The sequence below is a fragment of the Sturnus vulgaris genome, chromosome 2 (genome assembly GCF_052056855.1).
Source record: "Sturnus vulgaris isolate bStuVul1 chromosome 2, bStuVul1.hap1, whole genome shotgun sequence".
Taxonomy (NCBI): Eukaryota; Metazoa; Chordata; class Aves; order Passeriformes; family Sturnidae; genus Sturnus; species Sturnus vulgaris.
In genome coordinates, this window is record NC_142244.1 from 57,881,987 (window position 1) to 58,026,165 (window position 144,179).

Consider the following 144,179-nt stretch of genomic DNA (forward strand, 5'->3'; position numbering starts at 1 on the left):
CATGAAAGATGCTGTTAGTATATATATTCAGAATGTCTGAATGTGAAATGGCTGCTGTTGCAATTAAAAAGGCTAAGGAAGCCTATGGAAAATTGATAGGGAAACCTCTGTGCAACATTTTAGTTAATATAGCATGTAATTTATTAAAACAACAAAACATAGTGAACTAATTCAAGACCATCTGTCCTAGATAATCCTAAGTATATAGTCATAGTTTTGCATCATTTGAGTAATAATCATAGTTGAGCAAACATTTTGAAAGAAAGATAAACCCATTAAGCATAAGTTCTATGTGTGAGCCCAATGAGGACCCTAGTCCTCAGTCAGGACTGACAATATAACAAAAGCAATAAGGAGAGGGAGTGAAAAATAAATGAGGATCAAACAGCAGGTTTTAACATGTTTAAAACTGTTGATTAATACATCCTTGACTAATAAAAAGCATATTTTGACTTCTTAATTACTCAGGCTTTCCCCCATTTAAATAGTATTTTATTTGGAGTCTTTCTCCACAGATTTTTATCAGCATCAGAATGAACAGCAATCAAAATATGCACTAGAATATTTTCCTTTCAGAAAAAAAAATAAAGAAGAAAAGCATATTCCTCCTATGACAGTGTTTGAATTTTAATGCAAAATGCATTCTGAGATAATCCTCACTTACAGAGGCTTGTTCTTGCACTGAAGGATGACAGGCTTTTAAATCTGCCAAAGATGAGTTCAGAACTTTCTTTCTGGCTCTGCATTGCTTCTGCAGTACTTGCTGACACCACTGCTGCTTAGGCGAGCATAAGGAGTCTACCTTAATTTACGGGTGAGCTGTGGAAATGGGAAATGCTGACAGCTGGGTCTCAAAGGTGAAGAAGGAACTGACGTTAAAATCATCTTTCAAAGAACAAAATGGATAAGCAAGGGTAGCAAATAGCCAGACTTTAAAAGAGATTTTTTTTCTGTACTCACTAATTACATTAGCTGTATCCATTTTATCAATTGAAGGATGTTAAGGCTATGCCTATGCTAGCAAATTAAATATGCTTATGATCCCACTGAGGGCCACTGTGATACCCATTTTGTTAAACTCTCTTATCTCCCCAAACAGGGTGGCTGCATCCAGACTGCACAGTGCAAATGGTCTGTGACTGATTGCCACACAGCATCCAGGGGCTCTCTGGGGAAGGGCTGCACACCCTAGCACAAGTGTCAGGAGAGCCTTCTCACAGGAGCCCTTGCTGGGATCCTTCTTCCAGTCTCATAGTCTGGATGCTCAAATTCTAGTTCCAAGGGACATTTACTATATTCGTCACCAGTACAGGGAGAGCAGTGCATTTGGCTACTAACATGAATAAATGTGCTGAAGTCATCAGAATAACTCATACTGATGATACAACAAATCTAGTATGTTGTACCATTGATGTAAAACTACAATATGATTAGGAATTATTACAACAGCAGTCTCTGCCAAGTCATATGCATTTATTCTGTGAAGCCACAGACCTCTGAAGATCTAGTGGCTATTTAAATTCCCAGAGTTACTTGCATATTTCAGGGTTTGACACACTGTGGTCGAGACAGAGACAGACAGTAAAACCCACTGGGAATGCACTTTACAACTTTCAGTTTATTTCTTTTGGCAACTGAAATCTATATTATACTTCTGTTAGTTCTTCACTGTGTCCTGATTCAGAAAATTGGTATTATAAATGATTTGATTTGGGGAAGGTAAGGCCCTCACCACAAGACAGGAGATGTATGAATACTTGAAAGTAGGTAGAATCCTACCAGAATTGCAAAGATAGCAGAGTTTTATTGTGTTTTTCTCCAAGAGAGCCTTTGGATTAATCTATAGGAAATAATATTTTCTATAGAATAATATATTTCCTAAATATAGGATATATTTCCTAAAAGGATAATATATTTCATAGTTTCAGCAAAGGAGATACCAAACATGAAGTGACTTGCTCAGACATAACCAATGTAGGAAAAAAAATGAGATGTACAAGACCATGGGAAGTAAAATACTCCTTGTTCAAATTTATAAGCTTCATGAACACTCTCTTAAAATTAAACCTATGCTGTATGCATAGTTATCAACCCCCACTTCCTGGTCACACAGGATCTGGTTCTAGATTACAGGCCTGCAGCAAAAGAAGCAAAGCAACAGAGCAGGAAAGAGTGGAAGACAAAATTAGTATTTATTTTTTACTCACCTAAGTAATCAAGTATTTCCATATGCCACACAGCAATTGAAACTTGGTTTCCAACTCATTTTCATCTATGGGGGATCTTCCACCATCTGATAATGGTGTGACCTCTGAGTAAAACTCTTTATGTGGTTGGGATATATAATATTACTCTCCTGTGTAGATTCCTTTTGCCTAAGATGGTGATGGTTTACTTTTCTTCCATTTAAGACAGTAGGCTTTCCTTCTACTATCTTCAACTGTTTTCCGGATATATGTATGGACCCAGTATGTTTGAAACTGCTGTCTCTGAATAAAGCTGGGCTCAGAGTGGCCAGAAATTGTTTGCAGAGGGAGGACAGGCAGACACAAAAGAGCACACATACGCTCAGAGCAAGACTGCATCATCATAATTTCCATAGAAGCTAAAAAGAAATAAACACAGAAGGCTGATTTTGTTGCACAATGTCTTTCTTAATTGTCAAAGTTCAGCTGGGCTAGAAACTGAGTTAACCACGTTTTAATGCTAAGCATATCTGAAGACTCATGCTGCAACCCTAAGGCAAGTGTGTTCTCAGAAAATAGGCTCCACACCAGGCATTGGATGCAGCCACAACAAATCATCTTCCTTTGCACATCTAGATCCTGAAACAGGGTATAAAAGACCATGCACAATGCGGCATAAATGTGAGAAGAAGAAAATAAAACCACCCTCACAAATGAAAATATGGAAGCTCTGCTGCACCACCAGTGACTCAGGCCTGCTTCTTTCACCCCTGCCAAGAAATTCAGGACACGTCCTCTTCAGAAATTCCTGGCCATGTTACTGAAATACCTGCACTTTCCAAATTCTGTCAGAAAGTGCACACATCCTCTTTCAAGATCTTGGCAGCATAAATCGAGTGATTCTGTGAGGAATAATCGGAGGTCTCAGGTTCCTATGGCTCCATTACGTACTCCACAACAGCTCAGCAACAGATGCTGTTGGTAGGAACTTGGTGTATGTACTGAACAGAGGAATTTTCACCGAAGCAAATCGACTTCACTGGGAAGGATGTTGGAAAGCTCATGTGTGGGAGGAGAGGAAGGGTTCATATGTCTCCTCCACAGCTTCCACAAAATCCCAGTGGGTCTCAGCTGCTCTGAGTGGATACTATTAACTGGCTATCTGGGGTTCAGGGACAGTTAGTTGCTTTTCTTTCAAAAGAAGGTGTATGACTTTATAGATTATAATTACTCAAACTGTATCCTGCAGCTCCTCAGGGGCGAAAGAGCTCTCCCCTCTGCTTGACTATCGGCCAGCTGAAATCACTTTGGTTTGGGGAACAGGAAAATACCGGAGCTGTGACCTACGAAACAGACCTGAGAATCTCTGCTGGCTTATAAATCCCAGAGAGAGGCTGGCCCCCTTATGACAGCTGCCTGTAAAACCTGTGACCTGACAGCGAACAAAATGTCAAGTCCTCTTAACAAAGGAATCACTAGACTGCTGCTCAAAGAGAGGAAGTTCTCAAGTAGGTATTTTGTCATTTAAGTGACACTCTTACCTACTGAATGCAGGCTTCATCGCAGAATTTCCTACTATTGTTGCCTAGCATCTGGATTCCTGCTGCTCCCCTCCAGGGGCTGGTGATACTTCTCCAGAAGTTTCAAGCACATAATTAGATTGCTCCCTTAGTAAGCAGAATTTCCTGGAGGGGAAGCACATTGCAGCATTGTTCCACAAGCTACCAGAAAGAGCCAAGGAGAAGGCTGGTTCTTGAATCCATAAGGATCTGCAAACTCAGCTGGCCCAGAGTGCATAGCAGTAAAAGTTTGGCAGGGCTCTGACATAGGAGTTGCATGTATTTAATAATATGTTTTGGGTAGCACAGCCCAAGAAGAGCTGGGCTGCAATTTGGCAGGAAACTGGACCAACCTAACAGCTTGGTGTTGCCAGCAGGCTCTGATGCTATTCCCATCTTCCCCCTCACCCTTCTGCTCCCATCACAGCCTCCCTCTCCTTCCATGGAATTGCTTGGCGTGGAACTCAGCTGAACATGCCAGGTGAATGCCAAGAAAGCTCCTAAGCTCGGGAGACCACTCACTTTTTTTTGCTGGCTTTGTTTTCTGATGTGAATAGTGAGATAAACTGACCCACTCTTCAAACTAAGTGCAAGACAAATGCTGGCATTGGTGCAAGGCAAGCATTAATGGCATGTGCCTGTGTGGGAGGAAATGCAGGACAAAAAAGATGAGCAGCCCCCTTCCATCAGCAGCAAACAGTTAAACTGCATTCAGCAACACATGACCCCCCATCTTTGAGCCTTACTCATTGCCAAATACTTTTATTTATTTATTTTTTTTAATTCCAAAATCCTACAGTGGGTGATAGATATCTAATTTATTTTGGGACTCAGTGTGCATTTCAAACAGATTTATTTTACAGGAGGTATGGATGATGGCAACCCACTGGGCAGATAACAGGCCAAACTGTACTTTGGAATATGATTCCAGCACAGCAGAAGCTGCTCTAAATTTGGGCTACTGCTGCCTGATTCCCCTCCCTCCTTACTCACACATTTTTCTTTTCCTGCATGTTTTGGTCTTATGTTTTCCATAGCACTGATGCCAGTGGAACTAGAAGATGAACTATGTTCAGGGAGCTGACCTAACTAAAATCAAACCTGTCCTGAGAGTTTTTCCCTTGGGAATCTGTTTTCTAACTCAGACCACTGCACAAATCTATCTCATTAAAGGGATGAGGTACAAATATTTAGCTGATGGTGTAAACAAAGGAAGAAAACTGCTTTGCATTTTTAACAGCCTGTTAGTTTTTTAACATGTGTGCTAGCTGAGTTTTCAAACTTAGGCACTAAGAACAAAAGGGGAAGATTAACAAGGGATTAAAAATGAAGTATTTCGTCTCTAGGCAGGTACTCAAAGACTTTTGTTCATGAGATTGATTTAGGCATCTCTCTACCCCTTTCAGAAACTGAGGAAATTAGGTAGTGGTGCATCTTTTATCTACCAACAAAACCTCTGAATGTGGGAGAACAGCATCTTTTGAAACTAGCCAGAGGGAAAGACAAGGCAGAGAAGAGCTAAGATTCCTCTTCTCGTATGTAGACTTCTCTGTGTATAAGACTGGAACATTTTTTCGTGTTTCCTTCCTTTCATTTGTTTCTAGTTTTAGGTAACTAGTTCTGCCCTGGGAAATAAATGTGTCCTGCTGAAAAGTGGCCTCCAAGGAAAAATAGGCAATGGTTTAAATATCCAGTTTTTGGGTTGACACTGGCTGGATGATGCTCACTTACTGCCCTCTGCAGCTGGCTAGAGGGGAGAAAATTTAACCAAGGTTTCATGAGTTGAGATAACGACTGGGAGAGGTCACTCATCAAACACCATCAAGGGCAAAACAGGCTTGACTTAGAGATATATGGTGAATTTGTTACTAATAGAATCAGAGCAGGATAATGAGAGGTAAAATAAGCTCTTGAAAAAGCACCTTAGCTGCTCCAATGCCTCCCTCTTTCCCACCAACTGAGCAGGGAGATAGGGAATGGGGGTTTGGTCAGTGCCTCACCTGTGGTTTTTCTCTCGATGCTCAGGGAGGGGAGTTGTTCCCTTGCTGCATCATGAGGTCACTCCAGCAGGAGACAGTTCTCCATGAACTTCTCTGACGCAACTCCATCTCACGAGCAGAAGCTCCCTGAGACCGGCTGCAATGTGAGCCCTTCCCACAAGCAACAGTCCCCCTCAAACTGCTGTGGCACGGCCCACTCCTCCAGGGGCTGCAGTCCTCCAAGGACAGGCTGCTGCACGACTGGAGCTGGGCATCTCTCTCCATGAGTCTCCCACTGGACCACAGCCTCCTCCCAGGCATGCACCCACTCCAGCATAGGCTCCTCTGTGGGCTGCAGGTAGATCTCTGCTCCTCCATGGGCTGCAGGGGCACAGCTGCCTCGCCATGGGCTGCACCAGGGGCTGCACGGGAATCCCAGCTCTGGCACCTGGAGCACCTCCTGCCCCTCCTTCACTGATGTTGGTGTCTGCAGAATTGTCCTCTCACATGTTCTCACTCTGCTCCTCTCTAGTCAGAACTGAAACTGTGCAACCACCTTTGTATAGATTTCTTCTTAAATATGTTATTGCAGAGGTGTTGCTGCTATTTCTAATTGGCCCAGATTTGAACACCAGCACATCCATTTTTGGAGCCAGCAGGGACTGGCTCTGCAGAACATGGTCAGCAGCTTCTCACAAAAGCCATCTATGTGGCCTCTCAATACCAAAAACCATGCCATGCCAACCAAACACAAATGACACTAAATGAAATGTCAAACATGGAAAATTCTGGAGTAAAGTGAAAACAACAAAATGGAATTGAAGAGAAAGGAAGACAATTGAATTGAGCTGAAACTTCAAGAAATGATTGTCAAAGAAACCTTGAGATTTCATTTCCATTCAGAATTTTCATGTTTTCCAATTTCATGTTGTAATATTACCTTTCCTGTTTTTTCATTTCCATTTATTCCTTGATTTCTCATTTGCTTTCATGAAATGACATCTCGAGGTTTCATTGAAAACCATGCCATGAAGTTTTCGTTCATTTTGATGCACTTCCTGTCTTTCCATTGCTTTTCATTGGTTTCAATTCATTTCAGGATTTTCTGTTTTCCCAATTTCATTTCGTGTCATTTTATTTCCTTCCCTGTATTTCCATTTCACTTCATTTTTTGATTTAAAAATTTCATTTCCCTTCATGAAATCCTCACTGAAATTGCAAGATTTTATTTCCCTTCATGGAATGAAATGAAATAAAATCTTGCGATTTCAGTGAGGATCAATTCAGCAAGTTTGGGGCCATTTCATCATAGTTAATGTCATCTCCTTTCCTTTAAAAGTTTCCACTTTCATTAAGAATTTGGTTTTTTTAGCATTTCATTTCATCAATTTCTTCTCCTGTCTCTTCATTTTAATTTGTTCTCTGATTTCAAGAGTTCAATGTGCATAATTTTGGCAAGGTTCTGTCCTTTTCACTGCCCCTCATTTCATCAGTTTCCAAATTTTCTTATTTTTTTATTTGCTTTTGATTTCATCATATACCCTTTTCAGTTTGTTTCATTTTCTTTTCTGATTTCAAGATTTTATTTCCTTGCATGAAATGAAATTCTTCATTTCATGAAATGAAATGAGCAATCAAGGAAGGAAGTATAATGACAAGAAATGAAATTGGAAAAAAAAAAACTTCTGAAATTTAATGAAACTAATGAAAAGGAATGGAAAAATTGAAGCAGAACTAATGAAAAGGAATTGAGTGCATAGAAATGAGTGGAAACTTCATGATATAACTTTCACTGAAACCTCAAGATTTCATTTCCTTTAATGAAAAAAATTGTGAAAGGAAATCAAATGAGATATCAAGAAATGAAGGTAAAGGAATAGATACTAAAGGAAATATAATGATGTAGTGTTTAGATTTTGGCTGAGTGGCAGGTGTCCACTAAACTGCTCTATCACTCTCCTTCCTAGTGAGACAGGTAAGAGAAAAGGATGGGTTGAGATAAGGCAATTTACTAAAGCAAAGGAAAATCAAACAGGTGAAAGCTTTTGCCTCAGCACACATAGTAGTTTCTCCAGAAGGCAAACATTCTGGAATAACAAATGGACCCGTGTCTTCCTCTCTCCCTTAGCTCTTTTATCTGAGTTGATGCCATATGGTGTGAACTATCCCTTTGGTTAATCAGGGTCATCTGGCCTGGTTGTGGCCCCTCCCAGGATCTTTCCCACTCCCAGACCCTTGATGGGGGAAGGAATGTGAGAGGGAGAGCACAGCTCAGCCAAAACACTGGTGTGGTATCAACATCCTTCCAGCTACCAATGCACAGCACAGCACCGTGAGGGCTGCTAAGGAAAAGAAAGGATCTCTATCTCAGTCAGACCCAATAGCCCAGTCAAAGGAAAAAGAGGGTTTTCCTCAGAAAACCTGCAGTTTCCTGTTAAAAACTGCAGTTCCCTTCCCAGAAGGAGACCTTAAGCCAGAGCCAGGAGGCTAAGGTGCGTGACCATCCCCACCTACAGCAGAATCTTCTGTACAAAAAAAAACCCAATGAAGAATCGCGAAGCCAAGAAAAGCACAGGCAATAATAGGAAGCCCAACCCTGTACCTTAATTACAGAGGTTCTCCTCTGAGAAATGGAGGTCTTGGATACTAGTCCTTGCTTTCAGCATAGATTACAGTTTTTTAATCCAGTGACTCCTTAAAGCAAACTACATAATTCCTGGGGCAAGGCTATAGGCAAGGTATTAATTCTCTTACTTACTAAATTCTTTGATTTTTTGAAGCACAAGACATTTGTACTGTTGCTAATAATATGCTGCCAATGGCCAACAGCTCCAAGCAGGAGAGAGAATGAATGCTTTGTTATTCTAGGAAAATAGATGTGTATTTTTACCGTAGTCATAACAAAAGAAGCTTCAAGCATTTCTCTACATGCCGGTTGGGTTGTTTTTCTCATAACAAATATTCATCTGTCTGCAGACTGTAATGTCTTTCTATGTTCATATGTGATGCATTCTGACAGCTTTTCTACAGTTAGAATTTTATATTTCAAGAAATCCATTCACAGTCTGGCTTTGAATGTAGCACGTGCAGTTACTTCAGCTTCCGCATCACTTTCCATTTTATTTTCAGGAAACTTTGGTTAGCATATTCTTCTACACGTGTGAAATTTCAAATTGGAAAGGACTTGTTTCAATTCTGTGTCTCTTAAAGGAAGCCTATAATTTCTCCAAAAAATAGAGGAAATGGAGTATTACTGAGAGTTAGATTCCCTTCCTATATACTGTTACTTCTGGGAAATTAGCATCCATCAGGTGTTTGGAAGTGAATATATGATGTTGATCCAGCAGGAGGTAGGATTGCCAGCGGTCAGTCTGAAACTAGGGACATTGCATGGCTTCTCCAGCTAACCTACTGCTGGTGTTCAGCAGCAACAAACAGAAACAGACCACAGCATTTTGTTTTCACAGAAACAAACCTTGAGGTAATCGGGCACATGAGATTAACAGCAAACACTCGTAATAAGGACTACAGCAAAGAGACACTAAAATCAGAGTTTTAAAAGGGCAAAACTACAGTCTCTGCAAGAAATTTAGCGCTTAAGATTTTAAAGTTTTAATGGCAGAATTAATCAAACTCTGAAACCTTTTCTAAGTTCTTGTGTCTGAACAGAATTTCAATATAACTTCCTTGCATCAACAATCTTAAAAAATCTGTGTTGAGTCCTCCTCTTGTTCACAAAGTTCTGTAGCATTAGGCTACTATTTAATTAGTAATTTCTTTTATTTTTTTCTCAGCACCTATGTTCCGGCCAGGAAGAGGAGCTTGGCGAGAAGGGAAGATTATGGATTTAGAATTTTATCTCTGCAGAGTCTGGCATGGTTTTTTGTTTTGAGAATGTACCTAAGTACCTGGATTATCTGTTTTGGTGAGAGAGGCAACTGTTTGTCTAGAAAAATGACAGAACCAATGGCACATTTGAATTCACAAGTCGGGAGCTTTGCGTGGGTCTCTTATAAGCAAGGGACAATTTTGCAGGCATCTGACAGCCTGAGAGAAGCAGAAATCCCATAGAGATAGGATAGCCTTTTCACAGAGACAAAAGCAAGCTTGTTTATGAAATATGTTTACTGAAAAATAAATTTTAAAACTTGTATTATATATATTCGTATAATATATAAAACAGGTACTGTGAGTTAACAGAGAAAGAAAGCCTAAGGTCCCTAAACCAACACAAGGCATGTGACTACATGCAGAATGCATGTCTGGAATACTAACATTGTGTTCTTTGCTTGGGGGTCTGGAGGAATGTGTCATAGTTGTCTTTTGGCCTGAGTGTATTTTCCATGAATCAAAGGTGTAAAGAGGTGGGTGAGTCAAAAGGATAGACTGGTGCACACCCAAGGCTCACCCTGACATACCAGATCTATGTTCGGGCTTGGGACTACTGCAGAGGCACTCCTGCGTTCTGTGTTTACCCCAGGAGATTGTTTGATTTTGCTGGCACGTAGCAGAAAGGTACAGCTGGTGCTCTGGGGAGAGGCACAGCCCAGTGCCATCTCCAGCACTAACTTGTCACCCACACTGGCCAGGCACGGAGTTGGAGCTGTTGCGTTATTGCAGGAGGATACTCTACAGCACCGCTCGTATCAGAAGCAACCCAAAAACTTCATACAACTGCCTACAATTCTATAAACATCCTGCCTGCATCAATGCTGAATGCACTTCCATTCTCTCACAGAACAGTAGAACTACACTGTGTTTTAAAGGACAAAATGTCACAGCTTGAAAGACAGAAGCACCTGGCAGAGTTATTGGCATCTAGAATAAATGTACTTGAGCAGTCCTAGCACTAATATGTTCTCGAGTACTCTGTCCTGCAAGACAGAGGAATCTGCCAGGTGCTGTATACACAGGTCATAATCCACCTAACATCTTAAATACATTCTTAATTGCAAGCAATGAGCCCAGAGCCCAACGTTAAACACAGGGAAAGCCATGTTATTGAACTGAGGGAAAAAACCTTAGGCACTTCACAGGGTTGACTCTTAGCAAAATTGGACCTTAATTTCTTGAAGTACCATAATTGTTCATGTGTCTTTGAGCCTTGAATTTGGAAATGAGGGTGACTGTTATTTCAAGGTGTATGACTCAGGCCCTGAGTAACCAGAACAAAATCAGAGACAAGTGAGAATTAGAAGTGCAAGGGATACTGTGGGGGAAGAAGTGAGTGACTGAGTAAGAGGGTTCTCTGAGGTGAACTCCTTGCCACACTATCTGCAAATGCTTATAACTCACTCCTATGGCATGTTTTTCATTGCCAGCTTTATTACCAGATAACCTAAGCGTCATTTATGAAGCACCTGGGGACAAGAAATACGTGTGATCCCAGCCTGGCTACATTCCCTCCCTACGGTAGTGACTACGCAGCTCTTATTGGGATGGGGGCAGGGCAAGGCAGGCATTATGAAACTAATTCGGTGAGGTTAAGAGAAATGAAAACATGTAAATTATTCTCCTGTCATGACACTTTTCGAGGTCTGTAAAGATGTGACAGATTGTACTGGTTGGTTTTCATATTCTGTATTCCAATGTGCATTTAGCATATATGCCTTATGTGCTCAAGTTCATGCCTATAAAGCAGCTTTTAACGAAGCATTTTCCAATGCTGGCACTGTCATTTGCATAACATATGAAATTTTGACAGGCAGCGTGGAGCTGAGCAAGGTTCTGTGCCTTTACATGGCACAAGAAACAAGTCCTAGCACAAGAAGTTTATATTAAACAGGTAAGAAACCCAGAATAATTTCAAAATACCCTGGATATAAGGGGTACATTTATCTGAATCACGTATGAACTCTTATCAGATTACTTTCATTGACTACCACCTATCTATCACAAGGTGGCAAGGTAAGACTGCATGGCTGTTAAAGATCTTATGTCAGTACTATGTTGCAGTTTGAGCTAAAAAGATGTGATATAAGTAAACATGAGCTGTAGTCAGGATTTTTCCACTGGAGGGGAGTTTGGGGTGAATTTAACATATAAATCATCTTAGAAATCAGAGTAGTTTGGGTTGGTAAGGACCTTAAAGACCATCCAGTTCCAGCCGCAGGGACACCTTCAGTTGGATTAGGTGGCTCAAGGCCCCACCCAATCTGGCCTTTGAGACATGGTCTCTGATTCTTCAATGACAATGCTGTTGAGTGGCTTCATCCTCTTTGGAAGCAGATAAGGCGACTCTCTAAAGGGCTCTGTTGGCTACCTGAAAGCATCCAAATGAGTCACGACTGAAGAATGTCTTCAACGGGCTTTCAGCACCCATGCTTGTGGATGATCAAAACTACAGAGACAACTCTTCACTTGGCCTATTACTAACCCTTGAACAACTCATCTACAGACATAATAACTCTGCCAGCACTTAAATGACAGCACAGTTTCTTTCTGCATTATATGTTAATATCCAACTAAATGGCAGAGCCCTGAAGTAGAGATCCACACAGGGCCTGTTTCACAAAGGACAGACCACTACTGATTGTGTTCTTTCCCAGGCTTAATAGCTATGAACTCTCCCCTCAATTCACATGAGACCAGCACTGTTAGTAGTTCGTTAGATTTCAGAATGTCCCGTGGGATCCTATTTGGCTGCTGAGTATAAGTAATTCTGTAATTGCTTTTGGAATAGTGTATCATACTGTTTTCTTAACTGCCAGTAAAAACTTTCCTCAGTTCTCCCAAGACTTTTCTTTCATAAGGAGTTTTACCTCTGCCCATCTCCAACTGCTAGGAGAGAAACGACTTTTTTCATTTTTGCTCATGTAGGTTTCTAAATAAATCTTCCATTTTATCTTTACCCTAGAACTTAGTCCTCACAACTAATTTAAGCCAGGTACCTCTATTTCTGGTGGGTGTTCTGCTCTTTCTGAATCTCAGGACAGAAGCTGATGCTGATGTCAGCTGCAAGTATTTGAAAACCTGTCTGAAAGTTGCATTAAGCAGGTGAAAATCTGAGTAGCATCTTGGAGATTAGAAGATGAACTCACCCAGTTAAAATACAGGTGACCTAGTCTAAATGGGAAGAGATGACAGCTTTATCTTTAGCAGGCAATGGGGCACAATAAAAGGATGAGGGAGATGTGGGAAGAGATTCATTCTAAGTAAATTACAACTCCTATCAGCCTAGCTGGAATTCAGTATGTGGGAGAGCGGGGACTGCAGCTGTCATCACTGCCCTTGGATTTTTTGTGAGGGGAAGTAAACAACTCTAAATTTCAGCCTGGCGTCTACAGAAGCTTGTGTGGGTGTCCCAGTAGTTTTTGGTAAACTGTTTACAGCAGGAACCATCAGGAAAATGAGATCTTTTTTCCCCCCAAATAAACAAGTTTAACTTAATGAAGTCTCAAAATTACTATGTGTTGGGGGATTACCCCAGGAGTCTCATTATCACTAATTGGATGTTTTATTTCATGAAGTAGTCAGCACTAACTTTTAGCTTGGTGAGGAAAAAATCTCATATTTAATTGCCTCCAAATTTTCCCTTATTCCTGGGAAGACTTGGCAGGATTGTGAATATCTCTAGTGGCCAAGCTTTCCTTTTCAAAGGACATTCTTCTTTCTTTCTTTCTTTCTTTCTTTCTTTCTTTCTTTCTTTCTTTCTTTCTTTCTTTCTTTCTTTCTTTCTTTCTTTCTTTCTTTCTTTCTTTCTTTCTTTCTTTCTTTCTTTCTTTCTCTTTCTTTCTTTCTTTCTTTCTTTCTTTCTTTCTTTCTTTCTTTCTTTCTTTCTTTCTTTCTTTCTTTCTTTCTTTCTTTCTTTCTTTCTTTCTTTCTTTCTTTCTTTCTTTCTTTCTTTCTTTCTTTCTTTCTTTCTTTCTTTCTTTCTTTCTTTCTTTCTTTCTTTCTTTCTTTCTTTCTTTCTTTCTTTCTTTCTTTCTTTCTTTCTTTCTTTCTTTCTTTCTTTCTTTCTTTCTTTCTTTCTTTCTTTCTTTCTTTCTTTCTTTCTTTCTTTCTTTCTTTCTTTCTTTCTTTCTTTCTTTCTTTCTTTCTTTCTTTCTTTCTTTCTTTCTTTCTTTTCCCTCCCCTCACTATCCAGGGCCAATTTTGGTTCTCTTTCCCACTCAACACCTCCTACTTCATAGGCAGCACTGGTCCCCACAAGCCCTTCAGCAGATTGAAAGCAAGGACTGCTTTCTGCCTGGGTGACTTCCTGTCTTGAGGGCTCTGTGCCCAAATTTACACCAAAAGAAATCAGTGTAACTCAAGTTTAATATAGCTCAAAGCAGAGCTAATTCTGTGCTGAAACAGTCTGGAATGGCATACCAAACTCTGGTTATGGCCATATGTACTAGTGTTTCACACTCCTTCCCCCCAAAAAATAACTTTTGGCTCGTAGTATTATCTATTTTTATCTCATCTATAACCTATTCTAAAATTACCCCAGTTAAGCAAAGGCACCTTTTTCATTTCCTTTCTTATTTCATTGGTCTAAAGTTGCTATCCAACGTAAGTGAGCAGGGAAACAGATTTCTTTTTAAATAGCAATAAGAAATGGATGATTTATCAGACACATTTCAAAATATTAATGGTGTAAAGACATCTTGATAAATGAGGGACGATTATTCTCATCTTCACAGACCAAAGTACAGCTGTGAAATCCTTCCAAATAGTGCTCAAGATGTTTAATTTCTATTTTAGTTTATATTTGTCAGAAAGAATTTTATTTTTACATTATCTAGGGGAAGTGGAAATGAGTATTTGTTCTGTCCTTTTTACTTCTTGCTCTCCTTGCTTATCCTTCTGCCTTTTTATTTATAGTGATTGCAATGCTTTATTACACATGTTCATGAGAGCCTTCAGGAGTTATTTATTTTCTGTAGTCAGTATTTTTCCTTATTATTTTAAGGTGTGGTAAACCCAGCTGTTGCCAACTGAACACTTGATGTCTAGTGTCTGGAATGCCTAAATTAGAAGACAACTGAAAAGCACTGTAGCCCAGACAAAACACAGATTTTTAACTGAAGCACAGGTCTGGTTTGGACTTCTTGGTGAGATTCTCTACAACTCAGCTTCCACGTCCTAAAGTGAGCCTCTAGTTCATGAAAAGAAAGGTAGGAATACCTGAAGTTAAGGAATCACAATATTATGCTAGAAGAAAAGGTTTGCACTAGAGAAATTCTAGGTCTGAATTGCATTGAATTATGAATAAGAGAAGGGGAAGACTTCACTTTTCAGCATTAGCCCACAGTTCCATGAAATTAGTTATAACTAAAGCCACACTCTGAAGGCATGGTTCCATATGATGAGGTTAGAGTCCACTCTCTAACACAGAAGGAAATGAACACCCTCTCCCAAATGAACTATCCTTCAGTCTGGTTATTGAGTTGAAGTGGCTCATGGACCATATGGCAAACACCAAGGAGGAGCTAAGGGCGGGTGAAAATCTGCAGTTGCGACGTGAGAAATTAGCAACATCTCAGCTTCTTGGCCTTGGTGAACTATTAGATCAGATCAGCTGCTCCTAGAACTGTTTAGAGGAATCAGTTTGCTCGGCAGATCATCACTTCAAGGCCCATTCTGGAAGGGATGATAAAATAAGATATTTTTACTTGTGCTAGCAGGTTCTTAACAATACGTTTAGTATGCCATTGAATAGACAATCTGAAATGAAAGAGCTCTGAAATGTCTAATGAACTTACTGTGCAAAGATCCATGTATGGCCACACAAACCAAAATGTTCTCAGACTACTGGAAAAAATTGGGAACAACGCTTAGTTATTCAGGAGGGGCATGATCTTTAAAGAAGCAGGTCTGGCTCAAAACCAACACAACTATGAAAAAAGTTTACCCAGGGGAAAGAAGGCAAAAAGCACTGAAGAACTGAGGTAACAGAGGAACCGACACTGGGGGAACAGAGGCTCTGCTGTTTTAATAGGCAAATGCTTCAGAAGTCTATTCAGCAAATTATTCACTCAGTCTTAAAGTAACCAGCCCATGGGGCAAATCTGGGGCATGAGCCCATTTCACCCAGCCTTTCCCTTTGTCCTGAAGGAGATGACCCCTGGACCCCAAGGAGATGGTCTGAATGACTTTCTGTGTCTTGGCACAGGCAGGCAGGCATTCTCTGATACCTCTGGTCTCACCCTGTCCTCCCACACAGATGCACGAGCACAATTAAGTCTCTGCCTATTCCACTGCACTCCCTAGCCGTGGCTGCATTGCCAGGGCAAGGAGAAGGAAAGGACTAGGCAGTAGAAAGCAGACAGCTGTCCATGTTGCCTTGGAGAGGGACAGAAGTTTGAGAAGTAGGGAGAGAAGGGTGGCTGCTCCAGTGAAAGATGGGTGGTATTGGCCTGGTTGGGTGGGAGTAGTACTGCTGTCAAGAGGAAGGGAGGTAACAGGCTCCTGGGCACAAGGAGAATGAAAGATCAGGCTACAGAAATCTCCTATAACTGATAGGCACACCTGTCAACTTTGGGTGTCCTATTGATGCTGCAGGCTTTTAGCTCAAGTGAAACCAGCATTATTGCCCTGAAATATAGCAGAAGTACTTCAAGTCTAAATAATTCAGATGTCAAAACGAGTATGAGAAAGAAAATAATTTAGCAAAAGGACTGCTTTGTTTTCGAGGCTGCTATTTCTTTCTATTTATGCACCCATACAGACACTAACAAATCAGTGAACTGGATGCACAACGAGACACCATCACTGATTACATCTTTCCCTGAACAAAAGCAAGGAAATAGAGGAGGGAAAAAAGGCAAGCAAAAGTTATTCAAAAGGCAGAACTATTTGATGAGATTTTATCTGCTATGCAGTTCAAACAGAATTCCCAAACTATTTACAATCAGAATGTTGAGGGTTGTTGGGCATTGCAAAGGAATTTTAAATAACTCCTGTTGGCAAAGCTTTTTTCTCAGAGTTGCCAAATCTCATTGCTTTATCACAAATCTCATTATGTTGAATTGCTTATTTAAATCACAATTCAAAGAATTACTGACTAATGAGTTTCTTGTCCTTTTTCTCTTCTTTAAATAAATGTAAATTTCTCAGGAACATACTTATTGCAGAAGGTAACAGATAATCAGAGTAAATACCAGAGCAGTCAGGGATGTTATTGTTCATGTAGGCCTTTCTCTAATCAGGGAAAAGGAAAATTGCTGCTTACTGGCAGCTGCCTGCTGACAGCAGGAAGAGGTCTGGGGTTCCCTGTTGTTCTGTGGCAGTGCTTGCCCTGGTTAATAAACCCTGGCCCCAGATTAGCTCTCACTCTGCACTTCCTCCCTGGCCTCTCAGGGTTTTTCCTTCATTACCGAAACTTTCATGAATATAAAAAAATTCCACTGGCTTCACTGTGACTCCACCCAGAGGCAGAGGCCCACTTCACCCGCCCATACAGAGCAGCATTAAAAAACCCCACAATACAGCCATACTTTTTAATTATAACTCAACTGCTGGCAGGGCTGGGGACAGGATTTGTGCCTATAACCTTCCCCAGCCACTGTGTGTAGAGATCCATGATGGACACCAAGCTGCCTTCAGCCTTCTTGGACACACAGGTCTGCATGGGCAGTGTCAGGAGGTCAGTGATGCCTCCGGTCATGTATGGGAGAGTCAGCCCAGGTAAAACCCTGGTCTTGGTCTGATTTAAAGCCCAGGTTTTTGTTATGCTTTCAGTATCAGACACTTAACCTCTGGCTGTCAATAAAATGCCATATATGAATGTCTAAAGGGAAGGTGTCAGAGGATGGAGCCTGGTGCTCCTCAGTGGTGTCAAGCAATAGGACAAGAGGCAGTGGGCAAAAACTGATGCACAGGAAGCTCCACCTGAAAGAGAGGAAGAACTTCTTTAATGTGTGGGTGACCATGAGCTAGAACAGATTGCCCAGAGAGGTTGTGGAGTCTCTCTCCGTGGAGATATCAAGAACCCTCTGGATCCTGTGCAGTGTGCTCTAGGACAACCCTGCTTGAGCAGGGAGGTTGGACCAGATGGACCCTTTGTGGTCCCAACCCGACCCTTTCTGTGATTCTGTGATTTCATCCATCTCATCTAGGGCAGCTGAAGGATTTTTGGGTACCAAGACTCTCAAAGAATGAGTTAAACCCCCGACGATGTAATTCAGTTGCACACACTTCACCTGCATCCTATTTTGTGTGTCTTTAGCATCCATCAGTGTTATCTGGAGGCTCTCTGTGGAGACCTGGGGACTCCACAAATGCATTCCAGTTGGAATGGTAGTAGCCAGGTGGGGCAACGTTTAAGTTGCACATCAGGAAGATTTTCTTCACAGAAAGAGTGGTTAAACATTAGAATGGTCTGCCCAGGGAAGTGGTGGAGTCACCATCCCTGGAGGTGCTTAAGGAAAGCCTGGACGTGGCCCTTAGCGCCGTGGTCTAGTTCACACGGTGCTGTTCAGACTCCATGATCTCAGAGGTCTTTTCCAACCTGAATGACCCTGTGATGAAACGAGCACAGATCCTGGCGCAGCGGCCAGGCCTCAAAACAGAGCGCAGCCAGACGCGCCTGTGGCCCCGCCGAGGCAGAAGCGACCTCCCCTGCCCTCCTTTCCCCAGCTCGCGGGGACGAGCCCCGCCAGGCCCCGCCAGGCCCCGGGAGCCGGCGGCGAGGGATCCGCCCCCCCCCGCCCCGCGCATGCGCGCTCCGCCGCCGCCTGCCGTCCGTCCCTCGGCCGCCGGGGGCGCTGCCGCGCGCCTGCCGCGCCTCCCGGGGGGCGGTTCCCGCTCGGGTCCGCGCCCGGATCGCGATGGCGGCGGCGGCGGCGGGAGCCGGGGCCGGGGCAACGGCGGGCGGCGGAGGCGGGGAGCGGAGCAGCACCCGCGACCGGCTCCTGGCGGCGCTGGAGGATCTCGAGCTCTTGGCCAGGTACGGCGCTCGGCTCCCCGTCGGCCCCGGGTGGCGGCGGGGCACCGGGGGCGGGGTGAGGGCTCCCGGCGCGGTGCGTGCGCGGAGCCTCCGGCGGGGGCGGCGGGCGGAGCGGGAGCCCCTGAGGTTGGGGTGGGAGGGGCCCGGCCCGACCCGACGGGACCGTTGGCCCGAGCCGGCTCGGGTGCGCGTTTTCCTGCTCTCCCGCCGTCCTCGGGCCGGCTCTGCGGGAGAGCGGCTGGTGCTGCCCCGGGTTCGGCCCGGCCCTGCGCAGTGCTCCCCGGGGCTCATCCCACTGGAAAAGCATCGGTCGTGCCTCGCCTCCCATTTGCAGAGAGAAGGAGCGCTTCGTTTTTTCTCCCACTTGCCTTTCTCACTTGGTTCACACCTGTGTTTCCTGTGAAGTGCACATTCACACGCCGATTTTAGGCATTTTATTAGTCACTGAAAATTATGCATAAGTAAGAAATAGGTAGATGGTGTCGCATGACATAAGCTGTTCTGGCCATTGCCTGTATTAGTGCTACATTCACCCCAAGCAGGCTGCAGAGCTCGTCTTCAGAGTGATAGACATGCTCAGGTACTTAGTCCATGGTCGGTCTTGAGACCAGGCTGGTAATCCCCATCCAAGTTGTCAACCGTGTCGTGGAGGCACAGCTGGCAGTGAAGTTTAGATAGTTCCTAATTATTTTCCACACCTTAGGGAGAGCAGGAGCTTAGGAAAGCATTTTCAGAGGGAATAATCTGTGTTATTCATGTGGCTCACTCGCTCAATGATTACCAAGAGTAGGATAAGCTATTGGTGAGTTGCTCTTCTTGTGCCTGGTTAAGTTTTATCCTCAGTCACAGATTTTACAGTGACATAAGGGTTGCTGGAGAACATCTGTTTATGGAAAAATGAAAACAAACTTGTTTTTTATCTAAATTACTATTTTTTTTTTTAATGCTGGAACTAGCGTTCTACCACAGTGAACCCAGAGCCACGCTCAGAACATTTAGTGAATCTTCCTGTTGATCAGCAAAGTGTTGCAGCACCCTGGGGCTAGGCCTTTCTCAGTCACTATACTGGTTTGGTGGTAGGGGCAAAAATTAAGCCACATGAGTAATCTGTAGCCTTTCCATTAGCTTTGAATCGACATCTGTGCATTATCTGGCTTACACAGGGTAGAATTATACCACTTAATGACATTGCCCTTGATGGTGGTAGCTGACCTACTTAAAATGGATTTTATTTGGTGCTGCTCAGTGTTGGTCAGGTAGAATAAAGTTTTTGTGAGTGACAAGTTTCTTTATTCTCTAATTGTTTAAAATGATAGTAGTGTTCAGGAGTGACCAAGAAACATATACCAAGATTAGAGCTTTACTGGGATGTTTCTTTAGATATTTCTGGCTCCACTGCTGTATTACTCACACACCCCACTGAGCTCTTACACTGGACCAAGTAAAGAATCAGTACTTCTCTAAGGACACTGTCTCCAGATAGACAGTTACTCCTGCATGGGGTTGAAGTGCCATTCATAGCCTTAGAAGCCAAATAACTTTGCTGAATTTGCAGAAAATTTGCATTGTGGTACCCAGAGGTTCTTGCTGGCTTTTCAGAACAGTGGCAGAGTATCTGGATATCAGGAAGAGTGATCAAGAGGTCTGTTTGAGAGGCACTTCTAGCCTAGCACCAGAATATTACCATGTTTTTTTTATATTTTTTTGTGTGCTTGATGCACAGCTAATTGTGGAAATAGTTGTTGAAAAAGTAGTTCCATAACAGACTCTGTTGGTATTTGAAAGTGTAGACTTAATTGCTCTAAACTGTAAGTGTATCAGGGAAAAAATGGAGAAAAGTAAAACAGTGAAGATCCTCTTGTGACAAACAAAGGTAGTAGACGAAGGGTATGAGTGCACTTCGTTATCCTGTTTCTTCTCTCAGCTTCTGCTTATGTCTTTTATGGTTTAACAGCAACTTAGCACCTTCCTTGAGTTCAAATACATGAGGGCTTCATGAGCTGAAATAACAAAGAAAAAATGTGCTTTCTCGATTGAAAAATCCCTACCCACACTGTACTATAAAAAGTAAAATACTCAGGTCCATAGATACCTTCATAATGATACCAGTACTCTGGTAATTTTGGGATGACTTGATGTGGCAATGCCTTAGAAAATTGTGCAAACTGAGTTCTCCTTTCAGGGAACTAATTGAAATTTTGGCAATTTCAAGAAACCAAAAGCTTCCACAACCAGGAGAGGAGAGCCAGGTAAGCTGACTTTCTGAATTGTATTTCTTTGTGTAAGCATAATGCTTTACTTCTAATTTTTTTCCATTCTTTTGTTTGTTCTTACTTTCTGCCTTTGTCTTTGCCTATATTCAAGCTAATGGTCGTCATGGGGCTTTGGCCCTGCTACGAAGGCATTATTGGTTCTCCTGTTGCTTATTCATTTTTTATGTGCCTCATAGGTTGTTTCTGCAAACAGAAAGAAATTTTATTTAATTTTTCATTCAAACAAAAATACTCTTATGGAATGCCGTTTTCTCTGCTTTGTACCATGACTGAGGGTGTGTTGTTATTCTAGCCAAATTAAAAGTTCTACAAAACTGTTGTTCAATAGATCCTGGAACTGCTGATTCAGAGGGATGGAGAGTTTCAAGAGCTAATGAAGTTGGCAGTTGATCAGGGGAAAATCCATCATGAAATGCAGCTTTTAGAAAAGGTAGTAGAAAAGCGGGATAATGATATTCAGCAGCTGCAGAAACAGCTAAAAGAAGCAGAGCACATACTGGTAAGTTCATAATGATGTGTTTGCTTTTAAGCATCTTCTGGTAGAATAGGTAGTTCTGGGCAAAGTGGTGTTGTTAGTTTGAGAAGATTTAAATATTTAAAACTTCATAAGAGCTTAGTGGTTTGGGTTTTTTCTCAGTAGTCAAACACTGTTTAGTTATCATGGTATTAAGTTTTTTTTTAAATGCTAATTTTCTTCTAAACCTACTTAATTTCTGTGTATTTTGAAAATGTTCATGAAAGTTTCTCTTTTAAAGTGCAGTTAAAGGATTTATTCAGAGAGCTGACTTTATGTAGACATTTATAAATTGAAGATGCATTGAAGATTTTGTTTACTTTGTGGGTTTTTATTTTTTACAACTAGGCAACAGCTGTTTATCAAGCAAAGGAAAAACTGAAATCAATTGAAAAAGCACGAAAAGGTGAGTATCCATGATTGTACATACTACGTAAATGCAATTCTAAAGAAAATTGTTAGTGAGCTCAAATTGGGCCTTTTTAATTTTTTTAATTCTGCTGTCACAGATTTCAGAAGCTTTGTGTCTAAACAAATTTCCATTTCATTATGAAGCTCTAACAATTTCCTCAGAATAAAAGCAGGATTTAATTTTTTTTTGTGGCAAACATATTTTAATATGAAAGTGTCTCAGTAATCTTCTTGGACTGATAATAGTATATCTGATTACCTAAGTACCTTACCAAATTGCCTCAGGAGGTTTGCTAAGAAAAGGAAGAGAATGTTTGTGTGTATATGCTCTGTATTTGAAAGACTGACTAGCTAGTGATACTAGATTGTAATGGTAGCAATTCCTGCCGTTCTGTGGCACTTACCAAGCTAAACAAACTTTTTTTTTGAGGGGGGATGCATCTTCTTCAGTTTTTTTTTTCCAGTTTCTTTTATCATTTTGTTATGCCTCTTTAACCTAGAAAATCAAGGAATTTACTAAAGTTTCTGTTAATCTAGTACAGGCGCATATTTGGATGGACTCCTCTGGGTAAAGTCTATAATTATTAAATGAACAAAAAAACCTTCTTTGCTACAGAAAATTCTATAGTAAAGCAGGAGCTGAAGTTTTAGCAGGGTTTTTTTTGTGCTTGTCAAGTACACTTGTTTAAGAGATTGTGTTTTTCAGGAGGTTGGAGAACCATTGATATTGCATTTGCACTTGTGTGTGTAAAATCAGTTTACTGCAAAGTTCATCTTTGCATAGTCAGAGAATCTTATAAACAGTCATTGCATTTGAATCAGGCTCTTCATGTTTGGCAAAATCACATTCCCAGTCTTTTAGATATTGGTGACCAATATTCTGAAATTATCAAATGATGCAATCTCTTGAGAATGCAGCAACATTTTTTTTCCATTCTTCCAGGTGCCATTTCCTCTGAAGAAATAATTAAATATGCCCATAGGATCAGTGCTAGCAATGCTGTTTGTGCCCCTCTGACTTGGGTACCAGGTAACTATTGTGTTTATGCAGTAGATTTTTTTTTTTATAACAAGTCATGGTTAATATCTGGTCTTACAATATTTTTATACAGCGATAATCTCCGGGGTTTATTGGAATAACATTGTTTTTGGCTATCTAATATTTCAACAAAAATGGATATCTGAAGTCCTGTGGACTTCACATACTTCACATACGTCTCCAAAAGGTTATGAAACTGTCTGCTTTCATTAACAGACTGGTCTTCATTAACAGACTGGCCTCCTCTATTCTTCTTTGTTTGCCTTTTTCCCCTGAACATTTACCCTGATTATAAGTCAAAGCCAAGTATGCTAAAGGCTTTTCTATGTGATTGGTTATGTTTCCTCTTGCCCCTTACAATATTCTTTCAGAGAATGTTAGTAAACAGTGGAGTCAGAAGCAGAACTTTTACTATGACATGCTTCAGTTTTGGGTAATACCCTCTTTGTCCAAAATGCAAATGTGTTTGATCCGATTCCTGTCCTTGCTGTTTAGCTGAGGAGAGCAAAGATATCTTTTAAACATTATGGGTTTTTTTTTTGTTTTAGTTGCTTTGGGTTATCTGGAGGTTTTTAAATATGCTTTTCCTGCCAAGTCTGAATGAACAAAGAAAGTCTAAGTGAAAGACAGACTTGGATTTTAATAAAACAGGTGTGATGCTTGTTGCTCACCCAAGCAACCAGAATATGAGGTTTTTTGGTCATTAGACTCTGAAGCTAAAACTAATGCCTAAAAGACTATTGTTAAATATTTCAAAGCATTCTTTATCTTTTTTTTTTTTCTTAAAGGGGACCCACGTAGGCCATATCCTACAGATCTGGAAATGAGAAGTGGTCTCTTGGGTCAGATGAACAACCCATCTACCAATGGAGTCAATGGACACTTACCAGGGGACGCACTTGCAGCAGGCAGACTTCCAGGTAAGTGAAACTCAGTTTTGTTTTGTTTTTCTTTATTGCTTATAGATTCACAGCACTTATTCATCTCCCTTAGCAAGGCCAAATCAGAGGTAAAGCAATGAAAATTGTGGTTAATGTTCTTCCCTAGCAGTGAAAACTTAGTAAAGAAAGGTAATTAGAAATTGCATAATTTTTTAAAATTTCATGCCAGACTGCACACACTACAGCTAAGTCAATATAAACAAAACTCAATTACCTTCATATGTTTTAAATAAATAATTAAGTGATTTTCAGACATTTTAGAAAGAAGCACTTTCAGAGTAGCTTTTGCTTAGTGGTGATGCAATAAGGAATTGTGAAAGCTGCATTTGGAAGAAAGGTGGTTTATTGTCATTCCCTACCTTTCTTTGAGTCTATGCTTAGAAGTTCTGGATTTAAAAGACATGGCAGGGGACAACTGCAGAGATAGTACATTGACTGTGAGAATCAAGGTTTAATCCCTTAATTGCTTTGTGAAATGAGCACTTCCATTGACTTCAGTGGGATTCATTCCTTCATGTAAAAATTGACTTTAGCAGTAAATTACAGTAATTGAATCAAGAGTTCAGTTGCTTTGTACCTGTGCAGTATTGGTCTACCGTGGTTAAACTAAATGGTGGAAAAAGTCTTAGTTTGGCTTCATATGAGATCTGTAACAGTTCTTACATATCTCTTAAGCCACTAACAGGCATTATAGAAAGCTTTTTTCAAAAATCGTGCTGATTTGTTAAAAAACCCCTCTTGCGACTCCATTGGAGAAATAGTAAATTTGGATTTTCTGTTTCTGATCATCTGTCTAACTCTGTTGTCACGTCTTAGGAAGTGACTTGAAATTCTGTATCATCTCACTTTGTAAATCTCTGGCCTCAGATAGAATGGGTTAGTGAACTGAATGGGAGTAGAGCCCTGACATCTGTCCATAGCAACCCACTAGAGAAATGCTGAGGATTGGCCCACATATCTTTGCTGTTCTTTTGAAATATGGTCAGAGGAAATGTTAAGGTTGTGTCTTCCTGTTAGAGTTTGAGCATGTTTTTGTGTGTGCTTTGGTAGAGCCCATTCTGGCTGGCTCCTTTGCCTTAGAGGATGCAGACTTGATCCATTTACTTTTGGGTGCTGTCTCTAAGAACTGAAAGAAATTTTCAGGAATTTTCGGAATTTTCCTTGAGAAGCTGGAAAATGTGAGATTTAAACTCCTCCAGTAGAGTTGTTAATTGAGTTTTGGGCTCCTCTGTCAAGTTAAACTCTCACATAACTAGACTGTCAAGGTAAGAGGGAAACATTGATTTACAAGAAAGCTGAAGCTGCATTTTAAGTAGGGATGCTGAATCTGTTGGTGCGTGGAGGCATGTCCTGAGAATGGTTATTATGGGACCTAGTCCTTTTGGAGACTCCTGCAGAGATGTCCAGTTACTGAGTCCTTAGTGAATGTGTAGGTTTTCTGGACTGCTTGGTAGCCTCCAAACTTTGAGGCTGCTTAGCACACACATTCAGCCTGATTTAATAACAGACTGGTTCTAGCATTGAAGCTGTGTAAACAATGTAAAACACTGGCTTCCATTCTGAGCTTGTTCAGATAAAGGCTCTGAACTTTTATGGTCTGCCTGAATATTTTTCTTAATCTAATATTTTAATCTAATTTTGCATACTGACAGACCGTGCTAATTTTCCTTACTCCCAGTAGTTGTGAATGCTAAGTCAGTTCAAACAGTGCTTTGAAGGTGAAAAGCTCTGTATTGACTATGTGAGTTATCAAGAGCCACCTGCATAAATGGGCCTCTCTGGCAGAGCAGACGTTTACACTTAGAGAATTGCTCCATCATGAGATGTTTTTCAGCTGTTACTGGAGGGATTAATATGTCCAAAATTCAAAAAGGATTTCAAGATTTGATTTTAAATTGAAGTTCTGGTTGAGCTGTCTTGTTGAATTTGTCAATATACAAAACTGAAAGTTTTCTTGATTGTGCCTCTTTTTTTTTTTTTTCAGATGTGCTTGCTCCTCAGTATCCTTGGCAGTCAAGTGATATGTCAATGAACATGCTACCTCCTAATCATAGTAATGACTTCATGCTGGAGCCTCCAGGACACAATAAAGAGAATGAAGATGATGTAGAAGTTATGTCAACAGACTCCTCAAGCAGCAGCAGTGACTCAGACTAGGTATGAGGGGGACAGTTTCCCTAGTAGACCTTTCCTGTGGAGAAGGTAGGTTAGATGCTGTTTGTCACAAACTGCAATATCCTTTTGTTACACCAGCAGCCCTGTGTAGGGAGAAGAAAACAGCTGGCTCAGAAATAGGGTGACTAATTTGGACTATCGACTTGTTTTTTCCTATTAGATGTTCTGGGAGCCGGGAGAAATATCTGGGAGCTGTCTGCTGGGAGAAAGATGTCAGATTTTCAGTGATTGTGTAAATGTATGTTTGCAAGAGATGTGTAAATATATATTTATATATATGTATTTACTATATGTTAGATAACATAAGTTCTTGGGAAAAAAGGTGTAAGGGGAATCCCCTTCTATGTTTATTAGTAAGATTACTCTTTTGATGATAGCCTTTTCTATGCCACAAGAATGAAACATGAAGTTTGTAATTTTAGTATCTTTTTTGTTACTGCCTAAATCCATGTTCTTGATCATCTGTGTATCAAGAACAAAAATACGGCAATAAGGTGTAATAAAAGAGTTTGTAATTACTGTAATATATAATGAATGATTTGTCATAAATAAACTCAGCTTTGATCTAACTTCAATTTTCCAAACTTGAATCTTAGATGAGTTGCCATGTAACTTCAATACTCAGCATATTTTATCCCAATATGTGGTTGAATTCTGATTGAGTTTCAGAAGTTTGTACTCCATTTTCCCTGTGCAAAATGCCCACTCAGCATTAGAAGCAGCTGAAGAGGAATCAGAAGTGGAAAACCTGTCCTTCCTTTTCAGGTGAGCCCTTCCAGGTACATACAAAGCTGGGCAGACCCTGAGGCAGCGAGTGCCCAGCCACAAAGCTGCCTCAAGTACTTGGTTAAGTGTCCTGAGACCTGGAGGTGACACACTTCGGGATATGCTGCAGATCTAGCTCCTTTCAGATGAAAGAAAGTGCTCAAGGATTTTTTTTGTTCTTGTCACCTCTATTTTTTTCACTTCTTTGAATCTGCTAATTTGTTTACTTTGGCAGTTGCATTTCCTGCATCAACTGCAATGTTATTTTGTCTTTTCAAAAGCCCTTCCCTTGGCTTTCCTTTCCTTGTTCTGTTTTGCTTAAGGAGTTTGCTTTTCTCTTAGGTAACTCTGATAAAATTTCAAAAGTCATGTGAACTGTTGCTCCTGACAGTTACAGGTTTCTGTCCTGCAGCATGGCTTCCTGCAGCACAGATCACAGTTCTCTTCCCTTTTCCATTTTGTAGATTCCTCACAGGAAGTATCTGATGAATCAGGTAATTCCTCCTTTGCTCAAGTAATCTTTCAAACATTGCTGTCAGTAATGTTGCCACCTGTGACCAACATGTACAAATTCCGTAAGGATGTAGAAAGGAGAAGGACTTCAGTCACATTCAGTTATGTAATATGGGGCAGTGGATTTTGTTTGCAGAGACATGGGGAATTTGGTTTTATCTCAGCTGTTCCTTATAGAAGTATTTTCAGAGTTATTAAACTGTCACCTCTTTCACAGTCTAAAGTTATTCATATACATACATATTGTAACCTTTATTCAGTATCATGTTTTCCTCTTGTGTGCTTATCTCCAATGTCTTCCTTCTTTAATTCACATTAATCCCAGTAGATGTGTCCTGTCTCAGTCATCCTAGTTAACCTTGCCTACCCCTTTTCTAGCTCACATTAGGTTTTGTCTTAAAACATGTGTGATCAGAATCATACACAGTATTGCAAGGTGGAGTTTCTTAATGCTTTGTACAATGGAATTGTTATTTTCTTTCTAAATGCCTCTCTCTTAACACATCACACAGACACAGTTCACCAGTCTCTTTTATCTTCTAACTTACAAGGACATTCTTAAAACAAAATACAGAAATATCTAATTAATACTCATGGGAAGTGTAGTGTTAACAGTCTACCCAAAACTCTTCTATGTATCATGTAATTCACCAGCTGAAACACTGTGGAGATGGGTGATTTGTTTTCCAACATTAGAGGGAACTGAAGCAATGACCACTTCTTTTTCTGGGTTGTTAGTTACTCTATTAAAGAATTAAATGGGACCAATATATTACATTTAAGAAAGAGGTAAAGCAACAACTCTGCCCACAGTTCACTTAGCATAAAATCAAACTCTGGGAATTAGATGCATCCTAATCAGTTTCCTTGCATAGGTGCTCCAAGCTATGTACAGTTCATGATGATGTTTCTCAATGCTGGGTAATTAATGCCATTTTAGGTGGATTCTGTCAGTTACAAACAGTTTAGTGAACCATGATATGGTAACTGACTGTTCTGTTATTCAGTGGCTTCGATATGTACATAATAGATTTAGCAAAAGTACCAAAAATCAAAATAAAGACTTAGTTGAAAGGACTGAATCCTAGCAGCTGAAGTCAACTGAGAACCACATTTTCTGGAGGAGTGGGAAATATAAATGTGTGATACATACAAACAAAATTATTTAAGTTGGGGATTGCTGACAGCTGGTTGCAGTAGTGCACTGTAGTCTTTTAATCGGTCAATTTAGAAAGGATACAGAAATGCTGACATATGGAGATACTGTTTGTGTCCTCATTTCAGTGTCTGCTTGTGTACAAGAGACAGAATGAATATAAACATGAACAAAATATGCCAAGAAAGTATTTATTGCATGACAGAGCATTTTACAGCGGTCCCTTTTCTCTCATCAGGACCTAGATGTTGTTTAAAGTTTAAAATTGTACTAAATAATTTTTTTCTTCATTATTCTTTGTGACAGATGGGTAGGACATCTGTCAACTCTTCCTACAGCTTCTTTGTTGACAGCTGAACGGAATAATTTTCAGTGTACATAAGGTTGCTTTCAGGAACCAAATTTCCACTTTTGAATAGAAAAATAAGCTTTTTACAAAGGTACAATAGCAAAGGACTTTTTGGTGATATTTCCTGTTTCAAGACTGCTAGGTAATGTTGCTTCTTTCTTCACTTCAGAGAATGGGTGTCTGTCCTATGGGAAGTTGCACATAATTAATACTTCAAACTCTAAGCAGGAGGATTGCCAGGGGCAGTAGCATCCTTATGCCTCATCACTCTGTCTATTTCTCAGCAAGAAGGGCCATCTCCATTTAAAAAAATGTATGTTCAAAGTAAGGAAGAGCTTTAAACCCCTCAAGCTGATTTTTTTTAAAAACTGAGAATTCAATTCAGGCGATTTAAGTCTCTCAGTATTGTGCCTGTGTTTTATTCAAAAGAAATTAAAGATATCTTACATTTTTGTACAATGCGTATATCTAAAGGAACCAGACAAGAGATGTGTTATAAAAGAACCCTGAGAAGAAAAAAATGAGCCAATTAGTGATTTCTTTAAAAGTTGTATCCTAAAATTAATTGCTGATACCTTAGTGACTACAGCTGGAAAAGAATCAAAATTGGTTTTTTGCAGATTCTAGAAAAATTAAAATATGAACTCCCTGTTTTTGTATGTACTGTTGGGTACTGTGAATTTCATTCACTAACAACTCTGTCATTTAATCAGTCAAACTGAAAATTCACAATTTTAACAAATCTCAGTAGCCAGCCATACAGAATTACACCCATCTCTGCTGTTTAATACTGACAACTCTTATTAGCCACAAAGTATGATTTTTGCCATGGAGCTACACATATAAATGAGATTTGTGTCAGCCTAGTAGGGTAGGTACCTCTCCATTCCAAGAGTTCAGTAACAAATTGAGATCAATTGCAGAGATCTGAGACATTCCTGCAGATAAATTCAGTGTAACTGAGGCTCTAAACAGAACTTTGTTATGTAAGCAACTGGCAAGAAGGGTCAGGGAATTTTCATTCCCTGCAATGAATCATGACAATCTTTTCACATTTATAATACTCTTTTGATTTTCGAGTGTATACTGCTGTCTGCAGGAAAAAAAGGCACTCTCTATTAAATGTAACTTTTGTTCATGACAGTAGTTTCATAACTGAAGCTAAAATAAAAGGCTAAATTTTAAAATTAGTCTAGTAATTACAGGAAAGCAGGTTTAAATGTTTTGTTGCAACTGCTTTTAAGTAAGTAAGTTTCCCTGGTTAGTGCCGACTTCCAAATGGCTGTTCATCAATATAAAGATTAACTAGATACAACACTGAGTTTTCTGTAAAAGCAAACATTAATTGTTAACTACTAAACCAAGAAATGGGTCTGGAACGAGACACAACTGTTGCGAGAAATATGGGAAGAGCACTGAAACAGTTGGCATGTTCTTCTTTGGGAAAGATAGTATTTTCACATGGGCAGGGTGAGCACTTTCTATCTTTGTTTCTTCTATGCCAAAAAAGTAAGTCTGCCCTTTAGATTTATATCCTTTATGTTTACATAACATACAGTTTGTTTTTACTCTAATTGGTGACTTCCTGTGTACCCCTTTAGATGATCCAGTTCTTCTGAAAAGGGATTGTAACCTTGCTCTCTTAGACAGCGTAAGGCCCAGAACAGTTGATCTGCTGGAGGAAATTCATCCCATTTGACCCATTCCCAGCCTGTAGGGGAAACAAAAAAAAAAAAGAAAAATAAGAAAATAATTAAAATCAGAGTATAGAGTTAAGACAGGTAAGACAGGACCCAAGGAAACAGCATGAAGCTGTGGCAGGGGAGGTTTAGGCTCGGTGTTAGGAAAAGGTGGTGGGGCACTGGAGTAGGCTCCGTAGTGCAGCCCGACAGAACTCAAGGAGTGTTTGGAGAACCTTCTCAGACACAATGTGGGATTGATGAGGTTTCCCCATGCAGGGCCAGGAATGGGATTTAATGATGCTTGGGGGTCCCTTCCAACTCAGGATATTCTTTGTTACGCAATTCTTCCTCTGCGAGTCTAGATGGATCATATAGAAACGACAAGTTCTCTGTTGCATACAGAGTCATACTGCCTGAGCAGCTTTTTTGTTTCCCAGAGAAGCTGTGGATGCCTCATAGCTGGGAGCGTTCAAGGCCAGGCTGGCTGGAGCTCGGAGCCAGCTGATCTAGTGGGAGCTGTCCCTGCCCGTGGCACGGGAACTGGATGGTCACTCACCCTCGTTCTTGTCGGGCTCCTGGTTGCGCGGCTCGGCGCCCGGCTCGGCCTCGCCCTTCATGAGCACAGTGACATAGTGGTAGCGCTGGGACGCGCACACCGCGTTCACGGCCGACGCGAACCGCACGTGGCGCAGCCGCAGCGCCGCCTCCTCCAGCGTCTCCCGCGCCGCGCACTCCGCCAGGCTCTCCCTGCGGGCGGGCAAGGCAAGGCAGGGGAGGGGAGGGGAAGGCACGGCCGCCTCAGGCAGGGCACGGTGGGCAAGGCAAGGGCAGGGCGGGGAGGGAGGGCGCGGGGCTCCTACCCGAACTCCAGGTGGCCTCCGGGGAGCTGGTAGGTGCCGGCGCCCAGAGAGCCTTTCCGCTTGCCCAGCAGGACGCAGTTGGGGTGCGCGGCGCTGGTGACCACCACCCCCACGCCGACCCCGGGCCGCCGCGGCTGAGCCGCCTGCTCGCCCATGGCAGCCCCGGGCGCTCGGCGAGGCTCCGTCCCGCCAATCAGGGTTTGGGATCCCGGGTTTTGGGAGGTCCTTGGCCGGGGCGGTGTGCGGAGCGCGCAGGATGCGCGTGGTGCTGACGTCGGTGGCGAGGTTCCAAGGCAGGCTGCAGGGGGAGAGGTGCCCTGTCCTCCTGTTTGCCTGGCGTTCCTTGCCTCTGAATGCGCAGGGACTGGTGGGGTCACCGGAATACAAAAGGCATTTGTGCAAATGAGGGCAGCTGGAAAAAAGTAAGATACGACTCGGTTTTTGAAGGTCAGGGAGCCAGTCGGTCCTTGACTGAAGATTTGTTCAGAATTTACAAAGTGGGCCTTCTTTGGTTCAGACTTTTCTGGTCTGTGAAGAATCTGACGCTGAAGTGTCAAGTTGGAATTATTTAAAAAGGAAGCTACAAGCTTTAGCTGAGCAGAGCTCCCCAGGAGGAATAACAGCTCCTGACTGAAAGAGAATAAAAGTTTCTGCTGGCAAATCTTTACCTTCATTCTCACATTTTTATAAATTACAGAGATACGTAAAATACAAGATACAAGGTTTCATTTTCTTTATAAACAACTGTAAAGTTAGTCAGATTTTCCCCTTCTTTAGCCTATTGATCACAGTACAGAACGTTTTTTATTTGCAGACCTTTCAAATTGGTTTTGGGTTTTTGTTTGCTTTTGCTTGTTTTTGTTTGGTTTGGTTTTAGTTTTTTTTTTTTTTTTTGTAAAGTTTTAAAATACACATGTACAGATGTTTTTATTTACACATCAAGGTCAGAGGGCCAAACTGGCTGAAGCTTAATCACATTTTGTGGGATCAGTTTTCTGGGGTTTAACTGCCTGAAGTGGCTCAATACAGCATCAGATAGCATTGACATGAAGGGCATGTCTGGAGTGAATGGCTGGGTGTGCTAGAAGCAAGCTTGCCCTTTGACACTGTTTGGCCATGCTGCATAACTGTGATGTCAGCCTATATCCCAGTAGTAAGTAATAACAAAAATAAATCTTGGGCAAATGGCCAAGGTAACAAGATTTTTCATAAACCAAGCTCATTCATTTTTATCTGTCTCCCCAGTACAGCTGGAGTATCCCAATCTCCAGATGAAACACCGGACATATCAGTTATATCACTTCCGTATTTATATTTTATAAAGACAATGATATTACAAAAGCCATATCAAAGTTAGTATGCCAAGATTTTCCCTTCCTCTCTACCATCCTCTTGATCACAACAAAGATGTGAAGTATTACCCTTTTACAACACTTTAAAATGGCTAATTTTTTTAAAGGTTTTGAAATCTGGTTGTATACAGATGTTTAGATTTGTTTCAATTTTTTCACCTTACGTTTGTGATCATTAATATAAAGAATACTTTATGAAAAGAAAGATTTTGTTGTCTGAATCTGTTCTAATTGCTTTCATTCCAGGATTTATTTAGGACATGCCTATGCAGCCAGATTTTGAAGATCAGGAAATAAATATAGGCTGGTTTTCAGAGTTTGGTGATGAACAGACATCCACTGAAGAAAGATATGGGAATAAACCAAGAATGAGAAAGTAGCAAAATCCTCTGCCACAGTAGTATGTTGAAAAGCCTGTAAGATTATGATTTATTTATACTTATAAACTTGTTTATTAATATTTTATCTGAGAAAGTACTTCTGTGAGACATCTAAAACAGTGTATTTAAACCAGCATGTGTCCAGCAGCTACTGGAAAAGAGGCAGATATTTTTCAGGCCTAATCCCTCATTCCTTATGCTAAGGCTTTTATTGATTGAAGTGTTACTGAATGAACTGTATGTCTGAGCTGATCTGGATCAGAAAAACCCTGTTTTCTTTTTCATTAATCTCTTTTCTAGCATGCTGTGGGTGGCACAGGGAAGGGAGTGGACAGAGTTCGATCAGATTAAACACAGCACAAAGCCAAACCTGACTCAGCAAACTGGGACAGAGATTACGATTTTAGTAGGATGTGTTCCCTGATGCAGCTTCCAGCTCAGGTAAATAAATGAGGAAGGCAGTGAGTCAGAGCAGCTGGGAACAAGAATGGTGGGACTAACCATGTTAGAGACAGGCCAGATTTATGTCAGATTAAAATTACTATATGGCTGTTCCCTAAGAAGAGCACACATAAGGAAAACAGGTTAGAAAAGCATAACGCTGTACAACAGTTTATTGAAAAGCAGCTGCACAAGCAGAAAACATCCATCTTTCTGAGAATTTCATACACATGGTTCCCTGGCTGCGGAATTTACTATATACTCGCATTTGCTTAGCAGAAGGATGAACTGGAAGATGTAAGGATTATATTTAAATATTTTACATTGCAAAGCTGGCATTCAGAAGCTGGGTGGAATGGAATGTGACAGCAGTGCATGCCACCAAAGTCCTGCCAGCATCCTGACTGAAACTTGAACTTGAAAGATTTTTCTTCTCTTGCATTCAAACAGCTGGTTGTTATCCTGAACCCTGATACCGAAAATGTAACATTGTTAACTGTTTCCTCACTTTTATTTTAGCAAAATTATTTCCATGACACCACATGCTTTCATTAAATGGCTGTCTTTTATCATAAATAATTGCTTTCTGTAATATTATGGCTTCATAAGCATTATTAGTGGAAATTAGGCAAAGTGTGACACATAGGTTTTATGTTGAAATGTAAATCACCTCTGATCATGTTTGCATATGGAGAGAATAATAGTGTGTGCAAGAGCAGTAGGACAAATTAGAGCTGTACTATAGGTTTGCTGTCTTCATTGTTTGTTAATTATTTCTTTGCCATGTACAGACAGGACTGAGTCATTGGAATGAGTGAAGATGCTGAGACAATTGTGTTTTATTTGTAGCTTTGTCATTAACACTTTAAGTGACCTTGGGCAATTCATAAACGAGTGAAGCTGGATTGTGCTTCAGCTTCGATGAAACTTCTGGGTGTACTCAATCCCAGGGAGCCCTGAATCAGAAGAATATAAAAGTGTCTATTCCTTATCTATCTAGGATAGTACCTGGAGGTCCAGAATGGATGTCTGGAATACAGTAGGCAAGAAATCATGACAGGGTTTTTTGACTACAATTTTACAGCCCTCTGTGGCTCAGTGACTTCTCAAGGCAGAGGTGACTTCTGTGTATTTACTAACCCTCTTCTTGTTTCTCTTCTTTAACCTACCAAGAGTCCTCTTGAGCCCATGTAAATTTTCATCATTTGCAGCATCTGTGGCAAGTTGCTCCACAGTTTAGCGACATGAAAGATCATTTTTGCAATCCTTTTGCTTTCACTGAGCCTTTCACCTACGAGCCTTCCCTGTTTGGGAAGAGATGGTGCATTAGTGTTTTATGTTCATACTGTATTCTGCAGAAAACTGCACCTATCCGGACCTGAGAGTGCACACATTAAATGCCTGTTTGATAGCACAAATATCAGAATCCTTGCAGGAGATACACTGGACTACCTTCAGGGAAGGACCCTGGATTATATTTTCTGTATGATTGGGAGGAGAGATAGAATAATCTGTTCATATTGCAATGGGTGCAGTGAATAGTTTCATGTTGTTAGTTGTGCCTGAGGGTCCCCTTAGCAACCTACAGCTTGTCCAGAGACATCCATGATGGTACTCCTGCAGACAAACAATGCAGAGAGGATTCACCATCTGTGAGACATACAATGTCAGGCAATGTAGACACCACTGAAGGATTCTTCTCACTTTGCTTCAGTCAGTTTTTCTGCTCTGACCTTGGCTGATTCATCAGCTAAACCTGTTTACTCATCTACCATAACAAAAAAGTGGGCTCTTCCCTCCTGTCTTCAGCTAGAAGTGTTCTGGAAATCTCAAGGTGATTTTCTGCACAGGTACTGGGATGCTTTTTAAGGCCCTGATAACTCTCTTCCTGGAAATTTCCTGCCCTCTGAACTCATGGCCTTGGCAAAGGCTTTCACTTCCTCATTCTGATGTTCTTGGCAAGACCCTCTCTCCTGATGTTTTTCAACTATAACGTATCAACCAGTGTAGATTACAAGATCTGGGAAATAAATCAGATTGCACCATTGTCACTACGTGAATGTGATAAATTCATAATAAAGTAAATTAATGTCTATTCATAATGCCTGAGCCTTACAGGATGCTATATTTGGCCTCAAACAGGATACTTTATTGTGTGTCTGTTGTCTGTTAAAACTTCTTGGCTCCTTCTACCTCATTTGTAATGTACCTTTTATAGTTTTAAATACAGCTTTTCAGAGAGGGCCTCGATCCTGTGTTAAAAATCTTTTTCTGACTTTAGCAAGAAATATCACAATTTTAAACTTTGAATAGGATGGAATCTTTTTCTGGAGATTTAGCAAAACGTCTGGATATCTGCCGGAATCCTACAGTGCATTCCTCATGCAGTTTCTGCAGTTGCAGGTCAGATATTGGAAGAGGCTGAGCCTATACCAACCTGAGTGAGTATATACTGGACTCACTAGGAATTTGCCTGGTTGTAGCCAAGATTTTTTGTCTTTTCTTGTGTCTCTAACAAAGTAAAGAAAAGGTGAATGTGTCATTTCCAAGAACTGTTGTTTTTAAGGTTTTAAATTGGGCTTACAGCCACCTTGTGCTGACAGTCCAAGCCAGATGGTGGCACTGGTGATCAGACAGAAAACCAGGCGTTTTTACAGTCCAGTTAGACGAGTTTTCACAGCCAAGAAGGAAATCAGACAATACAGCATCCGGATAATTAAAATTCTCCATACAGCCATGTATCAGACTACAGTTAATAGCAGCAGCTGCCTCAGTATTTCTAGAAGTCCTTCGACATTGCCAACCATGTGACATTTCTTCTTTCGATGTATAAGGTAAAAAACCGTCTTCTTCCTGAAACTGGAAGGATAAGTCTGTCCTAGTGAGAAGAAGATACAGTAGTAGTTGTAATCTGAATGTCTTACAGCTTTTTGCTAAGCCAAGAATTAATTATAAGCCCAGAGAGAGTTGTCCAATTTCCCTGCAGCAAGCAACTGAGTCAGGATATAAGTCTGATTTCCTAACCTGCAGCCACTACTTATCTCTGAACAGTAGCTTTGAGCTTTTAAGCTTAAGGTTTAAAGTTTTGCCAAGATCCATTACATCCTCTAAACGTTGTTGCAAATCCTTTCTAGGGCAGAGGTCGTTTTGGGGAGTGTCCTGGAGTTAAGATTTCTTTGTATGTGGCAATGGCATCCCTGTACTGTCCTGTGATGGAACTGCAGCAGGTCTTGTGACTAGTGAAGAGCCACTGTATGTACAAAGGGCAGAAACAGCACAGAGTTCAAGTGCTATTTCTTCCCTTCCTCTTGGCAAGAAGAAATATTTTATCAGCTATGGTGGGAAATATTGATTGGTCTATCAAAATTTTGCAGCTGCTTACAGGTTCAGTGACACATACTCTTACCTTGTGTGTCTTCACACAGAGCTGCAGAGCTCAGCACTCTGCAGAGCTCACTGCAGTGCTAACAGGTGACAATAACACCAGCTCAGTGGAGGACCGGGAGCAAAATAACCAGTATGACTCCCTCTTTTGCAATATTCGCCCAAGGAGAAGTTATGATAATGCATTTTCAGTTTCAGAAGAAAAAGAGACAACTCATCCAGTTATTTATTGGATAATTCAAGTTACAATACTCAAGAAGAATCACTGCTCCGACATGGTTTTCCTTCACATCAAATCTTGCTTTGATGTTCATACTGTATGAAAGTAACTGCATTTTAACCTTATTATTGATGGAGGACATTCTTGTTCCGATTTCCCAGGCCAATGCTATTTTCCTAATTACCATTTTGTTTTAAAGGAAAAAGCTCTGCCTCCTTGTGAATCACAAGGTCTGGTCACTAGCTGCAGGGACACCTGTCCCCTAATTCAGTTCCGTAGTGCCCTGAGTCAAGGCCACTGCAGAAGTATAGACAATGAATTGCAGAGTGGGAGGTACAGCATGGAGCTGTGTGAGGTAGAAATGGGGGCTGTGGCATGGGGAAGAGGCTGCAAAATACCTAGAAATACTAGAGCTCAGTTCAGTCATAGAACCACTGAATGGTTTGAGTTAGAAAGGACCTTAAAGATTATCTAATTATCTAAATCCCCTGCCATGGGCAGTCTCACCTTCCACTAGACCAAGTTGCTCAGAGCCCCATCCAGCCTGGCCTTGAACACTCCCAGGGATGGGACACCCACAGCTTCTCTGAGAAACCCGTTCCACTTCCTCCCAACCTCACAACAGAGAATTTCTTCCTCATATCTATCTAAACATGCCCACTTTCACTTAAAAAAAATTCTCCCTTGTCTTATGGAAAAATGGATATGTTTGCGTTGCGCGGAAACACCCTGAGATACGAAACCAAAAACAGTAATCCTCAGAGTGAAAATACTAAAAGTTCTTCTATCCTGAGGCTGAACCGGGAGGGAGTGTGGGCGTGGCATAAGGGAGCTGTCCTCCTTTCCTCCCTTTACAGAGGTGGTGCCAACCGAGGCCGATGTGGTCGGAAGGTTGTGTGGATGGATTACAACTCATTTAGGATCCTGACGGGGCAAAGCTAATCTTTATAAAAACCAAAAAGGGTGGGAAGAACGCGAGGCCGCGCAGCGCCCCTCAGGGCCGCTCCTCTCCGCCGCCGGGCGGGCGTCACTGCGGGGGCGGGGCCGCGCGAGCGCTTCCTGCCCCCGCCCCGGCCCGGGAGCGGCGCGTGCGCGCTGCCAGGGGCACCCGAGGGCGAAGGGGCTCGGCCATGGCGGCCTCCATGATCTGCAGCCGGGTGGCGGCCGGGCTGAGGGGCAGCGGCCTCCGCGCCTCGCTGGGTTCCACCGCGGGGAAGGTAGCGGCCGCTCGGGAGCGGGGGTGGGCTGGGCCGGGGCTGAAGCGGGGCCGGGCCGGCTGGGCTCGTGGTCGAGGTCGCTCCCTGCGGAGCGCCGGCGAGAGGAGCGTCCGTCTCAGCCCGCTGCCGCCGCGTCCTGCCCTGCCCTGCCCTGCGGCGGGGCCGGCAGCCCTGCGCTCACCTTTGGTGTACGGCCCCCCGCAGCCGCTGTTGTTGCTTGTGGCAAGTCTTCCCTGCGTGGTTCCTTTTCCCTTCCTTTCCAGCGCCCCCGTCCCCAGCTTGCTTGGAAGTCCCCGTGTTTCCATCTCCGCCGTCACCTTGCTCCTAGAAGAGCTCGGGCTGTGCCAGCTAAGCTCTGCTTCCAGCTCGCACCTCGCCAGGCTCTGCTCTTGGTTCCCGTGGATGCCATTCGGGGGTGCGGGCTTGTTTTTGGCTGCGGCACCCCTGGGAAGCGGTGACACGAAGGAGCTGGGGAGGCTGCAGTGTGTGTGACACGGTGTGTGACGCCGCTGCCCCTTTCTCCTGCTGCCACGTACCGGGGAAGGTCGCCCTGAGTGCCCCTCTCCGGTTACACGCAGCCTCCCGGGGCCGCCGGGTCGCTCAGCGCCTCTCCCTTCCTTGCGGTCGTGCCAAGGAAAGGACGTCCTGCTTGGAGAAGGAATCCTTGGGAGGCTACCCAGGCCCTGTGTCGGTTCGCTAGCTTGCAATGCTGTACTAAAGCTCATGTGTCGTCTGCTTGTTTCCTTTATTTGAAGTGAAATGAAGCCTAAAAAAATCCAGCTTGTTAGAAATTCCCTAATACAGGCTGATTTTTGCAGTGCTTGTGCCAATGGTACATGCTAAAAAAATAAAAATAAATGCAAAAGTTTGTTTTGTATGTAAGTTTCTTTTGTAATCTTTTTACCGTGAGTCTTTTGGTGCTCATCTGTGTTCATGGATTAGCTGAATTCAGTAGGTTTCTTGCTCTATTTGTGTATAAAATTAAGATCTTATTTGCATATAGTGAAATGCAAAAAATGCAGCAAATGTTTTTTGCATTTGTTGTTGTTTTGTGTTACAGTCCTTGTCAGTGCTAGTAGTTTCACCAGCTCTTTCCCCCTGCCCAATAAAATCTCACAAAATCAAATGCAGACCTGATATGAATGACCAATGTGGAAGGGTAGGATTAAATGTTCACGTGTTTGCACTGGTACACTAAAGTATACCTGTTTAATATGTAGACTTTTGTTAACCTAAACAAAGAGACTAGTTTGTCACAACAGTCACATTCTTCTTTTTGTTTTCTTTTTTTTTTCTTTTTATTCTTTTCCTTCAGGTACTTGCTGGAAGTCCAGGAATACTCAATAATCATGGGTTTCAAGTGCAACAACAGCAACAGAGGAGGCTATCACTCCATGAATACCTGAGCATGGGACTGTTGAAGGAGGCTGGTATTTCTGTTCCACATGGAGTGGTTGCCAATACACCAGATGAAGCTTACAAAATAGCAAAAGAAATAGGTATAATATTAAAAAGAACATATACACATAGGCATGGGATTGATACAATGTGTACCTACTTTTTCTGTCTTTCTTGGATTTCTGAATATACCTTCTCTTTAAGAGAGCCTTCCCTGTGAAGCACTCTTCTCGTTAAGAAGGAGTAGGTCAGGTATAAATTCTGTTAGATTAGACTAATATAACTACTTAAACCTTTTTGTGATGAGTGCTAGACTGTGTACAAATCCTGGATTTCTTTCTGCTTTCAGCAATGTTAGAGGAAATCTTGTGTGAAGGGTTTCAGTGGTGGAGACAAGATCTCATATAGAACAGAAGATGCAAACCATACTTTACTTTAGGCTACAAAAAAAGAGTAAAATCCTATTCCTTTGTGAGTGTGCTTTTCTGGCAGAATGCAGCTACTTCATACAGGAGGGGAGGACTTTGATGGCTAAATTGATGCTAAATTCGTGGCTTGTTGATGAAAAAGTATCCAATCTCATTTGCTGAGCATTTAAGCACTTTAGAATTGGGCTTTAATTTTGGACTTTGCCTGTTAATTTGCCACTTCACCTACGATGTGTCCTAGTTAAATCTTGTTTAATTTGGATTTAATATGGAAATTAGCTTCTATTGTGCCAGGTATTAGAAGGTGGGGGTTTTTTGGTTGGTTAATTTTTTTTTGGGGGGGTTTTCTTAGTTTAAAGGCTGGTATTTTTTTTTTCCTCCCTGGAAAAATATATTAGGCTTGTCACAAAGTTTTAGTGAAGAATATTGGTTGTCATATTCCTTTCTCCTATGCAAATGCTCAAATCTCTATTCATCTCCAGATGGATACATTCATAGTGATTCCTGAAGTTATAGGTTTTGTTGGATTCATTTCAGTTTCCTATGTAGATTTAATGTGAGAAATGAGATCTGAAAAAATGGTATTTTTTCTCATAGAGCAAGTTATGCTGTTTTGTCAGATAGAAAAAAATTGAAAAGCTGCTTTTCCTTAAGATATGATGTCCCAGATATTGTCAGATACCTTCTTTATCTTGTTTCCTTTAGAGACTAAGTGATACAAAATTATAAAAATTTCATTAACATGAAAGGAAGTTTCTAAAATACTTCTGAGAATGGTATAAACTTCAGAACCTTACTTTCTGGTAAGGGTGAGTTTATAGCATGGTCAAAACTTCCCAAATCAGGCATACCCCTTTTCTCTACTTTAATATCTGCACAGATACTGCTGGAGGAAAATGAGAGAACTTTTGTCTATTCCTTTTTAATCAACAGCCCAGAAAGTAGTAGGTCAGGATTCCTTTGTTTTGTGCTTGCTCAGGGGGTGCTCCTACGGCAGTGTATGTCTGGCTGCTGGTTTATAGCTCTGTGTCATCCCTGTGACATCACAGGCATGTCTCTTATCTGGACTATGTGACTCTGGGCAATTTCTTGGGGATTAAAAGAATGAAGTTGTGAAGTGTGTGAGTTGGCATCCTTCGGTAAAGGAATTCAGGGCTTCTGGTTGTCAGCCAGATACTTATGCTGGAGTCGATGTGTAGTCGGTGCTGTGGCTTTCTTTGGTACTTGAGATGAGGAAGGGAAAACTTCCCGAAAGGAGAACGCACACTGAAGGAGATTGAGATTTTGAGGCATTACTCAAAACATGTCCAGAACTCATTCCGAATGATGGCATTATTCTTTGCTCCAGTGTTTTGAATTTCTTTGTTTTTGTAGGCATTTAGCTGCTAGCTTTCATTTAGTACTTAAAAAAAAAAATCAACAAAGCACAAACCAAACCAAACCAATCTCTGTCAGAATGAAAAAAAAAACTTTTCTTGGTCCACCTGCTCATTGTTTATTTTTGTTGTGTAGAAGTAGCCGCTAGTAGATATGAAATTATTTTCTGTTTCTTTTTATGTGCTAAACTGTTTTATTAAATGTTTGTCTGGACCATTACAAAAACAGTTGGTAACACTCTTTGCTCAGTTTCTCTAGTGTCGATCCACATGTTCCTGGTAAATTTACACAGAGCAGATTTCTGACTAAAGGTTGAGTTTGGTATTGGATTTCTTCCTTTTGCAAATACTTCCCTTAGAAATGGGTAAATTTTTATCCCAATGTATAGCGAATGCAAACTTCTTGTTAACAGAGATTATCATAGGTTAGCTGTGGCTGTAGGTACATCAGTGTTACATAAGCACCTCGCTTAAATTTTGAAAAAAATGAGCTGAGTAAGTTCTGTTCCAAAGTTTTGATAAGAGACTGCAGCATGACTTGATAGCCTTCAAGTTTATGGTTTACTCTTTGCCATGTGTGCATTCCAGCTAGCACTGTGACCAGTTCTGACTGAGAAGCTGATATGTGTGTGTTACCAAGAACATGGCTAATGAACCTAAAGACTGTTTGGTGAACAGATGCTTCATCAGTGTGATGGCAGATAGCTAAGCAGAACACACTATTTGAAATTAACATTGCTCTTTGTTAAGAGACACTTCCATAGGTGCAATGTATTGTTGTAACTCAAGTTTTGATGCTTCCTGATACCTTCCTTTGGTTACAGTTGAGTGGAAGGCAGTGACATATTCTGTGCTTGTCTGGGGTTTTTTTAATAGCATCTATTTCTATTCATAATGATTTGAGAAGTAAGACTTTTTAAGACATTAATATCTTGAAATCACTTTTGTGTGCTGGTGGTTTTGTTGGATTTTCAGGTAATGAATCCCACAGCTTTATGTGCATGACAGACTGTCAAATTTTAGTAAAATACAAAGCTGTATAAAATAAGAGGTGTTGAGAGAGTGAATGCAAAACATTTCACCTTTCTACATCAGAGTTCTTGAAAGGAGACTGAAAGCTCCTGGAATCGAGTCTGCTGCTGTTACTGTTGGAGTTTAATAGGTCCAGTGCTGCTCCATGTCCCTGTGGTTTATAAACAATGTTCTGTTTTGGTATGCTTTCTACAGAATGGCTCCAGTAATTGGTTTTGCTGTATTCCTGCTGACAGTTACATGATTAATAGATTTTTTTTTTTCAATGTTGTAAAAATTATTTAAGTACTTTTCAGTGTTATTTATTTTTTTGTCTATTGCTTAAACATACAACTTGTATCTGTTAAAAAAACTTTTTAAAAGTAACGTGTAAACCTGGGTAGATTTATGAATAGAATTTTGATCCCAGGCTTGATTTAAAGAAGCTTAGAAGCCAGAAATAAAGCTTAGTACAATGTGTGCAATTATTTTCTAGGAAAGTGCTGGCTTTTCCTTTATTAACTCTTCAAGAGACATATTGCAGGCACTGTGGCAAAAAGCTGGGATGGTTTTCTCCTTAATGGATGCCACACCCACCTTGGCTGTCTGATTTAAGTTTTTGGGGTTTTCTAGTCTAGGTCGTAGTGAAAACTCATGTCTGTCGTACTTTTATTTATAGTATTTTTTTGGTTGTTTTGCCATTATCAGTTTTTCTTGTTGGTAATTATCTGTCTGTTCCTGATGTCTTTTAGGTTGTCTGAAACTCCAATGTTTATTCAGTTGCTCTAGGACATAGATGATGATCTAAGGTGGCAAACTTAAGCAGAAATCCCCCAGGTGTTAAAAACGTCATGCAATTATGTTCCTACTTAACCTGGCCAAAATCTCTAGATAAACAGCAGTAGTAGTTTAGAAAACAAACATTTACTTACATTCTGGCAAAAATGTTATTTTTTCGGCATCTGAATCTCACATTTTGCTTCAGCCTTTGCTTTCTTCTGTAGCGTTTCACCCCTTTGAAGTTAAAATATCAGAACATATGGTCGATGATAATTCACTAATTAAAATAAACTTGTATAGCCAGCACATTCAAATTTTGACCTCTGTATTTTAATTGCTTGATTAAGCTGTTGCCAAAACCAAACCTGTCTTGTGAGCTGATGACGAACTTGATGTAGTTGATTAATGTCAGGAAGTATTTGTGTAGAAGATATTTTGTGATAGCAAAACATCTTGTTCAGTCTCCTGACTGGTACGGTCATTTCAGTGAAAATATGATGATTCCTGGCACGTAATTATTTCCTTTATTTATTAGTTATACTTTTGATTTCCATGCAATGCCTCTTCCAATGCTCAAAAGTTTGAAATGCTGAAAAAACGTTATTTTGAAGTTTAAATTCCCAATAGCTATACTTACTAATGCAATGCAGACATTGTACTTTGAAGAGATTGTCTGCTCTGTTGACAGAATTAGGGTCAGCATATTATTTATGTTAACACTCCTGTTATTAGTTACAAACCCATCTTTTCTCTTCCTAATGCCAGTAAATACATCTGTATTGTTTAAACTTAGTTTTTTTGTATCTGTGCAACAAGAAAACTGTGGTTTGTGTTATAAATGGAGGGTTACCTTTTCTGGTAGAAGAACTTTAAAAAACAGATGGAAGCACAACTTACAGGTCTGTCTCTCCCAGGATAAGTTTGCCGTTGAATGGTAGTTGAGAACTTGATCGACACTTGTGTACAAACCTGAGACTGCCCTTTACTGTTGTCCTGTCGGAAGAGATTAGGCTTGCATGGTTGTTCTGAAGGTGTCTGTAGTATGTGGAAAGCAGTATCTCTGATACAGATAGTATTGGGCAGAGAAGTGGTAATTAATGTGATTTGAAAAAAGTGAAAGTGGAAATTTGTAAAGCAGGACATTTTAATCAGGCCTGTCTGCTGTAATCATTGGACTTTTCACTTGCACAGGAAACTTCAGAGATACAGTGGAACAATGACCCTTCTTACCTCTTAATAAGCTTATTAAAAGATTGTATTTTACATGTGTGTCTTTCTGCTTGCCTGCATGCATTGATCTTTCTCCCAGTTTGAAAGCTTAAGTTATAGAATCAGAAATTATTCCTTCCAAAAAAGTAGCTAATACTACTGATAGAAGTGAAAATTATTTTGTTTGTTGACTGTGTAACTCTCTCACTGTCTAGTTAATAAATGATTGTTGAAGGTGAAACCTGTAGTATTAGTAAATGTATAGATTTTTGTTGTCCTGAACAGATTAATGCTAAGTCAGTGTTCTGATTTCAGACACCTGTTCTCATCGGTATCTACTCTTAATTTTTCTAAGCATTTCCTAGTTTTTTCAGGCTATTGTACTTACATGTGCTTTTAGGGCTGACTGCCATTAACATGGAAATGTGATGCTTACCAAATGCTTCTTCTGAGATTCGTGCGTTGACCTTTAGCTTGCTTGCCCACATGAGTTGTACTGGTGTTCTGGTGCCCTGTGTTAAGGCTTTACAATTTGTTACTCCTGCTGAAAGCTGAATTCCTGCACACTGAAGTTCCTGTGTGCATGTGCCTGTCGCATGGTGCACAAGTCTGCAGAAGCACTGTCTGTCTGCTGGATGAGCATTTGCCTCCAGGGAATCACTGTTCTGGTATGCTTCAAGGCATGATAACACAAGTGCTTCTCCTGGCACAAGAAATGAGGCTGGAGTGAAAAGCTGAGGGCTGGAGGCAGGATGGGACTTCTGTGGTGGTGTGTTTGCTGTGGCATAAACTGTGTGTGGGTATCTGCTCTAGGGCAGAAACTGCTATTTTTCTTTGAAACACAAGCCTAGCACTATTTCAAAGCCATGTAAGCAAAAAACAAGTACACAGCTGTTGATACTGAGTAGAAAATTGTGGTAGCTGCTCGTTTCCAAATTTTTTTCTTGGGTTACTGTGTATCAGCAGTTCTTTCTTGTGTCAGATTGTGTCACAGTGCTGCTGATGGAACGCTGCAGATGAGGTGTGTGACCAAACACTTTCTCTTGTTTTAGAGTCATTTTTAATAGGAGCTGTGGGAAAAGGTGTTTATTGAACAATGAACTTTCTGCATGATGGGTTATGGTTTTCTTGGGACTATCTTAAATTTGTTTCAGGTACATCTGTGCAGCTTAATTGCTTGTAAGCATAGCTGCTCAAATAAGCCTCCAACTTGTTTATGCAATCAAGCAGCTAGTTTGCAGTGCTAGAGGTAAACAATTTGCAGATCATTAGTAATCTGCTCATTTAATGACTCAATTGTTGCATAATGGTTAGTCCAATGATGTTACAGCCAAAACTGATTGTGAAAAATTAGAAGCTGTTTTTCTCACACTCTTGGATGTCTATATGATGACAAAGTATTATAATGCATAATTTTTTAAAGAAATATCATGCAGGATCAGGGAAGTGGTGCATTTAGCCCACTACTCTGCCTAAGAACAAAAGAACATACTATTTAGGGCAATTATTAGCCTGCCTATTTTCTGCAGTCCATTACTCCTCACTTCCCCTCAGCATTTGTATTTTTTGTCTTAATACTATCAGAGAGAATTCCTCTGCCCAGTATATGTTCCAGCTGAGGTCTTACCAGAGCTTCAGTTGGGATGTCATTCAAATGACAGTTCAGTTTCTGGTGTTTATTGCTAGGAGAAATAATTGCTACAGAGAAGGTGCCTGGGGGTGAACTTCATGGCTTTTCTGAAAACTTCTCTGTAGATGCAGCTTTTTATCTTCTGGACTTAGTGAAGGAAATGGAAAAAAAGCTTTGCACTTAAAGTAATTGCATAAAAGTTGTCTTGTGTGACTTACTGTAATTTTTCTTAGGCATTTCCATGGTTCTCTTTTAACATCCAAAGGAACAGCAAGTTCTTTTTTGGCTTGGAAGTATCAGAGTGGCTGATGGTGGAATGAGAGAAAATGGGATGTGCTGAACAAATGTCAGTGGGGCAGTTCTTAACATTTTGCAGTCTGGCTGCTGTCTGTACTCTGTATAAGTGAACTTGAATAATAACTCAGAACTTCAGCTTTTTTCTTTTGTTGCCTTAAATGACTTGATGATCTCTTTTTCTTTGTTTTTTTTTGTTTTTTTTTTTTCTTTCAATGACAATTCAGAATATCCCAGTTGATTTTTGTTATATTCTCACACTTTACTTTTTAAACTCAAATGCCCAGTTTTCCCTGACTAAAAGAATGTTTTGTAAAGGATTTTTAAACAGTTAAAGCCAGCTAAAGGGCTTACTTGCCTTCTGTGGGAAGAATAGTGAGTTTGTCTAGGCCTCTGACTTCTGCAAAGCACTCAAGCTTATGCATTAGTGCTCTGTTGGATGGAGGCCAGAGTGGACCTGGCAAGCTGACTTGGGTAAGTGCTATAGTTACATATCGTTGCTGGGAAGGTGATGGTTTACAGCTACAGGGTATTTGTAGGTGTTTGAGGAAAACCTTGCATATGGTGTGTCAGATATTCACTTTCATCTTGTTAATAATCTGTGAGGTGCTAACTATTTCTTAGCAGGTGTTTAATCATCGGTGACTCCAACATGTATTGAAGATGATCAGAACATCAGCATTTTCGGGTACTGACTCACCAAAGTTTGTTCACTGAACAGCCTAAAGCTGCAAATTGTGGATTATTTGAGATTTTTGGAACAATCTATGTGAATTACAATATAGGCTTCGATTCACACGTGTGTGTTTTGAATGGTGGGTGTGGAGAAGGGGGAATAAAATTAAAGCAGCCTTTGTTTTTCTACCTGAAGCAATTTGTTTTAGTAGTTAGATGACAAATTTTTGGGTTTTCTTTTGTTCTAGGTTCAAAGGATATTGTGGTAAAAGCACAGGTTTTAGCTGGTGGTAGAGGAAAAGGAACATTTGAAGGTGGCCTCAAAGGAGGAGTGAAAATAGTTTTTTCGTAAGTTCTTTCTAAATTATCCAATACAGTGGAAAAACATCAACATTTCACATTATGGATTGAACCTATTGCTTTCTTTAAAACCAGTGTTTTAATTATTAACCTTAAAATAACAAAAATTAGATAAGACTTTTTTAATGCTACTTCTGTTTTTATGGCAGTTTCTTTGTCACATTCTGAGCTTCTTTTATTCTAGTCCAGAAGAAGCAAAAGCTGTCTCCTCCCAAATGATTGGAAAGAAGTTGTTTACCAAGCAGACAGGAGAGAAGGGCAGGATATGCAATCAAGTATTTATCTGTGAGCGCAGATATCCCAGGAGAGAATACTATTTTGCCATAACAATGGAAAGGTCTTTTCAAGTGAGTAATATTAGAAATAGAAGTAAACTATTTAACTTGTTACAACTGATTTTTTTTTTAAATAAACAAAACTGTTTACTGTACTGTTCACTTGCTTTTGAAAATTAGAAGTATACAAGCTAAATTTTGTTTTCCAGTATATCTGACTATATAATTGACTTTGTTTTCAGATGTTGTAAAAATGTAATGCTACAATTTGAATTTACAGAATAATAAATGAGTATTGGTAGCCTCAACTGAAGTTCAGAGTCACATGGCCAAAGGGGAGATGGGTAGAATAAGGGGGTAATTTTCATTTTGGTTTTAATTTGCATTTGCCTACCAGATTATGCAATTTAGTTTAAAAATACAGCTATATATGTGCATGTACGCCCTATTTTTGAGTGTCAGAAACAGGATAAGTGACAGTGTTGTGGAAGAGCAAATGGTCCTGCATAAATCCAGCATCCTTTTTCTCCAATGTGTGAAGATTCCTAGAGGTGCACTGGTATGTCCCTTGATTTTGAGAGTGTTAGTAGCTTTCTTATACTGATGCTCTCCAGGAAATGGCTAAGAAGATTTGTGCCTAGAGGTCTGTCTTCAGAGCTTTCAGGAAAATGAAAGCCAGCCTTTTCTGCATGCATGGGCTGTATGTGTGAGTATGTAGTTTTTTAGGCTACAATTCAAATGTGGTTACTGAAACGTGTCAGTGTTTTCTGACAGGCAAGTGTTCTATTTGGAGCGTAGAAGATGAATTGCTAAGTAACTTTAATGAAGCCAGGATTTGGAGCAGATCTTGGAACTTTATTTGCTAAAGCTCAAAAACTGGATTTGGTCTGCTCAGATGCTTAAGAGTTTGCAGAGGCACTGGTTTTTGTAAGTAGGGGATATTTAAGTATGAATTAAATGATTTCCTGTGGAGGAATGAGAAGACTAGTCTTATTTGTATTTTTTTTTGGTAGCCATATTAGGAATTAAATATTTGTTCCTTTTTCTTCCTCCCTAGTGTTCTTTCTGTTAGGAAAGTATCAGTTGTGTTTAATTATGAGACTTGGGCACCTCTGTTGTGATGTGTGCTGGTATAGAGCAGGGAAGATTCAAAAGTTACCGTATGCACCACAAGGTGGCATTAAAATGCTGTAAATGAACAGATTTTAAACTCTTAAAATTGTGTAAGTAGTAAGCAATGATGCTTATGGAAATAAAATTTACTGTAACTGATTGAAGCAAATTAGATAAGGAAGGGAATCATGTTTTCATGACTTGTTCTTGCTCTTGTATAAAAGAAGTCTTATTAGCACACATTAATCATACTGTGTGGGTTGTTGCCTTTTGATGGCGATGTGCTTTGTTTTTACTGCTGACTTTATAAGTCATGTTTTTAGATGTGCTTGTAATTACTGTAACTTGTATAGGATGCTTAGGATGAGAAAATGCCTTTCAAAAGAAGGAAATGAAGGTTGAATGGCACAGTGTTTATTCCTGATGTTGTTGAAAACCTCTATCTTTAAGGAGAGGAAAAATGATTAAAAGTCAGCTGAAACTGGAACTTTATGACTTGGATAATTTTCACCAGTAGGGGTTTGTGTTTTAAGCAAAACTGTTCACTTTGGTCAGTTTTATGCAACGAAGAGTTATTTTATGATCAGTTTGTCGCTGACTGATAGTTCAAGATAAGAATATCCAAAAATGTTCATTGAGTTGAACCTTGCTATTAGATGCAGGTTAACTTGCTAGCTACATATTTCCATTTGGAAAGATGGTAGTGGGAGGGGAGTGGTGTGGTTATTAAGCATGTTCTCTGAACCACCATCACATTTTCTGTAATTAATTGTCAACAGTTATAAGGCTGTTTAATCTTCGAGTTTGGCTTATAGGAAATGCTGCCTTAGTACACCCAAGGTCATAATCCATGCATGGGTGGTGATAAGGGAAGGTTGGTTGAAGAGATCCAAGTATGTCTTTACTGTGAACTGGCAGAGAGATTTTTAGGTTCCATGGTAGTGAGTCCTTCATATGTTTGTTGAGATTTGCCTTTTTCAAAAATAAACTCAGCTGCAAATGCTGTCAGTTCTGGTTTCTTAACTTCTTTTTATTAATGAATAATTGAGTGCTGTTTTGTTTTGCTCTGACTTACTTTCAGTTCTGTAACTTTAGTTACTGAATGTTGTGGTCCTACTGAGCAGGTATGGTTTGCAGTAATTTATCAGTGAGTTCTGCAGTTCTCCAGTTGTCCTTGGAGTTGGAGCATGGCTGAATGAATGAATGAATGCCTGGCATTCGATCTGTGTTTGTGTAGGAGTGAGTGAAGAAGATGGAGGTGAGAAGGTAGTGACACTTTCTTTGGTGACACCTAAAAGATAAAATGTGTGTGATTATGAAGTTGAATCTTTCTATGAAAATGTAAAAATAGTATGTTGGTGTTAATCATTTGGCTGCTGCTTTATAGATGAAATTTTTCCTTGTTAAAAGAAAGTGGACCTGACATACACTTCACATTTGGAAAGTATTATTAAAAGTTTTATATGGAGGTATTGAGTAGATAGTAACACTCTCATCAGAGCATACAGGAAAAATGCCCAAATAAAAAATTTTTCAACAAAAAAGGTTTTATTGCTGTGAAATATCTTATGGAAAGAACTAAAGTGGTAAAAAAGTACTTATGCTTTTTTTTTTCCCTTTTTGTTCTAGGGTCCTGTGCTGATAGGCAGTTCTCAGGGTGGTGTTAATATTGAAGATGTTGCTGCAGAGAATCCTGAGGCGATAATTAAGGAGCCCATCGATATAGTAGAAGGCATAAAAAAGGAGCAAGCTGTTAGGGTAATTGTTAATGTGGGAAAGTACACTTCACTGAGGATGGGAGGGTTGCTTCTAATTTTTGTAAAGCGTGTGTGCATTCAATCTGCTGAGTTGTCTTAAAACCCTTGTTTGAAACAGATTTGAATTAGATATTTAAGTATTAACAGTGTAAATCCAACTGCATGGCAGTACTTTATCTAGTTTTTGTACAGCTGTGCAAAGGCATATACTGATAAATTTTTATTAGCTCTTTTTTAGGATAAATGCAGTATTCTGTATTGAAAACAATCTGTTCAAACCAAAGAGTGAGTTTGGTTTTTTTTCCCTAGTAGACAGGGCAGGTCTACAAATTCAAGTGACATGGAGGTAATAGCTAATGAAAATGAGTTAACAATAACCATTCTTTTACTTTCAGCTTGCCCAGAAAATGGGATTTCCTCCTAATCTGGTGGATGAAGCAGCTGAAAATATGATCAAATTATATAATCTCTTTCTGAAATATGATGCTACCATGATAGAAATAAATCCTATGGTGGAAGATGCATCAGGAGTTGGTAATGTTTCTTATTCCTACTCTTCATGTAACACCTTGACATTTTTGTAAATATTGGTTGCTTCTTACTGATGAAACTTCAGCTGTATGCATCAAGAGAAGTTAGCATTAACATGGTATGTTGAAAAACAAATTTAATAAAGCAGATAAATTTGAGAATCTAAATATAGTAGGAATCTGCTCTTAATTGCTAAGTTTGATCTTAAGTGTAAGTAACTTCCTTTTTTAATTTTTAAATTTTTTAATAAAGAGAACATCTTCCCAGGATGAAGCATTCCTGGAAATCATGTCTTTTCAAAATTCACAAATGGAAACTTGAGCCATTTCATGTATCCAGAATTGGTACTGTGATGATAACCAGAATAGAAGCAACCACGAGAAATCTCCTGCCTTTATGACTCAGGCATTTGAATAACTGATGGAGTGTGATATATTGAAAGACTGTAGGGGTTTAAGTAATATCTTGATGTTTGTCAGGTTTTTAGCAATCCAGTTGAAGAAGTTACTTAATGTTCAATCGCAACCAATTCCACTCTACAAAAAATAAGCCTGTAGAGAGTATTTGTACTTGAACTCAGATACAACTGTTTGAAATTTAAATATGAATGTATCTCTCTCATCAAAGTGTGTAATTACTGTTACTGGTGTGTTTTTGGTTTTTTTTTAATAATGCTTAAGTGGTCAGTATAGACCAGTCTTTCCCATGTGTTTCTCGTGCCTTGTTATTTTTATAGAATTTTCACTGAGGGATAGAAATGAAGTGATACATTTGTACAGACAGAAACTCAGTTCTGTAGCTTTTTTGCTTGCTAAATCTTAAGTAAAGTTACTTCTGTGTGCTTTTTCATAACGTTTTCTTCCAGCTCAGACGCTTCTTCACTGTGTTTCTGTGTGCTTACAGTCATGCACACATTACATATATTTATTCTGAAGGCAAAAACTAAGATAGATTAACAAAGCTCAAATCAGAGACCTTCTCTAAGGATTAATTTTATGCTAATTACTTATGGTGGTGCATTTTCCCCCTTCTTTTCCAGGCTGCAGTGTGATGTAAGAAAATTTGCCAAGATTTAACAAAGAGCTTGTAAGCTTTTTTGGGTTTAGAGTGTCTCAGGAAACAGTTATCTTCCCTTTTTGTGCATAACTGATTATATGGGGAAACTGGAAAGAATCTTGGATTTATTAGCAGTGGTACATGTGTCTTTTTAACAAAACTTTTTGTTTGGACTGCATGTCAAGTTTGACTTTACATACTTTGACACATTCATGTAGCAGTTGAGTTGTTATTCTGATATTAAATGATGGTTAGTAATGGTGGGTTTTTTCCCTTTCAGTGATGTGTATGGATGCAAAGATAAACTTTGACAGCAATTCAGCCTATCGTCAGAAGAAGATCTTTGATATGCAGGATTGGACACAGGAAGACCAAAGAGACAAGGATGCTGCAAAAGCAGATCTCAACTATATAGGGTTGGATGGAAACATAGGCTGCTTAGGTATGTACTATTTAATGAATTTTAAATAACCTAGTGGATGTATAAACTGAATTCCTAAATGTTATCTTTGTTCTCGTGTAGTCAATGGTGCTGGTTTAGCTATGGCCACAATGGATATTATTAAACTTCACGGCGGAACTCCAGCAAACTTCCTTGATGTTGGTGGTGGTGCTACAGCGCAGCAAGTGACAGAAGCCTTTAAGCTTATTACCTCTGATAAAAAGGTGAGGGAAGAGTTGGCATATCAAGGTGCTACACAGTGGTGAAACAGGCTATGATTTGGAAGACAATGCTTATTGCATGTTCTCCAGAAAACATGTTTTTATAAACACAGAATTAGAAAGAAAGAAGATGGAAATCTTAGCTTAATCGTGGTGCAGATGAAGGAGGCCTAATGATCTATTGAATTTTTTTTACCTTTTTAAGTGATAGAGTTTTTGGCTGTGTACTGAGTAGACAGTTTTGTGTCTTCTGGTTGAAATTACAGCTGTATTTCAATCTACCCAAAACCTTAGAGTCAGAAACTTCCACTGTCTGCCGTTTAAACAGAAAGCAATATTCAGTTGATTTTCCACTTTTTTTTCTTTTGGACCAGTTTTGCAGCTGGGTCTGTGTTTTGCATAGAGTTGTAGAGATGAATATTTGCTGTGCTGTGCACAAACAAGTTTCTAAGGTACTGATTCTATGTAATGTAAGTCCCGTTTATAAGGGACTTGGAAGGGATTTAATGTTTATCCTATTAAAAATTTATCAGAAGTGCTTGAATATTATTAAAATAATAAATTGGTTGAAACTAGAGGAAGGGCTTTTCCACAAAAATAATGTGAAGGCTTGATTGATGGTCTACATAGAGGTGCTTATCCTGGGGGAACTTGGTAGTTTGGGGCTTTTTAAAACTAAATAAAATAATTTGAGAAGGGGTAACTGTAAAAGATGGGAATGACTGGCGAGACCTGCTAATGATATGCTACTTTTGCACCACAATTTTGTGTACCACTTGATCATCTCTGGAAAGGGCCAGAAACAAATGGTGAGCTCTATAGGAGCTTAGTCTCTTTCTCAGTGGAAAGATTTATTATCAAATGCAGGGTCTGTAACATGCTCCGTGTGTTGCAGAATCATTTAATAATTTGGAAAAGACCTTCAAAATTGAGTCCAACCATAAGTCTAACACTGCTCCGTCCTGCACTAAACCATGTCTCTAAGCACCACATATACAAGTCTTAAATACCTTCAGGGTTGGCGACTGAGCCACTTCCTTGGCAGCCTGTGCCAATGATTAACAACCCTTTTGGGGAAGAAATCTTTGCCAATATCCAATCTAAAACTCCCCTGGTGCTTGGAGCCATTTCCTCTTATCTTACTGCTTGTTACTTGGGAGGAGCGAGAGCCCCACCTTGCTACATCCTTTCAGGCAGTAGAGAGCCTTTTCTCCAGGCTAAACACCCCCAGCTCCATCAGCCCATCCTCATAAGCCTTGTTCTTTCTTCACATTTTTTCAGCAAATTGAGGGAACAATGAGGGATACAGTCACAGCACCTGAATTACAGAGAGAAGAGAAGAAACAAGGCAGAATCTGAGAGTTGCTGATTTGGGGAAAGTTTTTGCAATGCAAATTCTCTGCTGATGTGTGGACAGATGGTGTCCAAACAGACTTCTTAAGACAACTTTTCCTTTCTGCTTTCTTTCAATTGCTCACTATTTTATAAAAAAAACCAAAACAAAACCAACCAAAAACTATAGCTGGGATTCCTGGTGCTGAAACTTACAGAGCAGTGCAGCCCACTGCTGTCACGGACTGCACTCAGGATTCAGTTCAGGGCTTGTTTGGAACAGCATTCTGAGGTGCCAGTCAAAGTTGCCCATTAGTAGCAGGAGCAAGAACAATGCCACACAGATGAGCTGGTTTACTTGAAAGATAATGGGAACCAAGTTACTGTTTATGAACTAGTTGCACAGGAATGTTTAGTCTTGTTGAGTTTGTTTTGTCATTTAAGGCTGTCTACCCATTTTGATTCCTGCTTTGTTTCATCTTTCACCTTCCTTTCTACCACTTGAGTTCCCTTAATTGCTGGCTTAATCCTCTTGTATAAAATGTATTTCAAATAACTTATCTCTTAACATGCTGGCTTTTAAGTAAACTATGTAAACAGGGTCTTGTGTATGAGTTTTAAAAATTTCCTTTTTTCAGTATGTGGAGTTACTGGGGGGGGGGTGCCTTTGCTGGAGTACTGTTAGCAATGGAAAGAGAAAGAGTTGACAAATACAGTTCCCTGAAGTAGCAGCTCTGCTGTATGTGACTCTACAGAACTGTGCTTTGGTTGATGGTGCTCTATAGAACAGAAATGTTCTGTCTTTTGCAGAGTCCCTTAATACAGTTAAAGAGCTTGAACTATCCTTAGACTGAAGGCTGTGTGTTGCTTTCATCTTATGTGTCTCTGGCCATTTTTAATGTGAATATTGTCATTGGTTCTGTAGGTACTGGCTATTCTGGTAAATATTTTTGGTGGCATTATGAGATGTGATGTTATAGCACAAGGCATTGTTACAGCAGTAAAGGATTTGGAGCTGAAAGTCCCTATTGTGGTACGGTTGCAAGGTGAGTGTGCTTCATATATATTTTAATATATTTCTCTCTAATTGACAGGTGTTATTGAGCTTATATACTGTGTAGCACGCAGCCTGTGAGTTGAAGTCAATGGGGAAATAAAGCAAATTTTGAATTTAGATGGTGAAGATAGGCAAGTTAATAAGAAGTGACTTTCTGCTTTTCAACTTCTAATGTTGTTTTCTAGATTTATTCACTAACTATTCGAAGAGGCTTCCTAGAAATATGAGACTAGTAGGTAGTAGCAGTAGTAATCTTCTGTTCAATAAAAGTGGCATTTTATCTGTTTCTTAAGGTACACGAGTTGATGATGCCAAAGCTTTGATAACAGCTAGTGGCCTCAAAATCCTTGCATGTGATGACTTGGATGAAGCTGCAAAAATGGTAAGATAGCTGGTTATGAATACTCTTTTCAGAACATAGCATCTATTGCGGAGTATTGAAAATTTAAAACTCAGTTCAATCAGCTACAGGTAGCTCAGGATAAATCCCAGTGCCGGTTGCTACAGTGCCTGAAGCAAATATTATGCAAGTTAGTAGGTGCATTATTTGTCAGGGGAGCAACGGTGCGGTCAGAAGCTATTAAACCCCACAAACCAAAACTGGATCAATGATCAGGTCAGCCACTCCCCTTGGTGGGGGAATGGCTAAGAGCTTAGCTTTATTAATTGGGAGAAAATACTTAAATTGAGGTGGCTGAAAAATGCTATGTAGCACTTCTTTTTATTTCAGCGTGCATGATTAAAACCATAGTTGATCATCATGTGGCCTCATAAGATAATTAGATGTTGAGATATACTGTTTTGTGTGTGTGTTGCTTTGCTTTGTTTGTGGAAAAGAAAGTTGTACTAGAAATGTACAGCAAAAAAATTAGAAGATACCTGGTGGATTTTGTGTCATGAGGAAACTTAGGAATTTTTCTTTTCCCAAAGAACCACTTAATCAGTTATGACATTTCATTCTAAGCAGGAAATAATTCAGAGAGATTTAGTCATTGTACAGGAGAAGATGAGGCTGCTTAAGGTATCAAAATAAGATCCAGAAATGCTTGCAACGAAAAATTAGAGAAGAAATGGCTTCTAGATATGTAGGATTTCTTGTGAGTGGCCACCTCAACACCTTGCAAAATAACACGGTGGCACATTATATTTAAAACTTAGCATTTTATGAAGATACTTTGTTTTAAATGAGAAACAGACTTTTTAAACTCTGTGAAATGTTTTCTAGAAGAGTTGTTTATCTTTCATTTAGAAATGTTTAAGAAGTACTGAGCTAAATAGTAATCCCACTCCTGACTCCCTCTAATATCTTACTGATGATTCCCTGATATTATTATTCGGTTTAAAAAGATTGATCCAGCTTAGTCAAGTTAGGATTGTTTTGAAATTAAGTTTTTATTTTCTGTTTTTCAGGTGGTGAAGCTGTCTGAAATAGTAAGCTTAGCAAAACAAGCTCATGTGGATGTTAAATTTCAGTTGCCAATTTGATCTGGGAAATGTCATGCCAGTGTCTAACACGTTCTCTGAAATACTGTGTTCTGTGGGAAATTTTTAATTTTTTTGTGTGGAGGTTTTGATTGACAGGCGCACAAACTGAAGCATCTGGTCTTTCATGTTAACATTCAGAATGGTCAGAATTCTTGTAAAAGTGTGTATTGCTGATATTTACTCTTTCTTAGTTGTTATTCTCAAGCCTCCAGCTTCTGCTGCAGAATGTCACTTGCAATATACTTCTGCGTTGTCCAAAGTAAAGCTTCTGAAAAAATAATTATTCGGAATAAATTTTGAAGTTACTTTACTTGTAAATTTGTATTAGCCTTGTTTAAAAGTAAATATGACTGGATTATCTAGTTGTCCATGTGGAAAAATATATTGAAACGGTATTTTATGTTGGAGACATTTGTACTTAGCAGTATAATGGACATGAGCAAACAAATCATTATTTATGAACAGATGCATTTGAACTTGATCAGAAATATTTTTAGAAGTCCTTCATTGAAGTGGCTGGTAACTCTTCTGGACAACGTGTTAAATCACTACAAAATATACTGTAGCACTTAGATTTTCACAATTTCTGGTCCTCATGAAAAAGCATTGTGTAGTTTTATATGCAAACAAGCATTTACCAAGCTTCAAGAAGACAGGATAAATAGAGAATTAAAATGTCTATTGTACATCGCTAATAAAATTGTACATTAATAAAATATCTCCCATAACTTTTACTGTCTTTATTTTATATGTTGCCATTTTGATAAATTGCATATAGTCAGGGATTAAGCCATAATTTCAGACAGCAAACTAAACCCTTTTTAGGAGTAAAGTTGTATTGTCATATGTTAATTTTTTTCCTCCCTGAAATGCACTGTGTGATTAAAACCATGTGAACTCTTGTTGAAAAGCTTGGACAGATATCATGTGTATAATATCTTGCTAAAATATAGCTCATCTCTGCATGAATAAATATGCAGGAAATTGTTACTTCTTGGGGAAATACTGCATCTACTAACAAAAAAAAATTAGTTTTCGTCACTTTAGTTGATTTTCACGTTACACTGAACTTGGAACTTGGATGACGATCCATTTACTGTTTAGTTTTCAAGTGAGCATTCATTTTTTGTTTGTATTTTCTAGCCTTTTTTGTTTGAAATGTTATTTTCTTGGCTAATGTTGTTTTATCTGGAAATAATGAAGCCACTTCTGTGGTGGAAATTCAGAATGGGAAATCATACAATTATGAACTAAGGACTAAAAAGGATTATATGAAATGTGGGAAAATCAATTGTGTGGTTATGAAGAAGTGGGGTATTAAATGAAAAAAAATTTATACTAGCATGGTATATTTCAGTAATCTTTTTGGCCGTAGTAAAGAAAATCAGCAGAAGTTAAACTCTCTCCAAATTTTGATTGGATTATTTTTGATCCTGGCTGTTCTCTCACAACTGGATACTGTGTGCTGTTGATCCAGTGTGTTAAATGGGGCTTGTGGATGTGCTTGGAATTGCTTTTATTCAGTAGCCTTGAACTGAATTGCAGAGATGACTAGTTTGAATACATCTGTTAAGCATTGAATAACTTAGAGAATATAATTAATTTTAGCGTGTGTGTTTGCTTATAGTTTTTTTTCAATTTACTTTGAAATCTTTGTGAATTGCTAATGTTAAATGGAAATTAGCTTTTCACACAAATCTGTAGTGGAATGGATGCAAAACTGGATCCTACTGTTGATGCAGAATTTGCTTATACCCTGTTTGAATTGTTAAATATAATTGTTAAATATAGTTGAGTAAGGCCAAGTCATGTCCAGTTTTGAGAGGAATGTAAAATAACTGATATTCTCAGCAATGTATTTACAAATAGCAGACTTGTCAAAGCAGTATTTTGCAATTTGGTATTTCTAAAGCCCATAGTATTCCTTTAACAATGAATGTGGAATAGTTGTGGAATATTTGTAGTCCAAATACTTCCTGTCTGGAAAAAATGGAATTCCCCTTTGGAACTGGTAGTAAGGGGCTGAAGATGGTATTACAGACAGGATGAGAGACATGGGAAATGTGTGACCAGTAGTAGGAAAGACTGTGACCAGGACAGCATATGTGGTGTGCATGGGTGTCAGGCACAGCCCTTTGCAATCATGGGTCTGGAAACATTCTTTTGTATTTCACATGGTGAATAAACAGTTAGGGCTTGACTGATTTGTGGTAAGTATCTTGAAACTAAGTAGGCATATGGAGGTTGCTTTAAGGTATAAGAGTGCTATGGGACCTTTTAATTATGTGTATGTTTTAAACGTTCTTCACTGTTTTGCCTAAATCAAAGCACGTTGCAACCCAGCAATGTTAGTTCATTTGGTGTGTAGTTGATAATATAAAGGCCCAAAGCTGATGGATCAGAATTTATTTAAAGCCTTATAGACAACCTCCTATCCGTACTGTGTTGCAATATTAATAATCAAAAAGTGTGTAGGAACAGAGACTTGCTAACATTAGTCTGTACAGCCAGAAGCAAAATTCCTAACAACATCATCAAAACATGAAAAATGTGTAAACAACTTCTTACAGATGACAGCTTCAGATGAGCAGGAATTTTAATGGCAGTAGTTTATATTAGATGATTTACTGTCTTTTGATGCAGTTGTTACCAGTGTAGATTTTTGTAACTGCTTTTGAAATATTATGAAAGCAAATGTTTTTTCGTAAGAGTAATGGAACCACTACCAGTCTTGAAATTCAGAAATTAGCTGGTCTAGTGTTCCACAGCAGCTCCAAGTGTTGGACTCGGGGCACTTTTTGGCCAGTGTGCTTGAAGTCAGCTCTGGTGAAACTTAAGGGTCAAACATACTACCTAAATATCAAGTATTAAGTTACTTCCTAAAATATTGAGTGTATTTTTAAATGTGTTTTCTACTCCACCAATTTTTATTTAATGTATTAATCCACTTTCTACTGTGATTCTTTGGTGAAAGAGTTGACCTTCATTGAAAAAAAGACAGTAGGATTTTAAGTAGTGGTAGTATAGATACTGTTGGGGGATGTAGTCAAATTTGGTTAAAACAATTCTTATGCTAGATTCCAATGTTGAACAGCTGGGAAGAAAAGTATAAAAAATGAAGCTCTGGAGAAGTTGGGAATAAAGCTGTGTTTCAAACTACTAATGGATCTAATGCATTTAATATGGGGTGAAAGCCTGTATATTAACACCTTGGAAAAAAACTCCCTGCAGCAAGGATGAAAACTGATTTCATGGAAGTGAAACTGCTCAACTTCAAGTAGCTATAGCTGGCTTCTTACCATGTGCAGATGAAAGAGTAGCCCTGGATTTAATGGAGGCTTAATTGCAAGCTAAGACTACACTATTGAAAAATAAATACTTAAATTCAAATGTGAAGCTCATACAAAGGAGAAAGTCAATGTAGCATGTGCGTGAAGCAGCAGCTCACCTTTGAGCTGTGCAGGGGCTCCAGGCAGAAGCCAGTGAATTGCTGCTATTTTGTAGTCAGGAACCTGTGTCTCAGTCTAGCAAGGCTTGCTTCTAAATCCTGATTAACCTCTTTGCCTAACAAAGGCCATCGCTGCAGGTGGTGTCTTCAACTGCAGTACCCCGATTGAGGGGAGCTGCAGCGTAAGAAAATGTCTGCACTGGCTGGGGTTTCGAGAAAGGTGTGTTAGATGGTTTTCATCTTGTGAGGGCAGATAGGGAAGAGAAAAAGATGCAGCTTGACCTCCCTAGTGAGCAGAGGCTTGGGGCAAAGGGGGAGGAGGAGGAGACATCAACTGTTCTTCCCAGCAAGTTGCCTGGCAGTTGAACAACCAAACACCTGAGAAAAGAAGAGTTCATCACTAGATTTAATTTGAAGCCTGGCTGTTCCAGCGTGCCTGGATAGACATTGGCAGCCTTGGTGCATATTGACTGCAAAACTTATTATGAGCTGTAAATATCGCTGAAATTGAGTTACTGCTGTTCTGCATCACAGGGCCTGACTTCAAGGGTCAGGTGAAATGTTGACATAGTAAGAGATGCCTTGGAAAGGTGTTAGATCTGGATAAGTAACAATGATGCCTCACAACACACTCTCCTGTTCAGCAGTGATTTGGGGTTTGGAGTATTGTTAGTCAGAGGTAGAACCAAATGAGGCAAAACCCACTCAAAACTGGCACTGGCTGCACCCTGGAGTTTCTATTCTGCAGATGAGCTTTAGCACATCAGGCATGCTTATTTTCATTTCAGGTGAATTGCTGAAACACTCTGCAAACTAAATGACATTTTAAAAAGACAATTGGGATCATTAGTTTTGTATGATATGTTATGTCATAATTAAGCAATTCTTAAAATGTAGTGAAAGATTTTCTTCAAGTAGGTGTTAAAGTGCAAGAAGCTACTTCTATTGCTTGGTTTGTGACTTTTTTCTCCGCTTCCATTTCCAGCTGAGCAACTTCCTTTAATGACCAGGAAATCCTGAGGAAATGTTTTTTACTATAAGGGACAGGGAACAGAGGAGTAAAGTTATTCAAGTGTGGTGGCTGATATGAGGCCAGTAAAAAAATTTTACTCACAAGAATAAAATCTAAAGAACAGAACTTACTGAGAATTGATTTTTCATAAAGGGATTTTTTGGTTTGTTTCTACATGACTCCAAATTTCATGTGTTAAAATAGAAGAAACTTTACAGCTGTCTAAGAGACAGATTAAATGTGCAAGCAACAGATAGACATCAATAGGGAAAGATTTTCCCTAATAAAGAGTTGTGGTCTTGTGACTCAGGGCAGGTCATTTCAGGATGGTGTCTTTGGTTTCACAGGCAGTAATTAGCTCCTTGGCTGTAGGAAAGCAGAAATTCAGAGTGCAGGAATAGAGTCTAAGGCACTATGTGCTGGACTTTCAACATTTCTGATAATTCAGTTTCCTAAAGGGAAATTCACAGTGTTGGATTTTTTGTTTGTTTTGGGATTTTTTTTTTTGTTTAGGTATTTTTTTCCTCTTGCTCTCACTTTCTTCTGGACTTGTATCATGCTCTGTTTGGTTTCCATCTGCACCCAAGTTCAAAAACACTGAGGGGCCTTATCTGTGTTCCTGTTTGCCTGCAGTTTCCTGCTGTAGCTTCTGCTGCTGCTGATTGAAATCTTCAGCAGTCTGTCCTTTTCTTTGCAATGGTGGCCAGTTGCTGCAACATTTGAGGGAAATGAGAAGGGATCTGAGTGGGTACAGCCTGAATAAGACTTCACTCAAATAACGTGAAACTACTCTTTGTATTTGTACTGTTGTTTTTATACTTCACCCAGATTCTGAGTGTGAGAACATGCCAGTAGTTTCATAATTGTGTGTGTCTGTGCATGTGTATGTATAAATGTGCTGAGATTCATACATGTGAATTTGCAAAGTTTATCTGTTTGCATGCTGTATCTCTCTGCTCCTACTAACTTTGTTACCTGATTAAGTGCTGCTTACAGCAGGTGTGGGTTGGCAGAGCTTTGAGTAGCTTTGACTGTGCTCAGCACTTGGGAAGTTCATGCTGTAGCAAGAATGGAGTTCACTGGGAAATAACATCATATATGAAAGACAAAGCCAGATTTGGGGGTCCTCAGTTCCATGAGTTAGCAGTAAGAGAGCTCTTCTCTTTTTCTACACTTTTGACCTTTCCTGAACTAGGCAACATCAAATATTTTCAGTAAAAGGAGTCACACCAGGTGTGGGGTATGACCTGATTGCTTGGCTTGGCTGGGCAGGGGGGCAGTGTTCATGGTCCTTGCAAAGTTTGCTGATGATGGAAGACCTAAAGTCCCTGTCTGGCAAACTCCAGCAGCAATTTTCAGTATTTACTGGCTGCTTGTCCCTTTTCTCTGAACTAATCATGTAACTTGTTCAGGAAAATAGCACTTCTAATGTTTTCCTTATATTCCCTTTAATTTACCATGATCCCAAAGGTATGCGAGCTGCAGTGGTGTCCTTGCAATAGAAGCAAGAAAAATAAGAAACAAAAGAAAAGGAGCCAAATCTAGTGAAACATGCAACTGTGGGATATTGAATGGTGCCCTCATTACTGTCACAAGACTGATGTACCCTTTGCCCTCCTGGTCTCCGTGGCATGACCTCAACCTATCACTGTCATGACAGGTCTGTTGCAGTTTGGAGCCCCAGGAGCAGTGTCTGCAGATCACACATGATTACCTCTGACACCTGCCATTTCCTTTCCTCCAAGAGAATTGCAGTCATGACCTCTAATCAGACTGGGTCCTTGAAACAAAATCACTTGGAGCAAATCCATTTCAAAGAAAATGAATTAAAAGCAGCTCCTGTTCTTGGTGTTCTTGTAAGGAAACTAATGCCCATACAGCACAGCTTTCTGTCAGACACTGTAACAGCTTGATAATATTCTACTTTAAAAAAGAAAAACAGGAAAAACCTCTCTAGCCCCAACCCTTTCCCATATGATTGTTTTCTGGTCTTAGTTCATTGCACTTATAGAAGCTCCACTGCGTGTTCTGTGTGTTTAAAGCACACTACTCTCCTTTGTTTGCCCTTTTCCTTTGACTTCCCTGCTGCTTTCTGGCAGCTTGCCTCTATGCATCCTCTGTGTTGCTTTGTCAACTGATTGTTTTCCCCCCACATCTGTCAAGATTTTGTCTCCCAAGATGACCGCTGTTCCATGACTGGCATCAATCTGCTTGTGGGAGGTGGTGAGTGCCTTTGCAGCACTTATTAAACTGTCTTTATGTTGACTCATGAAATCTGGTTTTCTTCACCCTGTTCCTTCTCCCCTCCCACTGGGGAGGGGGTCTGAGAGGCTGTGTGGATGCTTGTGTAGCTATGGAAAGATCCTGCTTGAAATGTGTTGCTCTACCCATCAGAAAGACTGTTTATTCAAAGCTGACTTGAAATAAGTATGTTGTGAAGACTCATTTAAGTTAAAAAAGGCTTTCTCCTAAATATGTACAGCTATGCCTTAAAGTAAAGGCTCCTAGTTTGGCTGCTTTTTTTTTTTTTTTTTTTTAATTTATTAGGTTACATAGCAGTTGTTGGTATGATTCTCAGGTCAAAAGAAAAATGCCTGTTTCTCACCTAGTTTTTTATAAGTGGTTAAGCTGTTAGACACTAGTGCTGCCTATTTGTTTTGAAGTCACAGGCTGTGTTTCAAGGAAAAATGATTACTTAACTCCCCTGACCTAAGACTTGGCACAGAATGGGCCATTGAGATCTGAATTGCTTATTTTTATAGCAATTGACCCACACTTGAACATGACCTGTCCATCTCAGTGTGTGCTTGAGTTTTGTGCTAGATGGTGTGGTGTCAGGAGTGTTTTCTCTTTTCTTTTTTATATGCTTGACCACACCATCACGTATTCATTTCTTTCGTATCTTTGTGATGAAGTTGTTTGGGTGTCCTAGTTGGGATCAGGGCTCTGTATTACTTAACTATAGCCCACAGATGGGAATATAGAGTTCCTGCTCATTTATTTTCAATTCAACTAGAATAAAGGAGGAGCAAAAGAAATATATGCCATGGAGTGATGGGGGACAATAATAGGAACACGGTGCCTTCTTCCCAGCCCCTTAGTTTTAGCTGTTCCTACTCTCTTCACATTTCATTGCAGATGATTTTTCTTCAATTTTTAACATTCGTCTTCACAAGTGAAGGCATCTCCCAGCTACCCTCTGTTTGTTTATCAACCACTTCCTTGTCCTTTCTTAAAAGTAAAGCTAAAGCCAGGTCACTCACTTTTGGTTCTGAAGGGCTGTCTCACCCAAAATCCCACCTGGCCTCCCTTGCTGGTGGGTAACTGCTCCAAGTAGTTGTGATGTGTATCCTCTTTATAGAAGACATTCTGCTGAAGAGGGGGCAAGGTCGTGCTCTGGTCTGTCCTGGTCTAACTTTAGCTGCATTTGTGAAGAGAGGATGTTCACATTAAATGTATAGATGGCATAAATCTGGGTGGGACCACATGTGCATATGAGAGCAAAATTCAAAATTAATTTAAAGGGTGAAATTTGAGAGAAAAATGAGCTGTTTCAACTGAACAGTGGTAACAAACACCAGAGAGCCAGTGGCCAGATGGCAGCTGCAGAAAAGGAGGAGAGCTAGACAGCTGAGGTGTATTATTGTGGAAAAGGAGTACATTTTAAAGGGATGAATAAAGAGAAGTATTGCTCTACTCAGTATCTTCAGTGAAGTAACATTGGCAATTTCCAGTTTATCTGGAAAGATGTAGCTCAGTGGCAGAGAGTGAAGAGGAGGCCAACATGAGTGATCTAAGGTCTGGCAAGCCTGACCTGGGAGGAGAGGGAGAAGAACACAGGAATTGTTTAAGCTAGAGAAGAAGTATCTGAGGCCATACAAAGTTTATGAGGGCTATTAGAAAGAAGGTTAAGGAATAATCTGTTCTCCATGTTTGTGGTAGATGGGATGAGGAGCACCAGGCTTAAAGTGTAACCTCTCAGGTTGTGAGTAGGTACTGGGAAGAGCTTTTCCTAGTAAGGACAGCTTGACTGGGACACTGCTGGGTCTTTCCTGCAGAGATCCATAGAAACAAGTAGAGAGGAGGGGGGTTAGACCTTGCCAAATTTCCTTTAACCCTGTTTTTCTGTCTAACTGCAATGAGGAACTGTTTCCTTGCTGGTGCTGATAAGACAACCATCCCTTGCCTCCTTTTTTATGGGATGTATGGAATGTTCTTAGCTGTGGGGGTGGATTTGTCTCCATCCTCCAGATGAAGCCTGTAGCTCAGGGCTGAGAGATTCTGAGCAACCTCCTCATGAAACTGCATTTGTTTTATCCTAGACTATCTTTATTTTCCAGAGTGAGCATCGCTGAAGACAGCTTGACCTCCATGTTTATGTCTATGCTTATTGTTAAAAGTCAGGGATAGTTTTGTGCTGACCCTTCTTAGGGCTACTTTCCTTCAGGGCAGATACATCTGGGAGAAAGCTGGTCAGAGCAGTCCAAAACAGAAAGGCAGCAATCTAAAAAGTAATCAGGGTGGGCAATGAGAGGTCCTCAACTTGACCTGGTTTAGCAGAGCAGATATACATTAGATCTTGCTTCTCCTCTGACACACATCCCTCTTTCTTCAAAAATGCTTCTGCTTCCTTGTTTCTAACACGCAGGAAAACTAATTTTCTCCCTCATATTTTCAGCATCTTTGGCAGCAGAAATTAAATTCCTTCAAGTCCCTTGAGACTGCTGCTCTTAAAAACCCAGTCTGCACTTCCTAATCACAGAGGATTTAAAGGGAGAGAGAACACTGTGATGTAAAAAGAAAATTACGCTGGAAAAATTGAGGTGAGTGGGCTGGAACTACAGCTGGATGACCCTTGGGTTTAACTGCATCATATTCAGGTTTTTTTCCTGCTTTCCCAGCTCACCTTGTCCTTCGGTGTGGGAGCCTGTGACCGTGTCTAAGGGCAGCTGGCTCTTCCTGAGTGCTCTGCCTCTGCCCCCGGTTCTCCCTGTCCACGTAGCCCTCTGGACACAGCAGCTGCTGGGCTGAGGTTTCCCTTGTTCCAGTGGCATGCCTGGCAGCAGGGCTGGGGCTGCACAAGGAGCTGGGAGGGGAGGACACAGTCTGGACATTTGATCCCAACTGACCACAGGAGTATCCCATGATACTCAGCACATAAAGCTGAGGAAAGAAGATGGGAAGGGAGAACATTTGGAATCACGGTGTTTGTCTTCCCAAGTCACCATTACACATGATGGAGCCCTGTTTTCCTAGAGATGGCTGAACGCCTGCCAGCCCTTGGGAAGTGGTGACTGGATTCCTTGTTTCTGTTTGCTTGCTTGCATGCATGGCCCTTACTTTAGCTATTAAACTGCATTGATCTCAACCCATGAGTTTTATCACTTTTGCTTTTCCAGTTTTCTCCCCTATCCTGACATGGGGGAGTGAGGGAGCAGCTGTGTGCTGCTTTGCTGCCAGCTGGGGTGAAACCATGACAGCTGTGAAGAGAGAATCTGACCCCGAGACAGGAGTTGAGATGACATGATGCTGAGTGACTCAAAACACAACGACGTTCAGATGAATTTTTAATATGTGTGCAAATATAAGTGTTCAAACTGACTGAGGCTAGAAGGAAATTTTGACACTTGCCTCCTTGGCATTTTTTGTCTTGTTCAAACAACTGAAATCCTGACTGAATTCAAGACTGAGCTTCTGATCACATTCCAGAGTCAGATTTTTTCAGCAACTGCCTTTTCCTGGTATTATACCAAGATCCATAGAGATATTCACATGCACATGCTGAGCAAATGGAGTAAATTTGGGAGTGATAATGAAAATAAACCAAAACCCCCAAGTTCACACAGCAGCTAGGCAGCAATCAAAAAAGCAGAGACATAGCTTGTCTTCTTATTTGGGGTATCTGAACAGCACAGAGCTGTGCCTGCTCCAGGAAAACTCCCCTACAGCACACCTTCACCTCTGTGGTTAGTGCTGAGCTCTCCAGTACTCGAGAGACATGGACATACTGGAGCAAGGCCAGGGCAGAGCCACAAAGATGATAAAGGGACTGGAACATCTCTGATTTAAGAAGAGGTTTGGAGAGCTGGCACATCGTCTTGGAGAAGAGAAGCCTCAAGAGGTCTTATCCATGTGGATTAGTGCCTGATGGGAGGAATAAAGAAGACAGAGTTATGCTGTTCTAGTTAGTGCTTAGGTAAAGAACAAGATACAATAGACACAAATTCTATTAAAAAAAGCAAATTCTGTTTAAACACTAGACTTTTTTACTGTGAGCCCCATCAAACACTGTCACAGATCCCTCAGAGAGGTTCACTCTTGGAGGTATTAAAAACCTGCCAGGACATATGTTGAGCAACCTCTGAAGTTGTTGGGTTAAAGGAATTTTTGTGTAAAAAAATTCTTGGCACACTGGTAAATTCATCTTGAAATGAAGAATACTTTTCCAATGAGACAAATGGCTTTTTAAAATTTTTTTTTTTTTTTTTGGTATTTGTTATTTGTCATATCTATTTTACCAGTATTTCCTACTGAACCGAGAATGTTTTGCCTAAAGTGTGGGATTTGCACATCCCTGATGTCTGTAATGTCACTTTCACAAGATGAAGGTTTGCAAAATAAGATACAGAAAAATTACCTGCAGTGAAAAAATTATTTAAAATATTACCTTAGTGGTTTGTTTGGGGGTTTTTTGCCTACTTTGGGGCCAACTCTGCTTCTTCAAAATTCCAGGTTTTTGGATGAGCATTTTCCCCATTTTTATTTAATGTAAAGAGGAGAGAAGGAAAGGCTGTAGCTCGGATGGTAATTGCTCTCCTGGGCTATGTTTTTGATTCATATTCTGTGTGATGAAGTGTAAGAAGCAGTTTGAATTGCTGAACAAAGAGAAGGATTCCCAAGGAAAGTGTCAGCTCTAATTTTCCATCAGATGAGGGACTGAATGGGGCACTTGAGGGAGCTGTTCACCTTCCTGTGGAAGTGGTGAGGAGAAGGAATACCCACCAGCTTCATGAAAAAGGAACTAAATGAAAATTATAAATTTAAAAAAAGTAGCAGTCATTAGTTTTAGGGAAAGCCAATGCTATTATAACCCTGCAAACAGAATGGCTTGAAATACATAAAGCAAAGCACTGCTCTGGGTAAATCTCCTCTGGAAGGAACCTGCTTACTCTGGAGTTAATACTAGAGTGACCCTAAATGTTGAGGGTCAATTTAAGTTATTGAGTTAAAACATATTCATTACAGATTTTGAAAGTCTGCTTTCAAGATGTGGGGGCTGTTTGAGCAGCTGAAGGCACATAGCTCTGCACCTGCAAGATATTATACTGGGATGAGCAAGAGACAAAAAGCTAATTTCAGCAGTAGAAGGCCAGTGCCTGGCTCTGTCGATAATCAGCAGGTAAATTTGAGCTTGATCAAGGGAGCAGCAGCCTCATTTTGGGGTTTTCCAAAAGGCCCCTCTTCTCAATCTGTGCTTAAGAGGAGCCTATCTCTGTTGGTGATATGAGAGACTGTCAGCATTAGACTTAATGCTTCTCTTTGCTTTCAGCAACCACCAGTGCTTGGCAGCTTATTTGGGTAGCTAGGTATCTTTAACAGGAGGCCCTCTGCTCTTTTTTGGTTTTACTGTGAGCTCCACTCATTTACTGGAGACATCTCTGGTACTTACTGGGAGTAGGGAACACCAAATACCTGGAGCAGGGGTAAACCCTGCAGATCATCTGGCTAGATGGAGATATAATGGATGTCTGGGAGAGATGTCAGGAGCTTTACATGAACACCCTCAAAATGTCAATCCCTCTGCTGGTGGAAAATGAAATTCCTTAAAAGTGAAGCCATGTTATAGTTAAAGCAAGTAAAAGTAGTTAATTAATGGACCCAACCTAGAAAAAATCTGTAAATATAATAGAATTAAATATAATCTATAAAAATACATTTAAAACAAGAGGAAACTAAATTTTGCTGATTTATTAAAAAATCTCCTTCTTGCTCTGCACTTGGCCATACTTGATTGTCTAGCTCACACTTCATATTCCAAGAGGGATTAAACAGGCTAGTATTCAAACCCTTCTTTAACGTCTTTGTGGGATCCCCTTTGGATTTTAATCTTCCCTGGGTCCTTCTTTCACCTCTACTCCTGAAGGATCTCTAAGCATGGGGAAGGTCATGCCTTGTCCAGATGGGAAATGCTCACACTGCTGTGATCTGTGGCAGATCTCTTAAGCTCTTGATGAGATCACAAACAAATCATTAATCCACCAAGAGCTGAAAGGTTTTTCTGTCCCTGAGAAGGCAAAGTGGAAATATCAAAATGAAATGTTTTTTAGCTCTTAACCTTGTATTTCCTATTACTGTGCAAGCTGTAAGTCATATGTAAAACAAGGAATTAATAGGAAAGGTTTTACACTATTTTCTGGCTGACAGCAGGCATGTTGATTATCCTCTTGCTCATCAATGGAAATAGCAACCAGGCCATGTCTGTCTCACAGGGATGTGTACCATGACAGAGAGGAACAGGGAGACAACTGTGGTGGCTTTTCTCCCTCACAGTAAAACTCCAGTTCTGGGAGGACCTGGAAAAGAGAGATCCACCAATTGGCTGAAGATGGGGATCAAGCATTTCTGATGCAATGCTGGAAAATAAAGGCTGGGAATCAAAACCTAGCAAGACAGATGTGCATGAGAATGCTTAATTGTGCTCCACTGGCCTGGAAAACCAGGTCAAAGGGTAAGTTCTTCAAAAAGCCAAATGTACTGGTTTTGAGACAAAAGTAATTTCTTGGCTGTCAATGACAGCTCCTTTTTAGGAGGATCCTGTTTTTGTAACTGTGAATGTAAAGAGCTGCTTGGCAGCCAGCCAGCTGCTTAATTTACCAATGAAAACTTTGAAGAAATGGAGGAAGTTTGCTAGAAAGCAGGTCTGCAATACAGCAGGCTGTGTTTCTCCTTGCAACAGAAAATCCGAGAGAGATTTGAAGGATCACATAAATATATTTTGTGTACTCAGATTTACTGAACCACATAAAATTTAGTGGCTAGAATAGAGTACACAGAGTAACTCTGCTTTTACCTCAGTCCCTTCTCTTCTGAATGCCAGCTCTTGGACCACCTTGGGCCTCCTTGGATTTAAGGCAGTCAGGCTCTTGCCCTTTGTTTAAGAGTAGACTGGCTCTAGCCTGACATAGCTGCAGCCCTACCAAACCATATAGATGAAAAGTAATTTTCTGAATGTTCCTTCCTGGGATGCATCTCAGTGCCTAGAGAACAAGTAAAAAAAACCTGCCCCACTGCAGACCCTCAGTGCCTGGATGTATGTACCCAAAGGCACCAGTGCAGGCTACAGGAGGATGATTTCAGCCCTGTGAGTAAATCCTCTGGGGAATAAAACCTGTCAGATACAGCATTGCCAAGAGCTCAGCCCTACATCAGCAGGACACTCACATCCAACCAACTGGGAAGAGACCCTTTTATTAATGATAGTCCCTGCTGCTACAGCATGCTTCCTTTTGGCAATTCTCCTCATAAAAAAGGCCCTCCATGCTGCCTGCTGGCACCTGTCATCTCTATGGGTTTCATGATGAGTTGGCCACCAAACTGGCTCAGAAATGTAAATTTTCCTTGGAACATTAGTCCCCATGTGACTCCAATAACATACATCTCAGCCAGCAACCCTCCTTAAGCACAGGCTCATGAGGCACTCCACATCCTTCTAGTCTGCCTCAGCTTGCTGCAGCTGAAGTAAGAATTAAATTCTGTGGTGTGTATCCTCCTGCCTTCCCAACATTAGCCTTGCATTTTGTTTAATTACTGGTGATTTTGGAAGACCCAGGTACCAAAGTCTGTGCTCCACTTTCCTGCAAGTTACCCATTCCTTCCATCCCCAGCAACTGCAGCTGTCCTCTTTTCACTCTCACCAATTCCCAGCGTTTTAGAGAAAACTTCTGTAAAGCCCTTTGGCATTTGCAGCTTGTGATTCTGCAGCAGAATGAAAATTAAAATTTAGGGCAGCATTAAGTTAATTAAACTTACCATCAAATTAATAACACAAGAAATACTGTGCAGACTACATTATTCATTGTCATGTTTTATTCAGTAAAAAACTCCATTTTTAATGCTTTTAGTATTACTGGAGGATTTCTACTCTGCCCTGCTAGAGTTACATGGCACACAGGGTTTCTCAGGTTCTGTATATAAAGTCAATGTAATTTTCAATGTAATTTTCAGTAATAAAAGATCCCAAATCAATAAAAGAAATGAAAAGTCCCACGTCTCTGGTTTCTTGGAAAGAAATAGTCAAACATGGATGATTAAATTCTTGTATATTTAAATGAATTCATTTTCATTTATTACCCGTCCTCTTGTTTTCTTGCACTTCTTCTATTCTCCCCTCCATCAGTTTTGTCCATCAGCAAAGTTCCAGTTCACCTCTTGAAGGTTTTTCTAAAGGTTTTTGTGCTGAATCCTCATTGTTCCACCGTGGCACATCCCAGCATTATCTGTACAGCTCTGCTCCTGACCACACTGCAGGAGGTCGTTATTTATGAATAATGCAGTGAAGCACTACATGAGATATGAGTTTAGGACTGAGGGGCTGTGTGCTTCTTCAGGTTTTTTTTCATTTAAGTGCAACCAAGCAAGAGCTAAATAACATGGTTCAAAGAGTTCTTCCATTCCAAGGGGACTGTGGATCACAGTCCAAAAGAACTACTGCAAAATGAGATTATGGGGACAATAACCTAATGCATGCTTTGAAAAGAGGCAGTGGGAATGTAACTTCCCTTGGAGAAAGGAAGGAAATTAATGAAAACTGAAACCATGGCACAGAGACAGCATTATTAAGAAAGAAGGCACAAGGAAGGAATCATCAGGAAACGTGCAGCTATTGCTGTGACACACCACAAGGGAGAAAGGCAGCTCATATAAGCATATTAGAAGTTCTCTTGCTTAATTGCTATGTTTATTAGACGTTATTATTGAAACAAAGTTTATTGTTGATACAAAGTTTATTGTTGATTCTTCCCTCTTCTACATCCTTTGGCCACCTGCCCCATTTTTGTGTGACGAAGTCTTAGCACTTCAAATACTATTTTCCTGATAGCTGGAAATAATGTTTAAAATGTGCATTTTTCAAAAAAATGCAGCAAGAACCTACTTACCCAGAAGAGCTCGCGGTGTTTTTCCAGACCAGCTTCTTTATTTCCTTTTAAAGCAGTCTTTTATATTTCTCAGCCACTTCATGAATTTTTATATTCTATTCTGGTGTCTCTCTAGCATGAAGGTTGGTAGACCTTGCCAACATTCTTCAAGCCAGAAGACTTTAGAGCATCTTTAGCATCAAAAATAAAACTCTCTTCCTGTGGATGTCTGAAGAAAGGTGTGAAAAGCGGACTTCCATGGTGTGATATTCAAGTGCTGCAGTGCCCAGAACAGAACTGATGTCTCCAGGAGGGGAATTCATGAGGCTGGGTGGCACCTAACCAGTGAAGGGAGGAGAGCTGGGTGCTTCAGAGTGGGATTAGCATCCTTCATCAGTCTGAGTGGGGAAATGAGGAAGAACGGAAGCTATTCCTGAAATAACACTCTACCTGCTACTGTGGTATTTATACTTGCTCTTTGATGTGCATAAATCCGGGCCTTCTCTTCTGCTCTTTAGAAGAGAGGGTATGAGAAAATATTGTATTAGTAGAGTTTATTTGAGTTCTTGGTCAGGAAATAAAAGGTATTTTCTACATCCTCTTCAACTTGTGAAGACTTGAGCCTATATTGCCCCTTTCTCATTTTTGCTAAAACTTTCAGACAACAACAACAGAAAAAGGCTCAGGGCTATCCATTTACCCCATGGAAAAACTGGTTACAGAGCCTGCATTTTAGTACTGTTGCAACTATAAAGAAATTTCAAGAGAGCAGGAAACAAGAGGCTGCCTTCAGGAAAGCTACTGTGTTATCAGCCAAGAGCAGACCTTCTTCAACATCTGCATCCATCAGGATATTTAACCCAGAACCCGACAGCTCTCAGTTCTAGAGCAGTAGCACAGGATGACTAACCACAAAATGTGACACAGAGTGCACTGCAGGAATGAGGGCTTGGCTCAGGAGCTGCCGTGGGCCTGAGCAGGAGCTGTTGCCTTGACTGACCATAAGCTGACACTTCCACAGGAGGAAGATGCTGCTGACAGCTGCTTGGAAGCCTTGATTCTGACACAGGTGCCTGGTGGGGTCAGGAAGAAGGAGGAACTGGGAGGTTCTCCCACATTTGCTGCTCCTGTGGCCTTTGCTGTTTGCTCAAATCTCCCATGTACAGAGAGGACAACTCTTGTCCTCATAAGGTACTGAGCTCTCTCTAAGCAAAGAACACCAGGACCATCCTGTGGCAAGAATATCTGACTGAAAAGCAGCAGCCAGGCTGTGGACAATACAGGGAATAATTCTACATCATGCAGCCATACCCTGGTCTGATTTTGACAGGCAGAAAATTTGACATTGGAAGGTGAGTGTAGTTAATGCCTCACCTCTGTAGTGAGGGTGGCTTATCAGCATCCTCTGCTTGACCTTCAAAGTTTGCATGAAGATCAAGGTTTGCATGACCATACCTTCGTAACAGAGACATAAGACACAATTGCAATCAAAAAGGATTATAAACCTGGGTTTAGTTTACAGCATGCTGTGTGGGCTCACTGACCCATTAATCAGAGTGACATTGTTGATTTACTGGCCATGTAGCATGACTTGATTTACAACATGCAGCTTTGGATACCGAACATGCCAAAGGACGCAATAGTGTGGAGTAGTTAGAAAAATCACATCACTAGGAAGAAAGTGGGTCTTCTTTTTGTTTTTGACAAAGACCCATGGTGCAGGTGGCTCACCAAAGGAACTGAGCACTCCCAGCTTCTTCGTGATCAGCACCTTCTTCATCCAGCCTGGAGATGAGTTTTTGCAACAGCAGCTGCTCTGCCTTTTTCATTGTTTTCTGAGTAGTGTCCTCAGGAGAAAATTCCAAATGGAGACAGCTCATGGCCATGCATTATACAGTTCCCTGTTTTCACATTAGGACTTTAAAGCAGCCATGGAAATCCAAGGCTGACAGTTCAAAGTAACTCTCCTGTGTTCCTCTTCTTGCAAACACTGGAAGAGAGGTTGCTATGTGCTTGAGTGGGCTGTTGGACTGAATAATTCGATGCTTTTGGATGCAGAGTTCATACAATGGCATTTGAGGATGCTATTCAGTAGTAAAGTCTGTGAACAATAAGGCATCACTGAAAGCATTCCAAAGTCTACATAATAACTTTGAATTTGGGCTTGGAGAGAGACTTGCAGCAATAATACATATCAGCACTCTTTTGGGGAGGCTGGCAGTGGAGGAGTGCCAACTGATCAGCTTTGGTTTTGTTTTTGCTCTGTTTATCCTGTGTGTTTGGGTTGTCAGGCTGGAGTTCAAGAATCAATCAGCAAGCTGTAATGGACATATTTTCATTACAGCACAAGGAGCCTCTAGTGTCCTTCATTCATGTATTATTCACACAAATGGATGAACAAAGAAGCCATCTACTACAGCACACAAATCCCAGAATATCTGCACAACTTAAAAATACACTGAGGTCCAGGCAAAGCCTCCACTCTTCTGCAGTTTCAAAGGCAAGAGTAAAATTTTCTGTTATTGGAGAAGTGGGATCACTTGCCATGTTTCTTTTAGCTCAAGCACTGGTAGATACTGGATACAGAGGTGCCAAATATCTGTTTGCTGAAAGGCCTTTGAAATGTCTTCAGGATGGACATTAGGATCCTTTCCATCTCTAAACAGGGAACGTCATCTCATGGTGAGAACTGAGCAGCAACCACTGAAAGACAGAAGATGTTTATATCTGCCACAGAAAAAAAATACAGCTGGTATGCTAAAACCACCTGTGTGTGTAACAGTGGCAGAGACCAATGCTCTGTGAGGCACCCACGTAGAATTATTCCAAGTTATTTCCATATTCTCTGAATATTAGGAGAAATGTTTCCCCATTTTCATTTTATCTGTGCATTGAGTTTAATTCTACCAGGCAACTCTATATTTGCATTCAGTGAAAGTCAGCAGGGAATGCTTTATGCATACTTTCTAGGATTTCTCATATAAAACCTTGAAGACAAAATCTCTGCAATACTTTCTGAAAAGACCATAAGGTTGGCATTATAAAATGCATTTTGTGGGAAATGTTGGCTGATGTGCAATTGGCAAAACAGGGAGCATGCAGCAACAGCCCCAGTGCTTCCTTGGAGAGCTGCATCCTGGCCTTGCCTCTGTCATAGATGAAACATACGAATGTTTTCCAGTCAAGTTTCCCTGTTCTTATGCTCTTTATTTTCTAGATAGCTGAACTGTGGGTCAGAGCCAGCATGCTAAGAGCTTAAACTTTGGTTAGGAGGAGATTTTTTTTTCAGGTTGTGCATGTAAATTGCTATTTAATATCAACTGCTCAAAGGTCTGACTTTGGGTACCTCAATGTGAAGACTTAAAATTTGCAAATGTCCCTTGGTGTCTTGACTTGTGGCTTTTCCTCTCACCTTTGAGTTGGGAAAATGCTCTCTTGACACAAAGGGGCTTTATGTGCTAATTAATGTGATAATGATGGATCCATATAAATATCCTGGTGGCCAGGGCAGGGCTTAAGCACTGCATTGTGTCTCAGGGGCTGAGCTCTGTGCAACAGGAAGAGACCAACATGTTGACTTGCTGTTCATAAGCTGAACACCTTCGAGTGTGTGCAGTGAGAGAGGTGAACGTCCTATGGTGAAAAAAAATCCATAAGATTTCATGATTAAATACTAACACGACAAAGGCAAACAGGAGGATTAAAATGCATCCTGCACTTTCCTCTGTTATCTGCTGCATCTTTCCCAGGATGCTGCTGTGTGTTCCCTAGCTGTTCTCCCTTAGGGCAGCAACAGGTGCTTGAGAAAGTGAGGTGTGTCCTGAAGTGAGTTTATGGGTTTATTTACTTTGTGTTGATTTCATCTAGGTTCTTATGGTTAGAAACAGACTGGCACAAGGCTATATATTTGTCTTGTGGGGCTTTTTTGGAGTATCTACATCTGAAGTCTTTTTCCCCTACTAAAACTATTCAGAAGGGTTTGTTTGGTGGATTCTTTTTTCTTTCTTTCTTTCTTTCTTTCTTTCTTTCTTTCTTTCTTTCTTTCTTTCTTTCTTTCTTTCTTTCTTTCTTTCTTTCTTTCTTCCTTCCTTCCTTCCCTGCCTGCCCACTTCATATTTCTTTACCTTCGTGAATTTTGCTACTCTTTCATTTTCCCAGTCACCCTGATGGCACAAGACTACTTTCTTCTGGATTATTGTTTTCTTTGTATTTTAAGCAAGACTCACGATTCTCCAAATTAGGATATTAAAAGAGGAAGGAGCTCACGGTTTCCATCTGTTGTAAACTTCTCACCGAAATCGCTGCCCTATAAAGCTGCACTATGCTACAATTCACTCTGAAACTGCTGAAGAGAGAAGGAAATGAACTTCTTTTACAGAGTGTCTTTTGCAAAAGTTGAAAAAAAAAGACATTGTTGTAGTTATAAGGATTTGTCCCTGAATAGGGATGGGGTGGAGGAGTCCACAAGGCCCCATGCCCTTCCCTTACAGACTGCTGTCATTTTAAAATGATGCTCTATAGTACATGCTGACATAGTTTGATTAGTTTAGAAATTACAAGTTTTCTTTCTAGTTCTAGTGCTTTCTTCAAACGTTACTAGAGTATTCAGAATAGTGAATACTACTACTAATAACAAATGAGCACTTTAAGAATTTGTTTCAGTTTGTCCTAGGAAAGAAACAAGCTGGCTCTAAGCAATCATGTTCAGAGGGATGGGAATTTGAGTCATCCTTGACATCACCAGCAGACTGGGACATGTCCTTACCAGTGCCTGATCTGTCAGGTACACACTGAAATCCCAGGTGCCATTCTGAAATCAACATCTTTTCAGAAAGATGCTGGAAAAAGATATGAAAGAGTCTCTTCATGGGATGTCCACTTCACTAGTAACAGGTGAACTCTGATTGCTGCCAGAACAATTCAAGGGCAGATTGGACTGTCTAGGCAACCTACACTTAAATTGGGTTTTCCAAACATAACTCTAATAATAACCCAGAAGAATAACAGTAATCAAGGCAGCTAAAAAAATGCAAGACCTAAACCTTTCTCCAACTTTCTCCCTGTTGCCTGTGGTGACAAAGCATATAGGTTGATGCATTCATCACTGCTTCTAAGTGTGCATCCAAATGAGTTTGATGGTCTAAACTACTATTCCTCAAACGTTTTGCAAGTGTAACACACTTCCCACTGCAGCTGTGTTCTTGAGATAACCCTTTAGTTTACACCTTCAACTTTTAGTTATTGGCAGCTGCTCAGTTCCTTGGCGAAGTGGGATTGGGAAGAGAATTAGGAAAAAAAAAGAGAAATCCAACATGCATATATTTTTATGACATCTCAGTTTTTCTTAAAATTTTTCTATTCTTCTGTGCTGCCCTTTTAACATATTTTTGTGAAGGCTTACAGAATTGCAAAGCAGTTCCTCACTTTGCAGACACATGGCACCTGCATTGCTTGGTGGCCCCAGCCTTGAGTGTTTGTTTTCATTCTTCCTGAAACCTGCTCATGTGTCATTTCTGCATTCCCTGGCATAGCAGAGCATGAAGCATCTGCCCCTTACAGGGGCAAAGATGGATGTACTAAAATAAGAGAAGTAATTAAAATTTTGATTTTTAGAAAAGCTATTCTAGGTCCAAGAAAAGAATACAACAGTTTTTCTCAGGCCACCTGTGGCATATGTGAGCAAGACCATCTAGATTGTTATCCTGGTTTGGGATTGGCCAGAGTTCATTTTCTTCTTAGGACCTGCTGCAGTGCTGTGATTTTGATTCAGTGTGAGAATAATGTCAATAACACACTGATGTTTTGACTGTTACTAAGTGGTGCTTATCCTAAGTCAAAGACTTTTCAGAGTCTCATGCTCTGCCAGTGAGGAACTGCAAAGGAAACTGGGAGGGAACATTCCTGGTGTTCAGAACTCACCAGCACAGGTGACCTGAACTGACAAAAGGGATATTCCATGCCACAGAACATCATGCCCAGTGTACATATTGGGAGAGTTACCTGAAGGGTTTTGATCACTGTTTGGGGCCAGGCTCAGTTTGGGGAATTGGGTGGTAAGCAATTGTATTGTGCATTACTTGTTTTGCTTCTGTTACTCTCTCTCTTTCTCCTCATCATTACATTCATTATTATAATTATGATATTTAGTTTCAGTTATTAATTCAGTTATTGTTCTCATCACAACCCACATGGTTTACCTTTTCTTTCAGATTCTGCTCTCCAGCAGAGGGAAAGGTATGGAGGGAATGATGAGCGCCTGCTTGGTACTTAATTGCCAGATGGAATATTAAATCGCAACAATTATTTTCAATTATTTCCTTTTGAAAGCTTTCTCAACAACAGTATTCACAGAGGTGTTCATCTTTCATTGCCTGGAACAAAATCAGAAGCCACTTTCTAGGTAAGAATTATTACTTTAATTTCCATCTCACTTAAAACACATATTTGCTCTCCGGTGGATCAAACTTTAACAAGTACAACAGAGCTTGAAATAGAAGAGTAGTGTGAAAGTAAAGCATGCCAATTTTATGGAATCATCTTTTCTTTTTTGTTCAGGAAGATGTTTTGTGTTCAAATAAAGGTAGCTTTATTATTTTGTTTCTTATAAGCTAGTTGTAGCTGACATGCAGCTCCCTCTTCAGCAGGGTCAGCACTGCAGATCACTAAGCAGTGCCAAATTAAGACAAAGCACCTGCCTTCACTAGGAAACCTAGAGGTGGGTGTAAGTGTTTAAGCAGTGTTAGAGTATGAAGCACTAGGGCAGTCTTTCTTCTGTCTCTCTCTTCTGCCAGTCAGGAGACTCATGCTGCAAGCTGACCTAACCCTTGGAAATGTGTTCCAAGTGATGAAAGCTCCAGGTCCTTTCCCATAGCTTGGCTTAATTAGCCTCATCCATTTCCCTCCAGTTCTTCATTTGCATTGGCAAACCCTGTGACTAGCAAGAGTTGTTGTTCTGGGCTGATTTGAGGTGAATTTCCTTGACTTTCTGTCTGGTATCCATGAGAGTTGAGCAGAGGTATCATTAGGAACTGTGCACAGGATCATGGATGATGCAGGCTGGAAGGGACTTCTGGAGTTCTTTAGTGCAACCTACTTCTCAAAGCAAGGTCAGCACTTTCATATTAGACACAATTTAGCTTGTTCTTGATTTTCCCCCCTCACTGATTATTTTTCAAAAGGAAGTTTTTGTTAAGGTCAGGACTGGTCATCTCCTCTGCATGAGTGTGGACAAGCACATGGGACAGCAGCAATCACCATTCAGCAGCTATTTCCATTGCATGAGTTAGGCTTCCTATCTGTGACCCGCTGGAGGCACTGATTTCTAAGGCAAAATGTTTGCATTTGAGTTGTAACAAATATCTGAGGTTGGCCACAAAGAACTGAGATAGCCATCATAATTTCATGCTCTTGAAAGTTTTGCACCTCTCTATGGTAAAACTCCTGTCCTCTGAGTTACTAGAGGAAAAATGCTGCGGGCTGTGTCAGGTATTTTGCTTGTTTTACTTCCATAGAGAGTGTTCAGAGGTGGAAGGCAAATGGAGCCAAAACTGTGTTTTACTGGTAAAGGTATAGATGGTACCTGTTTCAAGAACAGCTGATCTAATTCTGGATCCCTAATGCTTTACAAATAATACATCTGAGGTGGAAGATTCTTGTTTCTGGTGAGGAGAAGCGGCTTTGATTAGATATAGCCATCAGCAGTGCCCAGTAAAAGCAGTTTTGAAGCATTTTGTGGTTTATAGCAAGGAATCTATTTCTTATCATAACTCTTAGACATCTAGGTAATAAGGTCATGTCCAAATGTATGACCCTAACAATTCTGCAAATATCTGACAAAATCCTTTGCAGAATTCTATATTCCATTCAGTAGGAAGCATTCCTGGTTTGATTAACATAAGAGGCAAGCACTGTTATATCTGGGACTCTTGTGGTAGCCTGTATTAGGGATGTTTCATTATAAGTAGTAGATAATTTCAAAAATAGATATTCTAAGCAAAAGAAAAGAGTTATCTCTCTCCCTCTTTTCTGTAACTTTTTCAGAGAGCACTATTACGTCCCTAACCATGCAATTCCTTGCACCAAATCATCTCCAAGAGAGTTGTTTCCTAAGGATGTTCCTTTTAGAACAAAAAAGAATGAAAAAAACTCCATGTAAGACAATTCCACACTTTTTGATCAATCAGGTTTGAAAAAGAAAACCTCTCAAGACTCAATTTACCCTTTTCTCACCACATCTGCTGAGGTTCAAAGATTTAAGTGATTGAAATGAAGATGCCTAATCTTTTCACTCAGAGATGGCTCCATTTCAAGTGCTTATGGTATCTCTCAGTGGCATTGATCACCTACACAATTATACCTGAGGACAAGCTTGTGAGTAGGTGAGTAAATCCTCTCTGAAGATGAGTGCAGCTGCTGGTGCTGATTTTCAGCCTCAGGGTTGACTTTGCTGTGCAGAACAGATCTTCTGGATTTGCATTTAGCTGATGTTCTGTCATGATGGCCAGGTCCTTTCTACTTCTGAAAAGATGTTTGGTCAGAACAGCACTCTTGCAGGAAAGCCACAGTGGTTTTACAGCAGTTTTTTAAAACTGAGGTGCTTTGGGCAAAGCCACATAGGCATGAGTTCCCACTGTGATCCCAGGTAGGCACAATCTCTTCTAATTCCAGTGGCTTATTGCATCTGCATGCATGTATACAACCAAGAAATTTTAGAAAGTGACACTTCAGGATGCATACATAAATACTAATTAATCTATTTCTACATCTGTGCTTTGTATCTGGTCTTATGCTAGTAGATGGCCATGTTTTGCTGCCAGCCATTTTACCTGGGCATCGTACACCAGCTCAAATATCCCTTCTTCTGCCATCTTTGGCTATCTGAGAACTCTCTTCATTTTCTGCTTGTCACATACCACCTCACCCCTTCCCATAACAGCCCTTCACCAGTTTTCTGTGAGAAATCCTGCAGGTCCTTTTATTGGTACCTAGTCTTACCTGCTTTGGAATATCCCTAGTGTCACTGGATATGTGTGTATCCTCCCTGGCTCGTTGTCTGAAGGACAGGCCACAAGCCCTCTTCTCTCAGATGCCCCCTAAGAAGTCCCTCCAGCAGGCTCCAAACCTTCTCCAAGAAAACTCCAGGCTGTCCCTGCCTAGCCACGGCCCCACAACATATCCTACATGGGCATTGCTCTCAGTTGCTCTCCTTCCTTTGATGCTATGTGCAATGCTATTGAAGTCTTACGTTATTTTTCATCACTGGTGCTTTGCAGTGCAGTTGAGAGAATAAAGGTGAAGAATAACTGAAGAGTCTTGCTGTCAGACCAGTTAGTCCTGGAGTCAGGGAGACGAGGGCAGTACTGGGGAGATGAAATGGATTTCTTGCTTACCAATGTGAAAAGTCAGGAGTTCAAGGAAAGTGGAGAAAACCCAAACCAAGAAGGAATAGTGGCAGCCCTGGCTAGCTTGCTGGCTAGGGGCACCATACACACCGTCACAATCTGCTATTAATACAGAGCGCGGGTCGTGAGGGTTCGGTTGATCTCAGAGGTGCAAACAGGCAAATAGCAGGGGACAATTCAACAACAGCAATGCATTTTTATTAATGCCAACAACTCAGTTGTGATAGAGGAGAGAGATATAGGAAACAGGGTAGAGAGAGAGAGAGAGAGAGAGAGAGAGAGAGAGAGAGAGAGAGGGAGAAAAGGGGAATGGGGAAATAGCTACCAACAGACGAGACAGACGTCCTCATGGGCCAGCCAATGGACAGGTCTTCATCCGTGGGGAGTACTCAAAAGTCTTCTCCAGAGGATCACTCTTTTATAGTCCTTCTCCAAAGCAAGTGGCTTCTGGCCAAGAAGTGGGAAGATTTATGGACCATTGTGAGGTGCTCTTCTCTTCTCTTCTCTTCTCTTCTCTTCTCTTCTCTTCTCTTCTCTTCTCTTCTCTTCTCTTCTCTTCTCTTCTCTTCTCTTCTCTTCTCTTCTCTTCTTCTCTCTTTTCTCAATATCATATGGCCAGCCCTATTGAGAACAAGCACACACATATATATATATGTGTATACATATATAAAATTCTTCATGAGGAAACCTCCCACACAAATTCACAATACTGCAATGGCTGGAGAAAGACACACAGCATTTCAGAGCTCAGCTGCTTTGCTGGCAAATGACTTTCTTGGTTAGCTGGTTTAATAAGACTGACAAACAAGATTTTATGCAGTTTCCCTTCTGATAAATGCATGGGAAAAGTGTCAGTGGTTGATGGGTTGTGGAAAATGTATTAGTCTTCTTCATAAGCCTTGAGCTGCCAGGTTTTTTTCACACACAGCTTTCAAAACCAGATTTGATTAAGTTATCCAAAAAGATCAAATCACTATATTAGTTTCTTTTCCATTAACTTTACTGAAGTCCCCTACTAAGAAATAAACACAAATAATAAAACTTCTTTTTGAAAGGCATGAATCACAAGGACCAAATGAATGATGTTGGACTACAAAAATAAATGCAAAGTATGAAAAGATGCAATTTATCACAGGCATTGTAACCAGACTCCTTGGATAGGCCCTCTTCAGCTTTCATTCTGAAGAGTTTTATTCTAACCAGTGACAGTAATTTTTCTACATTTAATGTATGTTTTTTCTTTTTTTGTCCCTCTTTTTTTCCCCCTGAGAACAGAGCAGCCAGAAAGCACATTTATTTTCTATTTGAAGTTTTTTCATGTTCCTGCTGGTGGGAATCTGTTAAAAGTGAACTGAAAGTTTCTGTAGAAGTTCAGATTCAGGATTTCACTGCTTCACCTTAAATAGTTTTATTATTTTACAGGTTCCCCCCACCCCCCACCAATGAACAGCACATAAGGCAGTCTGGCTTTTGGGCACCTTGTATACATATTACCTTAGCTACAGTTATATTCCTCTAAATAGGAGCCTTCCTCTTCCTCTTGTGGATAATTTCTGGGTGATTAACAGTATCTCATAGTATACAGGGCAAGGGAGGCAGGAACAGCATTTTTGGGCAGGCTGCTTGTGCAAAGACACTGCTCTCTGTTGAACAGGGATGAGCGCAAAGTACTCTTGTAAAGTGATTGGGAAAGCCCCAAAGGTCAAATAATATTTTAATTTGAGGATCTCCACAGGGATATTCCCTCTCTCTGATGTCAGTGATAAGACAGATGTGTGCAGGCAGCATCCTCTTCCTCTGAAGACTTTTGAGGACACCTTCTCTGTGCTCTAGGCAGGGAATCTAGGCATCTGTTTTGGGGGGCTAATTCAAACACCTACAACTCAGATGTGAAACGGTTCATCCCACTGCTTTTGTACTTCCGTGTTTTATAGCCAAGAACAGTAGGAATGAAGGAGCTGAGTCATATCCCAGCAACTTGAACTCTGCTTCTACCTGGCAGGCTGTCTCATTATTTTGAAGCAGGTCTGATCCTCTTGGAAGCATTTATATGGCACAAGTCATTATGCAATTCTGCAATTGCAGGCTCACAGAAAGCACTGTGATATTTCAAATACTGAAATGGGGGGGATTTCAGCTCACGTCATATATAAAATATACAACTATTTAAACAAGCTGATAGCTTCTCAATTAGATATGTGACCAATCTTTGTAAATCGTGTATTCTACAACTCTGTGCTGTGATTTAATTTCTGTGCCTTATTAAGGATTTCAGACTTCACTTCTAATAGAAGTTGTTTGTTATTCTTTGAAATTATGTAAGAAAATATTAAGCTCTTGATGAGGAATTAAGAAAGAAAATAAACCATTTTCCTGTTTTCCTAGTTTGAATAGATATTTAATTAAAGTGACATGCCTTGGGCAAAATCTAATTAATACATCATCTCTCTGTAACTAAAATTAATGGAAGACTTATGACTGCTGAACTGCAGGAGGGACTGAAAATTTCTTTTCTGTCTTCTTACTCGTTTTTCATCTGATCATCCATAATTATCTTCTCATTGGAAGAATCTTTTTTTCTGATTATTCATTTTTAATGTGTACTGATAGATGATCCCTTGCTAGCTCCACCAACTTTTCTGTTTTGGTCATTTCCATGATGACTTTTAGCCTCAGCAAATGCTATGGTACGGCTTTGCAGTGGAGGCAGCAAGGACCCAGTTCAGCCAATGCTTCCCCAGACTAACAGTTTTCCTTGCTGAGGCACATCCATGGGTGTGCTGCATCCATGTGTGATGTTCTGCCTCCTGTACTCTGCTTTCTGGCCTCTGGATTCTGCCTCCTTGGATTAAGGAGTTTCCTGAGGAACGTGGGGCACAAAGCTGCTGGGAACTCAGGGTTTCTTGGTGAGTTCATGGACACTGCCAGGAAAGATTATGTGCCCTCTTCCTGGGATGGGCTTGTTATGAGCTGAGGGCAGAGAGATGTGTTGATCCATCTGGAAAACACAGTGGCTCTCGCATTGTGAGGCAACTGAAAGTAATCCTCTTTTCCCTTCTCACTGGAGGCAGTAGCACCTGGGTACTAATTAAGGTGACACCACTCTGTGCGAGGTGATGCAGTAACTATTAACACAAACACACAGTGATGTTGTGGATGGACCTTTTGTCCTGTCTAGAGTTCCTCTTCCTTGCAGACCTTGAAAGCCACACTTTTGAGAGCTTCACCACCAATATGCCTTTCCCTATCTTCTCCATCCTCTTCCTATTCCTCCTGACTCCTGTCCATTTTTACCACTGACATGACCAGCCTTTCTGCCTTGCTTCTCTTATTTCTCTGTGGCATGGTCTCATCTGTTTATAATGGTGAGAGCACTTTCCAGTCTCAGCTCCTTTGGTGTGATCTACCTGCTGCCAGGTTGCCTGTATGCATCAAAACCCACTTATTGAAATGAGAAATATCGTTTTCCACAGCACTGCTGCACTGTCGCTTGGATGCTTTGTTTTGCTTTCAACTTCTTAAAGTGGTCTGTGAATTCCTCAGGCTGAAAATCTTTCCCATCTGATTTCGTTTTATAGGTCACAGAGAAACAGGGTCTGATGGCATTGACACAAGTCCAAGGCCTGTCAGAATGATGCTATCCCCATAGAGTGGCCAGGTGTTGGTGATGAATAGTAGAGCTGGATTCACTGTATGCTGGTGCTCTGTATCCTGCATAAATGCATGCCTGTAATGCCATGACAGGAAGTCTTTGAGTGTGATGGTCTGAGTAGGAAGATGAGAAAAGTGGTACATGAATGAGAGAAAGATATAGAAGCTGACTCATCCTGCACCATGGAGGGCTCATGCTTGAGAGTGAATGGCAGTGAGTGGATAGGACAATGGCCCCTGCTGCTGTCCATGAGGAGGGCTGTTGGTTTCAATATGATGGCAGGAAAAAAATTCCTAAGAGCCTTGTCCCCTGCCTTGGACTTCATGGGATGACAGAAAATTTGAATTTCTCTGGATTTCTTTTGATACTCTCTGTGTAGGTGCCTCATTATTTTTGTGTATGAAAAGAACTGTTGTGGAGATCAGCTCTGGAATTTCTGCACATTAGGGACAATGGCTGTGCAGAAAATTTTCTCACCTCTCATCCTGCTACTCTACCTGTGCCTCTATTCCTTCTCCATAGAAAGCTTTATGAAAGGGGACTGTGCATTCTCTAGTGCACATTTACACACACTGCTCCAAAAACCACTATTAAGGAAGAGGTGCACCAAACCAGGCTGAGACCCTCAGCTTTCACAGCAAACGGGAAAAGGGGGGGAGGAGAGAGGCATGCCTGAGAACATGAGAAATTGGAGAGGCATCTGGTGATAGAAATAAAGGAGTGTTAGAAAGGAGGGGAAGAGGGTAAGACAAAGAAGAATAACTTAGAATACAAAATTAAATCAGAAAGTGGGGATGTAAGAAACAAACATAAACATGCTATTGTAGCTTTTCTTATTATCACATTTCTATTTTATGCTGACATCAATTCTTGGTGGTGAATTTGTTAGATCATTTCCAGACAGTAGCTCCTAATCTGTTGCAGGAATTTTTATGAAAGCTTGTTATGTTTCTGCTCTTCTAGGGACAGTGGTTCACTTCAGTGGAGATCTGAATTGCCCTCTAAAGAACCTCATGCCTTTCCATTAGCCTCCAACTTGAGAAGACTTAAGGGCTTGTTGGACTGAACTTGCACCTTGCACTCTCACTAAAACAAGGAAAATAAAATGGAAGTTGGTAAATCCTGTGACTTAGGATATTGGATGTTTTGCAGCACGAAATCCAGTTCAACTGCAATGTTTGATGCTGGAATGAAGCATCAGGTCGGGTGTTTCAGGCAGTTTTATTCACTGGATACTGGAAAGTATCATTGCATTCTCCTCCAGAAAGTTGTGTAATTTGCAATTAAATTTAGCTTTGCTGCCCTGTAGGGTAACTGGCTCACTTTGTGCCATGTGGGACTTTGGAAAGTTTAATATTAATTTCATATTTCCTTCCTGGCTCCCACAACAGTCAAAGCAGGGCACTTTTGTGCTATGGCTTCTTTGGCATGCCAACTTTTTTTGGCTGAAATTTTATATATGTGTAACATTTCTTAGTTCCTGGATCCCAGAATGGGTGTGAAACGTTCAGCATATGGAGAAACAGAATTATTAACACAGCAGAAGTGAGAGAGAAGCTTGTTACTCTGAAGCTTGTGGGATTAGGCAATGGGTAAAGGGAATACTGATCAGCTCTGGGGTTGGGTTTCTGGCGTCCAGAAGACTACAGACATAAGGATGGGGTTGCAGGCCTGACAATTGTCTTTGCTGCTGTTCTCATCCTTCCAGGATCACAGATGGGCTATCCTAACTAAGAGGAACTTCACACCCATGGTAACACATAGATCTGGCCCCATGAAGTGCTAATGCAGAGCCTAACTCTTTCTTCCTACAGGTGTGACCAGGCAGCAAACTAGAAATGGTCTGAGAGAGCCAGCGGCAGCGAGATGGAGAAGAGATGGTGAGACAATGTGTGAAATGTGAGTGGGAGCATGTGGAGAGCTGGAGCAGGGATAGGAAGAAAACTGTGTCTTCAGCATCCCATGGAGTAGGGATTTTCCTAACCCTGTGTGCAGACAGACAAGGTAAGAACTGGGCTTTCCAAGACAGGGCTGTATGGCACTGTACTGCAGGACTGAGCTCCTTGTGAGTATGGCTTTGTGAGTCTGCCTTCAACACAGCCCTCAAGTTTATTTATCAGCCTTTGGAAGGAGAAGCAGGACACTGAATAAGACCTTTTTGCCAAAGATAATGTTCAATTTGCTTTTATCAACATTCATAACTCTATTTCCAACACAGCAACAAAGCTCCTCTCTCCCTGTCCTACCGCACAGCATGAGCACATATTTCTCATTTTGCACCAGCTCGAGCTGTGCTCCTGTATACAGCTGGCAATAAATAGCACGGCCAGGAAGAGCAGAACATTCAGCTGGGGAAGCATTCAGCTACTTAATGACAAGTAAAGACCAGAGTTTGCTGGCCAGCTCTATATAAGGGTCAGGCAGCTGCATTCTACCATTTTTCTCAGTCTCCTCCATAATCCAAGGCAGGGATGAGCAGTTTCAGAGAGAAGACATCCCATCTGTCCTAGGTTATGAGATGAGAACCTGCTGTCTAGATAAATGTAGGTGATTGGTGTAGATGGAACCCCTGCTTTCTGGATGGATAAAGATGTGGGGACATGGTTTAGTGGTGGACTTGGCAGTGTTAGCTTAACTTGATGTTCTTAAAGGTCTTTTCCAGCCCAAATTATGTTATGATTCTATGAATCCTACTGGCTGCAGTGTGGTGGAAATCTTTCCAATGTCTTAGTTATTTAAGGTGCTGCCTGATCACAAGGGACTGGAACAAGAGGTCCATTAGATTCAAATGTATAAACATGAACTCCCCAGTAAAATGGAATAAAGGTGAGCTTGTCTAAGTTTTGATGATCTTGTTCCCTGTTTCCCAGCCTTGTCTGTGTTGCAGAGACAGTCATGGTGCTAGGACTGAATTCTGCAAAATCAGCTTGCTCCCAGTCCTAGATATCTAGGTGAACACCAAGCTGTGGCCTTTGTAGAAACAAGCACCTGGATAACAGCTTGTTGTTACACATCCACACAAAAAGGAAACTTTCAAGATCCTTGGAATGTGGGTCATCCAGTGCCTTTTCTGTTCAAGCTGTCATCAGTCACAGTTTATTGGAGTACCACAGGCTTTGCTATGAAGAGGAATGGGCACCAGTGCTTCTTTGTGCTTATAGATGTGCAAAGATGGACACTTCCTCTCCCAGCTGCCTTCCAGCTTCTCTGGAAAATCAGTGATATGAAAGTAAAACAGGTCATTTTTAAAGGCATGAGACAAACACAACTGAAGGCAGTTCAAGCAGTTTTTAAGGCATTTGGTTTATATTCTGCCCCCATACATTCATAACCAGTGCAAACTCAGCCTGCACTCTTATGGGAAAGGCATAGTCTGGCACCAGTGCCCTGAAACACTATGAAAAAAAAGCCAACTATCCCAAACCGACAGACTGTGGGGTGTTGTAACAGCAGTGATTGTATCTGATTATGACACTGTTTCATAGACAACCTAATCTTATTTTTTTATGGAAAAGATACCACTGGTCAGGCAGGCTTCAGCTTTTTCCTAACCCTGGGTCTGAGCAAATGACCGTGGCAGGTAACTGGTTATTTTGGAAGCATTTCTGTTACACCATTCTAGACTAATATTCTGGAGGAACAAATCACAGTGTGGTTTGATCTGCAAACAGATACTTAGCAGAACTATTATGTTCTGTACCCACACACAGCAATCCCTCCACGTTGTTATGAGAGACATCGTGTTCAGGGCTGAGCCACAACAGAGTGGGCTGTGTTTCTATGGGCTGAAATGTCAGGATAAGGATCTAATTCTGCTTTTGCACTACCAAGAAGAAGGAGAAAAGTGATGCAAAGACTGCCTAGGATCGCCCACCTCTTGCAGTGGTGGTTTCATACCTTTCCAGAGAAAATTGCACTGACATAACACCTGGCTAAAAGTCACACATCTGAGCACCGGGGATTTTTCTCTTCACCTGCTTGATGTGATCCTGAGAATATTTCCCAGATGAGGAGCTCTGTATGGATGGAAACAGCGATCTGACTGTACACAGTCACCTAGTATGGGCTGTATTCTCCGTGGTTGTTTGCAGCCTGATACTGGTTTTCATCTCTGATATTTTAGGTGTTTTTCAAATGAAAAACACCTTTTGATGATGACCCTTTGCGCCTCAAATTGTGTCTATATTCCTGCAGAACCCTCAGTACAGAAATACTTTCCTGGCTAAGTGTAGTGAATGTCAGTAATTACTTTCTTTCAACTTACCCCAGTTCTCAGGATTAAGATTAATAAAACACTGAATGTCAGCAAAGAAGCTTCAATAAAGGATAGGTACTTCAAGTCCAGCCTGCTATATTGATTAGATAGCTCCATTTATTTCTCCCTGCTCACTGAAATAGTTTGAAGCTGTTGCATAACATAGGCAACTAACGACAGCTGTACTTGAGATGAACTGTTTTTGACTCAAATGCTATTGAGAATAAATTTAAAGTATTGTTATCTAGACATCACAGAAGTGACTAAAATCTAGAATGTAAGACCTAAAGTAATACAGATAGCTGCTGAACACGGTGCAAAGTAGGAGGGCTGAGTCTGTAACGAAGCACATTAGACTATTGTTCAGCCTCACCCCATGCCAGCATAGGCTGGAGCAAGGCAGCTGGAAGCAGGAATAAAAAGCAAGTAAGAGGACTGGTAAAATCATCAGAAGTGAGAAACAAATGCTGATGCCCAGGTAGACATGGCAGAGCCTTTGACTGGATGAAAGAAATGCATTCTGCAAAGCTATCAAGAGCTTGCAAGGGGCAAATGAGAAGGACAGGACAGCAGAGAAGATGACTCAGGAATATGCAGTGTTACAAATAGCACAAGGATCTGACCTCTCCTGAAGTGACACTTTTTTATTGGCACAAACAGATTCTACACGGTTGTTTGTCCTAGTGTATAATCAGCAGTAACTGCAAATGCGTTTTTACAACCTTAGCCATTTCTGTCTCAGGGTTTGGGAAGCAACTGAAGTTGTTGCTCTGCTTCTCTGGCCTTTTTCGACCTTCACACTTTTATTTAAAGCATTTGTCTACTTTGCAAATTTCAGTGGCATTCACATTCAGAAGGCATCAAGTGCACACATTGCAAGATTTATATTGCATGTTTTCTATTATCTCATGCCATCAACTCACAAATTAAATAGCTTAGGTGAAAGTATGAGGTAAAAGGCATGACATTACTCAGAGTAACTCTTAAAATGTCTCTTGCTCTGTGGTATAGTTTAAATCGACTGCTAAAAACCTGGCATGAATATATTTGCTGACATTTCTGTGAAAGACCATTCTGTGGACTGGGATTTTAATAGCATTTAATTTTAAGTTTACTCACCCAATAAATAGCATAAATTGCTCTGCCTTGCCAAGGGTTTATCTTTGAGCACTTCATTTCATAAACAATCCTAATCCCATTCCATCTGTTTTGCCTTCTCCCAAGATTTTTGGATGTACTAAAACTGTAGGTTATTTCCTGGGAACTTGAAAGGGGAAATCAGAAACACCAAGGTGTTGTATATGGCATACTGAAACCACATAGAATAGTCCTTCGTGGGTTTTTTTTTCCCCAGGGTTTACATCCTTACAGGAGAGGATAATTTTATTTTGAGTAAACAGAACATAGTATATCTTGTACTTTAAAACCTCTGACAGCCCTATGGCCTCTCCAAGGGTACAAGCAGAGCTCCCTGTCTTTGGATAACCTTTGCATCTTAGCACTGCAAAGTGCAGAGTCTGTGGATGCTGCTGGAGATGACACTCTGAAAAATGAGGGAAAGGTTTTGGTTCTCCTGCCATGGTTTCAACCCTGGCTGGCATCTAAGCACCACGCTGCTGCTTGCTCACACCTCCCTTGGTGGACTGGGAGAGAGAATTGGAAGAGTAAAAGCCTGGAAACCTGTGGGTTGAAATAAAGACAATTTAACAGGTGAAGCAAAATCCACAAGCCCAAGCAAACCAAAACAGGGAGTTTATTCACCACTTCCCATGGGCGGGCAGGTGCCATTTCTAGGAAAGCAGAGCTCCATCACGTGTAACAGTGACTTGGGAACATAAAATGCCATCAATCCAAACATCTTGCCCCTTTCTGCTTCTTCCCCCAGCTTTATGTGCTGACCCTGATGATATTCCTTTGTCTGGTTGGGGTCAGCTCTCCCAGCTGTGTCTCCTCCCAGCTCCTTGCACACTCCCAGCCCTCTCACTGTTGTGGTGGGGTGAGAGGCAGAAAGGGCCCTGACCTGTGTCAGCCCTGCTCAGCTGTAACAAACACATCCCTGTGCTATCAGCTCTCTGATGGTCACAAATTCAAAACACAACCCCACACCAATTTCTAGTAAGAAAAATAACTCTACCCCGGCCAAAAGCAGCACACGCTGAAGTCATTAATTATGATCAGTCTGTATCAATGCACTGATCTGTTTTTGTGTCACAAAATAATTGTGAACCTCCTAATCCGGAGAAATCCTGAACTGTCAGGGTAGGAGCAGGTGTGAAGGCTGCATCTCATGCAGAGGTTGTTTGGTGACACAAATAGTGATGGTTGCTGTCAATCTCCTCTCCCCTCTTCCTTATTTACTGGCTTGCTTCCCATCTGATATTTTTGCAGAGTTACACGATAAGAAAAGCAACAGAATTGTATTTGAAACTTTTTGCTTTTGAAATCCTTTGTTCCTCTGCTGTCATTTACAGCCAAGGGCATAACTAAGGCAGGGAGGGGAGAGGGTCTGATGAACTTTCCATTTTTCACATTTGGGGTTTCCAACACAAATAGCTTTTCATTTAAGGCTTCAAGTGTGGGTGTGAGAAAACGCTGGCACATCAGAAAAGAAACTGTATGCACAAAAGACTTCAAAAACTGCCAGTCCACTGTTTCAAGGAATGGAATTTTCCAAGCTGAGAAAGGGCTCAATGCAGGAAGCATCAGGTGCAGGCTCTTTCTAACACGTGCAGTCCATCAGCTCTCTCCCCCTTCCAGCTACTGCTGGTGCCTTTTGCAGCTGAATGACAGATGATGTCTGTCATGGGGGGACACAGGAGCTGTGTCACATTTCTCACAGAGCTGCCTGCATACCTTACAAAACACCTCTCTCCCTGCCTTAGGAGAGCTGTGCCAAAGCACGCTGGGCACTGCACTGTCTAAAGATTTAGAGTAGGGATATAGGTGGAGAGACAAGGAAGACAAAGATGAGGGAGCACTGAGTTTAACAGGAGAGCTTGGGCCTCTGAATGGAGTGCAAAGCACCAGCTGGCAGGATGGTATTTTCTACCCCAAACCATGCAGCCCAGCCAAGAGTTATTAAAAAGGACTGAGACCAGACATTTCATGAGGGACACATATCATCTTGTTTCCCATCTCATTATATGCTGCGACATTTGTATTGTTATTTTATTGTGAACAATTTGAGAGGAAAGTGCTTTGCTTCATCAGAAAGTTTATGTCTGAGCTTGGTGTCTAATTTTTCATGAAGACCAAAAAGCATAAAAAGAAAGCACCATGGATGAAATGTAATTGCGCTATAACAAAAAGAATTTAAACCAGAGGCTAACTGGGTTGGAAAAGATTTCATAACAGTCCCACTTTGGAGATTGCATGTTATCTTTCTTGACACAGGTTTAGCACAAATACTTGCAAGTTGCTGCAGCTGTTCAATGTTGTCTTCTTCACAGCTCTTCTTAATGCAGACCTGCTTAGAATGAGCACCTCTCTCTTTGTAATTGATCCAACAAAAAGGCATATCTGAAATACAGTCACTGGCTTCAGCAAGCCAGCACTAACCCAAAAAGAACTGCAGAATACCTCAGGTTGGAAGTGACTTTGGGAGGAATCAAGTCCATTTTACTGCTCAAAATGAGGGCTAGCTTCAAAGCTAGATTAGAAAAAAAAAATCCAGTTACATTAAAAATAACACATTGCAGGTTTGAGTTAGCCAGCAGTGAATGTAATTCTTAGTGGATGTTCTGTTCATAAATTTTCAAGGGGAAAAGGAGAAAGCACTTTAGAAAGCAATAGTTATAATGGCCTCTTTCTTCATTTGAATTTATTGCTCTATGCCTGGAAAAACACCTGGCTTTGCCTTACCTTGAGGACTGGAGGCAGCCTGGATTTGAATAGTGGGAAGAGGAGGATAAATGAAAGAGGGACTAGGTTACTTGTTTCTTTGTCGGCAGAAGGAAAACAATGGAAAAGAACCTGGAGGGTGGGTAGGTGTTAAGAAGTCCATCTCAATGTAATGACATAATTTCAGTCATATGTGAGTAGAGCTGCCTCTTCCCCTCTCCTATAGAAGTGTTCAGCAGAAATCTTAAGCAATTTTATGGAGGGGGGAAAGCAACAGTAATAATATAACCATTTTTATTCTTTGTGTACAGATAGGATGTGTCCTATAAAATCCTTGCTAGTTTTCTGCTATGACAGGCTCCTTCTTCAAAATTTGTTTCAAAGTAAGCACCCTCTTTAAAGAGAAATGTGTTTCATCTGGCCCTGCTAGCAGATAAAGTGCTATAATGATGTATAGCTTTATAAATTTGATATAATTTGGTATAGAAAGCAGTCAAGTATGATGACAGGCACTCTGGAGTAGCCAATTGGGCTGACTTTGACAAACTCATCTGTATGTGGAGGAAGCTGGAGTTTCTTTTATTGTAGTATAGACCATAATATGGAGAGTCATGAGTTCTAGAGGCTTTGAGCTCAGACTACAGCTAGTGTGAGAGGAGCAATTCTAATTAGTTGCTGCAAAAGTTGTAGCTTGCAACAAAGCACCTAAAAAAAAAGTAATCTGGAAAAACAGGCCTTTAATTTTGAAATATATTGATCTTTATTTTTTATTTTTAATGGTCTGAATGTTTAATGCATTTACTACTTCTTAATATTCAGCAAAATATTAATCTTCCTTTTTACAGGATAATACTTCTAGCTACAATAAAATACAGTGTCTCCATCCCATTGAAAAGGATAAATTTCTTATATTTCTGTATTTTATACATATAATTGACTTCAAAAAAGTATATTCTCCTTTTAAAAGGTATTTTAAAATCACACCTAGAAGAACGTTCATCAGCATTTTCCATGCCTTTTAGTGAATGAGCTCTGTTTCTCAAATGCACATCCAGCAGGCATTTCCATGCTCCTTGTCCAAGTAAATGTCGCCAGCCTTTGGGGATCTGTTTATGCTTCACAGTTCATCAGTGCCCTGCCAGAGCCCGGATAGTCTCCCAGTATGATGGCAGCATGGAAAACACAGCTGTGGCAAGATTTTAGGTGTGTGTTGAACTTCAGGTGTGTTCCTGAGCAGTGCTGAATTCAGCTCCTGCTTAGGTAGGTGGCTGAGTCAATACCTCAGCATGTGAGCTCGAGTGCTTTCCTGAACTCAAGTCTCCAGCAGGCTCAATGTGAAGCTAAGAGAAGTCCTTCTAGATCCTTTAATATATATATGTATTCTTGGAAATTTCTGTGTATTCATAGCTAGCATATGTCATTGCATTTACATTATTATGTGTTGTGTTTCCAAAACTGAGATTGGAGATGCCCACGCCTGCTGATGGGAGCACACCTGAGCATCAAAACCCCAACTGTGGCTGATTCATCAGTGTAGATCTAAGTATCAACTCATTCCTGGCATTTTCAGTTTACCTAATTGTTTTCTAGGAAAGAAAAGGATTATTTTTTTATTGCAATAATTAGGATAGTCAAATGATACAGTGAGCAATTACTATGAGTGTATTATACCTTCTAAAGAAGAAATGCAGTACTTTTATATACTTCAGGAATACAATTAAAGCAGGAAATTTTCTAAGCCCTTGCTTTCCTTGGTTTTAATTATTGCTGAAACCTAATTATAGGAGCACAAAAAAGCATAGAAGAACAAAGGATGTTAAAGGAAGAAGTAAACAGTTGGAGTGGCGTGAGAGTTGTAAATGCACTTGCCTTTCACTTTGCTGACAAGCTCTGGAGCTAAATTTTAGCAAGAACCTGGTCATTTTCTGAACAATTTGTATCAATTGGCAGCTGCTGCTCCACTTTGGGAAAGGGAGCGGTTTTACGTGCAGCAACTACACGGGTGAATGGTTTGAATGTCTTCTTGGAATGACTGTCTCCCACTTCACTGAACCAAGGGATATAATTACACACTTAATAACTAGCTACCAGCAAGTGAAAACTGCAGTAAACATTTGAATATTTTAAGTGATGTTGTCAAGAATTTGGCCAATTCCAGGTCCAATTGCTACACTTAGTACCTAGGAGACTGTAACTTTATCCAAGGTAAACAAGAAAGCTGACAGGGGTGCTGATTGTTATTTTTGATTTGCCCTTTGGTAGCAATTCCAGAGAGAAAATTTCCAGGTGAAAACATTTCCAAAGTAGGTCACTTCTTCAGCTATGGCTACACTAACAGCATTCACTGCATTATAACATGCCAAGCACCACTCAAAATTGCCATTATATATTATGACTGCAGTTTAAATTCCCAGGATGCATGTACTGAAGAATATTTCTCAATCAATTTCTTTCTCTTTTGAATTTTAAAACACCACTTAAGCCAAGAGCTTACCTTTCTTGGGTTTTGTTATCATGAATGCTGTTCATGTTCTGTAGTGGGTCTGTGTATGGCAACTACTAATCAAATCCTATTGTGTACCAAAATTATGTCAAGTGCATTTGAAATTTGCACACCTCAAGGGCTTTACATTTCTTTGTCTTAAGTGTCTTTAAGACAAAAGTGTCTTAATTACTTTAATAAGGAAAGTGTTCAGTAGAGTGCTAATGCAGTAAAGCAATTTTCTATCTCTGTAATTTCCCAGCCTGCTTTTTGACAATGGATGTTGTTCCAAGTGCCTTGCAAGATAGGGGACTAGAGAGGGCTTTTGAGCTAGGAATGCTAGATCTGTGAAGTGCCATGGTTTCAATAAAGGGCCTCCTTGCCTATACCAGCTTTCTATTGATTAATTATAATTACACTACTGTGGGCAGTGTTTGCATGCTTTATGGATTTCTTTTGACCCAGCAAAGCCATTCTTGCTTTCTCTATTTAATTGTAAATATGAGTCTTAATAGCTTCCCATAATTTCTTGGTTGAAAGAGCTGGTATTAATGGTGGGGAATGACAGATGTATATTAATTGCACCATGACTATTTCTATCTGCTATTTCTCTTTGTTAAAAACAAGCAGGACTTTGTAGGTCCACACCTTGGTGCAGGCAGTGTTGCTAAGCTACTGCTGTGCTGGCTGGCACACGTGGGCAGCACCTTCAGCTGTGAGGGCCAAGGGTACCTGAGGTGCCAGGTCAGACCCATTCTAGCTGAATACATAATTAAAGTACAAATACGTAATATACAATAAAATATATCATACACAATAAAGTACATAATTACAGTACTTAAGGGCTGGAAACCTTTGTTGGGTGACTGTAGCCCCACATGGACACTGGCACAGGTAGCTCAGGGAAGCTGTGAATGCCCCATTCCTCGAAGTGTTTAAGGACAGGTTGAATGGATCTCTGAGCAGCCTGATCTAGTGAAGATGTCCTTGTTCACAGCAGGGAGAGGCTGGAACTAGATTGTCCTTAAGGTCCCTTACAACCCAAATCATCACACAGTTCTTTGATTTTATGTTTTTTGGAGAAGTGTTGTTACCAGTTGAACGATGATCTAAGCTTTGAGTAGCATAATATGATCCTTATGAAACAGGAGCAGACAGACTGCTATTTGGGATTATCACACAATCATCAAATTGTTAAGCTTGGAATAGATGTCCAAGATCATAATGTCTGATCATTAACCCAACATTGCCAAGTCCACCCCTAATCCAGGTCTGTAAGTGTCACATCTACACATCTTTTGAGTACCTCCAGGAATGATGGCTCAACCACTTCCCTGGTTAGCCTGTTCTAATGCCTGACCACCCTTCTCTGAAGAAATTTTTCTAATATCCAATCTAAACCTTCTCTGACCATTTCTTTTTTTGTCCTGTTGCTTGTTACTTGGGAGACCAGCTCCCACCTGGCTCCACCCACCGCTACAACTTTCGGGCAGTTGTGGAGTGATGTGAACTCCCCTGAGCCTCCTTTTCTCCAGGCTAAACACCCCCAGCTCCCTCAGCCACTCCCCACAGGACTGTGCTCCAGACCCTTCCCCGGCTCTGTTCCCTTCTCTGGACACGCTCCAGCACCTCAAAGTCCTTGTAGTGAGGGGCCCAGAACTGAACACAGGACTCAAGGTGTGGCCTCAGCAGTGCTGAGTACAGGAGCACAATCTCTGCCCAGTCCTGCTGGCCACACTATGGCTGATACAGGCCAGGGTGCCATTGGCTTTCTTGGATTCTCTTCCTTTTTCTCATACTAAGGGGGATGAGGGCAGCTTGCTCGGAGCATGCAACTTCAGCTGCTGGGTTTGCACATGGTCACTTAGTGCTGTTTAGGTTGTATTAGGTTGATATTATTTAACCTACACCTGAAAATATCTTGAAATGGGAGATTTAAACAGAGAAAAACATGTAACTTTGGCTCTCAGTGGATGCTTTGAATATTTGATAAACTACCTGGGTTTCTTTGCGAATCCTTAGACATGATGTTTCAGCTTCAGCAGTCATTTTGGAAAGGGGTCTGAGGATAAAGCCCCAGGATCTGCCACAGTAACAACATAATTTTTTCTATGTTTCAAAGGATGGATTTGTCAGTGAGAGAGAAGACACTGTTGTGATTAATCTGGTAAGCTTTGGCTTAAGACCTTGGACTCTGTTTCAATTCTGCTGGAGGCTTTATTTGTAACATCAAGAACATCAAATTTTTGTGCCTTGATCCTCTATTCATATATGAGATGCCCTTTAACTACTGGTTCTCATCTATCCAAACATTCCCTAGTACTTGTATCTCAATATGTTTCATAGAGGTTTTTCCCCTTGGCAGGAACTTTTAAACATCCTCCAACAGAGCAACAATAAAATAGAAGCAAACCATAAACAGCCTGAAGAGGGAGTTTACAAAGTTGAAGTACACATTCTACCAAGGGTGGTGGATAAAACGTACAATATATCATAAGATCCTCTCTATTTCTGTTTTCTGACTACTTCTGTCTCAGTCTGACAACCCTGTGGGTAATTTCTTACTCCTAAGAACCACCTGGTTGATAAAAAAAGAAATTAGCAAGATTGCCTGAAATTGTCTTTTGGAAGGGAATTGCTGAACAGCTCCACATCCGATTAGACAGTCCAGATTAAGCATAAATCTGGCTACACTAGGAAAAAAGATAAAATAGGTAAAATTCTTTACCTCAGAATTACCCTTTATCTCCGAGACTTCATGAGCAAAACCCGTGCCTGTGTCTGCTTCAGGTAACTTTTTGCAGCCTTAAACCAGCCAGCTCACATCCTCGTGATGGCAGCACTGGGGACTGGTGGAGACTCCGAGAAACCATGTGAGGATACTGGCTGTCACAAGCACCCTGCTCTCACAAACTATGCTGCTCTTTGAACCTGGGCTGCCTGGTTTCAAAGTAAGGTGGCTGCTTTTGTAAAGAATTTAATTTCATCCTTCATTTCTCATCAGCAGAATGTCTCAGTGATGGCTGCAAGGAGCTGTCCTGGTTTGCTGGTGACCAGTGCTCTGTATGTGGCTCCCCCTTTGTGCCCATAGGACACAATAGGCCAAACATCCCAAGGATATCAGTAAGTTCCATTTGAGCAGCAATTCCTTTGTTTAAAAAAGTGTAAGACGAAGACCCATCCTCACTGGACCTTTTGTACCAGCCCCAGAGAGCTCCCTTTGAAAGGCACTACTCTCAGAGCAAGGCTCTATCCACTAATGAATGTTCCAGGCAGCTCCTAGGGCAGCTGCTAAGTAGCTAAATAAAAGATTGGAGTTTAAACACTGGATTGAATTTTTGTCTGTTTGGTTTTTATGAGTTTTATCCCTGTAAATTTCCACCATTCTCTGGCTGCTGAATGAAGTAACAATGATTACTGCAGGACTAAGATATTCTCTTCATAACAGCCTACCAGTAAACTCATATGATTATTTATAGTACCACTGAAAAAAAAATAGTTTTCCTTAACATGCTTTTTTTCTTTCTCCTGGCAGTTAGTAGAAAGAAAAAAACAAGAGCACTCAGATTTGTGTGTAAATTTAAAAAAACATAAAACAAACAAACCCAAACTCTAAAAAAAATTCAAATATGAGCTGAAATAAATAAAGCAGATGTAGATTTTCAACCACAACAAAAAATAAACAAAATCTTTCTGCTAACAAGAGATATTTTGAAGGTACATTTTGCATCAATTCAGAATTATGTACCGAAGAAAAAATTGCATTGCATGAAAGAGCTCATTTACAGGTTTGGCAGAATAGGCTGACTCAGCCTCATCTGGCACCTCTCTAAATGTATCCATTGTGAATGGAATGCCTTTTGGGTGGAGCATTAGTATCTCCAAACTATTCCTCTCTTCTAAATTACTTTAAGAAATATGGTTGTAGGACTACTGAAAGTTATATTTTCTATATTTATTTTTCCTAAACCCTGCAGCCCAAATACTTCTTCAAGTATATACTGCAGTATCTTTAAAAGTCAGGTATCAGCTTGAATCATAAAACTATAGAATCATGGAATGATTTCGGTTGGAAGAGTCCTTAAAGGTAATTTAGTTTCAACTCCCCTGCCATAGGCAGGGACATCTTCCACTAGAACAGGTTGCTCAAGCCCCATCCAACCTGGTCCAAGACACATGCAAAGAGCTAATTCTGACTTTAAGTCAGATTTTATTCCAAACGGTTGTGAAAGTCTTCATGTGAGCAAGTAGAGTGGGACACCATGCTGCAGCAAGCCCTGGACAGAGCACTAAGTGAATAAATCTTGCTTGTACTTGGTCTGTCCTGGACTGCTGCTTGTTTGGGTTTTTCTATCTCTCTAAAGACCTTTTCTGCTTGGCTGATTACCTGATTAACCTAATTATCATTTTTTCCCTTGCAGTTTGGAGGAATGAGCTATATTCCCCTTTGAAAGATGAATTCTGGGCAAACTGATGCTTTAGATCCAGTAGAGAAGATAATCTCTTATCTTCTCTAAGAAGAGTGCAGCGATTAGCTCTTCAAGTGAATTACACAGTTAGTTCCATTAGGAAACTGTCTTTACTGTTTACTTCTCTTAACTGCTCCTGCTTACATGACACACTTGTAAAGCTCCAGGTTTAGATTAGAGGATTTGTTTTAGTTTATGGCTGTGCTGCTGTTATGCTAATTATGTTAATGGTAATGCAATCTTGCATTTCTTGGTTTTCATATGCAACAACCATTTTCTTGCATCTGATATTCCTGCTTCTTGTTTTTCTCCCCTGTTTGCATCTCATTTTGGAGTTTATGCCAACATAACGACATGCCATTGAAATCAGAGCCAGGACTCATTAGCTCTAGTAATTACCACCTTCCTCTGTCCTGGGGGAGGTAGAGCATCACTCCTTTTCCTACTGCCAGACAAGCTTTTCATTAGTGTAGCCATTCATAGCGTTAACAAATCCTCTTGGAGCAGTGGGCTGCTACTATGCCCACCTAGAGGGTAGGGATGGTCTTCTCTCAGCCAGTGGATCTCCTCTGTGAGATTCCTCCCTGAATCACAGGAATTCTCAGATATAACAGCCAATGCAAGCTGCCAATGTACATTTGACAATCTCCCTTGTTATGATTTACTTATGGCTTATTTCCACATCCAATTAGAAAAGTGATTTCTCTCAAATACCACTCAGATTTCTGCCCTTTGTTTCTCTTTCTCCACAGTTTTCACTACTCTTTTCCTCATTGTAACCTGCTTATTGCCTTCTTTTTTCTCCCTGCTTTCTGGGTATTCCTCCTTGAACTAAATCATAACTGTGCTTGCTTCATGTCTGCATCTCACCTCTTAAAAGGATCAAAAATAAAATTAACAAGAAGGATACACGACTGTTGAGAAACTCCACATCCAATATCCCAGAGAATACCCATTTGTGGCATCAATGCCATTGGGAGTAAAACGTGCTGGGGGAGGCAGATTTGGAGACCTTGTCCTTGTCATGCTGTAGATTTACTGAAAATAATTTCAGGATTGTGATGTCCCATTATTTATCTATGATTTGTTCATGCTACCAAATATTTCTTTTATTTTGATTGAAGTTTATTTAACACCCTTTAGTTAAAAGGGGTTTTTATTACACAGTTATGACAAAGGAATAGCATTTGTCTTATTTTCTTATTGAAACATGGCATAGCTAGGATTGCCTTTAGCATTAGCAACAGACAGCTAATTCTTCCTTCTCTTTAAGACCACCAGGGATTGGAAGGCAGTTATTTTTGGGCACTGACAATATTCCTTTCTCTTTGGCTTCAGGGTTAAATGTCAGAGTTTGGTTTTGATTTCTGACTGTTATGTATCATTGCTCTTCTTCCACCACTGCTGCCTTTATTCCTCACAGACATTAGAGCTAGAGGACAATAAAAAGCTTGTTCTGTTTCCTGAAACCTCAGTGAGCCATGCAAATGACTGCAATAATCTGTGGATACCAAAATGTTTCAAGACCCAATCTGAATTTCTTCACTGACAGAAGAGTTGCCCTGAGTGGTTTGTCATTGTACTGGATCAAGGGTAAGGCCTTCTAGAGCTAATTGACACTGCAAAAGTGCTTTTGATGTTTTCTGTTAGGAAAGTGGCATTTGAAGATTTATGCCATTGACTAGAAGATAAAATGGAGATAAATGACCTATTTTCTAAGACAATTAGATTCAGTTTTGGCATTTACATATATTTCTGTCATACAAGCAAATTCATTTACATAAAAATAAAGCATTTTATCAAAGATGATGGCACCATTTCAGACTGGAGTCCAATAAAACGAGGCTGCTTGTGGCAAAGCATCTATGTCATGTGCTTGGCTAGCCCTGTTTACCTGTATTCTTGGAGAGGAGAGGTCAGACCCTGAAAGAAAACAAACAGGATTGCTTCCACGAATGCCAATTTATCTGTGGGTTGGGTTTGGGTTTGTTTTAGTTTGTTTTTCCCCCACATACACTGGCCTAGGTCTAGATCTTTACTACAGGATTTTCAGAGGATGAATTTGATAATTTTTGTCCCCATTTGGATAAGATGCATTTTGAACCTCAGAGTGGATGCTGCCTCTTAAATGAGCTAATCCTGGGAAGAAGGAGTGTGTTTGCACGAGGCCTTCCCTTTGCCTCCCCACTCCACTTTAGTGGGATTCAATGTCTGTCAGCTACTCCTATTAGCACGGGCCACCACTGTCACATGCCTTGTGACATGAGAGTTTTAAAAGTTCAAATTATGTACAGGATGGCACAAGAAATGCAGAATCTGAATCTGAAGTTTCTTGGAGTTCCTTGAATCTTGGAGGGACAGCTTTGTTTCATGTACTGAAATAGAGATGGTAGTTTCAGATCTGGGAGCTTCAAAAACTATGCTGGAATAGTGTAGAGCTTAGTCTGGAGCTAATCCATGCTTAAGTTTGTTACTGTAGTTGAAATTACCCACACATCATCTGATCTGCCATGGCCTTCATTCACCCAATCATGTGCCTAACTTTAGGCCAATTAATATCTTTCCTCAACCAGGTTGCTTCTTTGAAGCTAATAGAGCTATTCATATCTCCAAGTTAGGCATACACATTCAAATATCTTGCTTAACTATAGTCTGTGATTCCTTGAATCAGCCAAGATCAAGTGAAAAGATTTTATTAACAATGAAGTCAAAGTTGCACATTTCCAATTCCTTTTATTATCTCACCAGGGAGCATTTATATTGTTAATTAATGAAATTATTATCTCAAATCAACTTTCACAATGCTTGAGAATTTTACAAGTATCACAGTGGTAAGTATAACAAAAGGAAGAGACCAACTCTGTCAGTTTAGTTAAACCTTCTGAATTTATAGATTAGATTACAGAGAATTTAATTTGACATTCTCTAAAGAATTTCACAGGTCTTTTTCTGCAAGATATTTTCTCCCTTATACATCTGTTTTAGAGCTGGGGTTTTGCACTTCTTTTCTAGCAAGTTCATTTTTATCCTTAAGGGCACACATTGTATTTTTAAATTTCTGAATCTTCCTTACACTTTCACTACCAAAAATAGCAAAAACCTCTTTAGGAGAAATATGTTCTTTATTTTGAATTGCCAGAATGAGTAAATAATACATCCTGGTGTTATAAGTTATGTCTGCAGTTGTATAAACCCCTGAATTGGAGAAACAGACACATTTTTAACATGAAAGTGAAAGAGGGGAGAGTCTGTTTAAACTCCTGGTTTTCCTTCTCAGGCCTTGAAGACTTATGTGCCTCTGCATATTCAGGGACAGATATTGTGATATGCAGCCAGTCTTGTGCAAAGCTGAAAATGTTACCTAATGTTTGATCCCACCAAGCTGGCATGGAACATTCTGGTAGTCATCACTTGTTTCTGGAAGTCTGTGGGTTTCTGATCAAGTCCCTTTCTCTGCCTGTGAAATTACAGGTGGGTGAGACAAACCCTGCTCCCAGCATCCCCTCCCTTAAAAAAATCTATTATAGTTTAAAGCTCTTGATTTACAAATTTTTGCAACTCTGAAGTGCATTTGCAGCATAGATATACTATAAAAAAAATCACAGAATAAGAAGAAATCCCTACTTTGAACTTACTGGGAGTGAGACAAGAGTAGCACACCACATGTCAGATTCTTGACTATAAGGCAAAAAATCCCAAACAGTATTGGCTGGCTGAATCTGCCCAGAATAGGATTAATTTTTGCTATACAGCTGAATTGACTGATGATGGAATGGCCAATATTTGATGTGGTGTTGCTGTCAGCAGCACTGAAATAAAACAAAGCAATAAGGAACAGGGCCAGCACTCAAACAGATGAGCAACATTTGTAAAGGTAATTTTACAGCTTTACAGTCGCTGAGAAAACATGTTCTTTGATGTGTTAAATTAGCATGCAAACTCAAAGCCAAAGGTTTAAAACATTCAGCATTGCTAAATAGTTTTATGGTATTTAGTACATGGAAATGACCTTCAAAGGAATAACTAGAGCATAATTGGAATTGAACAGACCTTTTCTTGAGTACCTAATGATGGTGTTTTCCCCTGCCTTGTGTCACACAGGCAAATCCAATGATGGCAGATGCTCTCTGTTATCCCAGGATAAGATGGAAGATCCTGGATGTAGCTGGGGAAGGCTGCCATGCCTGCCCGTGTCCCTGGGCAAGAGCTCAGCTGTTTGTGTGTGCTGGGCAGGCAGGTCTGCCAGGACATTGCCTGTGGAACTAGCTGGTTATTTAGGTCTAGCCTGGAAGTGTTTTTTGTGAGCTGCAGACTCCTCTGAAGGAGCCCTGGGGCTCTGGAGGAGTGGAAAGAAGTGTGTGCATGGATGCCAAAGAGGATTGTTAGCTTATCGCTGCGTTCTTGATTTGCCTAAAGGGTTTTTAAATGGCCAGTTTTTGCTGCAACAGTTCAGCAAGCTTACTGTTGATACTTCCTGATAAAATGGTTCTCATGAGCCTCAGTTCAGCCAGGCATTTCAAGACATGTTGAAATCTAAATCCTTTAGAAAGACACTGGTACATTGATGAAGTCATCAGCTGTAAGCACGTACTTAATGCTTAAATAACCAAATCCCGTGACGCGTGCAGCATATTGTAAAACATCTATATGTGAGACGTATGCTCAGACGTGGGTATGCAATGGTTCCTTAGATGCCCTTGAGCACCCAAGAGACATGGCAAAAAAGCCTCCAGAAGGCTGGCATCCATCAACAGCCAGAGGCCCAGGGGTGTACACGTGTAATTCACGTGTGATTTCTCCCCTCCTTGCACAATCACAGTGGTGTAAACTCAAACGAATTGTAAAGTGGGTTGAAAGTGAATCGTAAAGTGAGAAGTATACTTATGAGGGTATGTTTCTGTTGCCAGCTCTTAAGATACTTTTCAGATATATTTGTTAATGTAGACCTTGATGTGTTTCTAAGCAGCCATCTTATAACCCCCTAAAACCTTCCCACCTTCCTTTGTGATGCTACAGTGCCATCCCATAAGCTACTAGGGGACTCTGTTATCATTTCCTGGCAATGTTACTCCATTTTTTAGTAATAGAAAATATCTGCACCTGCCTCTTCTGCCAAGAAGCCTGTAAAAGGCTTGGGAAACTAAAGAGAGGGACAGCATTATGAATTGATTTGCCAAAGACAACTCTTACAGAGGGAAGGAAGGCTTCACTATTTCTGAAGTATCTTACTTTTAAATCTGCTTTATTTTGGGAGAGAAGTGGTGGAGGGAGATTGTCGTGTTACTTGTGAATAGAGACATTCACACAACCAAATAAAAACTGAAGGTCTTCAATGACTGATTTTAATCAGAAGTGATTAAAGTCAAGAGAGAGAGAGAGTATGTCAACATGAATGGCTGCTCATGCTTTCCTAAAGTTCAAGGTTTCTAGAATTTACAGTGTCTTAAGCACCTCTAAGTCAATTATATAAAAATGGACAATGCTTGCAAGATTGTGTAAGATGCTTATTGTCAAAACAGAGGAAGAAGACAAAGGCTCATCACTCAATTGCAGCAAAAGTCAGCTTTGAAAGGCTTTGCCCTTGTGCTGGAAACCCTGTGTGCTGGCTGCTTTCTTCAGAAGTTGTAGAATGGTTTGGATTGGAAAGGGTCTTTAAAGATCATCTAGTCCAGGAAAACCAAGATCATCTAGTCTAGAGGAGTGATGATTCCGCCTTGCTCTTTGTTCGGTAGAGCCTCTGCTGCTGACAGCAGATGTACTGTGAACAGCTGGGGCAAGCCACTTGGCTGGGGGAGGCTGAACTTCTCAACCCAGTGTTGGTGATTCACCACCATTTGGCAGCCAGAACCATAACTGGAGTAGAAATAAAAAACACCCAGTGCTCAGCAAAAGTTGTTTAAACAGTCATGAGAATATCAAATAAATTTGGTGAAATATTTTCTTGCTAAAATGTTATTTGCAGTAATTGTATATTTTAACAGCTAGCTGTGTTTGTTACCTGCCTGATTTTTTATTCAGACTTAACCTGTAGCAGCTTATTTAAATTACACTTATTACTTTTCCTATGCAGGTTGCTTAAATGAGTATCAATAGGAGCAGGATGGAAATGAATCCATTTGTAATTACAACAGCATTAAATTTATTTTGCTAGTATCTGAATGGAAAACATTTCCCATGAAAAATTAATTCCACCCACTTGAAAGAGGAAATCAAAGTTGTGCTTTAGTCTCTGCTTTTTAAAAATAGTTGATAGTCAGCTTTTTATTTTATTTTATTTTTATATTTTAGCTTTTCTGTGGAAATGAAAGGCAGCGTGCTTTCTTTGAAATAGAATTATTTAAAGAAACAAGAATAAAGTCTGTGTTGGAAAAATTTAATAGCAGACTTCTGGGAAAATTTATCTTGAACTGCAAAGCACTGGTAAATAAATTCAGTTGGTGAATGAGCCTGAAAATAATTTCTCAAACAAACAAAGCACAAATGAAGTACTCATAGATATTTTGTGCTGTTGTCCAAGCGTTGTCTACAAATCTGGACTTTGTGTCATGCAAACACAAGATATTTTACTCCTTTGTGAATTACAAACCCATCCACCCTATGTCGTTTTTTCAGAGCTCTTCTCTCCATTGGTGGCTGAGAACCCTGTCCTCTTCAGAGGAAGAAAAGATGTTTGAAGATGGAATCTAGTTCAAAGAACAAAGGATATTAATTGTAACATAAAATTAAATTAAGTAACTAATTTGAGAATGAAAATATCTTCAGAAATTAGTTGTCCTAGGTGTGGAGTCTGACTCAGCATAAATGAAGGAAAACGGATTCTTTTTTTCCTGAGAATCCCAACTGAAAAGAAAGATCTTTTGAGGGCCAGCTCTCAAAGTCACTTTTTGTTGTCACTGACAGGTGACGACAAAATTGCAGGTAGAGAGGGACACAATAGGCAAATCAGAAATGAGAAGATACCATTCAGCTGAGGACACTGAAACTTTAGATTTAATGAATGTCTTTTTAATGTATTTTCACTGAAATGCTATTTGAAGCATTTCCACTGAAGAGTAGAAGAGAGCCAGATTGTCCTTTTTGCAGGAGTTTGCAAAAAGCTGAAATTTATTTTTAACTAAAACTGTCACTTTCCTACAAAAATAGCTAAGAAATATTTGGACATTTTCTTGTGTGTTTCAGTTTAATGTTAACACTAAAATGCTTTGAGTAACACTTGCTTTTTAATACTATGACATTGCAAAACCAGGTGTCATTTCAAGCTGAAAATTCAGACCTGGTTTGAAGTGGTTTTAAAAGTATTGAAAGAGCTTGATTGGCAGAATGTCCCGAGAGGACTGACTTTCTTTCTTTTTCTCTTTTTTGCCAAACGAAATTTCACTGCAAGTGATATGTGCCTACATAAAGGTTCTGGTTTGTCAAAACAATTTTTTTTTCCATGTAAAACCTTTGTAAAAAGAATGTTTGACTTGTACCAGTCCTCAAGACTTGTTGATCAGAAAAACTTTAGGTGCTTACATCTCATATAACCACTGCATAATGCATGATTTAAAGAAGACCAGATTTTACAATTTTTTAAGAGTGAGAGAATGAACTGCAGAGATAATAGGCTTGGCCTGAAAGTTCTAGTTCTATTAACATATCCTGTGCCAGCAATGTCCTTCCTTTGTCATATCAGATGCATTTTGGCCAGATAAAAGGTATGGCTCTACTGCTAAAATTTCTCAGCCTACAGTACAGTTAATATTTCAAAAATTAGCCTATGCAACTTCATTTGTGCCCACATGAATTTACATGGAAAGCTACATTTGGGGAATCTTTTTCTGCCTTAGCTTTGTTTTGACAGCTGAGTACCATGGATTCATCTTCAGTAGTCTGTGTCCAGATTACAGAAAGCAGCATGCCCTTTGTATGTGTGTGGAACCCAGGAAAAGGTGCTGGAAAACAATAGGAATGGAAGAAAAGATGGTACTTACACCAATAACTGTTTGAGGTGAAGTTCTCGAATATGTACTTGTCCTTGCCCAAATATTGATCCTTGTTCCCTGGTTAGCTGTTGGCCTTGGGTAAAGTACACAGGGGGAAGAACAGAAAGGTTGTCACACAAACCTTGTTCCAAGTGGTGAGGTTTGTGAAAGGCATCTAGAAAAGGCTGCCTGACTCCACATGGAAAGGGACAAGCAGGGCAGGCTACATGGAGCAAGTAGATGCTCTCAGTTCCTCAGTGGGGTCGAGAGCAGGTGAAGGACATTGCACAGGTCACTAAGAAGAAGAAAAAGGAGGATCTAGTAAATCACAGAATCACTTATATTGGAAAATACCTCTAAGAGGTCCATTAAGTTGGCACTACCAAGTCCACCTGTAAACCATGTCCCTAAGCACCATGCCTAAATAAAGCAGTTTAAAGGCCCATACAGACACTAATTTGGTGATATGTGCCAGCTAATATGAATTAGTCAAGAACAAGTCATGTTAAAACATTTATATGGCTGATTAAGGGGAATTAAAAGATGTGATATATCTCGACCTGAGCATGACTGTCTTGCATAAGCAAGTTAGGGAATGATCTAGATGAAATAATGATGAGTGGGGTGAATAATTGCATTAAATTTGCTCCAAAAAACTGTTAAGAATAATTCCATCTTAAATTGGCAGCACATTTTAAGTGGAGTCTTCTGGAGGTCTGTCTGTTTTACTCAGTATAGACATTAATGTCTCGGAAGATGGAATCTAACAAATGCTTATAATCTTCTTAAAATAAACAAATTTGATAAGAATTGGAAGTACTTTGATGGACCAGATTTAATTTAAAATAATCTAGATATTTTGGAGAAGTGATCCAAAATCAACAAGAGGGAGTTCAACCAAGGCAAGAGCAAAGAACTGTGGTTAAGAAAGAAAAAAGTAAAAAACAGCTATCAAATGAGAAATATCTGCCAGTGCAGCTGTACTGTGAAAAAGCATTTGAGAGTTGGAGTGAAGTATAAGCTGGATCCTTTCTGGAAATGTATTACAAAAAGTGTAATGTGCAAAGCACATGGAAATAAATGTATGTTTCTTTACTGTGCTGGTGAGACCTCAACTGGAGTACTGGTACCAATCTGTAAAGCAGAATGAGAATGCATAGGAAACATTCAGAAAATAGTGAGAATGCTAAAAACTTCGGGTTGTATAAGAAAGCCCCGAACAAATTATCCTTCTTCTAGAAAAGAAGGTCAGTGAGCAGAAATTACAACCTTTTCCAGCATTTAAACTGATTGATACAATATAGAGGGGCAATCATTGTTCTCTGTAACTGGGTTGTAGTGTAGGAATTAACCACCTTACCCAGCAAAAATGACAGAGATATGAACTGGAAAAGGTCACTTTGGGAATTTGTTGGATTACTGTCTTAGGACAGTATCATAGATGGTTCAGGCCAGTGCCTATTAGAGAGGTTGTCCTAGTGGTTACTTACAGCTATAAGGGAGCAGAGGAAGGTGTTGAGGGAATCGACTTACAGAGCATCACCCTGAATTTGTTGATTAACATTACCTCTTGGGGATTCTTTCTTCAGAAACAAATTTGTAAAGATATGTTAACTGCCTCCTATCACACACAGACGGATGGACTGAGCAGGAGAAGGTGCCTGCAGGTACCTTGGTACACAGTGTCTCAATACACCTGCTGCTTTGGGTGCACAAAGACATCAGCGTGCACTGTTCTGGTCCGTCTGTCTCTGAATGGGCACAGTCTCTATGAGAGCAACTTATTTGACTATGCAGATTCTACATTTCAACTGGGACAGAAAGCAATCTTTGCAAATATCCTCAGCTAAAGATAATCAGGAATGGAATAAAAATCTCAGCCTCAAAATCATCAAACTGGCATTGTCAGTTGCTAGCTGGAGAAATACATTCTTTGTCTGGTATATTCTTACATCCTGTGCTGAACTGCTTCATCTTCACCCTTTCAAAAATGTAGAACAATTTTAATTTCCTTTTGCAATAGTGGGGATTCCCCAGACACCTCATAATTAGGTTTAAAGAGTAATAATTCCGAGGTAATAGTGGAGAGAGTTGGTTTCCAAATTTTCAAGGCCTGAGGCTAGTATTTGATGACAAAAACTTAGCTGAAGTCCTTCCTTGCATGAAGCCTGATGCAAAGGTCTTCTCAGCTGCCTGGGGGTAGGACAAACCCTTGTCCAGAATAATGCCAGAAATTGGGCTCATTAGCCTTGGGATCAAGCCAAAGTTCAGTACTCTGGGGTATACCTGTCTTACATATTGGCTCAGTGACACCGTGTGAATGTTGTTGTCAGGCAGCAGAATAAATCAATTCTGAGGCAGAAGAATTGCAAGCTCATAAATCTGAGATGATCTAATAAAGCAGTCTTCAAGGAAAAGTGAATAGAAGTGAGTTTCTTTTCTTTGAGGTTGCCTGTGAATAGCCATAAAATGTCCTGGATTTATGAGCAGAGAATATGAACTTGTCCTGCTCTGACTTATACTATATTTCATTTGGGAGCAGGAGGAGATTTAGCCAGTTAAATCAATGTAGTTCCTCTGATCCTTGTCATCATACAGACCTTTCTGTACTATGGTTGCAATCCTATGATCTTGTTGCTGAAAAGTTTTGTGTCTTTTTCTGCTATACAGGACCAGGACTGAGCAGCTGAATATTGGCGTTGTACATTTTAATCAACAGGACATTCCTAAAGGAAAAGGTTGTGTAAATTTTGTGTGTGAAGCTCTCTTAAAATAAAGTAACTTTCAGGGCTAGACCTGTACTTTTTCACATTGGCCGTAGGTCTCGCACCAGAACAATAAACTGAGATCAGTTTAATGTTCAGTGGTTAAAGTAGAAATGTTCCCTTTATCATCAGGGAGACTTTGAATTGGTCCTTGACAGGGTAGTTTTTAAGTATAGAAAATTATCACTTGGTTATTTACACTCTACTCTATCGTAAATCTATTTGAGGGACATGCTGCTGTATGAATATGTATTACAGAAATATTGAATACAAGTGAGGTCAGAGGCTACAGCAAAACAAAGTAAGACCTGAAGGCATACTGGGGAAAAAGATTGCTTCTTGCTTTAAAGCAAAATTTTATGGATTTCTGTTGAACGACGACAGTTATGTGCTATTGCCAACATTTAGAGCAGGTAAAGAATGCATTTGTTACTGAACTTTGGTAAATTCTTTGTTTCAACTGTCAAAATTGCCATCAGATAAAAATATTTTTCCAAGGAGTAACTTAAAAATCATCTATACTGTCTGTACTCCTTGATACTTTGCAGACAACTGTTTTCACTGCAGAATTACCTTTAGATATTAAAGACACACAAATTTATTATAACACAGGCTCTGCTGAATGGAAAATCTAGTGATCTCATAGGAAGTCATATAATGTTTGCAGCAGGCTCTGTGAGACAGTCTAACAGTCCTTAATTGCACCTTCACTAAGGACAAAGAATTTTTTTAAAATTAGAAGATCCCACCCAAGAAAGCTTCTGCATGTGCAGAAACACATCTGTACTCAGCAGAGTACTGATGTGTGCTTTGAGTTAAATGGGTGTCTTGGCAATACCTGCTTCAGTGGGACATGAGGTTAATCTTGATGCTAGGGAAGTGACATAAGAAAATTTTCAATATATATATTTTGATGTGGGACTAGGGAATTACTTCAGGATTTGATTTCATGTGAAGCCTGCCATTTTAGGAGAGCTGAGAAGAGCCTCTCCTCTTCTTAAACACATTTGTAAACACAGAGGGCCAGGCCCATCCCACTGAGCTTAGTGTACCTTGCAGAGGAATAATGTAGGAGGCTGGTTTCTGTGGTGACATCCATTCAAAGTTGACTCTCCCCTCAGAGGGTTTAATTTTCACCAATCTGAGTGGTGGTCAAAAAGTCAAATGAAATCTAGTGAACTGATCTACACCAATGCTGGTGTTAAGGATAGAATAACACAGCACATCCTCACAAATCTTGATTTTAAATCTAGAAAATAAACTGCAGCCTTACAGACCAACTGCATTCTCTTAGGTCTGAGACTTGAAGAAGAAATAGCAAAAATGTCCTAGGAGGAGGCTAACAACCATATAATGTGCTCAATAACAAAGCCTGGCAGTTAAAACCAGAGGTTCATCACAGCTTTTGAAAATCTCAGCTTCTCAAATCAAGATCACAACTTCATAGGAAACGGCTCATCAATCTGACTTATTCAAGGCTGGTAATTACTGTCTGATTGTTTTTCAGTGCCAATGACCTAATTAGAAGCTTTTAGCAACAGGACAGAAGATGGCCTTGAACACGATGAGCTCACAATGCTTCTAGGCTGGGTTATGCTTGCATGGTCCCTTGCCTGCACATGTTGCTCAGCCAACGTGCCCATAAGCCATGTTGCTGCATTTGCATTTGCAGTTTGAAAGGCACAGCCTCTCAGTAGGTCTCTCAGGTCTCTTTGTGTCTGCCAAAAGTAGGTGTGTGGCTTCTAGGCAGCCTGGATTGTAAGCAGCTGTGGTGATTTTGGCTGGGGTAGATTTAACTTTCTTCACAGTGGCTGGTACAGGTCTGTGTTTTGGATTTGTTCTGAACACAGGGTTGATAATACAGAGATGTTTTTGTTATTTCTGAGCAGGGATTACACAGAGCCAAGGCCTTTTCTGCTTTTTGTACTGACACACTGGTGAGGAAGTTAGGGGTGCATGAGAGGCTGGGAGTAAACACAGCCAAGACAGGTGACCTAAACTGACCAAATGTTCCAGACCGTGTGACATCATGCTCAGTATAAAAAGTGGGGGAAGAAGGAGGAAGAGGAGGATATTTAGAGTGATGGCATTTGTCTTTCCAAGTCACCATTACATGTAATGTGGCCCTGCTGTCCTGGAGACGGCTGAATACCTGCCTGCCCATGGGACACAGTGAATTTATTCCTTGTCTTGCTTTATATGGCATTTGCTTTCCCTATTAAACTGTCTTTATCCCAGTCCATGAGTTTTCCATCTTTTACCCTTCTGATTCTCTCCCCGATCCTGCTGGTGAGGGTGTGAGTGGGTGGCTGTGTGGGGCTTGGTTGCTGGATGGGGTTAAGTGTCCTGGTTTAGGGCAAATTTTGGGGGAAAACCTCTGGAAGGAGCCCCCAGAAAGCAAACCCTCACGACTCCTCCCCCCACCACCGGGTTTGGGAAGAATTTCCTCAGAGAAGAGTGGAAAAAAAACCTGTTTATTTAACAAGCTAAACACTCCCCAGCACAAAAAAAACAACACCAGCTGACAAAAAACTTTTTCACCGTTCTGAAGAGATGACAAACTCAGAAAGTCTCTCCAGCGAGTGGTCTCCCAGTTATCAGTCTCTGGCGCTGGGGAATGGCTGCTGCAGGTCACAGAATACAGACTCCCGGTGTTTCTTGGTGTTTCCCAGGTCCCCGTCCAGAACAGGTTCAGATGGTATCCAGGGGAGGGAGAGGGGGGAAAAAACAGTCCAGGGCAAAAATTGGACTGCCTAGCTGAACTAACTAATAAGCAAAAGCAAGGGCAAAGCAAAGCAAAGCAAAGGAAAAGAGGCAGAAGGGAACGAGCAAGCAGGCAAGCAAGCAAGCCAAACCAGCCAGCCTCTCCTAAACACAGACCATGGGGGAGGTGAGCTGGCTGATAACAAGACAAAACAAACCTTCACTTTCAGAGTCAGTCCTGAAAGCACAGGACATAATACAAGCATAAACAGAACACACGACTGGGGATACAAACACCATAACATCACCCTAGGACATTAAGCCACGACCAAACAGCTTTCATCTGACTGGGCACAGTCTCCAAGACCATAACAACTGAAAAGTGCATAGTGCTGGATCCTGGATCCTGCTGTTCTGTGCTAGGGCTGGACAAGTCAATAGCTGTAGTTTCACAGTGTGATGTGGAGTATGAAAGCTCCTTTTAACTCTCCTCACACTGTAAATTCACATGTGTGAACCTCTGGAGAATAATAGCTGGATTGTCACAAAGTCCTAAAGAGACTTAATAAGGATCTCTCAGCATCTAGGTTTTTTTGGATAAAGCACCCTAAACTTCTGAAATGTTTTGCATCCTGCTAGAAATAGAAATCTGACATTTCTCACAGTATGAGAACAGTGAGAACAAAGCATCTACAAAATGGTTGAGGAAATAAAGAAGGTATCAACAGTAGAGGAAAGAAGAAACAACTCCGTGGGAACTGATGGGAGTTTCTCACTTCTACTAACTGCATAAACCTCCAGTCCACATGAAAATTACTGGGCAGGTGACAAACAGATTTGTCCTGACAAGCATCAAAGTTGATGGCTGGTGTTTGAGCCGTGCTGGAGTGAGTTGCTGAGTGGAAAGATTGAAGCTGCAGTCATTGGAAGGAATTGAACAGATTTAGATGAAACAAACAGGTGCTAGGGAACATTGCAGCATTTTATTTTGGTTTGCATACTGATGCTTTGAAATGTCTACTACTGAGTCACAAATTAGAATAATTTTCCCAGATAAACTTTTGCAGTTTTGTTGTTTAGGCTGTTTTATTTACAGCACAACAGATACTGATACTGTTGTCTGAGCTGTGATGATTTGGGCACTAGGGAAAACATTCTGTAAATGACTTTTTCTATTTTTCCCCCATCTCAGTTGTAATACTAGCAATTTCCAACAACCTTTAGCAAATTCTTACTCAGCGTGTATTTTTTTGTATGGTTGTAAATGCGAACATTTTCTTTTGTGGTGTTTCAGATCTTTCTGCCTCATCTTTGAAAAATCTGTTAAGGCAACTTTGAAATATATCCCTCAAAATATATTTGGAATATCTTTAACTTCCATTTTTTCCTCTATTTTCTTTTCTATATATTTAAAAAAACAATAATTCCCCTACTCTTCCAGCTTGCTGATTGATTTGTTTTTCTTCAGAAATTGTCTGAATGTTGTATAATGAAGCTAAAATGAATTCAGCTTCCATCAGTCTCCCTTCCCTTTGGAATCCTACAGCTATTGTATTGACTTCCAAAGCATCTGAATCTAAGATGGGAGGAGGCTTCCAAACAGCAATTCATCTAAATGTGTCCTAGTCCATAATTTCTGTGTTTGTGCCTGTCTCTGCCTCATAGATTTTACACAAGGGACAACTGGGTAATGTATCTGGAAGCAGAAGACAGATATTTTCTTCACAAAAATATACATGGTACTCAGTACCTTTTGTACTTTCTGTAATAACTAAAATGGTAAAATAATGGCAATGCAAGTTATTTCTTCTTATTATTGAGGTAATAAAAATGATAATTATGGATTATTTTGCAGTGTTTTGTGGATATACAGCATGTGTAAAGTATTACAAATACTGCTTTTGTTGCTGTTTTGCATACAGATAAGAAGCTATCAGTTTTGGTAGCATCCTTTTTATGTTTAAAAAGTACTTGTAGAATACTATAAACATTCTGAAATGTGTATGGGAAAAGTTCACTTCCCCCCAATTTTTTACTATGAAACTATAGATCAAGGCAAAAAGCTGAGTTTTGAAATGTAATTGAAAATATGTGAGGGCGAAAAAGTCACCTTTTAGTGATGCATTCTTACTGTGGAAAAAAGGGAAATATATCCCAGCCAAAACCAGGGCAACCCTTTCCTTTATCTTCTATTTTCAGAAATATATCTGTAAGTCCGAAGACTTGCTAATCAATGAGCAGTTCATCTACCCAATAAGTGACACACTTTCCTAGGAGAGATTTTTATTGTTCAGAAGTGGCTCTTCAGCAGCCAGCAAACCTAGGCTGGCCTCTCTCTACCAAGACTGAACTTTGAAGCCTGGTGTAGCTCCCAGTGGAAGGGAAAAGGACAGGATAAAGCTATCAGGCTGGTCATGGGCCTTGCAAATAAAGACCTTTAAAGTGATTTAGCTTATTAGGCAGACAGTGGAGAATATCAAGTGCATCTTTAATTTATTATTTTGAGATCATTTGCTGAGCAGGAGTGTATGTCTATGTCATATGTATTTCAGCAAGATCCATATCAAGCATCTGCTGGAAATCTTCCAGTGTTTTAATCTGATAAGAGTTTGCTCAGTCCCTGCCTGTTATTAATGCTCTGGTCTATAAGAAGTGTCAGAATGTATCCTGTGTTGTTCTGGGCAGTTTGGGAGCTTTTAAGAGAGCAGAATAATTACTTTGTATCCAATAGCATTTCCTCTTTTTAGGAAAGCATCTTTTATGTTTGTGATTTGGATTTGATCTCTGCATGAGCTGAGGTGGATCTGGGCATCTGTGGTTTTATATGTGCTCTTCCTTTGCTCAGCCAATGAGCCATATGTGGTAAGACACAGTAAATTAAGAGCAAGAGATGGAGCTTGGGGTATTCACCTTTGTCAGGCTTCATCATCAGTCCCCTGCCCAGTAGCTGCCCACCTATGTTGGGTATGCCCTGGACTCCATGTCACATCCCCAAATCCCTCCCTGCTTAGGGAATATGTCCTTCATTATCTGCTGGTTTTCCTTTGAGAATACTTTGGAAAGGAAGAGCAGGATCAGCTAAATGAAACCTGGTCTTCTCCTTCCAGGTATTCAGTCACCTTAGCAGACCAAGCTGCAGGCTGCTGTGAACTCTGGTGGTGTTCACCAGGGCAATTCAAATTTATCTGAAACCTGGAAAGGAACTTGTTCAGAGCAGTTTCATCTTACTGAAGAGAACTCTCTGCCAGAATGTATACATAATGTTCGTCACAGCTTTACTTCTTTTTTTTCAAAATATCCTGTTCGGCTTCTACCTTCAACTCTTTCCACATGAAGAAATCACAGAAGAATCTCCCTGATAATTTGTGACCAAACACATCAATCCACCTGTCAGCAGCTCTGACCAACATGACAGAATAGAAAGAAGAGCATGAAGTCGAAGCAGCACAGCCAAAACAAGTGTCAATCTAAAGGATGTGAGTGGTATATCCCCACATTATAGAAACATTTTTACATCATTTGCCATCTGAAGCAAAGAAGTTTTTGTTGTTTTTCTTTCTAAAAGCCAGAAGCTATAGCTATTTTGCAAAAGAGCATGGTCATGGTGTAAATTCTTGGTCTATGCAGTGGCCAAAAGGCTTTCTGCACTGAACGCTTTTAAATGTATTTTATAGTAAATAGGATGAAGAGGTTCCAAATTTGGATACCTGGCTGAGTCAAGTCTGAACACTATTCAGCAGAATATCAGTAGGCATGGAAATGGACTAAATGGAAGCTTGCAATTCTTCTGGAAAAGCTTTCAGAGACGAGACTAGCAGACAGGAGGTTTGCAGTCTTTCAGAGGACTAACAAAAGCCTATTCAAGGTTTTGTGCTTAGCATGTTGATAATGTGCAGGGAGAAAGAGCATTGGGGGATGTCAGAATATGACATTCAAAGATGTTTTGTGTGAACTGGGATGTGTGGTATGATTGCTAATGCCCAGAGACCTGACAGGAGGTAATAATCCACAGGAAAACGTGTGATAGTTGTACCCAAAGGCTTCTGCCCAAGCAGCTTATTAGAGAACACAAAGGAAAACTGCCTTTGGGCTTTTTGGATTCAGGCAGCTGGAAGGTGATGGGGCTTTTCATCATCAGTTTGTGGTGACTTACTGTGGCATGCTCTTTGTTCTCGACATCCTGTTGGTACAGAAGCCCACACATGACAGATCCTACTTTGAAAGAGTACTTTGACTGAAAACATTGGAGAGGTGTTGGGGAGGCTGTCTGGAAGAGTCAATAGACTATTCATCCTGGGATAGAGGAGGAGCTGGTAGTGATCCCAGTAGAGCAAGTAGTGGCCTCTGAAAGATGTAGGCATGGAAAGAGAAAGCAGGTGGTGGAATGATGCTCAACAGCAGGGTATCTTTCCTTGGTTTCATAATATTGATAAACTGCTGAAGCAGGTTCCCAGCAGAGTCCACAGCATGGTGCTGATAAAGACTTGACATGAACAGATCTGTTACACACTGGGAAACCCCAGGACCTCTAGGAACTCCAATATTACAACTCCATCTGTGAATTTCAAAACACAGACATACACAAAATAAATGGTAACAGCTTTACGACTGTAAACAAACTGCATCTCTGATTTGTCTAATCAAGTAGTTACGTCTGTGTTTCAAAGACACCAGTAAATCAACTCCAAGACAATCTGTAAATTCTAAGACTTCTGCTATTTTCTTTAAATTTTTACTCCTAACCTGTGTTAGACTTTGCCAAGCACAATCCTGACAGAAGAGTCCTGCTGGAGAACTGCTATACAGAAAATAAGGGAGAAAGTTGGGGTAGCTGCAAATATCATAGAATCATAGAATATTTTGGCTTGGAAGGGACCTTAATGATCATCAAGTTCTAAACCCCTGCCATGAATGGGGACACCTTCCACTAGACCAGATTGTTCAAAGCCCCATGGAGGTGATCACCCTGGCCTTGAACACTGCCAGGGATATGTCATCCACAACTTCTCTAGCAACCTGCGCCAGGGTCTCACCATCTTCTGAGTAAAGAACTTCTTCCTAACATCCAATGTAAATGTCCCCTTTTTTAGTTTAAAACTCTTCTCCCTTGCCCTATCAATACATGCACTCCAACTCTCTTTGTAGCCCCCTTTAGGCACTGAAAATCTTTTAGAAGATATCCACAGCACCTTCTCTTCTCCAGTCTGAACAGCCCAAACTTTCTCAGCCTCTCCTCACAGGAGAGGTGCTCCAGCACTCTGGCTGGCTTTGTGGCCCTGTGGTGACTTGGCCCTGCCTGGACACTGGGTACCCACCAAAGCCACTCTATCAGTGCCCTCCTCAGCTGGGCAGGGAAGAGAAGACTGAAGGCTCATGAGCTGAGGTAAGGACCGGGAGACATCACTCACCAAGTAGTGTCACGGACAAAACTTAGGGAAATTCACCCAGTGCTCAGCCTTGTGCACTCTTGTTCAACTTCAATCTATTTTCTCACACTATAATTACCAGAAGGAGAAATAATTGGCAGAGAACAATTCCTTTGTTATATTTTTGTCTTTCTTCTGCTTGAGAGTTGTCTTTGTGCAAATTATACTATTAATAGGTCTGTTCCTTATAAATCTAGATGATTATGTGTTCAAATACATTTTAGCCTTCAACTTCTTCTGGACTATGACTACTAAACCAAAACTTTTCCACTAGGTTTAGGGGAAACTTATCCAATGTGAAGTGACTATTGCCAAATGCTTATAATATATTCAAAATATTTTTATGTTTGAGTTTAGAAATATATCTTATATTTGAAAAAGAGAATTTCTGAAGGAGCGTGGTAATTAATAAAAGTTGTCTCGAAGATCATTCACATGAGTATGTGAATAACACTGCAAATATTATATTTTTTAACAAATGCACTTTCTTTGCTTTGAAGTGACTCCTTATCTCTCCTTCCTGCAACTAATCCAATGCCCTACAGCTAATATAGACAGGTTTTTTTGCCAGAAATCAAACATTAGCCTTACAGTCATAGGAATGGCAAAATAATAAAATACGTGTTTAAGAAACATGAAGGTTTACAGTAAAATTGATTTAGCAAAGCTATCTCACCCATCTTCTCTAAAAGACATGTCTTCTCATTTTCACTCATTAAAATAAACTTATTGAGCAAATTGCTATTTTCTCTCTGAGAAATATCTTTCTTTTGATACTTCAAAGTGCCTGGTTTCAAGGGAAAATATCTGTGGGCAAACACCTCTGAGAGAAGGCACATTAGCTGTACCACATTTTCATCCATTCATTTTATAGAGTGAGCAGTCACTTCTGCAGTCTGAGATTGATCAGCTGAAATGGCAAATGTGGTGAAAGTGCTCAGAAACATGTCTGGGATGCAAAAAGAAACGTAGTGGATGACTTAGCTTGTTTGTTGTCTTTCTTCTAACAGAAGGGGAAATATCAGGATCATGAATATTGTAGGTCCTAAAAAACCAAAATAAAACAGAGATTATAGAGAGTGATTTGGACCATTAATTTCCAAAATCAACAAGGGAGAAATAGCCTCAGATTCAAGGGGATTTTTTTTTGGGGGGGGGGGGGGGGGTGAATATGGCAAAAATTGAGAGGTGTGAGGGGATCAGAGATTTTAATACCATCTGCTTTGTGATAGAGGCATTGACAATGGTAGCAGGAGTGGAACTACCATCCCCAGGGTGAGGTATTGTTCACAGTTCACTGGGAACTCTTTCAACACCAGTGGTCAAGCTGAGTCAGACCCTAGGCCCACCTAGCTCAGTACCACACTTGTTAGAGCAGAAAAAAGCAGATACCCAGAGGAGACCGTATGGACAGTGCAACATACACGGCCTTCTCTGAGTGGTATCCCAACTTTCAACCATTTGTCACTCTAAGTATGATCCTAAATATGCTCTGCTCTTCATGAAGCAGTCCCAGAAACATAGCTGGGTTGTGGGGTCTGAAGACTGCCAGCATAAATATTGAAAGATACTTGGGAAGAAGTTCTGCACTTCTTGTTCCTCATGGCAAGTTTTCCCATTCCTCTGCTAGGCTCAAAAATTCTCAGTTGTCAGTCACTTATATGTCCTATGAGAAAATAAGTGGAGATTTACAATAAATGATTGAAATTGATGAGACAGTGGTCTTGCTTGGGTTTTCCTTGCCTCATCCATAAGGGACGGGGTTCACACCTCCCAGGACTGCAGTGTGATAGATATCAGCATGAAATTTGCTTAAAAGTGTATTCCTGTCCCCAAATGCTAGAGTAGATGCACATTGCTTTCACTTACGTTCCACATGAGTTCTATCAACCACAGTATTAGAAAATATTCCTGGCATCCAGTGAAATGTTTTGCATATCAAACCATATTCAAGGAGTAAAGTATCATAAGTAATACTGTCTCGCTTTGATATTTTGAAGAATTCCTAGAATAGAAAACTGCAGTTTTGGCTCTTCCCATCTACTCTTCTTTTTTTGGGTCATTACATTTCTTGAAAATTATAGATGCTAGATTTTCTGAGGCAGAATATGCAAAATTCATAAGAGACATATCCACACTGAAGCTGAAGAAATTACAGTTTTGGCAATGACAGAGATGCACTTAGAAACATTGCCAAAATTCAGTGAAAATTTTTTACTTAAGGAAATATTAATTCATCTGGCAAAAACGGAGATCTGAGAAAATCTGCTGACTTCATCTGAAACAAAGAGATAATCCAGCTTTTTTCTCTTGTGAATCTTAAAGACTTTTAGATAGAAACCCTTTAGCTTCAGTCTTTTTTTGGCTTATTATGTTGGTTTAAATTTCTTTGCTTTCACTGCCCTGTTTATTAGCATAGCTATTAAATAGTTGCATATTATTCCATAGTTTCTTTCAGGATAGAAATATAAAGTTTGGGAATTAAATCTAATTTGATGAGATACAAGAAAGGGGCAAAAGTGCCAACCCAGCATTTGGGCTTGGCTCCTAGCTATTAACCATGGCTCTGAGGGAACATGGGAATTGTTGAGAAAGGTAATTTTGTTGGCTGTTCCAAGTGACCAGGCTATCAGGAAAGAATTATGGCTGTGCTTTTGTGTACATCCATTCTCACTTGACTCAGTCATAAGCACCTCCTTGTTAGAAAGGAAGTTCTAATTAAAAAATAAAAGTCAAGAACAAAACAAGAACATTAATCTAATGCTTCCAAACTGCTGTATCTACCTGCATTAAATTAAACACTATGGCACCCATTAATGTTATGCTTAAGAAAAATTCAGGCATTCTATGTGATATTGGATATGGTAGAAGGAGCAACATTTGAGACAAGTGAGTGAACAGTGTTCTTCATCCTAATTCAGAACCTAATGCTCTTCCTCCTGGAGCAGTTTTAGTTCTTGACTTTTAGGTTGTTGACTTCAATAGAAAGAGTGTGGAGAGTGGCAATCAGATTAAACAAAGTCAGAATTACTGGTTTGAATGATTTATGTCATTGCAAGCATTTATTTTTTAATTAAATTAATATCTTGTCATAGTAAGGGCAATATTCAAAAGACAAATCAAGATAATAATATTCAAAATATTGCTGGATACTAAAAAGAATGGAGATCTACACTGCATCACGATTTTCCTTCTCCCTTGACCTACAATACCTTAGTCCATGGTGAATTTCTGGTTTAGGGATGTTCCTGTGCAGTCCTCGATGCATGAGACCACTCTCCCTCCCCCCTGAGTTGAAGTCATCAGGCACTACCTGCAAAGGAAGCCTTGGCACACCTTTCTTGTTAGGCCATGTCTTACATGAGATCTACTATGAAGTATTTTCTATTAAGATTTTTATAGACATTATCACTCAGTATCTGAATGTCTTCCAAGAGCCCTTTACAGTACGAATAACATCTGTCATATGTTGTTTGTTCTCTCTTCCTTTCCGCACTTGGGGAATGGAAATGAATCCAGTGACATTTCTTGTTCCAGAAGGGATTTTAAAGAAAAATAAACCTATATTTACAGAGATTTTAAAGAAAAATAAACATGTACTTCCATGACTTTATGTGCATAGAGTTGACAGAGTGAAAGCAACCTGCTTTGTCTGGAAAAAACATGTCAGGGTTACAGTGGTCCCAACTATGGGGTGCTTCATTACCTCACTCAGCCCCCACAGCCACTGTCTTTTCTGCACAAACAACCTGTACCCCTTTTCTAGATGCTTTAATTGTCCTCTTTAATACAACTGTGATACAGCTACAATGCCCTTCATCCTGAGAATTTTTGAACGCATTTTTTTCAGACATTGAAACCTCGGCAAAGAAATCAAAAACACGACTCTGAGTGAACAGAAATTGATTTGCTCATCAGTGTTGCTGAAGTGCAATATGCAGTTCATCTTAATGTTTTATTACCTCAAGTATCCCTTCCGGGGAAAAGACCCCCAAACTTATTTTTACTTTAAGCAACAAGATGTAGGAACCTCATAGTATGGGATGACATGGTCTGTCAGCTGATGCAGCCCCTCCTCTGTGCCTCAGGCAGTCAGAACAGGATCTAGGAATGCAGGCAATTTGTGATAACACTGGACTGAATCTGTCAGGAAATAAGGATTTTTTGGCCCTTTTTCCTTTCTTTCTTGTCTCAATAGACAGGACTGAAAAGTTTGGCCCACTTTTCCCCAGACTTAAGAGAAGAAGATGATGTTTAGAAAGATGTGATTTCATAGGAAATTCGAGGTCTATTTTGTTTGTTTATTTTAGTCCCATATTGATTTAACACACTTTCAAGCCAGTTTGAAAGAAGACGAATAAGGAAAATCTGGAGGGATCTGCTGGGGCTCCTGTAGCTTTCCACACCAAGCTGGAAGGGCTTAGCATCAATGGGCTCCAAAACATAGCCCACAAAGGATAATAAAGAATATCTCAAACTTTCCTACATTCTTAAGTTTGGGGAACTGGTCTAAGCTTGCAGAACATCTTACAGAGGACTTTGGATCAATCTGGAATGATACATGTGCTGTCATTGGCTCACCAAACTCCACTGACTAAATTGCACTTACATGACAAAATTAGTGCAGATGTTAAACTCTACTCCATCCATGCCTTTTCCTACTTCTGTAGAAAATGCCTACAGGTGTTGGCATTGGAAAGAATAAGGAGTTCCTGAAAAAGAAAGCTCAGAAAAAGTGTTGCACTCCATGAACTGAAGGAAGTTTAGTCCTCCTCATTGAAGGCAGGGGAAAATTGTCAGCTCCTACAGCTTGGACACACAGATGCAGAAGGACAGCTGGGGCTGTTCTTCCTTGTGTGGTGGGAGGGTTGTGTGTGAGGGTTGTGCTTCACAGGTCAGGAACTATGCTGAAGAAACCAAGACACCCAAAATATCCAAAAGTTTTGACTTCTCTCCCACCTCTGTTTCCTGCCATGTCTCCATGTGCCACACAGCAATGTGGCTGTGGCTGGCTCGGAGCTGCTGATGGTGAGAGTGCAGAGCCCACTGATGACAGCAGTGAGGTTTCACCATGGCAGCGGTTTGGGAGGAAGGTGAAACCTGTTTCAGGAATGTTTCAGAGGAGCAGAACAGATTAGTGGAGCTCAGGGAGGCGTGAAAGAAAAAAGATGGAAGGTGCTTTGGGCAGGGCAGCTGAATCTCTTGGTATATTTCTTCCCTGACCTTCAAATCATCTACTTCTTACCTTGGCCCTCAGCCAGCTGGGTATTTCTGGAGAGCTAGGACCTGTTCATGGGTAATTTCACTCCAGAAAGGTTCATATTCTGGTATCCTTGCTCCTTCAGTTCCCATGTCCCTCTGAGATGAGAGGTGCCTTAAGCCTCACACTCACCCTGTGCATACATTCGACTGAGCCAAGCTCCACCACTCTCTGCTCACCTCCTCTGCTCCCCCTGTGCCCATGCTGGAAGCCAAAGCTGACTGGGAAAGACCTGTGATGTCTCAGCACAGCTCCAGGACAAAATCAGGGAGAACAGAGCCAGAATCTGGCACTGGTTTATCACGGCACAAGGCAGCTGTGTCCCCTGGCACAGCCTTGGGGGGGACCTGTCTGTGTGTTTTGCAAATGAAGCAAGAGTGCCACACTTTCAGAAAAGCATATTTTGTCTCACAGCTGATTGAATGAGATGGATACTTAACTTTTATGCATATGTTAGGATAGATCTCATGCCCACAAATTCTGTTTCTAGGCTCTAACTATGAATGCTCATATGGTTCATTGCAAAGAATTAACTGGAGGGCCAGCTGTCAGTCCATTGCTGTAGCAGAAATGAAAAATCTCTGAAAATTTTCAGCTTCTTTCAAAGCAGTGGAGAGAACTGATGAAGTTTTGCTGACTTTCCAATGTCTAGTGCAAATATCATTAATTTAAAAAAATGACCCAGGTCAAGAAAATCTGGCTTCGTGTAAAAATATTATTCCAAGCAGAAAAAATGACTCTGTGAAATAAGATATGATCAAAAGGTACTCTACAGGTGAGAAGTCGTTGAGGCCTACTCCAGCAAATGTTTTTATTCTCAGAGCTCCACACAATTGTAACATAAAAGTCAATAAACTGCAAAGAATGACAAACACTTCTCATGAGCCCTCTCAGCAACACCACTGAAGTGTTCAACCCATAAAATATTTCACTGAAAGGCAAATGGCTCTTGTCAGATTTGGCAAATTCTCCAAGAGAAATAATACTGTTTTAGGAGCCAGAAGCAACAAGCTGGAGATCCAAGGAAATCCTTAATGAAGCAAAACGGCTGCAAAGTGACAAAAATCAATTAAACATCTGAATGTTTTCTTAACTCTGTGCTGTGGAAACTGCACCCTGGAAGATATAATTTCTAGTTCTCAAAAGGTGGCAATCTGGCACCAATCTACAAGTTAAGGTTGACAAACAACCTAGAGGGACAAATGTGTGCCATTATTCTGGCTGTGAAAAATACATTTGGACCAATCTTTATTGCATGAAATCTTGAAAAAATGCATTTCCTTTTCTGCATAACCAAAACTTAGTACAATTCCTGAGTCCAGAAAGATGAGCAAAAGTTTTGTGTCTGTTTAAGACAATTGTGAAGATTTCAGGAGGAATCCAGGTAGATTTAGCTTTTTCTCCACATTGAGTAAGTACAAGGAAGATGTTCTAGTAGCAGAGGCATGACTCCTGTATTTCTCATCACACAGCATGAATGGCATGTACTGGGATAGTGCTGTGCACCTTATTTGCAAACTTCTATGAGTAACCTCACTAAATATTGCCTAGTGATATCAGAAATTAGTGGGAAGTCATGGAAAAGCTCCTTTCCTGGGTTGCAACTCATATCTTGCCTTCCAGTATTCCCCACCTCCTCATTGTCATATTTGGCTCACTTCATTGTATATTACGACAAAGCTTCCAGAAAAGATGTCAAAATATCTGTAAAAAGATAAAAAACTAGAAATCTCAGTTTATAAAATATAAATGAGATTGACAGCCTGTGAGGTCATAGGAAGAGGATAAAGAAAAATTTTGAACTAAATGTTGCTTGCATATTCCCACCTTATTCTCAGTAATATTTTTCCTTTGTTATTTTAAGATAGTGGTATCATTTAGCTGGGAGAACTAGGACATAAACATGAATTTGGAAGAATTTTTCTGGACTGTTCTTTGTAGCTCACAGAGATGAAGTGATGATATAGAGGTTATTCATGTCCAGACTGGTCAGAGATTAGTCCCAATTATCTGGACCTGAGGTTTTCTATCATCTCGGTGAATGCAGTTGGAATATGGATACAGCTCAGCAGCTATGACAGCTTTCCTGACTGGAGTCAGGAGGTGTCATAGTTTTTGCAATTGAGTGCAACCTGATATGTCCTGAAAATTAATTTTGCATGCCATCCTCATTTTAGGTACATCTCATCATACATCACTCAGTAAAGAGGCCTGAGGAATAGTTTGAGATTGGTTTTTGCTTTCATGAAAACAGAACAAGATGGGCAATTACTTTTTGTGCATTTCCAGCTTCTCTCATCTGTGTTACTTGGCTCCTTGTTAAATCCTTTCACGTGTAGGAGATGAAGCACATTGCATACACAGAAAACATTCTATATTCTGCATCGATGGTGGCAGCTCTTTCTCAGTTGCAATTTTGTAATTTATTTCCAAGATGCATGTTTATTTCTTTGAGTGTCTTGTAACACGCTGTTTATTATGGGGGAGCCCATCAGCTCTTTCCTCTCACATTTTAGTAGAAAAGAAATCCATCAGTCAAAATTAGATACACTGAATCAGACTGCAGTGTGGCAGAGGAATGCTCAGTGTGAGAGAGGAGAAAGTTCATGGCTGATGACAGTTGTTGTTTGACTTCATTGGTATGGCTTAAAATATTTTAAGAAAGCACGCATGCATTAACTAACATCTTTCATTATGTGCCTCTTCACAAATCACAGAAGACCCCAGGTTGGAAGGGACCTAGGAAGATTACCTGGTCCAACTGTTCATTACATCTTGAAAATCTCCCTTGATGGGAACTCTACCACATCCCTGGGGAGGTTGTTCCAGTGATTGGTTGTTGTCACTGTAAAAAATATCTTTCTTCCACCAAGATGAAACCTAGCCTTGTTGTCACTTCCTCCCTGAGTGAAGAGAGATTCTCCCTCCTCCATCTAGCCACCCTGTAAGTACTGGAGAACTGTGATGAGGCTCTTCTGAGCCTTCTCTTTTCCAGGGAGAGAAGATTTGGCTCCTGTCTTTCTTCATAGGGCATATTCTCCAGCCCTTTGATCATTTTCATGGCATTCTTTTGGACTTTCTCCAGTCTGTCTGCATCTTCCTTGAGTTTTGGGCATCAGAACTGGACATGGTCCTTCAGGGGAGGTCTGACAAGTGTCAAGTAGAGTGGGATGGTTGCATTTCTATGTTTACTGGTAAAGCCCCTAAATTCTTTCTTTCTTTCTGAGTGACAAATCTATTTTTTGGAGTGAATGTCCTAGGTAGACATGAAACATCAGGGGAAATTGCAAAAACTGGTGGAAGAATCTCCCAGGCTTTTGCTTTAACATTTCACATTACTTTCAATTTCATGTCTCAGAGGGATCTCAGTAATTTATCTTAATAAATGTATAGTTTGCTAGTGAGATTTCTTTTTTCTTTTTAGGTTATTCTAAAGCAACTTGAAAATTTAATTTGCTGAATCTAAATCTCAATGCTGAGCTGGATTTTTTGAATCGATAATCAGACAGTAGCTGAATAATGAGGATAATGGATAATTAGAAAAAGCATATGGCTTCCTGCAGCTTCATTACTCGTGCCAGAAAATCACTGGGTGAACAGTCCTAGTCCAATATATTCCCTGAATGCTGAGCAAGTGAAACACAGCTAAAACCTGTGCAGTGTTCAGGCTGAATAGATTGTGGGAGTGGTAAAGAAACCCACGCCCCACTCCCTCTCCCCCCCTCAAATGGCATTAATTCTACTTCTTTGAGAATAGCAGTGAACCTTTATTATCTATTGCACCCACTCTCCAGAAAACCCAAGATCTGGTCAGCAATGCAAAGCTCCACATCATGACATTAATTCCTTCTATCCTGAACATGTGTTGGATTTCTCTCTGTGGGTGAGGGCATCTCAGGTGGAAAACTGCACACGTTTGAACTGTGAGGGAACAAGACTTGGTCTTAAAGCAATCAAAACAGTAAGAACTAGTGGAATACCAGCAATTTCTCAGTAGTATGAAATCTTTATTGCTTCAACATGTCAATATATCAAAAATTTTGGAAATGCAAATTCTGCTCCCCTATAAGGCAGCAGGTACAGCATCTCTTAATCTTACCTTATTTATCCTATTTAATTCCTTAGATTGCTTAAATGTGAAAGGAGTGCCAAAAATCATGCTTAGTAATAGGATGCAAGGCACTGGGCTTGTCCTTAACTGCTCTTGGACCCCTTAGCTCATCAGGTGACATGCTTGTGTGCTTCACTGATACATAACAGCTGTATTAGGTCTTGCTAGAACGACCTGATTTTAGAAATGTTTATCAGCAGGGTCCTCCTTTCTCCCTTGTTATTTATCTGTGTACTCTCCATTTTCTCTTTAGCATTAAGATCTCTTATTAACCATATCTGTTGGTCACTATGATAGTAATTGAGAAGGTTTCTGAGAACTTGCTACCACAGTTTGCTACTTTGTGGTCCTCCTCTCTCTTTGTGATGTTTGCTGTCAGTCTCTCATCATCTACAACAGGCAGCTGATTGCACTGGACTTTTCAGACACACATTGGTTACAGTGAATTTTGACCTCCAGGGTGTCTTTTAGGCGAGAGATTACAAATGAACATATCAGTGCCATTCCCATATTATTGTTAATGGGAGTCAGCTGCCTATTTTAATCAAGATGTACTGAGATACAGGCAACACCATGAATAATTTCAGTGTAAATAACTCTCCAAGGTGAATTAGCATTTAGCTCCTGACACTTGTTAATGAAGTGTTTTCCAAGACTGTTTCCCCATCATGTGCTCTCCTCAACCTATGCAAAAGGTTTGGTGGTACTTAACAGCTGTATTTTATTGTCCATGAACATGGTAGTTTGTGATGGTTGTGGTCAATATCTCTGCAGAGAAACACAGAGCTGACCAAAGCAGTGTATCAAAAATAAGGCTGAATAACATCTGCATATTCCCTTTCCCTTTAATATTTTGAATAGGATGATCCAGTATGAAGGACACACAGCAGTTTTTCAGTCACACCAATTTACTTTAACAAAAACTTTTCTCTCTGATCTCACAAGGTTTGAAACAAAATAAACTTCAAACTGAGCAAATAATTTCCGTTTGGAATAAATAAACTTTAGGTGCCACAAAAAAAAGCCATTGTGGGGAACAAATGGCAATAATTGAGATCTAGGTACTAGCTACATAGGTAACTTCTAACTATTTAAGGGGTGCTGGAAAACAACTTAAAAAACCCAACACTTTTAGATTAATGCAAATTGCTGTGGTGGAAAGGGCACAAGGAAAGTCTAGCTTATCTGTGTACTGTATATCAATTTTGTCCAAAGAAAGCAACTATCATATATAAATAAATGATTTAGTAAGGCCTCTCCAACTTCATGAAAAACTTCCATTTTTTTGCCATTTTTGTCATTTTTGTCTTCCTCTTTCGTGTTTAAAAAGAGAGAATCTGGTGGTTTTCAGAAGCATCTGTTCCATAAGAAAAAAAAGAAAAATTGCAAGGAAATCACAAAAATCACACCTTAAAAAATAAAGCGGTAGGAATTGTTTATGGATGCATGAACTAAGTGTGTTAAATAGTACATGCTGCTAAGCAATTTGAAAAAAGTTAATCAACATCCTTTGAGCATAAGCTCAACACAATTCACAGCCCACAGCTGTGACTCAGAAGGAAAGTTCACTATTAAAATGTCAACCTTGTCATTTACTCCTTTTGGCATTTACTTAATTCTTGGAGGAAAACTTTGTTCATTAATGCTGAGGTTTTTTTCTTGGTAGCAGTTGTGCTCCAGTGAACACTTCTATTTGCATTCAGTCCTGAAATTTGGACTCTTATGTGAAGTTTACGTGTGATCCTGTGCTGTGTTTAATATTTGACTCTCTGCAGCTCTGTGTGTGTAAATAACCACAGCACTGCACAGCAAATGATTAAGTTAAAAACAAATACCCAGGAGAGTTCTTATGGCAATTAGAAGGAGAAAGAGAGCAGAAGACAATAAAATGAGCTTGGAACCCAATTTCCTTCTGAGAGAGTCCTAAGGAGCACATACATTTAAGACTTGAACACTAAACACATGACAAGTCTGGAGAGGATCATGTATTAAAGGCTGGAGTACAAACTATTTTCCAGTTGACTGGGAACTGGCAATGGTGCAAGATTAAGCCAGGAAGAGAAAGAGATAAAAATTTGCTTTTTCCTCTTTCCAAAAGGAGCCTCTGATTGCACTGAAAAGCTGTGCAGGGTCTACTCAATGCTCACTATGGATATTCACAGTGGAGGGTAATAAATATTTTTGTCTTCCTCTCTGAAAGCCAGAGCAGAGGTTGGTGGTACTGTGGTATTTACAGATTCCTCAAGATCCACGGAGATTAGGGGAGCAAATTTAAACTGCTCCCTGGAGTAGGAAATTGCAGTAGAGAGATATGGGGATTCTCACAATATTCTCAAACTTCCTTGCAAAGAAATTTCCATGGGCCTGGGTGGTACGAGTTACTTTGCTTGGACATGTTTTGCTCCTAAGAAATGTCAGGAGTACACTTCTGGTGAAGAATGAACCCTATCATTATGCTTCTGTTATCTGAATTGGGCAAGAAATGTCATGCTCAAAGGAGCAGTGCATTTTTTCTGTAAGGCTGATTGTGAGTGACACCCATTACTCACCTTTCAGATGAGCAGATAATTAGAAATGCACTCTTCTGTCATGTCTGACTGGGCCTCTGAGGACACCTCTATTATCTCTCTATTATGTCCTTTAAGAAGAATGGAGCTGCTTCTTTAATACTCCCTCTCCAGCTTTCACTCACCGTGATGAGCTTCTCAGTCATGTTGCTCTACTGCGTGGATGATCTGCTCTTCAGTGCTCAATATGTATGCCCTGATAGCTACCAGCAGAGTAAGGGGCTGCTCTGTGAGGGCAGGGTTTTCATAATCCATCCCAAAACATTTTCCTGGGACACACAACAGCTCTTGTCAGTTAACATCACTCCACTGACTCCACTGTACAGTGCACTTGCACTGGTTGGCATCAGTCTGTCCCACCCTTTGCTGTATTGCTCCGTGAGGCTCTGCATCTCCTTTCATCCACAGCACATTCACTCCTCATTTGCTATTATTTTATTTCTCAGTGCTTGCCATCTTCTCCACAGTCTCCCATTCTGGACCACTGCGTTTTTACCTGCACCCTGACCAGCTCTTAGCTCTGGTGGCACCTGTGGAATCTCCTTAAGAATTGTCATAGCCCAACCCAGCTGACTGTGCTGAGACATTGCTGATCTTATCAGCTTGAGCATCCCTGCTGGTCTCATCTGGGCATGAACAGTGCCAGGGAGCTGGGAGCTCATGGTTCCTGGGGAAGTTGTTCAGAGCAAACTTCTAGGAGGGCAGGCGAGACAGCTCCGTGCTCCTGTGAGTTTTCTACCTCTGTCACCTGAGAGCTGGGCTTACTTCCTGCAGGGAGAGCCACTCCTGGGAGACCTCACTTGCCCTGCTCTGGTCCTGATTTACACCGAGTTGAAGGCAGCAATGCCGGACACCTGAAAAAGAGACAGACGCTTTAAACTGAGGGCTGAACGACGTACGCAGAGCAGAAGCAAAATTGTATTCACCTTGTTTCTTACGGCCACCCTGCGTGCTGAGCTGAGTGCCTTTAATTCGCAATTAGAACTCGCTGCTTTCACAAGGTACCTGTAAGCTCTGCTGTGTCAGCACTTACTGACATCGTTACAAGGTTACCCTCAATATTGGAAAAACTCTGGGGAACCAATAGTACTTAAAGTGTTTGTAGGATTTCAGTAAGTAGGACATTTAGGACATTACTTTGCACCTCAGAAACAATTTATAATTTGAGGCAGGTACTCGACTGCTTGAAAAATAATCTCTCACTTTGACTCCAAGAAATATCTCTGTGCTAATACCTTTATTATGGATGTATCTTATTCAGTTTTGGTGCTGCGTTTTTGGGGGTGCTTTTTTTTTTTTTTTTCGGTATATACGAAAAGGGCTGATGAGAAGAAACACAGACTAACTTTCATCAAATGGGCTTCCAAAAATCTACCCCCAGACTAATCTATATTTCATTAGATGAAGTACATAAGAGGCCATATCCCTTTTGATTTATGAGCAAAAGTTTTATGAGAAATATGAGCTGTATAATGCAGCTGATCCATCATTCAGAAAAACTATTATTAATCCTAGCCAAAATCAAAATTCTCCTGGGTTGCTATCCAGTGATACATGAGATAATTTTCCAGAGGTTCCAGAACACTACAACATGGCTAAACTGGCCTTCAGACCAAGTGCTATACTAGATTTCTTGGAAAAGGATCATTAATATCAATTTTGACCTGAATTATATACTCAAAGGATGACAACACACTTTGGCTTGAGATTTGTGTACAGCAACAGAGAAGAGAAGGACTTAAAAGGACCTGACTAAGGTTTTGTGCTCTTGCATGCAATAATTAGGCTAATACGTGGTGTCGTCTCTTTCCAGCCCTTTCAGTTATTTAGAACACTATGTTACAGCAACACACTTGTTATTTTCAGAGCAATGTACTCTTGTAAGGAAGTCACCCCACTGCAGAGAGCTGGCTGATGATCCTGTGTTCAGGGTCTGTGAGTCTGCTTGTGCATCCCCTATATGCAGGAAACATTTCCATGGGGACTTTGTGTAGACAAGGCAATGCTATGATTCACCCCAGCAGCATTCCTGAGTTCAGTCTTTTTGTCTCACCCAATAGTTTAGTATAGTTTTGCCCAGGGATATATCAATATAGAGTACACAGCTGGAACCCCAGATATCCCCTTTGCACGTAGACCCTGAAATTGCCTGGCCACAGGGTGAGTCTTGGACAGTCTCCACATTCCAACACCAAAGACCTCATGTTTCTATAACACAGGAAAAATGAAGGATTCCATCTTCCTTCCCTGCTTACTTCCAGTCCTGTGCCTAAAACACTCTATTGGAAAGAGAAATTCAGGAATCTGCACTGTTTCATGGTGGTACCACAAGCCAATTCTTTCCACAGGAGGGAGAATTTACTCACATCCTTTTTGAAAATGGCAAGGACTCTGCCCTCCAGCCTCTTCTAAAAGGCTGAGGCAGGTGTCAGGCTCTGCCCTAAAGGGATCCCTCTGTGTGAGTGCCAGGTGGGGATCCTGGCATCATGTAGGTGTCTGGTCTGAAGGAGGACACTGCCTTCCCTTTGGGGTTCCTTCTAAGTGACTTTGTACCCTGCCCCAAACTTAACGTGCTTACTACTGCAAATCCTATTTTGGGCCACTGCATTTTAGCTCTCCCTGGGCATGGTTTGTAGCTGCCAAAATCCCTTTCAGGCATTTGGCCCAAAGGTGACTGTCCATAGTCTCCCATGATACAGGCAAGGAGGAGATGCACTGGTCCCAACATATGGTCAGTGTTCCAATTCCCAGACTGCAGGCTTCATCTTTACATGCATTGTGCCCTGTACTTGGCTTTTTTTGCTTTGTCTTTTGCCACCCTTCCTATCACCCTAAGGTCCTCCACATCCCCTGGAAAGCCTAGAGAACTGCTGCTCCTCTCCAGTGGCTCCAGGACTGCAGCTATGCTCAGATGACAAGACAACAGGAAATTATTTCAAGAGTCTGTTGGTGTGCTGAAGCTGATGTTGCAGAGCAGGTCAGCCTTATGCAGATATCTCAGAAATCCTAGGGTATCCCAACTGGTGCTAGGTATCCCAAATGGTGCAAGGCACCTGGGTTTGTTGAGCTGCTTCCTCTGACTGGTGTCTCCAACCTACTGCTGAATGTCGGCTCTAAAACTAGATGGCATCCATTTCCCCCAGCCCAAGAGCCACACTGCAGCTCTTCCATTTTCTATGTGTAACAACATCTTTCTCTCCTCATAACTTTACAGTTTTCATGTTATTAGTAAGTTAATACTCAATGCTGGCCATGGCTTTAATTTATTTTCCTCATGGTTGATTTTCAATCAGGAAAAGGAAAACTGATCAAAATCCTGGAAGAGGAGTGAGAGATAGTCCTGAAACTCAGCCCTGCCTCCTGTACTGGTTTCTCTTAGCAAGAGAATTCTTTAGCATTAAGCAGGTCACTTAATGTCTCTATGTGTCAGACAGTGGTAGAAGCATTTGTAAAATGATTATGACAATGCTCCTAAAGGGCTTTGATATGAAAAAAAATGTTTTAAGAAAGCTTGTAAAAGCACTTAACAATGTAAGCAAGATCTGACCAGTAAGTTGCTATTTAATGGTGATGCTCATTGCCCAGAGCTCCAAGTGCAAGGAGGAAAGGCAGAATATGCACAGATAGGATACACTGGCAAAACGAGGAAAAGGTGAACTTGTAATTTTTGCACGGATTCATGGTAAAAAGCAGGGACGACTGAGATGCTTTGAGTCATGAAGGACCTGTGAGGATTTGGATTTGCTTGGTTCAAAATCTCCCACCACAGCCAGTTGGTCCAAATCCAATGAAATGAAAATACACCATTTTTCTAGCTTCTGATCTCTCTTGCACAGAGGACATGGTCCTATCATACCATCTGTTCTGAATGCATTTTAAAAAATCCTTGGGATCTTCATAACATTGCTTCTTGACAGATTTTCATGTTGCATTGTGTCTGTTTTCTCATTGCATCCCACCTCACAGAACATGTTTCAGCTTTATCATGTCTTTATATGTAAGGAACTTCAACCATTTGCAGCAAGACTCCTGGACAATTAATACAGCTATATATTTAGCAAAGAAATTGCCCATCTCCTACGAGGGCTTTTCTTGTAAATGTAAAGGAGTTTGGATATTTAAATGTCATAGTAGTTGCTGAAAGGAGTTTGCAGGAGATTCTTTAGTAGTTCTGGTTGCACCTTCAGAATCAGGTCCTTGGAGGCAATAATTGTTTTTGCCTCTTCTAAATGTTGAACACAATTGTTCATTTATGTTTGATTATAACCCCCTTAAGTTTTCTTGAAAAAGATAAGGCTCAGAGAAAATAGTAACTCTCTGAAATAGTAAAAAACTTTAAGAAATTAGAAATTTTCTCATGTTGTCAAGGATCATGCCATTTGCTAAAGCCATTGTTTCTCGTGCTCTCTCTGGGGAGTTAGTATTGTCATTTTTAGTATTTAACCAGGTTACTATAATGGCAGAATATGTAGAAATATTAATTTTTATACATAAACTTAATTTCTGGAAGAATAAGAGAAAAGGCATCAAAACAGGGCCTAGCTACTCAGCTTGCCCTACTCAGAAATGTGGTCTGTTAAAATCACAGATGATTCCTGAAAGACCCTGAAGTCTGTTCTAAAAGGCTTAACTTTTTGCTGCAGTTATTTCCTCTTACAGAAACTTTGCCTAGCAGATTTCTCCTCATTTCCCTGCACATTTTCTTCAGATTATGCCTTGGCAGACCTTGCTGCTGGCTATGCCCTCCAAGCAATTACTATCTCGATCTTGAACTTCAAATAAAGAAAAATAAAAAGAGATTGTAGGTGGGGAAGAAAAGGAGGTTGTGGCCTCTATAGCATTTTTCCAAATATCCTTCTCCCATAGCACAGTGATTTGGCACTTACAGACCTGTCCCCAGCTTCAAAGCATGAACGTGTAGAAAAAACAGAAGATAGAATGTTGCAATGCAAGAAATACTAAGATGAAGAGTGCAGAAAGCTAGGGGCATCACTGTGAGATTAAATAGTGACCAGAAAAACCTACACTTTGCTATTTTGCAGACACTTTAATTTTGCTATGTTTTTCTTTTCTTTACTAGAATTAAAAAAGGGAAATCAACCCCGCAAAATTGGGTGTCTTGCACACAGCATCTTGTGTCTATATATATCAGGTAGTCTTCATCTGACAGAAATAAAAAAATTTACAGTAAAGTTGTTCTCATTTGAACTATGTGCTAGAACTCTCTTTATAACCAGAATATGATTGTAATTTTAGGATGTGATTCATCACATTTTAAAATGAATATCTGTTGTTGATCACATGAATTGTGTCCTAAAAGTACCTGTTGCCATTTGCTGTCTGTATGAGGAGCTAGGGAGAACAGTTCAGGCACAGACATCCCTGTGTTGCTAACTTCAGAAAATCTGGTTCCTACCAACACAGCATTTGAAGGGATAAACTCGAACTACTTTCCTCATCAAACTTGAAACCAGGCTGAATGACCTATGTACCAGATACTATAGATGGTTTTTGGTGTTATTTTATACTTCGAGACCCAAGCAATTTTGTAGTACTGCTGCCGGTAATGATTGTTATCAACCAGACACACAAGAGGCAGCTCCATTTCAATGCTGGGCAAAGTGACCTCTCTTAATTAGTTTCCTTATTACACTGCAAAATCTTGTGGGTTCCTTTGGGTTGAGAGTCATTAGCTACACATAGGCTATTATTGTTTCATTACAATTTTTCCCCATAATTCTCAGTTTTTCCACAGGTTTCCACATTTTGGTATTTGTTGTAGTCACTTCTGAGCAGCCTTTTTCAGTGCAGGTTCCAGCCTTGATTGTCCCAGTCTATTACTATTCAGAACAAGTTAATTAGTGATACAAAAGATAGGACAGATATGTTCTCTCCCAGTGGAGTGCTAGATCCACTGGGCTATTTCTCCACTTCTGCTGCTCATTAGCATAATTATTAAAAAAAAAGTTGGGATGATGTCTCCTTCCCCCCACTGAGGCAGCCTGTGCTGCCCACGCTCCCACCACTCTGAGGTGCCTGTACTGGAGGTGGGGGTGAATTGGAACCGATGCCTCCAGGTAGAAAGTTTGAAGCCCCTTTGTTCCCCTGGTGAAAGTTCCAGTTGTACAACAGCCCTTATTACTTTTGTGCCTTGGCTGAATGGGTGCACCCCAGTTCATCCCAAGGGACTAATATCCCACCTAAAAGGCCAGGACTAAGTAGTTTTTCACTGCCTTCTGTCCTCAGCCTCTTCTTCCCTTCTCCCTCTTCCATGCTCCATTCATTTTCTGGATATCTGGGTCTCCTTTTCCTTTGACTTTGCTATTGCAGTTTTCTTTGTCATTTAGGCAGGACTGCCTATGGCCACAAAGATAGGTGGTAAATGGGGTGTGACAGGTAATAGCTGTGTACCCCGAGGGCCTTAAAGTGAAAAAGTAATGCTTCCATACCCAAGCAAACAAACAGAGGAAAAACCAAGATCAGTCACAGACTAGGGAGGAGTGCATTTCAGTTAAAGTGCTTTTTGGAATATGAGCATTTGAAAGCCTCTGCTGAGGCACTAAGAAACGTGATGAACAACAAGGAAAGGGTCATTTCAGACACCGGGAAAATAATAAATATGGTTTTCTTTGTTTTCTTTAGTCCCCCTTTCACAGCTTCATTAGCAGAAAGTAAGTCATCAAGGATGAGTTCATTGTTGGAGCAGGTGTGAACAGGCATTCCTTCTGGAGAATTCCACTCTGCAGAGCCAGGCTGCTCCAGGGAGAGCCCAGTCTCCTGTGTGCAATGGTATTCCTCTCATACAATATTGCTTCTAAGTCTAGGTGATGTTTAAGCGTCCCAGGGGCTGGCCATGTGTTACCACTGGAAAAATACGTCTGTTCGTTCACTATTAACAGATCAGTTTATTTCTAATCATAGTTTGTGGACAATTATAATAGTAACAGCATTCTGTCAGCAAATGCTATTTGAAAGAAACTAAATTGAATCATGCCCATGGTTGTGTCAAAATATGTGCGAAAGATCATCAAAATATTAGATAAAAGTTATAACGTTTCAGCTTGACTTTATTACTGTTCTCATTTATTTCAGAGGCAGCTGAAACAAAATAAACCAAAATATATAAGAACAGTCAAAATGAAGGTTTGTTTTTTGTTTTTTTTTTCGTTTGTGATGTAGAATGAAACCAAGTGCCAATGCCTTTAACTTTCCCTCAGGATAAGAAATCTGAATTTCATCAGCTTGAAATATAATACTAATATCCCTTCCTAATAAGGAAATAATAAACTTGGCTTCCTTATCTATGTAGGAAAGCAAATGAGAGCCAGATTTCCTAGTACTGGATTTGCACACAGAGAAGGAAGAAGGTACCTAATGAGGTACCATATACTCTCTCTCCTGCTCTGTGCTACACTTGTTCAGCCCAATATTGTGATTAAAATCCATTTTGCCTGTACTTTTAAATACAGCTCGACTCTCAGAATATCAGGAAGAAAACTATATTTGCTAGGACAATTCTTCCCCTGCCAAATACACAAACTATCAAAACAAAATGTAGCAATTTGTCTTTCATTTAATGATGAACATTTTGCTCTGATATTTGTCCACTTTTCCAGAACTGTCTCAATTAAACTGCAGTAATCTATGTTTTCATACCAAACATGGTAATTTTTTTGTTCAAGAGACACAGAGCTGGAACAGTCTGATGCTTCAGAAGTGAGGGTGTATATGAAAATTATTTCATAATTTTTGGAGGCACATAAAAAGAAATAATTTTGTTTTACTCAGAATTAACTCCCTCGGAAAATGCTGCTGTGAAAAAAATCACAATAGTCTGTAAATCACAAAACTGTTTGACAGTTACTGGCTAGAAAACTGAAATCCAAATAGCAAAGTAAAGATGTGAAACAAAATCCATTGCAACAACAGGAAAATTTCCATTTCTGTTTTCAGTTTTATAAGGATTGTCCAGATCAAACCTTACATATCAAGGTGGGAGTGATGATAAAGATGCTCATGGTTCTTTGCAATGTTCTTCAGTCTCAGCTCCAGCATCTGGTTGTCATCTACCCTCTTTCAGCCATCTGAGTCACTCAGCTTTAATATTGACTTAGCAAATTAGTGAATTCTGCCTCACCCAAAGATAGCTCTGATGGACTTATATGCCTGAATTGTGCAAATATTGTGTGATCCTGTGTTGATATTGCTGTATCTGCAAGAATTTTCCTTGTAAATGTATGCCTATATCGTCTTGGAAATACCATTCCCCCACATTCTGTCCTTTATGTGAACAGGTGAAGCTTTTTTTGACAGAAACTAAAATAGCCTCTCCATGAAAAAAAAAATCAAGCATTATTTGTAATCACATGTATATTTACAAGAAAAGCTTTTATTATTTTTTCCATTTTCTGTGGTGTGGTCTAGTTTTAATGACTGGTTTGATGATATAAGAGCAGCTAGCAGTGTATCTACCCTGAAGAAAACCTGAAGAACTTTGCAGACATACACTGCCCTTTGCAAGGCAGATGACATTTTGATTTTTAACGTGTTTTTTGAGCACACAGTGTTTCTCCAGAGAAACTGCAGAGGGGAGTATGAAGAGTCTCTATTTATTCCCCATGGCCACAAACCAGGGTGCAGGTCCCTCTGTGCTCCCTTTAACCAAGGTCTGTGAAAACTTCAACCTCTCACAAGAATGAGGGCTTGTGTCTGTACCTTCTGCCCTCTCTGCTTAGGGAACCTGACTTTTTTAAACTGTTCTCAGCATCCTTTGCATGGCATTGCTTTGGGTTTCTTCCCTGCTTTCTTGGTAGATCCTTGGAGTGGTTGATTGCCCCTGAAGCTGGAGCAGAAACGAGCATGGTAGTGAAAAGTGCTGTACAGCCCCTCTTCTGAAGACTAGGCACACAAACAGTCCATTTGTTTGAGGACAGGCAAAATAACTCTTCCCTTTTCTCCTAAGGGCAGTATGGGCTAAACTTTTCCCTAGTGCAGTGAATCAGAGTCCTAGAATGATTTGGGCTGTAAGGGATCAAAGATCATCTAGTTTTGCCTCCCTCGTAATGGGCAAGAACACCTTCCACTACACCAGGTTGCTCAAAACCCCATCCAGCCTGCCTTGATTATTTGCAGAGATGGGGAATCTACAACTCCCCTGGACTCCCTGTGCTGGTGTCTCACCATCCACACAATAAAGCATTTTGTCCCGATATAAAATTTAACCCCACCCTGTTTCAGTTTAAGGTTTTGCAATAACCCATTTGTTCTGTTGGTGAAGCTGCCACAACCAAGCCCATCAGTGCTGCTGCAGTCTGGTAGGTCTAACCACCCTATTTCACCCATGTGTCAATATTGAAAGTAAAAGATTGGGTCACAGTCCATAGGAGGAAGCAGAGCAGGAAGACAGCTCAGTTGTACAGAAGGCACACACCAAGAAATTGTGAAGGTCTGTGTACAACTACAGCACAGCACAGTGATGCTCCTGCCCAAAAAATCAGATAACTGTTTTACTTCAGCTCTATTAACTTGATCCCTGATCCACAGCAGAGATAACCAGTTTGGATTTGGTGCCTTACACTGTCACAAAGCTGATTCTAGCTATTGGGTCCTTCTCCTGCATTCCCCTGTGTGCTGCAGCTACAACTCCAGCAGTGGATCCAAATTCTGCCTCCTCTGCTTCCACCGTGGCAGTCCAGCCTCACCATCACCTGCATCCTGGCTAAGCAAGCTTGTACCAGTTTGCACTCATATCTCAAGAGTGCATATGTGAGAAAATTGACTTACCAGAATTAAAGGGTCAGTGACTGCCCTTATTTGCACACTCTCCATCTATCCATTACATTTCTTATTAGAGTGTCTGCTGAGACTACTGAAGAAATATGAAGTCCCTGTAACATCTTTAATCAAGTTCTGGTGCAGTATCAGTATGGGCCATCAGATCTCTACGAAGCTTTTAATTTTCATGCTCTTTTCATCTTTTTTCTGGGTATGGGCTGAGAGAAGAATTTCTCATGTCTCCACAGAGGTAAGCTGGAATTAGACTGTCAATGATGGTCTTGCGTGTGCTCTGGCAGTATAATTTAGCTGGTCATCAGTCTATAATGAAGGCTTAGGTCCCTTCTGGCATTTTCATTTGTGATGGCTGAGTGCTTTGCCTCCTTTTTTTACTGCATGATTTTCAGATAATTGTTCCAACTTGCACATAATTATATTAGATCTGCTATTTAAATGCCATATAGCACTTGGAGGTTTTATTTTTTTAAAAAAAGCCTGCTGCTGTTATCAAACTTAAAAGAGCATGGAAATGTGAGATTTTCACAGCAGAAGTGGACTTCCAGTTTAAGTTGCCTTTTTATACTTTACTCAATCTGTAACCCAAAGCACCAAGTGCACAATTATGTACCCCTCACATCTCTGAAATACTGCGGCAGCCATACAAAGTTTAGCAGGAGAGACTGAAGCAGGAGGGTGGAAACTTGACCTCTCTTTTTTTAGCTCTTATTACTTATATTCAGGTAACCCCATTTAAAGGTGAAGAGATGAGTGTCAGTATAGAAACTTTACTGAAAGTAACCACTTTGGGGCTTGAAAGATGTTACTTTCTCTTTTGAAAGCACTTCATCTCACAAATGGTTTTGGATTGTGCTCTGCTGATGGATCTTTGTGGCACAATGTGTTTAAGCCACTGGACCAATGTTTATCTTCTCTTGAACTTGCAGGTGCTTGTGACTCATCTGGTGCTCAACTCTTTGAGCACTACACTATTGAATTGCAGAAACAGTTTTTCCCCTGAGAGGACGTTGTTGCTTGTTTTTTGTTAATTATCTCTTGTTCTGTCAATTCTTATGTTTTAAAAAGATATTATGATTTATGTACTTCTGAGTATATATAATTTCCTTAAACAAATAATATTCTCAAAGTGCAGTTTCACTCTTTGGATTTCCTTGGTTGCCTTTCCCTGGGCACCAAAACAAACCAGAAAGCCAACAAGCCCAGCAGGGTCTGCGTGAGAGTTTGTTTATTTTTAACATCCAGCACTCTGAATTGCTTATCAAGGACTGAGGTCCCAGGCTATGTGGTATTAAGCAAATGTTATTGAAAGACATTCAGAATTAGCTATGGATGAAATATGCAAGTACTTTATAATTTATCTGTTGGAGGAAGTAGGATGAGAAGTAATGGTTGTTCTCTAGGTTTAGAATGATTGCAGGAAAATTGGGCATGCACTAAATGCATAATTTTAGATAGGGCTGATGAATGTGCAGGTTAATAAAAGTGTTTGATGTGTCTCTTACTTAGACCCCATTTTCAGCTATTTCCTTTGTTGCCAGAATTTCACCCTCTGAAGTAAGCTCTGCCTATCAATGTCTACTCATGTGGAATTATAAAGAAGTTTTGTTTCTCCTTTTGATGGGCAAACAATTTTTGTTGAGAATACACCATTTATTCTTCTGGTGAAGTCTTCAAGTCTTACCACGTGCATCAAGAGGCATTTGCTACGCTTTGATTTTCCCTTGCTGTTTTCAAGTGTAGATGCTCAGACTCTCTAAGGCAATCTCTGTGCCACCAGTGCTTTTAAATGGTCTATAAATATTGCATAAAGTGATCAAGGACCTATAGCCCAGCGGAGATGGGAATAGAGCTTTGGTCTTGAATGCTCTTTCTGAACTGAGGAAATGCTGGCCAAATCTTTGTGTCCTATTCCTCATGCAAAACTAAAGAATGGGGCAGTGATGTGGTCTTACTTCCAAGGCTTCAAAGAGCTCAGTTCCTGTTGCAAATCCATGAGTTGTTGTAATGAATATGGTCCTTTGCAGTTTCTTTGACGTCTTTGTGATGATCGGAGTAGCATGGTGGTAGAAACTCTAAGGCATATGGCCAATTTCTTTTTTCTGCGTAAAAGTGGGAAAAGGATCTGTGGGAGGAGCTGTACTGTCAAAATTCTTCAAAAGTCAACACAAGAGGCTTTAGGATTGCTCTCCCACTGCAGCAGTGTTAAGCTACACGAATAACATTGTGATATACCCTAATACAAAGAAAAGAAAGCCCAACATATCTATACATTTTCCTTCAAATATTAAAAAACTTAATTTGAAATCCTTTACTTCCACAAAACTAACAAAATTTGAATGTCTTATTTCTCCCCCCCACCCCCTGCCTGTGATGCTCTCACTGCCACCACCATTACATTTTCCTCAGTAGAATTAATCACATTATATGTGTTTGCAGCCAGATGAATCCCCATGGTACAGGGAAAGAGTTTATTTCAAAACTCATAAGAAGCATGTTATAGAAATTGCTCATGGAATGCAAAGAGAACTTCACATGAGATAGAGAAGGAAATTATCAGTGTTCAAGGGCTTGAGGGATAATGCAGTCACTCCAAATTAGACTCTTTGTTTGATATTGAAATAGCTTTCATGTGTGACAAGAGAGAATTAGTCATCTTCCTTTAAAATAATTGATCACTGGCCACTTGCTGTTCCAGCTGTCATGAATTGTCCTCTGTTTTGGCTTAAAAACAAAACTTATCTGGTTTTGGACTTTTCGAGCTTAAAAAGTAATGATCCAGATGAATAACCTCTTGGTTTTTCATTGCCATGGAAGCAGCATTAGTCATTCACTGGTGCCAGATGTTATAGTTAGCCACATAATTTTGCCATGCTGATCGGACTTCAGGGCTCTTCCATGGAACATTAGGGCTGTAGCACACAGTGACGATTCACCTAAAACAATTTTCTGCCATTCTTAGCTCCTGTTTGGGTAAAACTGGAGCTCAGAGAAATGTGAAGCAGGCAGAAGTTTCAATGCCAGTATTACAGTACTGTCAATGAAGGAGATGAGGAGTCCCCCCTCTTTGCCAGCCTGATCTTGCTGTGACCAGCCTAAGGCATCCTTCTTATAGGTGCTGGTAATATTTTCGACTGTCTGGGTTTGTCTGCTAAGTCCATAAATATTCAAAGTGGCAACATAATGCTTGAATGCTAAAT

General features: G+C 40.4%; 3 protein-coding genes and 2 long non-coding RNA genes across 6 annotated transcripts; 3 read left to right on the top strand and 2 right to left on the bottom strand.

Moving 5' to 3' along the window:
* The first annotated feature begins 18,462 nt into the window (after nt 1–18,462).
* On the top strand, nt 18,463–28,575 carry MED4 (mediator complex subunit 4). Of its 2 annotated transcripts, none has more exons than XM_088159674.1 (8): nt 18,463–18,598; nt 20,781–20,847; nt 21,200–21,370; nt 21,734–21,791; nt 22,740–22,826; nt 23,624–23,755; nt 25,761–25,933; nt 26,717–28,575. In XM_088159674.1, the coding sequence occupies exons 1-7, from the start codon at nt 18,480–18,482 to the stop codon at nt 25,931–25,933; spliced, it is 807 nt and encodes a 268-aa protein (XP_088015800.1). In that variant the 5' UTR covers nt 18,463–18,479; the 3' UTR covers nt 26,717–28,575. The 2 variants fall into 2 exon arrangements, with proteins under 2 accessions (XP_088015800.1, XP_088015799.1); XM_088159673.1 differs by lacking the exon at nt 26,717–28,575 and adding an exon at nt 26,112–26,520.
* NUDT15 (nudix hydrolase 15) lies at nt 28,563–31,488 on the bottom strand. Its single transcript, XM_014868813.2, has 3 exons — nt 31,277–31,488; nt 30,973–31,163; nt 28,563–30,445 (listed from the first exon to the last, which is right to left on the bottom strand). Exons 1-3 carry the CDS (start codon nt 31,429–31,431, stop codon nt 30,300–30,302), a joined length of 492 nt encoding a protein of 163 aa, XP_014724299.1. The 5' UTR covers nt 31,432–31,488; the 3' UTR covers nt 28,563–30,299.
* On the top strand, nt 31,429–35,551 carry LOC148224802 (uncharacterized). Its single transcript, XR_015801466.1, has 2 exons — nt 31,429–31,698; nt 32,875–35,551. It is a non-coding gene; the product is annotated as an uncharacterized LOC148224802 (long non-coding RNA).
* Nucleotides 35,552–38,136: 2,585 nt separating this feature from the next.
* Nucleotides 38,137–57,428, top strand: SUCLA2 (succinate-CoA ligase ADP-forming subunit beta). The gene is made up of 11 exons (XM_014868812.2): nt 38,137–38,270; nt 39,586–39,769; nt 47,320–47,419; nt 47,616–47,778; nt 50,449–50,577; nt 50,972–51,110; nt 52,444–52,605; nt 52,687–52,829; nt 55,084–55,204; nt 55,509–55,597; nt 56,626–57,428. The coding sequence occupies exons 1-11, from the start codon at nt 38,184–38,186 to the stop codon at nt 56,698–56,700; spliced, it is 1,392 nt and encodes a 463-aa protein (XP_014724298.1). The 5' UTR covers nt 38,137–38,183; the 3' UTR covers nt 56,701–57,428.
* Nucleotides 57,429–66,710: 9,282 nt separating this feature from the next.
* LOC148224803 (uncharacterized) lies at nt 66,711–71,932 on the bottom strand. The gene is made up of 3 exons (XR_015801468.1): nt 71,511–71,932; nt 69,568–69,733; nt 66,711–67,304 (listed from the first exon to the last, which is right to left on the bottom strand). It is a non-coding gene; the product is annotated as an uncharacterized LOC148224803 (long non-coding RNA).
* Between the last annotated feature and the right edge of the window lie 72,247 nt (nt 71,933–144,179).

Excerpts from the sequence above, each read along its gene's own strand:
- SUCLA2 (XM_014868812.2), top strand. The coding sequence starts at position 38,184 with ATGGCGGCCTCCATGATCTGCAGCCGGGTGGCGGCCGGGCTGAGGGGC. Across the intron at positions 38,271-39,585 it reads TGGGTTCCACCGCGGGGAAG|GTACTTGCTGGAAGTCCAGG; the intron begins GTAGCGGCCGCT and ends CTTTTCCTTCAG. Across the intron at positions 55,205-55,508 it reads TATTGTGGTACGGTTGCAAG|GTACACGAGTTGATGATGCC; the intron begins GTGAGTGTGCTT and ends CTGTTTCTTAAG.
- MED4 (XM_088159674.1), top strand. The coding sequence starts at position 18,480 with ATGGCGGCGGCGGCGGCGGGAGCCGGGGCCGGGGCAACGGCGGGCGGC. Across the intron at positions 18,599-20,780 it reads GATCTCGAGCTCTTGGCCAG|GGAACTAATTGAAATTTTGG; the intron begins GTACGGCGCTCG and ends TTCTCCTTTCAG. Across the intron at positions 21,371-21,733 it reads AAGAAGCAGAGCACATACTG|GCAACAGCTGTTTATCAAGC; the intron begins GTAAGTTCATAA and ends TTTTACAACTAG.
- NUDT15 (XM_014868813.2), bottom strand. The coding sequence starts at position 31,431 with ATGGGCGAGCAGGCGGCTCAGCCGCGGCGGCCCGGGGTCGGCGTGGGG. Across the intron at positions 31,164-31,276 it reads GGAGGCCACCTGGAGTTCGG|GGAGAGCCTGGCGGAGTGCG; the intron begins GTAGGAGCCCCG and ends GCCCGCCCGCAG. Across the intron at positions 30,446-30,972 it reads GGAGCCCGACAAGAACGAGG|GCTGGGAATGGGTCAAATGG; the intron begins GTGAGTGACCAT and ends TTTCCCCTACAG.